Source organism: Leptosomus discolor, chromosome 4, assembly GCF_034619465.1.
Source record: "Leptosomus discolor isolate bLepDis1 chromosome 4, bLepDis1.hap2, whole genome shotgun sequence".
Taxonomy (NCBI): Eukaryota; Metazoa; Chordata; class Aves; order Leptosomiformes; family Leptosomidae; genus Leptosomus; species Leptosomus discolor.
In genome coordinates, this window is record NC_141394.1 from 71,616,739 (window position 1) to 71,760,917 (window position 144,179).

The 144,179-nt window shown below is 39.4% G+C and overlaps 2 protein-coding genes across 2 annotated transcripts; one reads left to right on the forward strand and one right to left on the reverse strand.

Annotated features, from left to right (window-relative positions):
• Window positions 1–34,775: 34,775 nt before the first annotated feature.
• On the reverse strand, window positions 34,776–66,728 carry ACOX3 (acyl-CoA oxidase 3, pristanoyl). Its single transcript, XM_009951825.2, has 17 exons — window positions 66,561–66,728; window positions 64,776–65,009; window positions 64,043–64,114; window positions 62,551–62,640; window positions 60,516–60,659; window positions 59,604–59,692; window positions 50,214–50,310; window positions 49,629–49,811; window positions 48,123–48,245; window positions 46,416–46,536; window positions 45,825–45,944; window positions 45,018–45,131; window positions 43,233–43,348; window positions 40,347–40,521; window positions 39,808–39,875; window positions 39,032–39,118; window positions 34,776–35,804 (listed from the first exon to the last, which is right to left on the reverse strand). Exons 1-17 carry the CDS (start codon window positions 66,726–66,728, stop codon window positions 35,685–35,687), a joined length of 2,121 nt encoding a protein of 706 aa, XP_009950127.1. The 3' UTR covers window positions 34,776–35,684.
• Window positions 66,729–69,964: 3,236 nt separating this feature from the next.
• On the forward strand, window positions 69,965–86,467 carry TRMT44 (tRNA methyltransferase 44 homolog). The gene is made up of 11 exons (XM_086464256.1): window positions 69,965–70,403; window positions 72,925–73,042; window positions 73,829–74,048; window positions 75,308–75,376; window positions 76,117–76,224; window positions 77,679–77,750; window positions 81,221–81,327; window positions 81,937–82,120; window positions 82,800–83,190; window positions 83,591–83,707; window positions 86,173–86,467. The coding sequence occupies exons 1-11, from the start codon at window positions 69,965–69,967 to the stop codon at window positions 86,406–86,408; spliced, it is 2,061 nt and encodes a 686-aa protein (XP_086320382.1). The 3' UTR covers window positions 86,409–86,467.
• Window positions 86,468–144,179: the final 57,712 nt, after the last annotated feature.

The window sequence follows — 144,179 nt, forward strand, 5'->3', positions numbered from 1 at the left end:
ATCAACTTCCTCCTCCTGGTCAGGTGGCCTGTAGTAAACACGCACAATAGTGTCACCCATATTAGCTAGCCCCTTAAGTCTCACCCATAAGCTCTGGACTTGTTCCTCCTCCTCCCCTAGGCAAAGTTCGATACATTCCAGATCCTTTTTCACCTAGAGGGCAACTCCCCCACCTTGACTGGTTGGCCTGTATTTCCTAAAGAGCACATAGCCATCCATTACAGTATTCCAGTCATGTGAGCTATCCCACCATTTCTCCGTTATTGCTATGAGATTGCGACCCTGCAGCTGTGCACAGATCTCTAGCTCTTCCTGTTTGTTCCCCATGCTGTGTGCTTTGGTGTACAGGCATTTTAGGGAGGTACTTGGGCACACAGGTTTCCCTGGAGGGATGGAGGAGGATCTACCATAGCTATACATGCCCTTGAGGCAGTTGGCCTTCTGGTTTTCTTCTGGAGAGGCATCTAAGCGACACTTATTGCTGCTCTGCTTGGCCTGGTCTATTCTACAGTAGAATGCAATGGCATGGACATTGCCACCCTGGACCGCACCCCCGGACACATTCAGTTTAAAGCCCTCCTTAGCAAGTTGGCCAGCCTTTTCCCAAAGATACCCTTGCCTCTGCCAGACAGGTGAATTCCATCCCTCCTTAATAGGTTAATGTCAATTTTTCTCTGGTTCAGTGAAACATCAATTGGGTCTGGGTGTCTTGCAGTCACCAGGATTCAAACTGATAAGGAGGAGACATTTTTAGGTACTGCATCTGGTGATGACGCAGCCATGGAGACAGTTAAATCCACCACAGGAACAACAATCAACTTTTTGGCATAGGGAGCAGTGCCATCTTAGACTATGGTACCCACTTCTGACCGGGCCTGATTTCCTATAATGTAAAAGAAATAGAGGTATTTCACCATATGTCATTGCTGAACTCAGCAGGGTGCTGTCAAGCAGTTAAATAATTTATACAAGAAGTAAATTGACATAATTTATAGAGGCCAGCTGTGAAAGAGAAAAATGCGCATAGATCACCAATGGGTTTCGCAGCTACTATCTGGCAACAGCAAATTATGAGACTTAGGAAGCTGGGTATCCGTTACAGGCTAGAAAAAGTATGTTATGACTCCCAACTTGTCACTTTGTGTCTCACCTTCTCCAACATGTTCCTATGACTGCATTGATTCTCCTGGCTTCTTAGTCCATGTAATATGGCCAGCCCCAGTTCCCATCCTCCAGCAAAGGTTTAAATCTTTGTTCACTCATTTTCAGAGTGTCATTCCCTTCACTGATCTGTCTTTCTCCCCTCTCCCATTCTTTGTACACCATTTCTCCTCTGCTTCCTCACATCCAAGTTCATGTTTCATCTGCATTTGTATTGGCTGGTTTTCTGTACTGAAATGTCTGTGCCCCCAAAAAGGGGGGAATCTGGAAGAGACAGATACCCTATTTCTCATTCTGAAAGCCCAGCACTATAGGAGATGTGAGAAGCTTAAGACTGTTCAGTGAGGACAGAATTGGTGCTGTTTAGCTTTTAAAACAGAAGCTGTTTCTGCTGAGCCGATTTAGTCTGTGATTTCATAGTTTGTCTAGTAAAACTTTGTCTAGATTTGGTGGAAAACAGTGAAAGCATGCTCCCTGTAAGAAAGCGTTATTTTCACTGTTTTTCCAATACATGTAGCATACGTTTCCAGCTTCTCCAAGAAAATATCTGTATACTTTTAACATTGCAAAAAATGTTTAATTTTCCCAGTTTTGTTCTTGGAGAAAGCTGAACAGTTGCACAATTTTGGCTGATATTTGCCAGTAAAATTCAGCCTAAGGCTAAATTTTCTGAGCAACATGTGAAAATTCAGCCCAAATGGTTCAGGTCTGGCAAAGCTACAAGCTGTTGAATACAGAGTCTTGTAAGTGGAAATGTTAGGAAAGTTTAATAGTAGGCAGTGCTACCAACTCCACCTATAGGATATATTAAATCTACTGTTAGGTCTATAAATTAGATCATAGAATCATAGAATTATTCAGGTTGGAAAAGACCTTTGAGATCATCAAGTCCAACCATCAACCCTACTCTACCAAGTACACCCCTAACCATATTGCCAAGCAAAAATGCTAAAAGTAATACTAAAACTATAACAAACATGTTTTTATCAGATCTGAAATGTCATAAGAAGCTTTACAGCCTTAAGCTGATATATAATTGTAGGTTCTGATCTTGCAATATATCCTAAGCAGAGGCAGAAATCAACGCTTTTCAATCGTGGTGTCGGTATTCCCACAACAGCCTGTTGGCGAAGCTGCACTACCTTGATCTGCTACATAAAATTTCCGTGGGAGTTCCTGTGCTCTGCAGTTCATGCCCTGAAATCTCTGCTCAGGCATTATATGGACCAACTCCCACTGAAGTCAAGTTTCCCTGAGAGAGTGTTAAGCAATAACTGAATAAGGACCTCTGTGTGTAGAAACATTTCTGCTGTAACTCTATCTGTGCAGCGTACTTTCTCTGATGTTTTTATGATAAGGGAGAGAAGGATCAGGGTGTACATAAGGAGGTGGGAGTAAGAGAGCAGTGTAATAATTAACATCTAGCAGACCTGAATTCTTTCTCAGCTGCTGGAAAGCAGCTGTTAAAGGGATGAAAACAAAGAAGAAACAGCACAGTTGTTTCAGACAAATAGGTCCATTAAGGTTTTCCAAAATTTATGTTGAAACTCTGGTGGCCAAGCAAAAGGGGAAGGAAAGGAAAAGTCAGGGATCAAAATGGGGTTTTGTCGGTAGATAAAACTGGTGGATAAAGTGATGAAAGGCTGGGCTTTTTTTGTCTCTCTTTCTCCCTCCCCTCCTTCTCCCCTCCATCTCTTTCTTTCTGTCTCCCTCTCTTTAGATCTAGAATTCTCAAAAAAAATAAGAGATGAAACAAAGAGAATTAAATATCTTGAAATGCCCATATTGTAATCCAGCTCTCATAGCTGCCACGAATTCCTCTTGATACTTCACGATCAACCACAATACCCTGCCACCTCTCATTGCCCTGGACCTAAAGGAGCCATACAAAGTTGTTTCTTCTGCAAAAATTAACTAGTCCCCAACCCTCTCTTGAATTCCTAAAGTCTTTTCTTCTCTCATGTGCCTTTTCCCTTTCCGCCTTATGCCCTCGTGTAACATTTTTGGTTGCTTTATAAGAATTTATTTTGTCTGCCTAAGGCTCCTATACTACTTCTGTTATTGCACAGAGACAGCTGTAAGCACCAGCAATAAGGTCACAGCAGAAGTGTCAGTTCGGTGGATAGAAGTGTGTCTGATGAGATTTTGCACACATCATGCCCTGGAGAGAGATGACAACTAAGGGTTAGCAACTGAGACAGTTGCTCTTCTTTACCTCTTGCCACTGGTGTGGGTTTATTCTGCAGAATCAGTTAGAAAATGCAAGTACTCTTCAGCCCCAAACTTTGTTGCCAACTATTTTCTTCCCTGAAGAAGTTGATTACTGTGTTTAACACTGTCTAAAAGACTGTCAAACAGTGTGCTTATCCTCTGCAAAAACACTCACAGGAACTGAGGGAAGAAGGCGTGAAGAATACCATTGAGTAGAAAGCTTTGCTTGTTAATTTATTCTTATCCTTATTTATATTCTTTATTATCTTTAAGAAATTACAAAATATTTCTAATTGCAGTTGTTACTAAGGGACTAGCAGGCTGCTATCTGAGCATTTACTGTGATGCTACACATCACCAAGATTGTGCTCATGTATTTGGGACTCTGGTTCTAGTTCTTCATATCAGTGGAACACAAAAGCAGGCACAGGTTCCTTTTCCTTCCTAAAAGTTGGAGAAAATTTCCCCCGTCTTACCAGTTTAGGGAAGAAGCGCTTCTCTATAGCTCCCTTGTCCCATTGGTATGATTGAAATAATTTCTGCCACTGCACTATGCTTTAGATGGTCTTCTGTGGGGTGATGGGTTGGTTGCCCCACTGCAGCAAGGAGGCTTTTCCTTATCTAGATTCAGAGTTCCTGCAGGTATGAATCAGATTTTCAAATGCATCCACTCCTCTTATCAGTAGTGATAAAGGTGGAAAGAAATCAAGCAGAGATGAATTTTTGGTGTGGAGAAGCTTAACCACCTCTCTCACTGATTACTACAGGGTAAGCCTTTTGAGAACAAACACTATTTTAAAAGAAACTTTTGGAAAAAAGGAGTACAATGGGACTGTATTGAATAAATCAAGGGTAATTATACTAAACTAATTCCCCCTCAGAATGCCAACTTTCCTGAAGGTATTTAGAAGACAGATACTGATAGAAATGAACTATGGTTCTAATAATGCAGATGAATGGAGCCCAGGCTTATGAATTCTTGAGGAAAATGGATAAAGGCAATTTCCTGCTGGCTTCTTGGCATAATGATAAAATAGAAGATATGTACTGCTTTACATAAAAGACATATGAGTATTCCTGAAATCTAGAGTCATCTCTTCAACCTGTCAGACCTATTTTCCCTGTTCTTACTTGCTAGGAATGCTGGTTCTTAACACTCCTTAGGCTTTGTGTTCTCCTCAAAATGACATATCTGGTAGAATGGAGTGGCAGGATTAATATACCATAGGAATTCAGAATATTTGCTGAATCTGGACTTTATAACAGCATGGCATGGAGTCTCATTTCAGAAATGAATTAAAAATGACTTGGATAACTATACTTTCAAGTAGGCTGGCAAGCAGACAAGGGACCATAAATCAAGGTTAATGATAATGGCAGTGTACCAATTTGGAAGGGGAGATGAACATAAGGAGTATTGCAAGAATTGGTGCTAGGCCCAGCTTTACTATATTTATTGTGTTAATGGAAACTAAAGAATACTGAAGTCAAAACAGTTGCCAAAAATCTGTGGAAGATGGAGAAGACATCTTGCCTAGCTTCAGCTATCTGAATATTACTTGCTTAGAATATTTTATTTCTCTAAATTCTCCTGAAAAAAAAAAAAAAAAGAAGAGAATAGGTGCTTCAAAAAGAGGTAACAAGGCTAAGAGGAAGGATGTACTGTCTAGAAGCACCTTTCTATAGATTCGGAAAAAGCTCGGATGAGTGTAGTAGTTAGATCACTGAAGTACTTTCAGGATGAATAAATACAATTAAATCTGGAAAAAGGTTAAATTGTGTTTCCCATTGGATTTGCTTTGGACTGAGATATACAGCTGGAGAAAGATGTTTTGAAATCTTAAGTGTCAATTAAGGAGTTTTAACAGAGATCAAGAAGTAAAAGTCAGATTTTAACATTAAATAGTTTGAGAGTCAAGGGTTTTAGTGCTTCATATGTAAAGCTGAGATAGGTATTAAATAATGTAATTGCGTCAATAATAAGTGTATGTTGAACTTGAAGAGTAACATTATTGAATGAGAAGTCGAAGTGTTAGTTCAAAAAAACATATATTGAAAGTTCAAAAAAAAAGAATCAAGTTTGGCCAAGTGATGACTAAGAGGGAAAAGAAAACCTGCTAAAACTATTTATTTAAAGATGAAAACAGCAAGGGGAGTGATAGCCCAAGGGGCATGAGTAAGGAGGATGAACTCAGTGTAACTATAAGCTGAATATTAAAATTATTGCCTAATAATAAATTTCTTCAGACTCTGTAATATTTTGCAAGAAAGAAGATGGAAGCTCAATAACAGCAGAGTTGTGCTGATTTTGTTGTTGGTTTGATTATTTTTAACTAGTTTTATAAAACAATTAAAGCATGTTGTGGAGTGTGTTCCTGTGCTAATTATGGCACGGGCAAATTGGAAGTGAAGTGAAATATGAATGTGGGCCTCTAAAGACAGAGGGAAAACACTATCAATGGTACTGTAGTAAGTTTTGATAACACTCTTAAAGCTTGCCCAAGGAAAAATGAATGAGACAGAAGTAATGAAATCAACAATCTAATCTAGTGGTTGGGTTCTTTCCCTGACAGATGTGAACATGCTCTTCCAATTTTGCTCTATGTAGGAACTGTGCATCCTATTTCTACAGTATCCATAGTAATCGGACAAGATATTTAAACAGGTCTCACAGCAATGACTAGAACCCAAGTCCATTCCCACAAAGGAATTCTTTAAATCAAAAAAAGAATTATTATCTCTTGGCCTAGTTAATCTTTTACAACTCCAGGGAAAGCTGGCTGTCTGGAAGGGTATATGAAGTCATCCTCCAACAGTTCGATGCTTAGATCCCCTTCCTGGGACATGTGTATTTGATATTCCTTAGGCTAAGAAAAGAATTGGAAATAGGTGTTTCACAGGCTGCATGAGTGCTCTGCCCACCGCATTAATGGATGACAAACCAACACTACAACCACTGAGAAGGATATTCATTGTCTTCTGAGGTAACTGATGTGCTGGACTTTTCTGCATCATCAGTTAGAGCATATGTGGCTGGTGTTGACCAGGTACATAAGTCATCGGTGAAAATGGAGACACCAAAGGGCCACTATTTTGCAGTTAAGCAGCCTGTGTCACACATCTGACATTATATTGCTGATTCTGAAAATCATAATGTGCTGACAGCAGTATCTGCCTGGGAATTCACTGGAAAGAATAGCCACACAGTCAATAAAAGTTCCAGAGCTGACTTTCAGGAAGCAGGAGTGGAGGACTGGTTTCTCTGAAGGCTACCACTTGCACTACATCACCTGTTTTATTAATCCTGAAAACCTCATTGTCTGGAAATGATTTGCTTTGAATATATTCAGGAGTTCTGGACCCTGTTTCCTTGCCCCAAAGCAATTCCCTGCACTGCAGGTAGTCCATTAAAAAACATGGAATTCCTATTTAGGGTTTAAAACAAAGGCTTTTGTTTTTTCAGCTCTGTTTGTATTTTTATAGACTGGATCTAGTAGACTATTGTGTAACTTGTCCTGTAAAGATACACAAGCCATGAGTAACATCAGTGTCAGAGATAAAATGGCCAAGGTCTGCAAAGGAGATTAAGGTAATTATGTCCGAAACACAGTTCCTTGGAACTTTTTCCTACCTTTAGAGAAACTGAATTCCCATCAGTGCAGATTTCTAGATGACTACATTTCTGGTGTTGGAAATATGGATTTCTTTCAAAATCCTGATAGCAGGTCAGTGTCTTAAGTCCTCTCAGGTTTCTTAGGCTCCACATGTTTTGCCAGTCTTCCTTATGATGTCCCTGTTCTCTGGGACATGGTCTCAGGATATGTTCCAGTTCTACCTGGAGCAAAGCTTGGAGGAGGAGGTGAACCCTTTCTTTAGACAGAGCAGTGATTAAGACACTCCATGGATGAAAATTCTTCCAGTGTCTAGTCTGGCCTAGACATTTTTCCTAAGGTCTGTATATTCTCACGTAGGTCAATGAAGCTTCTCCCATCTGTAGCTCCCCTCAGTCTTTGGTGAACACCCTCTGTAGCAGAGCAAATGCATGTGTAAGTGCCCACCAGTCTGTCAGGAGAGGATTCAAACCATCGGGCTGTTGGTGGACAGATTGACCTGGGTACTCCTGAGGTTTCTTGATGGATTATTTCACTGTGCATGGAATGTGGAATAGTCACTGAGTTGTGGAGGAAAGTGGTGAAAAGTCTCTCTTTTATTACTGGTAAGGCATTGTGCCCAGTATGTAGGCAACACAAACCTAGCTCCCCTGCCTTGAGTGCCCTGATCGTGTGGATATTTGGCAGTGAAAGGGATCTGCCTCTTTGTTTAAGATGCTTTCTGAGAAGAGTGCTGGGCGAGGCTGGGGCCTAATTCTAGGCAAAAGTTATCCTAGGACCTAAGATAGAGGACCAAAATCCCTCATTTTCAGGAATGTGGCAAGCAATCCATAGGCCAGTGATGGAATAGAAAGCAGAAGACGTAAGCTAGGTTCTCTAAAGTTTGAGAAGTCTCAGATCCATGGGATTGAGCAGGATTCACACACACAGAATCACAGAATCACAGAATCAAAAAATCACAGAATCACAGAATGTTAGGGATTGGAAGGGACCTCGAAAGATCATCTAGTCCAACCCCTCTGCCAGAGCAGGACCACCTAGAGTAGATCACACTGGAACGCATCCAGGCGGATTTTGAATGTCTCCAGGGAAGGAGACTCCACAGCCTCTCTGGGCAGCCTGTTCCAGAGCTCTGTCACCCTCACAGTGAAAAAGTTTTTCCTTATGTTAATGTGGAACCTCCCGTGCTCCAGCTTGCACCCGTTGCCCCTTGTCCTCCCTAACTAGTGGCTATGATAGACTGAGTTAAAGGACCCATGCAATAGGTTGTGATGCAGAAAAAACCCGAGTCTTTAAGCAGGCACAAGGAGGCCATGGTTTTTAATGATATGGGGAAATGGATGCCTGGGTGGCAACCACATGAAAATCATCGGGAACATCATAGAAACAGTTTTCTCATTTCTTAACAAGGTATACCATTACCTGTATCATAGGTCAGCTCAGGGTGGATATTTAGAAAGCCCTTACTCAGCCTTAGATAGCACTTGATACTTTCAAAATGCTGCAAGCATCCCTTCCACTGTCTGCAGGATGTGTTGAAAGTGAGGCTGAACACGAGGGAATTGAAACAGCATTCTTTGGGTGGGTGGATCTGCTTGTCATCAGCTATTGGCAAGGTAGGTGCTGTGTCAGGGCTGTGCCTGCCTTTAAGTTTGCATTTTTAGACAATGTGTTCTCGTCTCAGATCTTCAGATGTCCCTGATGTTTCATGTCATTACTAACAATAAAAATGTCTCTGTCTTTTTTTTTTTCTATTAAAGACCTGCTGTCTAGCTCAAACTGTATCTTTGCTTTTCTGAACACTTGCTAATATCTACCTGGACTACCATTAAAGTAAAAACCTGTTTGCTTCTCTTTAAGTAATGCCATTCAAATACAGTCTCTGCAAAATGTAATTTCCATCTAATGTTTGAACTAGACCTCATGAAATAAGATGCTGATAAAGATTTATGAGTCACCAAGGCTCGAGCTAATGTGCTGATAGCTGTGGAATTTCAGATGTTCAAACAGAAGTGCTCACAGCTGTGGCAGGAATTTCCTAATTTGCCAAAAGCCCTTAGAAAATAACCCTCCAAACAATGGTAACTGAAGGTTTAAAATATATGTGCACACTTGATTTTTTTTTTACAATTTTAAATAGTTCTTACAACCAGTAAAAATAATTATGGAATCATCTTCATACACAAAGATACTTCTGAGGATGGAGCAAGCAAGGAAGAGTGAGATGGACCCTTCTGACTGCTCTGCCCCTGGGAATTCTCCTGGGCGCATACCATCTGATGGCACCTGCCCTGCAGAACAGCTGCTGACACATCCAAAGCCCTATGTGAATTGTCTTACTGCTTTACATTTGATTGAGACTTTCCTCAGCTTCTAAGCACAACATATATAGCATCACCGATCAGCTCGTGCCTTGAATACTCATTTGAAATACTCAGTGATATTAAGTGAATTATTTACTTAGGTAAAGGCTGCAACCTAAGTATTTCATTATTAAAAATAACAGAGGATTTGATGCAATGGAAAGCTGATTGATGAATATGCCACATGCCAAATCCAACTTTCAGGTTTTTTGGTTCACTAAATGTTATTTCAAGACATCAAATGGACCATACGCTATGTTGTTTTCTGCAGGAAAGATAGAGTGCAATCCACTTTTATATGTTTCATCCTTAAAGTAAGTGTTCAGAAGAGGAATAAAAAGCTATTTGAGGAGATAGGTAATGCTTATAATCGTGTAGCTGGAATTGCTTAAGAGTGTTATTATTTTTCCAGTGTATATATGCTGGCATAATGCTGGATTGGACACAGATATGAAGGTATATTAATAAAAAGTTTTTTACTAGTATAATTCCTTCCCTGGCCAAAATCAACTATACAAGCGTAAGCATATGTATGTAAGCAGAACTACGTTTATGCCATTACCAGGCACAGCTGAAGCAGAAGCCTTTTGTCTATGTGAGCCCAAGTCCTTCACCTCTTCAGAATACACCAAAACAGCACCAACCTTAATGTTTAGAGATTTGACCATTTTTTGTGAACCTGCATTTGGGGAATTGTCCTTAAATGAACATCTCTAAAAAACATGTAGATATAGTACTTCGGGACATGGTTTAGTGGGCATGGTGGTATTAGGTCAACAGTTGGACTTGATGATCTCAGAGGTCTATTCCAACCTTGTGATTCTATGATTCTACATCATGCTTCTAATAGAGGCATTGAAAACATTTGACTTTTATGTTATGTCTTTCACAAGCTAGTTGTGCCAAGCATGACAAGTGTTTGGTAGTCTGACACGAGCACTTAGAAATGTGTTGTTTGTGATCTGATTTTGGATAACACAAGCATTGCCATGCTTTGAGGAATCCTTGATTTTTTAGTTCTTTAGTGGAAAGTTGACAACAACATCAAACTTCAGCCAAGAAACCTCTATTCTATTTCAGTTGAAGCCAGAAATCCAGCTGGAAGATAATGAAAGCCTAGGACATTCAGATTAAAAAAAAAACCAAACAAACAACCTGGATGTGGACTGGCTAGCTCACACTTGGACTGTTAGTGAGTACCATCCTATGAGAGAGTGTTATAAACCCAGCAGAACTTCTGTACTAATATATGGAATTAATTTAGGACCAGAAGTAACAGTTTCAGGTCCAAACTAGTGAAGTGCAGAGATGCAGCACAGAGACATCGCAGAAGAATCTGTGTTGATTGAGCTTGTTGCCTATCCATCCATGGCATTATTTGCAACTCAGATGATCCTCTAATGGTTAAGGGAAGTTGACTATGAATAATGAAGAAAAGCAGCCGGAATTTTAATCTTAATATAGCAATGATCTTACTTCTGTGCTCAGAAGTGAACATAAGTTAGATGTAAACCCAACTAATTTCTTTATAATTTGTGGATTGTTGAAGAAGAAAAAAGGTAGTACTTTTCAAGGTCTGACCCAAAGTTCACAGAAGTCTGTAGATGCTTCTCTGTTGTTTTCCATGGTCTTTTCTCCAGCCTCTTAGTAAGTCTGTATGTTCAATGCCTGGGCTTCCATGATTCATTATGTTGCTCAGATTTCACGCTGAGATGGAATGAATGCATGATATCAGTTTGAGGAGAACAGAAATCATTACAGAATTGTTCCAAAGCCATTTGGGACAACCTATCATAAAATGAGGTTATATATTTTCAGTCCTTCTTAATGTAGCCGGTCAGTACGTGTCATTCCGAGAAGCAGCAGTTAAGTTAGGATGATTTCCAGTTCACTGTATATTTTCAGGAATTTGCTGCAACAAACAAAAAATCAGTTTGCCCTAGAGGAGAAGGAGGCTACTAGACATCCCTGGGTGTGTGGACTTGGATGAGCTCTACAAAACAAATATCTCCCAAGGGATCAGCAACATCAGATGCTATTTGAACACTGGTAAAACAAATGTGCTAAGCACAGGGAGTTCAGAACAGGCCAGAGTAGATTTTATACTTTGCAAAACAAAGGTCTTTGCAAGTGCGAATTCAGCATTCAGTCAAAGCTTGTGGTCACAAGGAAGTCATCAGTTTTGTTTTCCCTTGGTCTTTTTTTTTTTTTCTCATTAGTTGCTTTTATCAAAAAGGTCTTTGATATTTCCTAGAAGACTCTTCTCATTATCTTGCTATTTTTAAGAGGTATGCTGCTGCAAAAAATATTGCATGTCTGCTACAGTCTCAAACTTCTCTTCATTTGCAATGTTTTAAAAATATTTCTATAGTTAAATATTGTCTAGCATAGAAGTACTAAACTTTTCATTGATGTGACATAGTGTATATAGGGTTCTATATTTTAATCATTAATTTTGTGTGAGAAAGTAGCTGTTTGATGTGTAGCTATTTCAAGACAATTCTACTTTCTAAAATCCTTCTCATCAAATTGTATAACCTTCTGATATAAATATTTGATTTAAAAAAATCACGTGTGATAATTTTTATTCTGTATTGTAAGTTTCAAACTATTCTTACATGCATGAAGAAACTGCTGTTACTCTCATATAAACACGAAGACATTAACATTTATCTTCTACCTCCTAGAGAGCTTGTGTATACATGCTCCAGTACAGTTAAGTAGTTTAATGTTTAGGACTGAGTTTGCATATATGACAGTGATGTGTCTACTCCTGTCTGTAGCTCTAAGAGGAGATTTAAGCCTATATTTAATAGAGTAGATAAATTAAGACTGAAATCGCAGACTTCCTACTGAATTTATCAAACTTTGGCCATAGCAGAGAGAAAAGCGTGGCATTGCCTGTCACTTAGAGGCTGGGGTCCAGCCTCTGGGCATCCTGCCTGTGCAGGCATCACCGTGTTAGTTAAATGTCTTTGTGTCCAGTAGAGGGCTAGAGATTGCATGCATTGGGCTGGCACCATGGAATGGGGCTTGTGGTGGGTGAAATGGGCCCAGTGCTGCAGCCAGGCACTGGGAACCACGAGCACCAAAGCCCTCACACATGGCCTTTCTTGGGAGCCCCACCACAGCCACTGGGATGTGCTGTCATCCCGTTAGGATGCATCATCTGGACTTTTGTCCTGAGCACAGACACTCACCCTTTCAAAGACTCAACTCAGAGATGACTTTTAAAGAATAATTGGAGGTAGAGAAGGTTGAGCCAACACTAACCTTTTAAGTCATATCCTAATGACTACAAATTGGGCTAGGAAATGAGAAAAGTGGTCTGATTTCAGCTTTTTTATTATTATTATTTGTTTGAAGGTTTCCAACTATTCCTGCAGCCTAAGAGGGCTCCTGGCTGGGCTTTGCCTCAGGATGTTGTGGTGAAGCAAGCATGGATGTGCACATGGGAGAATTTACAGAGAAAGTGAGCTACCAGTAAAACTTAGCTGTTTCCAGGATTAACAGCAGCTGAATGAGTTTTCCACATCGCACTTATGTATGTAGATTATTAGTCAATTATAACTGACTTCTTTTGAGCTAGCCTTTAACCTTTCTGCCTGCCTTTTTCCCTGTACTGGGGATAAATACCTCCCTCCTTGAACCTCAAAGAAGGGTTTGATATCTGTCTTATATTACTTCATCCCTTTTTTCTTCCCACCAGTGGATGATTGCTCCTGGGATAAGTACTTAGGGTTTTGTGTGGTCCAGCTTTGAAAGACTTTGGACACAAGAATCAGCCTCTTTCCTTATGGGGCTGCTTCACATCCCACTTCGTTTTAGTGGTAAAACCTGTATTCCAGTTTAAATTTTCCTTTTTCCTAACTTAATCTTATGAGAGCGTGTCTAATTATACCAGGCAACTAAGCCAAATCTGGATCAGCCAAATTGACACTGGCTAAGTACAAGTTTGATGAGTCTAACTTCCCTGAGTTTGGAAAAGCACCATGCACATGACAGAGTGGTTAAGCAAAGACATTCCCTAATAGTGCCAAATGGGGTTCCTGAGAGCTGAACACCTTCACACCTTGGCATGAGCCTGAGTGAAAGCTGACAGCCTGGACCCACATCTCCACTGTCCATCCAGATTTTCCATCAAATTGATTTCTCTTTGTGCAAGCTGTTAAAAAATTGATTTTTCTACTTACAGAGATAAAGCAAAATAAAACCCCCTGGTTTTAAGCTCATTGCTATTTACCACAACTGGGACTGAATCTTCTTTCTGTGTTTCCGCTCCCTGTTGCACTTCCTGAGGCCAGGCTGCAGGTAAATTTGAAATCCTCTATGTCAGACTGCAGGCCCCATGCAACATATGCTGAGCATTTTAAAGAGATTCTGGAAAGAAGTTTAGAGTTTATTAGAAGATGGAAACAGTTTTGTTTCTAATGTGCAATTAGGGAATTGCAAATCTTTCATGAAAATCCAAATAGTTAGGATAAAAAATTCCAACAGCCTAATACCCCTTGTAATGTCCAGGCCTGGCATTTAAATTAAATGTCTTCACTTTCAAGGTGTGACCCTCTTCACTCTCCCCTTCATGGCCACAAAGCAGCATTTAATGTCAGGTGCCTACTGAGAAAATCTGCTTCTTCTGATCTACCAAGGATTCATGCACCCTTTTCTCCTACCCTCCCCAAAAGCAGGGAAAGGGTTGCTTAAGATCTGATACTACCTTTGCAAGAGAAATCGTTTGATGGGAATTGGGCCAGGTTTGGATTGCTTCCAGAGCAATTACTAGAGCAGTAACTGTGAAGGTCCTGTAAAAACACCAGCCTGAATCGTTTACTTGCTGTGCTTTGCCATTCCCTTATCTGTGAGCAAACTAAAAATAGAGATGAATTATCGGGCTCCAAGCAACTATGTTGAGTGGAGCATTTGAGATGATGGTGTGTATTTAACAAGAAATGTTTTATAATTGAAACAGAAATAGTAGGAGCTAAATATAGACTTTTTAATTCATTTGGAATCTGGAGTTGGCAGTTGAGTTTTATGGTATCTGTTCTGATTTCCTTATTTGAACCAATATGAAGTGCTTTTTTTTTTTTTTTACTTTGGTTGTAGAGATACACAAGTTACTTCCTCCTTCACTCATCCCAAGCCAGAAGTGCTCAGAGACGCTTGAGTCTGCTGTGCACTATTTATTGCTGCCAAGCCAAGCTAGGAAGTTCTCCTGTGTGAATTCCTTCTTGAAAAGCTCCTGCAGAAATCTCTGCACCACACTTTCCCACATGTTGTAGGTGTTCTTTGAGTTCTCCTGGGACAGATGTTGCGTATCCAACAAAAAGCAAAAGCATGTTGGGTGAGGCATTTTCCATGGATAGCTGGCTGTTAAGGGGAAATACAATGTGTGGCAGAAAAGCAACCAGTGGAATACAAAGCAAAATACCAAGGTTTCTTAGTCCCTAAATTGCCCAGTAAATGGGCAGTAAGCCACCATGAGTAGTTCTCTCACCTGACTGCAGCTGCCTAAAAGTTAGGAGTCTGATCTCAGACTTGTCTCCCTCTATGACTGGGGAGAAAAAGGATTCAGCCCATCTTAACGCATGATTAGTGCTGCCCATTGGAAATACGCCACTCTACTGAATGCTGAAAAAGTCCGGATGCCAGTTCAGAGTCAAAGACTCCTATCCGAATAACAGAATTACCCACAAAAACTCAAAGATCAATGTGGGCCAATAATTAACTTGAAGGCATTCCTTTAAGGAGAGTTTTTGTACAACTTTTTCTTTCCAAAACAAACCATATGGCTAAAAATAGCAGTGCTCCTTCAGTTCAATCTCAACAGAAATACACAAACAAACCAAAAAAGTTGTTCATTAAAGATTGAAATTACTGAACATGGCTTTCTATCACATCTTATTTCTAGCTGCAGGCTTTTTGAAAATGCACTAGCAGCCCAGTTGCAAAAGTGGTGCTGTTGACTGAGCTTGCTGGTGACAGAACTTTACAATGACGGCAAGATTCATCTTCACCTCTCCATCAGGTCTGCCAGTGGGTGAGTTCAGAATTAAGTCAGGAGGGGCAAAGGCATCACTGCATCATCTTTCAGCCCTTCAAAAAAAACAAAAAGCACATACTTGGCAGCACTTTAATTTCTATGGTTACTGATGAATAACAGCACAGCTGGGGAACTGTTGCTACAACCCACTAGCAGAGATAATTTAAGAGGTCACACTTAAGCAGATCCGTTACAAAAGCACTGTTTTTTCAGGGATAATAAAACTGAGGACCATAGGTTGTATTCTTTGGATTAGTATCAAGTGGACTACCCCGCTAGTCATAAATTTGCCCTTATTACTGTTGTTGTTTAAAAAGCAGTAAGAGGAAGGATGGATCTTTATTTAAGACACCAAACCAGGGCTGGTGGTTTCTGGACAAAATCTTGACCAGGAACATGATTTGCTTGAATCACAGTCTCAGATGTTGATGTCTCCCATGCTAATGCAGGCAAATGCTCCATGCAGCTTGGAGAGTGTTTCTGGCCAGGGAGACCTGTGTCAAGGCTTCGCTTTCTACCAGGGGGACAATGATACCATTTTCCAGCAAAGTCCGGAAAAAAACAATTGAGTAACCCTGAATCAGAATAGTTTGGAAGCTCTGACACAGACTTCTTGCATGACTTGGGTGAAATGGCTGGCTTGTGCTTCCAGTTTTGATCTGTACTTCCTTTCTTATTTATTAGGGTACCAGTCACCACGCCCCAGTAACTTCACTGCAATACAATATATCTTTAATTGATGGAACGGACTTTTGAAGCCTTTTGGGCAGGGATTTTAGACAGTGCCTTATTCAGGAGGGAAGCAAAGGCAGAATTCACCCTTCTTTTTGCCTGCCATGCTCTAGCTGCGGGGTCCTCTGAAGCAAATCCATTCCTAAAACACCCAGGGGTAACAAAGACTTTCAGAATTTTTTTTACTTTTGCAAATTCAGAAAAGTAGCATTTAATCAGGGAGCAGAACAACTATTATTTTATATGCTTGTGGTTATAATTGTAAAAGACACTGTTAAAAATAAAAAATAATTATTAATGCACTGAACCTGTGAGTTGGTCCACAGAAATGCACTGTTGCTGTCAATGAAAATGTTGCAATTTTACATTTTATTCAGTGTAATGCAGGATTAGTATCAGAAAAGACAAATGTAAGACCTTTTACAAGACTATTCTTTCTACATATTGTCTCCACACGCACTGGAACAAATATATCATTGAGAATAAAACCATTGACACCAGTAGAGTTTCACCTGGGATGGATTTGGCCTGCTTTTGCTAATTACGTCATTACCCTCAAGCTGCGCTGAACAATTCATTAGTGGCAGACAGCTGGATTTCTAAAAGTGTGTGTAACCTAACTCTAACCACCAGCACAGTAGAAAATACTCTCAGTAGCTCCTCTGGGCAACCAAGGACACCACAAGATTGAATAAATAAATATAAACAAATAATGTTTTTCAATTTACTCTCCATCTGGAGTACTGGATATTTTTCCAGCTCTGAAACCCAGGCATGTTTGCACACTCTTACAGACAGTCCTCTTTACCTTCTGCCATCTTTGATAATCCCAGTGAATTTAACAACATTTCTATAGATTAGAGATTTTCCTTACTTTTCACTGCTTTCAAAGCCAATATGCCATGGGTTGCTTCATTTTTAAAAATTCCTGCTTAAATATTTATTTTTTTTTTTTTTTTAGTCTAAGGCAAAGAAGAAAGTATGATTTTAATTTTCTTTCTTTCTTCCTAAATGCTTACTTTCACCTACCGGTTACATTCCTACAAATAATTAGTCAATGCCAGGCACTGCTGCTGGCTGTTGGAGCTGAGGTGGCTGTTTGTGGCATTGAGCTGCTGGAGCAGTGGTTGGGCTGGGGTGGCCGGGGACAGCCAGCTATCCCCAGCAGTTCCCGGGGCTGTTCCCCATGGGTGGTGGCCACATGCAGCTGCCCTGTCTCAGGGCAGACGCAAGCTCGCTAGCAGACAGGGCTTGCTATGTGCCAGCTGGCTGGAGTGCCTGACAGCCTCTTTGAACTTGCTTAATTTACCAGCAGAGGCTTAACCTTGGAGTCTGCAGAAGTACCTTTCACTGGTAGGTGCAGGTTGGGTTCCTTTTTTTGCTTTTGTCTCTAACACCACTTAAAGAGGAATGGTATTGATTCATCCCTCTTGTGTTAGACTCCAGATAAACAGGTTGTTTCCTACAGAACTTGCAGTTTAACTGATGTGTCCAATATCCAGTACAGGACTTAAGTAAATAAACGACCCCCCACGCAAACAATGTTAGGCGTCAACTGAAGTTTCATTTCTTGAGACACAAACAATGAACTAATTTGAAGTGTTGTTATTGCTCTTGTCTTCTTTCTCTCTCTCTGGCTCATGGTCCCATTTTTCTCGGTAACAGTGCTTCAGGAGTGGAGGGACAATCATTCCATCAGCGGGATACTCTTCCTTCCCCCCGATGATGGCTGAAAAGGGCAGAGGCTGTAGGTGGATATTCACAGGCTTGCTTCTGAATCTCACCAGAGCTGGTTGAGTGCAAGTGCAGCACATTTGGGGACATGTGAATGTAGACTTACAGGTTTCTCCCCAGCCTGGAAATGAGTACCTTTGTTGGTGTCAGCTCATCTCACCCTGTCTTAGACCTCTGAAGCAGCTGGTTTGAACTGTACCTTGTAAAAGCCTGTTTCTATTCAGTGATTATAAAGAGATTCAAGATGATGGCCTCAGCTGCACCATTCAGTTGACATCTAAGTCTAGGGGAGGCTGGTTCAGACACCAACCCCTTATGCTAAATGTACGGCTAGATGGAGGGTTACTCAGCTTGTAGCTTGATGAAGTATCATAGATCGTAAATGATTTCCTCACTCAGGTACTATCCATAGAGTAAAAAATCTGAGATTAAATCTTCTGTTTCTCTGAAGTGTCCCTCCACACCCCAATGTATTCAAGACTCTTTGGCCATTGTCCAGCTTGTGGACTGAGCCCATTTTCCTCCCATCCTGCCTGACTTAGATTTGAGGAAGACCTACTTGTTCACGTCACAGAATCGGCAGTTTCGGCAGTTTTTCTGGAGCTGGGGTTGTGCCCAGTGAAAAGCACTGGGGACTGCATTTGCGAATATTCCTGGTAGATGCTGACTAACGTGCACCTGCTGCTCAAACAGGTCCCAGTCAACATACTGGATGTGGTCTGGATTTGCTGTTGTCCCAGATGTGCTGATTCATCAGAGCCTCTCCCATCGCGTGCCGGTGCCGAATTCCCCTTTCTCCTGGAACTGAGTCCAGACCCTATAATCTCTAATAGCACAGGGTTCCCAGGAAAACAAATCACCCTTTGTGAATCACCTCATAAGGCAGGCATTTAATAATCCTCCACCTCTGGTGATCTACAGAGGTTCTGTGTAAATAAAGGAGCTGGATCATCTTTTTCACAAATATTTAACTCTACCTAGTCTATAAAAATGAATAAGAGTATAAAAAGATTTTTATAAATATACTGTACATAATCAGTTTGTTCTGCTTTAGCTAAGTGTAGCCAAAGACTAGAGAGGTGCTGAGCAGTAGGGAGTAGAACGTTTGTTCCTTATATGTATCAGTGTGTTCGTGTATTCTATATATTTACATCGCTGGCCAAGCAGTTAAATTTGGGGAGATAAACTGAGGAGAGAATGGTCTAAAATTTAGTTGAGGTGATGAGCAAGTAAGCATGAAGGCAGCTACTGCACAGGAGACTGTTGTAAATCCCTAGCAAACTTTGCGGTGTAGCTTTTTCACCAAATGTTCTCTCTTCATTTAATTAGTGGAATAAATTACCATTGAAAGTTAATTTGACTCTCGTTTTCTCATCTTCTTTATCTCTATTTCCTTATTTTACTTCTCTAAAGAATAAAATTGCTGTTGCAAAAAAAGCAACTGCAACGGCAGCTTCTCACTTGCTCTGGTTCTAGGAATAAAGACAAACCAATGTCTGATGCTGTCCTTCACCTCCAACCTGTCCATTCAAACCAGCTGCCACAAGTCCATCCATTTTAATGCTTCTCTGCATTTATTACTCCTTTGCTAATTTTTAAGGTCTCAAGTGACTTATTTCTTTACAGGTGATTAATGAAATGCACAAACCAATATCAGACTGAGACTCTTCTAACTTTTCTTTTAAACACAAAAAGTATCCAGTCTGGTGAATATAAACTGATAGCATTGGAACTGCAGTAACTGGTGGAGACCCTGGTCAGAAGCATAGCCTCACTAATGTGATGCACTTATGCAGTTGACCACACTCTTCCTGTAGCTTCAGCTAAACAAATCAAGGAAGGGGGCTTTGCTGAGCACAGAAGGAGATGGGAATCACGGTCCAAGTATAAACTTCTACTGTTGAGCTGTAGCTCTGCTTCTGACACCTTGGAATCCATGTAGGCCTAGTTTCAATAGGAGGGACTCCAAAGCCACTCAGAAGCAAGTAGTAAAGCCACTCCCCTGGGAAATGCATTTCAGACGTCTCAAACTAAGGAGGGAGCTGGATGTCATCCTCCCCTTCCCTGAGTCAGTACTTCAGAGTGCCACCTCCTTGCTGGCAGCATTGTTTTAAAGACTCAACCTTACCCATAGAGGAGGGCTGTGGTCTCTGCAGTCCCCTGGGTGTCAGTCACCATCTGGAATTAGGCTCTGTAGCTGCAGAGAGGAGCAGGGGTTTGGATATATCTGCCTGCAAGGTGCCTTCTGTTAGCAAGTCCTGCACCTGTCCTGTTCATAATATATACAACTTCTTATGTTTGTGTTCTTGCATGTAATACCTTTTTCACCCATAGTTGTGCCATGTGTTTTTGAGTAATGTGATTGCAGTGAGTTAGTTTAGCACATGAAAAATAAAGTCAGAATGAATACTGACATGTTTAAAATGTGTATTGGACAGTTTAGTTTGAGACAGAAAATGGTAGTACCATTTAAAGCAGATTTCTTGCTATAACTATTTCAAGGAATTATGTTTGTCTGTTTTGTGAAATGGCTAAAAGATTTTAGAGACCAATTATATACAGTCTAAGGAGATATATAAGACAACAGAAAATGAGCTTTTCAAAATACAAGGACATGTAGCACACAGCAATGGTAATTTGGCACAGCGCTTACACAATAGATTTCATTTTTTTCTTACCAGAGCAATAATTAAAACCTGACTTCGCCCCTTAAATAAACTAATGGCAGCTGGGAAAATCAGCAGATTGGCCCTTTGTCACTGTTTATAGTAAATTTTGGCAGCAAGATAGTTGATGTAGCCTCTGTAGGATGCAGCTATTATGTCTTCCAGATGTGCTTGACCTTTATGTTGGATAAAAAAACGTCTTGCCATTGAAACTACCAATTTATGTACTGTTAGCTCAAGTCATCAGCTCCTTTAAGATGCTGAAAAAAGTCTTGTGATGGTTATGCTTCTATTGCCATTCAGTACAGATGTCTAACTTGTGAGTCCTTAGATTTTTCAAACATGAGTATGTAATTTCAGCTCGATGTGCCTGTAGAGCTCCTAATATGAGGAAGAGCCGTAATATGATAAGGGTTGCTCAGTACTCGCAGAGGGACATTTAGGAGGTCCTTTCTTGCTTAGCTACTTGCAGTGGGTGGAAGTAGAAAGAAAAATGGCAATAGCTTCTTCATGGGTTGCTTTTTATTGTTTACTTATGTCTACAGGATGATGCTACTGTTCTCTCTGGCTCTTTGCGGAAACTACATTAAACATAGTTCCCAGCAAAGAGTTAAGCTATAGACAGGTTAATGCTAACATGCCAAATAGTTGAGAGGAACATGGGCCACCTCATACCTACTAACTCTAGGGGCCATGAGCAGGAGTCCTACCAATGCCACACCTGTGTCAGTGTAAATTGTCCCACTGGCAAAACACCAGAGCCAAGAAAGAAACAAAATGAGCCTCTGGCTATAACTGCACTTGAGTCAAAGGAGGATTTCCAGTATGTTAATTTGACTGTGTCAAAAACTATAGTGGCACTCAGATAGAGAGGCACAAGAATAAAGTGGATGTCATAAATGACTATTTATGGGGTAGAGAATTAGGACATAGTGGAGTAGAGGACAATACGGGAAATGGATAGAGTGCTGTGGGATGAGAGGCGAGCTGTGGGCATCCTGGGCTTGGCTTGGTGGCAGAGACAGAGAGGTTGAGAGGGTCACATAAGGTTGAAGAGAGGACTTGTTTTGGTGGGAAATAAAGCAAGGCAAGACTTGAGTGGCTTGTGCTTGCTGTCGCACGCTCAAGTCTCTGGGCTGGTAGCTGAAGAGCCATGGCTCCCTGTCTCCCAATGTTTTTTTGGCATCTGTAGCTTGGTTAACCCTATGGTCTCTGAATTTCTTGCTTTTCCTTTTCATATAGGCCAGATGTGAGAACTTCTGAGACAGAATATAAATTCAAGTACAGGATACCAGGGTGACACACTAGCTCAGAGAGTCCCTCAGTGCAGCACTGCAAATCTTCTGTGACCCCTATGCACTCCTTTTACCATCACATAAGCCAGTATATCTTGACCTCCTGTGGTCGGGTGGGCTCATAGATCTGAGTACTACTCACCTGATCTAAGGCATAAGGTTCCCAAAGGGCCACCTCATTACATGACTTTGTATACAGATGCCTCCTGCCGGGAATTTAAAGAGTTGGAGAGAGGTGTGACAGAGTGGACTAAGGCTACAGCAGAAGAAACCTGGCTGATAGAATGACTAGAACCAAGCTGCGTGAGCCCATGACCCACCAGTATGGTCCACTGACAGCAATGATGTATGAGATTCTGCCCTCTACATTGTAGGACAGGAAGGTAAGCTTATAGAAAGGTGGGGGTATACAAATGATGAAGAGAGGGACTGAACAACACTCTCATGTCCACATTTTACCCAGAGGTAAAGCTTTTGAGATCTCATGACACAACAGTAGATCAGCTTCAAAGGAGTAGGAGGATTCTGGAATGTAGTTTCTGGAAGACCACGTAGCAGCATTTCTGCAAGCGATTTTCTGAGGAGTTGTTTGTGGGAAATTAAAAAAGAAACAAACCCAGGTTAATTGTTCAAACTGGACCAAAATTGCACAAAAATCAGAAATCTTGCTTTTCAGCCTTCATGGCTGTCTTCTGGTTCTTCTGCTGAGATAAAAATGCCAGCTGGCAACAGATGGATGGTGGTTTCTGAGATGTTTCTTCTTGGAGATAGGAATATTTTTAGGAGAGGTGATAGGCAAGGAAGGACTTTGCTTCATCATACTGAGCTGCTGGTGTTGGAGGGCATTACTTAGCTTTGCAAAGCGACAGCTCTAAACAGAGCTTTCTTCCTGTGTTTAGCGGAGCCCCCCAAAGGGATGAATTCTGCCTATAAAGCCCTCTTTCTTTCCTGCCTCTTTCACTGACAAAGATGTAATGGTACACACACAAATTTATCCGTATTTGGGACTTTAATAAATTCACAGTATCTTTAAAACATGAGGCAAATCAGGGAAGGCAGTAAAGCAATATGGTAAAATGTATTTCATCAAAATAACCAAACTGTTGAAATGGCCAAACATAAAATGGAATTTGACAAGTGGGAGGACAAAACAGCTGTGTCAGTTGTTACTTGGCTGTGTAAACAATTTAATGCAATCTTGAACACCTCTCCTATGAGGACAGGCTGAGAGAGTTGGGGTTGTTCAGCCTGGAGAAGAGAAGGCTCTGGGGAGACCTTATAGCGGCCTTCCAGTACTTAAAAGGGGCTGACAGGAAAGAGGGGTAGGGACTTTTTACAAGGGCACGTGGTGATAGGACAAGGGGTCATGGCTTTAAACTGAAAGAGAGTAGATTTAGATTAGCTATAAGGAAGAAATTCTTTCCTGTGAGAGTGATGAGGCACTGGAACAGGTTGCCCAGAGCAGCTGTGGCTGCCCCCTCCCTGGTAGTGTTCAAGGCCAGGTTGGATGGGGCTTTGAGCAACCTGGTCTGGTGGAAGGTGTCCCTGCCCATGGCAGGGGGGTTGGAACTAGATGGTCTTTAAGGTCCCTTCCAACCCAAACCATTCTGTGATTCTATGATTCTATGAATCTGCTTCTGGTCATACTGTAGCATAGATAAAAAGGTTTTTTACACACGCTATTCCTCTGTTCTCATTGGAAGTTCTCTTCTTGAATCACAGGCTCTTTGGTAATTTGGTAACATATGGTAAGCTATCCTGATGGACTGATGTGCAGATGTTTCAGCCCGAGCCTCTGCAGATGGTTTCCTCGTCTGGACCGCTGGGGATGGGCAGGTGCTGTCAAACCACATAGCCAGAGGTGCTGGGTTCAGGCCATGCCTTATGCTTTATGCTTGCTGCAAGGAGGAAAACCACAGCTTGTCTTCTTAGTACTCCCCTTGTGACTCTTCCAAAATGCACACTGTTCCTGCTCAGATTTAACCTCTACCTATGATCTTTGCCAGATTTAGCCAGTTTTACACCCCATCACTCACATACTTCATGAAGTTTGAGGACAAAGAAACAATACATTTCCCAAACTGCTAGACCAGCAGATGACACGTGAATGTGGCCTGTCCATATGCTACGGCTCAGCTAAAGCATAACAAAGTATTACTTTTACGGAACTGTTGTCTTGGGTCTTCCGCCCCCAGGTTCCCGTGTATATGAGGCTGGCCAGTGCACACCCCTGGTGCTTCATATGCACTGGGGGTCTGCCGCTTCTTAAAGTCCTTGGACCCTTCATAAGCCAAAAACCTTTGGCTCAGGGGCCACTGCTTACTGTAGACTATTCAGTGATGTGGGTTTTTTTTGTGTGGTTTAGACATTGCATTGCTTGCTTTGCCACACGCATGCACTGTAACCTGCATGAGACATGGCAGAGTTTGTATAGGTGCACTGTGTAGGGAAATTTGTAAGGAAGGGCTTTAGACAGAGTTTGCCTTTGAAGTGTGGAAATAGTACAATGTAATCATTTAAAACACATTGCTGAAGTAATTAGACAGGGTATATGCATCAAAATGTAATTTGCATTAAACCTTCAAGCTTTTCAAAGCATTTGTAGTTTACATAGCTATATGCAAATCCACAGACAACCTATAGTTCTGAATATTCTCATAGCAACCACAGATCAACAAAAGATTTCCCTGGGCTATTTAGGCATACCACTGCTATTAGGTCCTCTGATTTTTGATTGAAAGGAAATAGCTTCTAAACATCTTGAGGTAATTAAAACGATAACATCTTCTGTAAGATGCATTTATTAAAGTAACAGTAATTCCCCTATGTGACTTTATTACTCAATAATATGACTGCAACTTCATTAGACAAATGACATTATCTGCTTTTTTTTTCATTAACTTAAAATGTGAAATATGCTTGCAGTTCTGATGCAGTTCTTGAGTGTAATAAGAGAATTCCCTCTTCCACATTTTGCCGTGTAACTCTTGAGATAATGATCTTATTAACCTTCATTATAATTCTAATTAATATACCATATCACAAATAGTTCCCTATTATCTCTTTGCCGTTCATAATGCTTTCATAAGGAGTTGATTACTGTGGTAGTGTATGACTCCATGTTAAAAAAATATACACACACACCTAGTTTTAGACATTAATTTCTGGCTGACTTCTGACAAAAAGAAGTAACAACCAGTGAGAAACCTATTTGACTAAGCCTGCTTTAAAATTGTTTATTTTTGCACCTGAACACACATGCATGGATTGATTTTTGTAAATAAGTGTGTGTCTGTGTGTGCCTGTCTCTGTGTGTGCATGTTTATGAAACCTGTATCTTTAAAATGAAAATGTTGCAACATGTTGCAATGAACCGCTGGATCTTAGAAGTTTTTAGAGAATAATATTATTCCAGGTGTTGCCTAGATACACATGGAAGCAAAAAATAACTGAACAAAAGTTGCAACAGATGTAATTACTTAAAAGTAGTGGTTTAAGGAGAGATTTCCACTGTGGATGAAAACTTAGTGTCTGTCAGTCTGGTCCTTATGTCCAAGCGATCCCTAAATTTTAAAACTCTTTTGAGTTTTTCTGCAAATACTATCGACTTTCCTTTCTCTCATAGAGTAAAACTTACTCGTAAAATTATGTACCCATCATTTCTTTTTCTCTGTCCTTGGCAAATGCACTTCTGTCCTTAAAATTTCCATGCCAAATACAAGATTATTTGCACTTTCTCTTAGCACAGGGACTGCCCGTTGCTTACTGTGCCTTCCCACTGTCTTCTATATTAGATGAAGTGTAAGTTCTTGGTCCTTACTCTCAAGACTCATTATAGCCTAATCCTAATTTTGAAATCTTTCATTCATTGATAGGATATTTACTCCAGCCTCCATGATGCCATCCTTGCTGCCAAGTGCTGGCTGCCTATTTTGTCATAAGCTTCCTTTCCAAATTAGGAAGCACTCAGAAAATTTCCAGATAAGTTTCCCTTTAGCTTCTTTTACATCTCCCCCTTAAACTTCTGACACCATGTTTATAAAAAATGTGACTGAAAACAGTGACTAGAACATTGAAATTGCTGCACATGGTGCTGTCCAGTACTGACATATTAATTTTTGTTCATAGTGCGTTTTTTTCTTGTCTTCTATTTAATTTGCAAGGTTTTGGAGATATATATACATGTGAGAGCTTTATACAACACTTGGGATGGTGGAACCCTGGTCAGTGATTTCGTCTCTCATGCATTACAGTGAGCCTTCCTCTCTCCACCAAGAATCTACAAAAATACTAGATTTCTAGAATAACAGCCATGCCTGCCTATTCCAGCATGTTAATTACAATTTTATTGAATAGTGTCAGATTTAAGGACTAACACAGTTATAGTTAATCTTGTCTTGAAGAACAGCATTTGACAGGATGACAGCTTGAGTCACCTCAACTCTTATGATGTAGGAACATTCATGAATGAGTCTGTATGGGACCTTTTAATAGTTTTTCTTGAACTACTGTTGCACTCCTGAACTGGAATTTGAATACATATGAGAGAATCATTCTGATAATTCAGAGGTAACATGATGGTTCTGAGAAGTGGTAAGACACACTCACTACTAATGATGATGCTACTATGTTCCTCCCAAATAACGCAAACCATAATCCATCATGTTGCAACTTGGACATCTAATGAATGTAAATTTCTGTAGAAGTTTTTGCTACCTAACAGCAACTAAAGCAAAATACAGCATGACTCCTTCAGCTCTGAGCTTTCTTAGGTCAAAACAAAAAAAAAAACACCTACAAAAAAAGAAAATTTTTTTGTTGTTGTTCTTTAGCATCTAAAATCCTGTCTTGTCAGATTAGCTGATGAATCAAGTTTTGGATAAGATTATTATGGGAGAATTCAAGCAAACAGAAAGATGACTCAAACAGTTTCGTGCCTGTACTCTTTGTTAACACAGAGGAAAATCATCCTCTGGTTGCACACAGAATCCTCCCACAATGAACAGGGAGCCTGGCAACAAAAATAAAGCTGCAAATGCTCCAACTTTTGCTGTGGAACTGGACTGAAGGATAATAAGGAGACACCAGAAAAATGGGCTTTGAGGAGGAGAAACCATAACACGGCTAAGTAATGCTGTCCCTAGTTCCTAGCTTGTCAAAACAGACAACCTGGTAGATAGAAAGGTAAAATTTTCTTTAATTCTCCCTTCCTGCCAAAAAAAACCCAACCAAAAACAAAAAAAGAAATGAAACCCAAACCAAAAGTTGACTAAAATAGAGAGAAATTCCAAGAGCTCTCACTATAACCATGATGGACTATGCAGGCTAAGTGGATTTCTCCCACTCTGGTAGAGTACAGCAGGACAGCACTGCACCACCTCCAAGTATCAGCTGGTGACTGTCATGGGGCCACCTTGGAACAAGGCCCACCAGTGAGACCAAAGAGTGGCTCTGGCTGGATCTGAGCTGAGGGGTAGTGCCTTGGATGAACAATGCTCAGTGCAACTGACCGCTGTGAAAAAACACACATGGTTTTCACCCGCCGTAGAGCATAGATCAACCGCACAGATATTCGTGTTAGGTGGGGAACTGGGCTGCTGCTTGCTCAGTGTCTTAGGCACTTGTGTGTTTCTTCCTTTTTATGATCTTGTCAAAGATTGGATGGTGGTACCCTTCCTTGGGTGGGAAAGGTAGTTTTTCCTACAGAAATACTTCATGAAAATTGTGCTCCCACTGCCCCATGCTTCTGGCTGTGGGACTTATCCACAGCTTTAGGACTGGAACAGGATATGCAGTTTCTGTAGAGCTGGAAGACATTCTTTTAATAAGAATTTGTAAAGAGATCAAAACAAGCACAGAAACCCAATTCCACCCTATATGTGTCAAAAATAAATTTACAACTGGGAATACTCCCCAGGAGATATGTTTTTCCTGGCTTCTCTATCATGCTTGTGAAATACAGCCAGTGCTCAGTTCTGGACTTTGCAAACACTCATCATTGATAAACTAGATGGAAAAAGCCAAGTGTTTGTGTGGGCTTAAAAAAAAATCATTATTTAGTGACACTCAGAGAAGTACTTTTTCAGAGGGCAGTTCAAATGGCACCAGCTGTTCTGAAAAGGAGATTTAAAGGATCTCGGTACGCCATATAACAAAACCATAGACCATTGTCTGGTCATCCCAAATAATATGTGTATATGCACACACTTTCCTTTAAAGTAAACCATGTCCTTAAATCTCTCCCTAGTGATTGAACACAAATTAGATTTGTTTTGACATTCAACATTTTCTTCCACTTTTGGACAAGCCGATAATACTGTAATCACATTGTATTTTAAGCTCCACTTTGAGATGCTAAATATCGAGTTCATCCAGCTTCCTGTTTTACCACACTTTTCTCCAGCTTTGAAGTCAATATGGTTGCTCTTTTTTGCATACTTTGCTGGTTTGCACCCTGAGGATGCAGTAGTCTGGCGCCTGATTTCTGCAAGCACAGAGACAGAATTGTTGTAGAAATTTTCACTTCCCACAACACAGTTTCCATTTTCCAGGCAGGCCTGAATTTTTATGGGTCTGACTTTGGACGTGGCTTTTTTAAAACTAGGGCTGGACAAGAAACAATTCTCTGATCACGTCAAGGTTGTAAGGATCATGCTTTTTCTTACTCCTCCTGTGAAACTGTTGTAACTTTTTAAGAAATTGTAAACCCCATCATTCTCTCCTAAATACATTAATGCAGGTCAGTTGTTCATGAGAGCAATCAGCCAGTGTGGGGAGGAAAGCATTTGCCTTGTCTCAGCTTTGTCTGGCCTAGAATGACAAAATCTCTCTTTATACCTATATTTTTGAAGAGGCTGTTGCATACTTAGGTCAGCAAAACCAGGCTGGTTTAACATTTCAGACTATGCTGCATGTCAAGTCTGTTTTCACCTTTATTTACCAGTCCACCAATTCTTCACATTTTGATAAAAGAGATTTTAGAATTACTTCCAGCTCACCGAGGAAAATAATGAACAATGGTAGGTCTAGGATTATCCTTAACAACATCCCTAAAGCACACAGAGTGATTTCTCCACTGACAGCTTTCTGAGATCTTGTCAGTCAGGAAGTTCCTAATCCAATTAGAGTGTGTTTTACTGAGAGATAGAATGCTTATTCTTTACTCACAGTGTCATGTAACACTCTCTATGGTGTCTTAGAGGTAAATATGTACATTGTCTGTCACATCTATTGAAAAAACAGAGTTTGAGAATACCTGGGAACTCCTCCAAGAATGAAGTCAGGTTTGTCTGACAAAGCCTATTTTCTATAAAATTTCTGATTGATATTTATTGTACTATTATATGCTAATTACTTTACTTGTTAAATCCTCCTTCAGACTTTCCATTATTTTGCTTGTGATAGAATCATGTTCACCACTTCTCTGTCCTTTTTTGGACAATTTTGGTATAATATCCAGCAAACTCTATTCTGATACTCTTAAGTACAGCAGAAATGAGTATGACTAGGCCAGTCAAGTCTTCCTAGTCAAGCCTTCACAATCATTTGTTGCCAGGTATCTTAGTCTGCTGACTGCAAAGTGTTTGCCACAGTACCTGTTGCTTAACATCCTTCTGGGTTACTAAGGGACTGGAAAGTATTTCATCACATACTGGTGATAAAAGCATGTAAATACAGTGCAGAACCCCTTGTTGAGAACCTCTTTTTTTGCCTTGTTATATCAATTCTATCATCACAGCTGATATTTGTTGCTATAGGGAATGATATCTGTCTATAGATTCCTGGTTTGGTTCTTACATTTTAGAAAAACAACGTATTGCAGTGTTAAAGAGGTTTCATTCTCAGGCAATGGTTTTCCATTGCTAATGTACAGGCTGTGCCAAAAGACCTTGTGGAGGTGGTAGGGCCAGTGCAGTATATGCTGTATGGCATACTGGCAGTAGAGCTGCTTTTCTCTGGATGCTTTAGGAGTTGTCCTGGCCAACGGATCACCTGTTGAAAGCATGAGGCATGTCCCTATCACAATCACTGGTCTGACCAAACTAGAGCTCCATGTTAGTCCTTCTACACGCTGTTTTCCAACTCCTGGTTCTCTCCGTGCCACGTATGCTGCAGGAATTGCCGTTTTAAACAAAATTTTCATTATGAATTGTGTTTTCTCTATCTAAGAACTTACAATTTAAAAGTATTCTTTGCATAAAAGGAAGAGTAATAATGGATATGTTATGATTTGGTAAAAATGAGTTTTTAGCAAAGCTGTAAGTACAGAGAAGACGACAAGCAAGTGAAATGAGTTGGGGAGGGCATTCTACAGCAGGATGGACAAACATGGGTGAAGAGGGCTATCGCTCACTGACACTGAGTCTTTGGAGTTCTGCAAATCTCAGGTGACCTTAGTTCCCAAATAAAAATGTAAAAAAAATTGTGTAAATTTGCTTCAGGAAATCCAATGGGAATTGTTCTAGCCACACACTTGCTTGTCTATTCTTTGATAAACACAGCACAGAAAATGCTGATAGCAACTGCGTTTATTCAAAGGAGGTTCATGCTGTGGGAATGCTGAACAAATGCAACCAAGCTGCAAACAATTTGGGAAAGAAAAAGGCAAGGTAGTCAGCAGAACTGCTGCTCTAGGCAAAAACTGCATTCATATCTCTCTCTGCCTCTGAAAGGAAATGATGTGATAAACCTGAGACTGGACTTGCTTGGAGAAAAGCAAAGCTTTATGCTTCTGTTCCCACTGACAGTGTTGTGGGCAGCCTGCTGTGATCACAGCTGACCTTCCCTTGGCTGGATCTGTCTGTCTCAGATTATACTATCACACGGATGTCTCACGCAGCGAGCTCCCCTTTGCTTATGGTGCTCCTTAGGCCAGTGAACCCAGCTAAAATGATCTGGAGCCTTACTCTGATCTCAGGCTAACGAGAACTGGGAATAACAAAACACTGCTAGGGCCCATGGAGTACAGTGCTACAAGAGGAAACACAGGCCTCCGTGATGTCCATATGGCTGCATCTGAGAGACAGACCGCTCATGCTGATAGCATGTGCTAGTTAGTGTTAAATCTCCACTCAGGTTTGAAAACACATTAAGTCAGTAAAGCAAATACATGAATAAAGGCAAACAGAAGAGAAACTTGCTGCCCTGCAGAACTCCTGATGAATCATTTATTACAGTGGGAAAGAGGCTTCCAGACAGAAATGGCAGCGTAGGAGTCCACTTAGCTCTGCAGAAAACAAGCACCTCTGGGAAACCTGTATCCAAAGAACTGCAGCTGTAAAGATTGTAGAATCATCATAGAATGGTTTGGGCTGGAAGGGACCTTAAAGATCATCTAGTTCCAACACCTCTGCCATGGTAGGGCTTCCATCCGGCTCCTGAAGCCTTTCTGCTGACACCATTGCTCCTACAAAAGGTGATGTGAAATATTCATCTACTTATCTTGCCGCATCAGCAAGGGAGGTGTGTGCATTCAGTGTCCGAATGCAAATGATCGATTTGGGGGGTTTCTGATAGAAAAGAGATTTTTTGCTTTAACTGAGTCACATCAGCAGAAATATCTCGTCGAAGAGGAAAGCAGTTTTAAATACTCTGGGCAGGTAGGTGGTTTTAAGTCTAAAAAAAGTCAGAAAAGGGAAAAAGGCACTATCCGGGAGACAAGCCATCATGGGCACAGGGGAAGCAGTAGGTTGGGGCTCTTTCAGGCCTACTTGGATTCAACTTTCTGGTGACAGATTTAGCTGCCTTCGTGTGGCAGCTTGAAAGGACAGATTCCCATGGCCAAATTGTTTTGGTCTGAAGCTATTTGACAGCCTTTGACTCAGCTCCCCAACTAAATTAAAATGACACATCCAACTTTATTTGGCCTTTGAACTGTGAGGGAAATGACTTTTCTGTTCTGCCAGAGGCCTTTTTTATTTAATGTCCTGTAAAGAGGAACAAACTGCATATAATAATGACATCTTGTGGCAGCAGTTGAATTGCTGAATGATTTAGTAGATAATTGGATGCCAAATTTCATTACATCTTTGTCCCTCCATGCTGCAGCTTTGCAAGTTCACAGTTAAAATTTCTGCTGCTCTGAGAAGCTGGATGTAGAACTCCAGAACCTTTGGCTTCTTGTTGATTTCAGAGCAAAAGGCTATTTTGGTCATTTGGTTACACAGGGGCCTGGCTTAACATACAGGTCAGAAATTCATAGTCATAACTGATTAAAGAATGGTTATCCAGGTATTCATACAGAAGATACCAGTTTCCATACTATTGAGTGCAGAGTGGCTCTGGCCCATAGTATGACCCTGCCTTTGCTGCAATGCAGCTGTGTACTGGGTGTGAGAGTAAACGGAGATAGCCTTTGCTGGCAGCACATAAAGCCCAACAACTGCTGAACACCTGCACTGAGCTTGCAAACTGTCTGGGGGAGCAGCCACCATCACCCTATGGCTGGGGTTACAGCGATGTGAGGTGTTACAAAGAGTAAATCCCCAAGGCCTCACGCTACCCCCGCTTTGCTTTTACTTATTTCAGCTTTGGTGCTCAGGTCTCTAACTCCTGCCATGAACTGTGAGGGTACCCAGGGATCCCACAAAGCTCTAAGCTTAGTGCAAGCTGTGTGACAGTTCATAGTAGTGTCCATAATCGTGACATTTTACTGAGTATCCCATTTTGCCTGGCCATAATCATGTACTTGCTGATGCACTCTCTCCAGTGTTCACTCTAGTTGAAGTTAGAAGCTTTCCAGAACACTTTCCTGCCCGTTTTCACAGTCCTTATCAGCATGGAGTGGCTCAGCTTTTATCGGGGTGTTTGGATGTTGACTAGTCATAACAAACAAGATTAGCAGGAACAGCGTAGGGATGTGTTTCTACAGAGCTCTCTGTTTATCCTGTCGTGCATTTGGCGAGTATCTTTGAGGCTCACCGCATCTTCAGTTCTGTTCTACAGTGACCCAGCTGATTCCTCAGGCGGTATTTTTTTGGATGAAGGTGGCTTAAGCTACATGCCTAACACTTTCGTTTTTTCTTCTAGGCTACAAAGGCCTCATAAATAGACTTACAGTTTATATGCAAGATTTATATATGGCTCTGTTTCCCAGCTGTGAGGACAGAGGCAGGAAAAGACCATATGACTTATGAAGAGCTCAGAGGTGATGGTGAAATCTCATGTGTGTAAGACAGTGAAATAATGCTGCTGATCAATTGGTAGCACAGAATGTGGAGTGACGGATCGATGCTATTGGTCCCTGCATTTTACGTAGCAGGGCATCTCTTCCCCACGTGCCCCTTTCCCTGTCAGAGATCCTGCTGTTCGCATGGACATGGGGCATAACGTGCTCTGCCTGCTTCCCTCAGGTCTGCACAAACGCAGGGAGACACTTTCTGGATTTGCTGTTGATACAGAAACAGATGAGGACAATCATGAGACTCCGTGATTCCATAATATCTAATGACAGGTATTTAGCTGTATTGATTTATTTTTTTATTCCATGGGATGATGCCACCTACTGGACATTATTAAAAGAGGCAAAACAGTTCAAAGAAAAGACTTCATACAGGTTGGGTTTTTTTCAGCAAAGGCAGCTAAACTTTTGACTATTTCCTACACTTCCATAGCTAGACAAAGAGCTTCTATTGGGACATCCTGAATTACGGCACCTCATTAGAAAAGAAGAAACAATAGAGGCAGAGAAAACACAGGCAACACTGACTATCTCTGGCAAAGAAAACGAAGTTCAGAAAAACAAATACAGGTAAGGTTTAACAAGTTAGTTTGTATCCATTTTTTCCCATGGGACTATAAACAACAGTTTTGGCATCTTAGGGATTTTTTTGGTTTGCCTTTTTTTTTTTTTTTCTTTTTACTGAAGTGTGTTGAGGGTGATCATCTTTAATTGACCTTGAACTCATGGTGATAAAATTATTAATATTTCAGACCGAGAGGTCTGGATAAGAATTTATCTTTCCTAAAAGAACACAGCTTTCAGCTAAAAGCTAACAGTCTGTGACTGTTTCCAACTTCCCACTTCTGAGCTAAGACAACACAGGGTGTGCCATGAATACAGGCTTCACCAAAAGCCATCTCTTCATATTGTCATGTTATTTACCATTTGATTCCTTAGACTTGTGGAAGTTAACAACCTACCCAAGGAGTTCATGCCTCCAGGGCGGATACCTGGCTTTGCTAGCATTGAAATGATTGGTTTTCCTCATGCTTTTCTTTTTCTGAAATGATTTATAAGTTGGGTCTCTGCAATCAGTTGTCCGAGAAGAGGGGAGCAGAGGGGGAGATGCTCCCGAACATTCTCTCACTATGATCATAACTAATGAAGCTTCTGTCTAGCCTGTCCTAAACTGTACTTGCATTATTATGCACTTGGAATCCTCAGATTCTCTGACAAATTGCTCTTACAACTACAAACAAAAAAACTTTTTTTAAAAAAAATCTGTTTAGTAAGTAAATGTACCTTGAGGCACTCAGAGAAATCTTTTTAACACTGGCCTTTCAGTACATTTTCCAGCCATGGAATGTTTCCTGAGCTCGGTCAGATTTAGATGGAACCAAAGAAGCCTCTACAGAAGTAATTGGTCCCACTGTAGCAGCCTGCAGACTTGCAAACTTTCATATATTGACACTGCAACAACAGATGAAATTATAAAACCCCACAAGGACAAGGATCTGATTCTGCCCAAGTAGAACTCAACACTCAAGTACTGAAATTGCATTTATTTAATAATCCAAACCACAATTCGTCCCTGATTAGCCATAAATCATATTCCATTTTTTAATTTATAAAATAATCTCTTTGGCTTGATAGGATTGCTCACAACAGTAAAGGCAACAAGAATTAGGTTTTAACAGTACTTCAGTTCATAGATACAATAAAGGAAAAAATGAATTTGTTTTTCACAGCATACCTAAAACATAAAAGATTCTGAATTTTCAAAGCTTTGTTTGTATCTCTTCCATTTGTGAATAAAAATACTTGATATTTGACATAGCTGAAAGAGAAATACCCTGATGTTTTCAGTAATGCCTACCACTGTCGTATGTTCTTAGAAGAACATATTTATAATAATTCATTTTAGTTTATTCTGACCTAAAACACAGATGCAGTTTCTCTGTGTGCCAATGTATCCCAGGCTTGGTTCCGGTTTTGCAGTACTGAAAACGTTCTAGCCAACCAAGAACGTACAAGACTTACAAGCTTGCATTACCATACATTTTTTTAAAAAAAGACGTACAAACGAGTTCTTTTCAAGTCTCTACAGAGCTATACACAATTTAAAGACATATTATCTAAAATCCCAATCCTCTCCTGCATTGAAAGAGCAATCAAGCAGATTAACACAGAGGCATATGAAGTAAATCAGAATGGTTTCACAGACTTCAAAGGGGCTGTTGGAAATGACTCCCATCCCTTAATACAGGTTTATCGCTGTTGGTGTTCTTGATGTCTTTTTTCCTCATATTCTCTTTTATTTTGCTTTTGTTCAGCTTATTCATAATCCCTGGTGGGAAATGTTTTTTAGTTATTTATCTTCTGTAATATGACAGTAAGTCAAGAGACTGATTGGAACATTTTTTTATAGAAACTTTGCAAAGCAGCGATCATCATGAATCTTCATTTTTTTTTATTTAATTGAGTAAATGTGAATAGTGTGCAGATGTGTTGCTCTTACTCCTGTCATTATTATGTTAACAGTCCCTGAGACCAAGTTGGACTTGATTTCAAAGTAATTTTAAAACTTGGCATTTCTCTATGAAAATCTCTTTCATTTTCAGTGTTTGACATATGTTCTCATTTCCTCTTGATGTTTGAAATACGGCATCCATCTCAGGCCCATCCAGCCTCTTACAAGTTGTTTGGTTTACAATCTTGACCTCAGCCTGCCTATAACAGGTTTATTAATACAAAATTCTGCCCACCATGAAGGTCTTTTCAGAACTTTGCTGCCTTGAAGGATCTCTGCCCACATATTTTTGTATAACTGCAAAATAATAACGAAAAGGGTTAATTCATACAGAAAATAAAAAAAAAGAAAACTTCTGCAAGGTAAATTATCTAACTTATTGGTTGAAATGAGATTGTGATTGAATTTCTAGATAACAAATGTGAGTAATTACGTAAGAATAAACACAAAGATAAAGCATAAAATTTCAAAGTACTGTAAACATCAGATATCTGAGTAAATCATTTAGACCATCCTTGACATAAGAGCAGGAAACCAGTAACCTTTATAATTTCTCGGTTTCAACTTGACCTGAGTTGTATTATCAAAGGTAGAAATTTTCAAACTATGTCATATCAAGAGTATCTTTATTCTTTCCAAACCTGAAGACGGTCCGAAAGCACTTGTGAATGTCTGTTTTTACCTTTATTTCAACACATTTCTGGAAAGTAACATAACTTCTCTCCCAGATGTGAGCTGTTTGATGTGAGCATAAAAATTCCTCTCTCATAAGGAGATTATTAATTCATCATCTTCATCAATTCTCAATTTTACATGGAACAGTTAAAAAAAATACATGGGAAGTGAATTCTGTAAAAGTATAATTTTAGAAATATTTAGCAGTTCATAATTAACTGAAGCTTAAAACTTTAAATAACATTATAGAAAGATGAGGACAGGAAGGCCATGTTTACAGCAGTAAGTTGGAGTACAGTATAATGTATATTAATGTAGAATAAAAGCAGTCAGTGATGTAAAGTGAAAAGTCTTCTACATCAAAAGATGGCTTGGCCTTATATATTGGTGATTATTTAAATAAATATTGAACTATAATATTAAATATATTTTAAACTTAATTACATAGGCTAGTGTTACTATTTATTCCACTCCAAGTTTGATTTGATATTGTCTAACAATTTTTAATTAATCTTGAAATTAATGTGGTGATAACTTCACGTACCTAAACTGAGACTGTCAAAGCTTCTTTGGGGAAATGATGTCCACACCATCAAAGTTTCATTTAAAGAGAATCTGAATGTTTATTTAGTGCTTAAAGCTGCCCATAACAAATTTGGAAACTTTTTTTCGGTTCTAATTATGATCTGTGGCTCATGGTGCAAGGCACTCCATTGCAGTACAACATAGGTTATCCTGAATTAAATTCATTTTCCTGTTACGCTCTATTCTTTACCATACTGCCATCTTTACTAAAATGTTTGCATTGGTTTTTAGAAGTTGCAAAGATAGCAAGGAATAGAGAATTAAATATAGACAGCCAGGAGACAAGGAGCTTTATTAAGTATTTTCTTTGAGTGAGGGATTGGCAGCCTTTTTCGAATTTCAGTTGAAAATATTTACACAAGTTGAAAACCACAGACTGAGAGGCAGTTCAGGAAACATTCTTGAATTCTGCAGAACATGGGTTGGATATTACTGCTTGAAATTATTTTCTCAATGTGACTCAAAGAATATACAAAAACCTTACCAAATATTTATTACTTGAGGAAGTCAGAAGTGTTTAGAGTCCTATCTGCAAGTCTCACATATTACATTCCTAATTTTAATCTCTAATATTAATAAACCTCTGTGGCTTCTGTATTTGTGTGAGCTAAAACCAAGCCAAAGGGGATCTAACCAAATCCATTACGTGACAGCTTTATCAGCTGCTGACAAGAAAGCTCCAGCTGACTGCTAGAAAGGGGGTAGAATTCTAGGAACAGATCACCGTGTACTTGCACCATACTTTATATTCTGCTTATAGTATCTGCTCACAAATTCTGTTAGAGATAGAATAATGAGTGAAAGTGGGCTTTTGGCCAATACAAATATTCTTAACATTCTTACAGATGATGTTCCTTCTCTTAGAGTTACCTTTGGGGGTCTCCCTCCCATGACCTCTTTCATTAATTTAATCCACAAAAATCTATAGAAACGGAAACAAAGTTTCCAGTGATTATTATAGATCTCTTGTTGAGATGGCTGGATATGTAGAGCCAGCCTTTCCTCCTTTATTTCTCGAGACTGTGTTACCAAAGTAATCATTCCGTTAGGTCAGCATCTCGTTAGAAACATCTGGGCTGCCTTCTGTATTGCTCGATCACCATGGGAACGATGGACAACTTCGGACATGAAGACATAGAGAACATTGAAAAGCATTGAGCAAACTTGACTCAGCAATCCTGTCAAACTTCCTGGCAGTCTCCCCAGGCTCTAGTGATTCTCTACGGGGTCTATCCACACTACACCAAACTACCATTCTGTGACACTACCCATAGCTTGGCCCTGCTGAGTAGGGTTGGCCAGTAAGCAAGAATTTTGGTTTGCTGAGACTTTGGAATGAAATACAGCTCTGTAAATATGTCAAGGAAAAAAAAAAAAAAGCAGAGAGGGACAATGACCTAGTATAGCCAAATCCATGGTGCACCCACATCCCAAATCCTGCTTGCAGGTCTGGTTACGACACCTCAGAAAGGATATGGCAGAACCAGGAAAGATACAGAGAAGGAAAACAAGGCCTGTCAGATGAATGAAAAGGCCGTCACAGATAGTAAACGTATACGCACTGGGACTAGGAAGTATTTTTTCACAATACTCAGAATTAAATTATGGAAATTACTGTGTCACGGAAGCCAAAAAAATGGATGTGAAAAATGAATGGAGGATAGACACATCTGTGGCTATTAAACAGAATGACACAAATACAACCTATGGCATGAGATATCTCCTAAACCACCAACTGCCAAGAGTTGAGATACCAGGGAAAGAACACCTTGGTATTTCATGTTTCATACAGTGTTCTCCTTGGCCACTGTCAGTTACAGAATAGTCTGTGAACTGGATCCAGTATGGCCATTCTTATGCTCTTGATTCAACTCTTGCTTTGTGTAATTTAGACTATATAAAAAATCTCTCTCAGCCTTAACGAGGATGGATTATATGTTCATTAAAGCAAGGAGAGGTGCTAACAAAACAGAATCCTTCAAGCCTGTATTTAGATTATTGAGATCCCTTGGGTAATGCTGTACCTCGCACTGCTTAGTACAAGATGCTCGGTCATATCTTAGAATTCCCACTGGGTAAACAGAATTCACAAAGAATTGTGCAATTTCTGATGACATCAATTTAACTCTGGTACTTTCCACTGGAAAAAAAAGCGTCTTCCTATTCTTTTGTAGCTGCGAGGTGTCTTGAATATGATATGGCTATTTACAGGCAATACCCTTCTTAATGATTAAACTTACAAATTTTAAAATGGGTTTTCTTACCTCTCCACTAGCTTTACCAATGGGAGAGTTGAGAATGAAGTCAGGAGGAGCAAAGACATCAACCAGGGCAACTGCATCATCTTTCAACTGTTTATAAACAAAAGACACAAATATCAGCAACTTCTGTACTTGTCTGCGGCTACCTGTGAACTACAGAGCAGCAAAAAGATGATTTTCATAAAGTACCAGCTATTGGTAACTTAAGAAAAAAACACAATAAAGAGTCTAGATTTATTTTGTGTTTTTTCCTCCCACGGTAATTGCCAAAAGAGCCTGTATTTTAAACGTGTTCCTCCCTTGCTTATGGGTTTTAAAACACATTTTAACTAAGATGGTACTGTTTATACACATAAAAACAAGTATATTTGAACTTTAAAAACATAACATCCAGATTCTTCTTTGAAATTTTTCTTATCTGCAAAGAATATAATCCAGTTTGAAAAGCTTTTCTGTTGAGAAAAAAAAGTCATCAGCTAAGCAATAATAAAATAAATAGAACTGGACTGCAGTACTTTACTGGCTTTCCAACAAAGATTGCGAGGCCACAAATGATACAGTGTTATTTTGTAAGATATGTTGTTTTCCATTTTTTGATAAATTAACTAGGACTAGATTCAGCGTCAATGAGTTACTTTAGAGAAAGTTATTCAGAAACTATTAATGTAATATTCTGCTAATTTACGCCTTAAAGTACAGAATAACTGATATAGCTCTTTTTTTTCCTATTTTTATACTATATTATTATTTAATCTCAACAAATAATATTGAAGACTTACCCTGTAGCAGAGTTCCAGAATAGCATTCTGAATAAACCTACCAGCTTGTTCACCTGAAGCATAGCCACCTGCAAATACATTCACAAAGAAGCTTTTATGATTACACGGACACAACCCTTTTACAAGGGGGTTTATCAGTTCAGTATTCAAGAGACTAAATAGATGCTCCTGTGTAATTGGATTGACTGTCTTTCATTAATGACTGACTGCAAAATGGTTAATCTAAGACATTTGGAGCCTTTTGCATTATCAAGCTACACTACAGCATCTTGCTGCCTGTCCCCCACCCTCTTCTCCCAAGCACTGGACCACAGCAAAACTTGTGAGCCCCCATCATCTCTTAGCTCAGAGGGAGTCTTTTGGGTTAGTTTGTCACTCCAGATTCCTGCCCCTGAAACTTTTATCCAAGATGATTGGTTTGTATTACACAAGCAATAAGAAAATGTTCCAATCATAATCCTAATCAGGATTCCCTCCCCCTGCAAAGTTAGAACTTTTATAAAGTGGCATACACGGTATATTCAGGGAGCTGATCTCACCTTGGTAGAGCACAGCCAGATGTTTACTTAAAGACCAGAGTCCATACAGAGCACAGAGATTCTTAAGCACTGGCTGCAGAGTAGATGCTATGTTGGGATCATGAGTGTAGTCATGATATCTTTGCAAGACTGTTTGTTCAATAAAAGCGATGGCTAATGACCGACAGTAGTACACCTTAGGAAACAGAAAAGGACATGGAGTAGCAAAATACAAGGAGTCAATCCTCAGCTGGTGCAAAATGGCATTGCTCTGGTGAAAGTAGTGGAGATGTGTTGCTTTAGATCTGTCTAAGAAAGTCCAGGAGAAAACTCTCTACAATGTCTTTGTAAAGGTTACGTCATGATATGCCTCATGAAATGCCTCTTAGAAATAAGATCCTAATTTTCCACTGTGTTTCGGTTTGGGCACCTCTCATACCAGTCCAAAGGGAGCACAGATCGTACGCCTGTTACCAGTGTAACTTGGCAGTTGCACCCAGACTGTATGGGATCAAGTAGCTACATCAGAGAGAAGACCATGCAAAATCAGGTTTGCTGACTTAAGGATCATTAATAAACCCCCATATAACTCTAAGAATATAAAGGTAGGTTTAGATTTATTTAATATTACACAGTTTTATAAAGAGGATAAAATCTTCAGTGGTGCAGTAACCGACTGAAAACTTATTACAGTCCCTTCAAATAATAAACAAACAATCTGATCATGTTAACACGAGTGGATTCTGTCTATGGATTGCAATAGATCGCAATATGTTTTGAAAGAACTATCCAACTAATGCCTGCCAACTATCTGATCAGAAAGGCAAGTCACCAGTTACTGTCAATACAGAGTATAAAACAAGTGATTGCGCTCACACGGGAACACTTGTCTACTTTTACATACTTCACCTTTGCTGTATCGTGGCATACGTCCTACCATGGAATAGACTGCTGAGTGCAAACATTCGAGTTGGTGAACAGAAAGGAATACAAAACCTTCACTGTTCTGGCTGATCTGTCGCAATGCTGTAAACTGGTGTTTGTTTTTAGCCCATTTGTTCAGTGTTGTTTTTTTTTTTTTCTTTTGGAATTAGTTGATTAGTTTTTCTTTTTTCTTTTAAATACTTGCATCATCCTTGCATTTAAACCCCCTGGTGGCAGTTAAAAAAGTCATATTACAAAGATTACTGTCTTCTCTCTTGATAGCTGCTCAGTGGCATACTTACGTCCAAGCTCAGATACAAATATGAACTGCAAAATACACTCCTATTCTCTGCAGGTTTAGGGAGGACTTCCCCCTCACTAGATGGAAGTTTTTAGATATGAATGTCAATTCCCTAGTCAGAATGAAATAAGTCTTATCATCGCAAATGAAGCATTAAGAATTAATTCCCTATTCTTCTCCCCTATAACTCTATTTCCTTCTTTACCTTTGCTTACACTTCTGTATTGTTTCTATCAAGCTATCCCCAAACCAAAATCTCTTCCAGATCTCCCACAGCAAGAACAAATATTATACATTAGTCAGCCACTGGGCTGACAGAAAAGTGCTTCTTCATGCCCAGAAAGTTTTAAATCAAATATGTACACGTCTTTAAAGCACAACTTGTAAATCATTTTCAGATGTTTTTGAGGCATGCCATTTAAAATACAAAATACTGCTGTCCTGCAGATGAATTGTAGGGAGAAAAGAAAACCTAATGACCTAGGGTATATCAATGCCAATCTCAAAAGCAGTTGTGCACCTAAGTATCTTTAAATTTTAGCACATTTGAACATAAAAGAGAAGAGAATCTTCATACTTCTGAGCAATCCATTCTCTCTAACTCATTGGCCCTGGCACCAGCCTCCTATGAGCTGGCCAACTGACAGGCAATCAAACTTGAATTTCTGGCAATTCCATTCTGAATTTGACCCTGAAGAGTTCCTCTAATAAGCTGCTTCTAGGGTAAAAACAGGAGAGATTTCCTCCACTCTGCCAGTGGTTTCACACAGACCATCCCCTGTTGAGGCTTGGCTGGCTCCTTCCAGGTGCAGAGTTGAATCTTCCTTCCTGATGCTTTGTGATGAGCTTTGCAGATACGGCGAATGACACTGGCCGTCTTCAGGGAACTGATTCCTCTCCTCAGTGACAAATGACAAGTGTTCTTTCCTTGGATGTGAGCCAGTTTTTCTTATGGAGGTAACAGAAGAATTTGGGGAGATTGGGGATATACACTGAAAATGGGAGTCAAGCCATTCCTAGCCGTTTGAACTCTCCGGTGAGCGAGTGGACCTGTTATATGTAGATTGTCAATGTTTCCTTTTTAGGTTCCAATGCTGTCAGTCTGGTATCTTTCATAAGTACTTTGCACTATAGAAATTAGAGATGGAAAAGACCTATTAGGTCATCTAGTTTACCTACCTGCCAGAGCAAGATTCTTTCCTACAGTATGTATTTGGCCACAAGAGCAGATGGAGATGTAATAATCAGATGCTGCAGTAGGTTTAATAATAGCGGACTTAGTCTTCAGAAGTTGTGCAATTAGAATTACAGACCTCACCCAGCACATGCCTGCAACTTTTCTGAAGGGAAATATATCCTGGAAGACTTCTGCTGATGGTAACTGTCCTCCTGCTATCACGTTCAATACAATGCACGTGGACAGGTATTACATTTTATTAGTTATGAGACTCGCTGCTTTACGCTTGAGGAAATTTTACTTCATGACACGAGATAAAACTAACAGGATCTGACAAACTTGTATGAAAGTAAGTAAACAAAGTAAGAAAGATAATTAAGTCGTTTAGATGTGGTGCTTGGAGATACGGTTTAGGGGTGTGCTTGGTAGAGTACTGTTGATGGCTGGACTTGATGATCTCAAAGGTATTTTCCAACCTGAATGATTCTATGATTCTAAGTATTACCTGACAGTTGTTTTTTGCCTCAAAATCACTTCGCCCAGCCTGCTTCTCCTTGCTCAGCTTTAGGTCACTTTCTCGGAGCAGGTAGCAAACCAGCCATTTATATGCTGCCAAAGGAACTGCGAAAAACAGAAAACTAAAATTCTTAACTTTCACATTTATCATGCAGATTCTACTGCAGTCGCAGTTTTTGTTACCCAAGGTGAAAAGTGAAAGGGGTAATTAATCAATCCATTAATATGACACTGTGCCCATTACTGTATATGCAATAAATAACATCTGGGTAAGACAGTCAGACTGTGACTGTACAGTGAAGACACACCACACTTGAACATAACACTAGTTCAAATTGACCCCAAGCTAAAAGACAAGGTATATCCACAGCTCAATTTAGACTTCTGACTTGATCCCATTTTTTTAGCTTGTGTTTTTCTTCCCATTTAAGACTTAGGTCTGCAAGGTACTCAGTCTCTTCTGAGAATACAAGAACAGAAGACAGTCCACATTTTGTGGAAGCACATGACTTCTAACATGGCAAAGGTGGCTGAATGTAATCGTGTTTGAATGATCTGCTTTGTACATAAGTGCCTATTTTTAGAGCAGCCTGGAACTATTAAGGAAAAAAGTACTCCAGCATAAAGTCATTGTATGAATCCTGCTTGCTGGTGTCTTAGCTTAAGATCTAATGTAGAATATTATTTAGGCAATTGTGAGTGTTCACACGCTGCCTAAATTGAGGCACCTAAATTAACAGTCCAGTTTCTAACAGAATGGAATAATATTCAGATATTTTTTAAAACTATAGTCTGGTTCAGCAGGTATTACAAGAGAGGAGAGAACATGTGCGTAAGTATCAGTTTGTGCTCTCCTTGATTTCACTAGTTGGAGACATACAATGGAGAAGAAAGCAGTTGTTTTGAATTAGTCTTTTTCTTATAAGCCTTTATATTTTGAAGTTATTCAGATTTTACCCCATAGCTATTACGCTACTATCTCACTTGGTTCTGTGCATCGCTGTCCGAAGTTCAGCTTTTTTTGCAACTATTTGAGCACTGAAGTGGTTACTGAATTCTAGGAATTGACTTGATTGCCCCTTATACATTAAGACTGGAGTTTCTTCCCCCAGTATGTTCTCAGTTTCACAGACTCACTTTTGCTCAATGCCTTGTCACTATCTCATTATCTGCTCATTTCTTTGTTAATTCTTGCCTCCAAGGGCCAGTCTGGGCTCACAGTGATACAAAAGTGGGAATGGCATCTAATGTCATACTTGATTTGATTACAGCAGAGTAAGCCAGGAAAACTGCAGGGAATTTCTTTCACCATTACTCATTTTTCTCTATGCAACCAAAAGCAACTGTCAAAAGCAGACACACTTAAAGCCTTTCCAACATATTTCTAAATCACTTGTATGGTTTTCTAAAATAAGATATTTTAGCAACATAAGTTAGTGGCAATCAATGCTCCTTACAACAGTTTCACTTGAAAAAAATACAGTGGGAAAAAAAAAAAAAATAGATCACATATGCTATTTTAGGGAACAAAAATGGAAGAAAAATATCTGATGCTACCCTCCATTCCAGAATTGAGGCTGGAAACAATAGGACATTTTGAAATGCCAGCTACGTTCTTAGTAAATTGAAATGCATATAATACAAAGAAAGTCAGCAAATAGTAATATGACAAATATCTAATAAATAGCAGAGGTTGAATCTCCAATCTCTGGCTCCTTTGCTCTGGAAAGGAATTTAAGATTCTAGACTCTGTTTAACAAGAGCAGAAGGCTACCTGAGGAGTCCATGCAATCTTCAACACTAATTGCTGTGAATTTCCAGCCAAGGATATGATGGTAGTCTTGCAAAACGTTTATTGTTCCAAAAGGGGATTCAAAAGGAGCTTTATCTGAAATACCAAAGAAAACAAAAATGATTTATGAGAAAAGAAATCAGACTCTTTGGAACTAAAAGCCTATTACGAAGCCATGCATACACTTGATAGACCAGATGCAATTAGGTCATAATATTTATTTTATTACGGCCTTGTCCAGCCAAATGAGGACTGGTGAACAAGTGCTGAAAAACCTGACATCACTGCCAATAAGCCCCGCAAGATTCAACTCCTGCTGCTGAGTTTTCCAGTTCTGTAAGATGCTGGTGAAACTCACTGCTAGAAAATTGAAACAAAATCATTGAAACAAAGTGATTTATCTAGAGAACTACAAAATGTACTCATAGATATGGCTACCAAGTTGGGTGATATGAACTCTTTTAAGTACAATGAGCAAAGGGTACCCAGACTTACAATGACTTGAGGAGTGGTTCCACTGAACTAAACTGCACTTCCCAGGGAGTAAGATGCTACTTAACGTGATTATGGATGGCAAAACATCTAGCTAGCTTCTGCAAGACTTAGGAGAAAGAATTGCAGCAAAATATCTGTGTATTGTAAGTGTATCATATGATGGAGTCTGTAGCATATTATTTATGCTCTACAAAATGATTAAATGACTGTCAATTGCTTTCAGTATGTAATTACCTCCTAATCCCACTAATTACACAGTTGGGTCCGGCATAGGATTCCACAGCGAAAACTTACCTCTTATGCAATTCATCCAGCTCATTAAGTAGTTACTGGTTTGCTGAAGCAGGACATTGTTATCTCCCTCATACGTGCAGTTTGGATCATTGTCATTTCGGATTTCACCCAGGCGATTCACTGAATAAGAACAAGTACACAATTTAATACATTGCAGTGTATCAATGGAAGCTAAGAGGGATGAAATTTTTCTGTGACAAAATGCAAGCAAGTTGTCTGTTGTATAGCTATTGTACAAACAAATGAGCTTTAAAGTTCACTGTTTAGCTTATGAAAATGAATATATCGCAAAGATTTTAGAAAAGTGTGGCATTCATCTAACAAGGGGAATTTTCATCTATAAAGTCTGCATCTTTATTTTTCATGATTCACATGTACAGTCTGTCCAAATACTGGTGCAGATGCTGCAAGGGTTTAATTCTTTTTTTTGTGGTAATAGGTATAAAATGAACTTTAAAAATGTGGATATGAGGAAAAAGCCCTTTTTAAACACATTGCTAAAATTAGACATCATGATGCAACAACAGTCAAAGAACACATCAACATAACCATTTTCCTTCTGATGAGTGTATGCAGTAGTCCGTAACTTACTGGCAAGGTAACCATGCCCTCCACAAGCTTCTCGGCACTCCTGGGCTGCCTGCTGAGCAGTCCAAGAAGACAGTGGTTTGCTGGCAGCAGATAAGGCATGAATCTCACGTCCCAAATCAGCCTTTGTGAAAAACAAGTTACAAGTGAGTAATAAGTTTTACACAAAGTAAGTTTGTGACCAGCTAAAGCCATAGCTATGTGTACTGCTTTTTAATGAAGAGTAACTGGCAATACACACATAAAATTTTTGACATCTATGTAAGGACAGAGCATATTTTTGCTGCCATAAAAAAAAAACAACAACCCTACCACAACGGAAAAACCTTCAGCACTAACTTTCTTACATGAGACAGCAATAACGTGTGCCAGGTAATGGACACATGGGTACATCTTAGCTCAGATGTGCCAGCTGACATGGCATTGCATGGGACAGGTCGCTGCTTGCCAACCTCTTCTTCCCACAGATGGAGGGGCAGGTGGTTGAAGGTGGCATGTCCAGGGAAAGCTTCTATCCCCTCTGTGACCTAAGCAATTCCTCTCTCCCCAGTCAGCAAGGGGATATTTCTAATATTTACTGCCTCACACAATTTTCACTGATCTTTCAAGCATCAATTTTGCAAAGAGCAGGGAAACTTAAACGTATCCCCTCAACTTCCAGAGAATCACAGTAGCCTGCATTTACACTAACTCTGTTGGCCCTCCTTTGAAAATGTGTTTGGAATTCCAGTTTTCTGGAGATAGCGGGCTGATACTACTAAAGCTTATGAGCAACTCCCTGGGTTGGTTTTTTTTTTTGGTTTTTTTTTTTTTTTTTTTTTTAAGATTTCATGTAGAACAAAAGGAATTCATATGGATTACATTCTTAACATTGTCAACAATCCGATTTTTTTCTATCATGATTTTTTTTTTTCTGATAGTTACTTTTGCCTCAGATTAGTGACTGTGCTGGAGACTTCCAGAAGTAAAATGTCAGATTAAAAAATCAAATAGATTCTTCTGTGGTTTGTGCATAGAGGAGAAATTAGAATACCCAGCCATTAGTACACAAATCTTTCAGGAGCTTTATTTTAGCCAAAAAAGACTGAGTGATTAAGTGAGATCTGAGCAATACACAGCCAGTGTGTAGGCCCTAACAACTAATATTGTAAAAAAAAAAAATAAAAATAAACAGAATGTATACGTTATAAAGAAAAAATACTGCAGTTATTTTGGCTGAGAATCAGTCCTTGCACGGAGACAAACTGATCAAACTATTTCCTCTGTAAAGGGGTAACTTCCAGTGGTCTGACTGTGGACGAGAAATTCAGCATTTAGACTCAAAAGTCTCAACTTTTTTCTCCAAATGCGTGAATATGAATTACAAATCTCAAGCCAGACTCAGAGAGTCTGTGCAGGAGTTAAGAATAGTATCATTTCAGAAAGTCTTTGATAGATGCCCCCTGCAGTATTATTTACAACAGTTACAAGCTGAATTTGCATTATCATCATATATTTATGATAAACAATTCTGCAAGGGAACATAACCACAAATCCCACAGAAATCAATAAAACTTTAACTACTCCATCAAAACTAATTTGTATGCTTTTTTGAATGCAACTTTAATCATCACTTTGTATGTCCCATATTTCTGAGACATTGCTCTAGCGTTCTTGATGGTAAGATGGCCTATGACTTCTCAGCGAAGAAGAACTGTGTAAATATCTCACCTGTCTCTGACTCCTTTGTTTTGTCAATAAGCCTGCATAAAATTCTACGAAGTTCTCAAAGAGGGATTTGGAGAAATAATCTAAGGCATATGCGGCAGCCAGATAAGGAAGAAGACGCCATTGCTAGAATAAAAATTAAATAGATTTGATCACAAATTGATACATATTTTTTATAGTTATATATATGTAACTATCTCATAATATTGAACCAATGCATTTGTTTTTACTTTGTTCAAACTGGAAAACTGTATTATGGAGAAAAGATCAATAACCATCTATGAACGTAATTAAGTGTAACTACTCTATACACAGGTTACAGTTACATTATTCTAGTTCATGCATTTTATGAATTTGTGATAAACATTCTGGTAAGTCCGTGCAAAAGTCCACTGAAGCTCTGGGGACCAATGACATATTTTTTTTTTGCTTTGTGTTTAGACAATGTATGCCATGCTGGGGCCGGTCATGATTCATGTGTTTCTTCAGTACCAACATGACAGAAGTTGTAACTGTTTCACTTGCTCGTTCATTGCTGAACGCACCTTAGTGCTGGTTGCATTTGTGTGGAAAAAAGAAAAAAAAATCAGGGCTGGGAAGCAGAGGAAAAAAAGCATCTTTGCTGTTCCATGCAACTTGGAGCCCATGAAGAAAACCAGAAACTGCTCAAGGAAGCTTTTGTGGTAGAACACAAAGGGAATGAGAAGATCAGCAAGAAGAGCCCACAGAACAAGCCAAAACTGAGAAAAATTAAGAGACTCGAAGAACAGTGGGAAGCAGATCCTGGCTTATTCAGAAGAGCTGGAAAGAAGGCAGCTTTCGCCAGTTTGTAGAAACCCATGAAATCTTTCAAAGCTGCAAGACTAAGTGCAAACCTGGAAAAAAGCACCCACTCTGCAGGGACAAACTGGGCAGGTTTGTTTTCAACACTTCTTATATAGCAGCCTTTCTCATTCAGCAGATCTGGGTTTTCTCTATTTCCCAGTTACTCTACATACTCTTGTTCTACTTTTTTCAGAGCAAAACATGTTTTTCATCTGCATAACCTGCAGAAAAACTTTGCTTAACCTCCTCTCAAAATCAGTGCTAGTTTGAGACTTTGCCACAATGAATGTAATTGATTTCTATAATTTTAAAGCATAAAGGCTAAAAATGAGAAAATTAGCACAGCAGCAAAAGAAGCACTGGCATTTGCAACAAATACTAGTTTCTACATCTGCAGTACTTTCACGTGTGCATAGAAGACAGTCTTTGAAAAGACAGACAAATGTTTCTAGGTACTTCAGAGAAACATGAGTATTTTGGATTTTGCTATTCCAAGAATTTATGTCAAAAGCCTGATCATGCCAGGAGAGGGTCTCGAGTTGGAATGAACCCCCACAGCCGCACTAGAATGACTAGAATGACTGCAAATGACGTAGACAACTTTAATTTCACTATCTTCAGTGTTGCTATTTTGATTATATATTTTCATTATATAAACGTAGACGTGAATTCCAAAGTATTTACCTGCGTTTGGTACTCAAGAACAGGTATTTCTTCATCATCAGTTGGTCCAAACTGACGGCGAGCTGCTGAAAAGCGAATGGCTATTGACAAGGCAAGCTTTAAATTGGTTGTGGAAATTGCCGTGATCAGAATTCTGCCAGTGGACAAGGATCCCAGAGCTGCACTAAAACGCTCTTTAACATCCTGGATGAATAAAAGGCACAGACTGAATGGCAAGGCTAACATTTCATTTACATTCCCCATAAAGATACAACTCTGGTAGCACGATCAGAAGCCCAGAGGATTGGCCAATTTTCGTTCTTGACACATTCAGGTAAGGTGTTCAGGCAAGACTCATTTTCTCTAAACTACTCTGGGATCAGAGGGGTAGAGCAAAGAGCAAGAAGTCAGTAAAATCAGTAAGGCGAGACGTCTGAAAGGCAATTAAAAAAACAACATTCTGACTATCTCATGTGAAATCATCGACAGCCTTGTTTAAGTCCAGGCATCTATCATACATGAGAGGCCCATGCTCTATCTCTTAACCTACTTATACCTTTGTATACTTAATGAAGTGTATTAATGAAAGAAAACCTTGATTCATACCTTGATTGAACTTGAGTACTTCCCCTCAGCTGTGACGTCTCCAGCTATATTCAGTATGTTTTCTTTAGGTATCCTGACATTGTGGAACATGGCAAATCTGTTTAAACAAATACACAACAAACGTACAATCTACCTCGACATAGTCTGAGGTGTCTACATCAGAGAAAAAAGGTCACAAGAAAGACATGATTGCAGAATGATCTCAGGCACGTCCATGAACTGAGAACAGTGCCCATCCAGCCGGGTAGGTAATTTTCAGAGTATGCCTGGGAGAACAAAGGCTTTCAGACTCAGAGGGGCAGAGGAAATTCAAGATGGGAAATTGTTATAACTCTTCTGTTTGGTTTTGTTTTTTTTTAAAAAAAAAGATGATGATGCTTACAAAACCAAAACAAACACCTCATTGACGCAAGGAGACCATTTCAGCAGCTTCACAAGTAAAGAAGCAAAAAAATTAATGGAAGGATAAGCAATGTATTCTGTTTGAGGGGAGGGACAGGTAATGTTACTTATTACAGACCTTCTAGAGAGGCAGTTTGATAGACACTTTCACTGACAGCCCAGAAACCTGAACTGAATTCTCAGTCTGCTTGAGTTTAAGTTACTTAGCTCGGTATCTCAGCTACTGAAAAGCTTGGGAAGATGAACAACTTCCTTCTCCTGCTTAGAACCTGACTGGGCCATTCTGACTCCTAGTAATTCCTTGCTAAAAACAATTCTGCTGAACCACATGCTTTACTGAGGTGTTCTTCAGTCCAGTCTGGAGACTGCTTTGGAACAGAGACACTATATTTTTATGAGTCTAAAATACAGATCTGTCTGTACATTCACGTTATTGCGATACAAATGAGGACACAGCTGAAATAGCACCCTGAGAAGTAAGTGAACGGAAAATTACGCTTTGTTTAAAATCAAACGAGGATTTCTGTTCCCTGGAACGTGACATCTTAAAAAGAAAGAGCAAGATAACCTTTTCTGAATTGTGGCACCCTAGCAGCAATAAAGAAGGAAGTTGTTACAATAGAGAGAATGTCCTGAGCATTCATATTCTTCAGGAAGAAAGTGTATGAACTGTGTCACCCAAATGGGCAATACAACTTGGCACAAGTGCAGTAATATCAGCTCCACTCACGAATATTCAGTATCTAATAGCACTTGAAAAGCTGTATTTGTAATCAAAGCAAATTCCTTTTTCCTGCCAATACAGGCTGATCTATTTAATAAGGCTCACGAGAGCCAGGTCTTTCACATTAATAAATTACATAAGGGCTGCATTGCTGCATGTGCTTTAAAATTACGAGTTGTTTCCAAGGAAACATATCTGCATACTGAATTTATTCAGCCTTAGAGATACACAGTATTTTCAGCCTTAGTCACAGAGAAAAGCATCCTATCCTACCCAAGAACCAGCTGCTTACATGACCTTAATGATACAAAAAAGTGCTTTATTAAGTGCCAGTTTCAATGAGACAACACTACTTTGTAACAGAAGCAAACTAAAAAATTCCAAAAATCTGATTTCCCTCTTTGTTAATTTTTTTTTTTTTTTTATATCACTGAAAATAAAAAATCTCACTCAAAAAAGACATTTTGGTTAAATTCACATTCTCTGCTCCCTATATGCCAAATAAAATACATCACAACTACAACTGTATAGCAACTCCAATATTTTTAAGCAACAGCATGTATGTTGGACAGAAGTTGAGCTTTTTAATTATTATTACTCACTACTTTAATTACAGGAAAGAGTGTGTGGCAAGGTTTAGGTCCCTAGTTTAGTGCACTCTTTTCCTAGTTACTGTACACGCATGGAACTGCAAGAAGGTGCTTCCTCCTAGGAGCTTACAATCCAAGCATAAGGCAAGAAGCTACAAAGGTCTTCAAACAAACAGTGAGGCAGACACTAACTACTGAAGAATACTGTCTTGATATGATACCTGCCAGTCACAGCACATTGGCAGCTAAGCATTGGTATTTTTTAATAAGCCATTAGAGCAAATGAGAATGTTAAGGAGTAATATCAATGCTGAAAGTAAAGGAGCTTCATGGATGTTTATAAAGGATCCCTCCCAAGTACAAAAAGACACATGGAAGAAAGCAATGAAATACTATTTCAAAAAGCTGTTGAACGGGTGAAAAAAACTGGAATCATATGACCATATAATCATACAGGAAGGGCTGACCTAACTGAGAGATGATACAATCTTTGGGGCACAGATTAGCAAGAAATTTCAAAGGGCTCCAGCTCTTGGGCCTTCTCTTTGCAAACACATATTTGGAGCATGTTTAGTCCTGTATGTGATTAACAGTAAGATTTGTGGTAGCAATGACAATGAACAAGATGGCAAAGTGTCCTTTCGTGTTTTACACTGTAGTGATTAGTCCAATTCATTCAGCAAAGCTGTGCAGTTGTAGATTATTTATATTGATACGTGTCCAGAGTTCTTAAAATGCAAATTCAAATCTACTAATATATAAATCTATATACTACTAACCTATTTTTAGGAAATTTAAGCCTACTAATATTGAACGTGTCAAATGTGTGACCAATAAAACAGCTCCCCAAATGACCTAAACAGTTTTACAGACTTTCACCTGTTGTGATGCCATCCCAAATAGTCAAATCTAGAGGAAGTCTTTTGTTGGAAAGAGCAAAAAATCTTGTAGACAGTTTTATTATAATCTATCCAACATAAACATAATGTAGCTAATGCTGTACCACATAGAAGCTTACCTAGAATTATCTTGATTAAAACCCACATGTATACCCTTCTTATAATAACTTTTTCACAACTAGTGAACCAGAATACTAGGTTTCCTATCATTATGTCTATTTTCTTAAAATCAAAACTAGTTCAAATAACAAGTTTTGAAAGTTTAGCTTTTCCCTTCATATTGTCCACTACAGACACATTATTTCCTTCTTTTTCTGTAAGCTGCTATCAAAATAAATGCATATAAGACGGCAAAAACTTTAAGAAGCAAAAGATAGAGACAGAACTAGCAACTAAAAATTGCACAGAAAATTCCCATGTGTAAAGAAATAAGATAAGAACCAGCGCTGAAAATAAAAGCAGAACCTTACAGGACCTGGGAGTTAGGTGACCTTGTGAGATCATTGCCAACTGCTGTTATGCTCCTTCTCCCAGAACTTTGATATCTGAAATTGTTAGACATACTGGCCAATTTGAACTTGATACCGGAACATATTAAAAATAAATAGTAATATTTAATGAAGTCAACGACCACATGTCAAATGATTATTAGCCTAGAAAGCATAGTGAATAGACATGGACCACATCTGTCAATGCCATTAGGGTAAAAATCTCCTTAAAGAATTAAAGAAATATCTTACGACAACGGAACTGTGTACACAGTCATGGGGATATCATGTACCAGCAAGTTCGGAAAATGGCTGAATTTCACATGGTGATGACAAGACCATAGGCTTGAAAGCTACCCTACTCAGGGCCTCTTCCACACAGCAAAGAGTGTGACTGAGATTAAGACCTCTCAGCAAGAAAGACAGATAGCTGTATCATATGGCTCCATAGCAATGTGCAGTTTTGCTTCATGTAGCCCACAGGTAAAAACAACCGTATCACATAGATTTCTACCTAGATTAGCTCAGCATTCTTGTTTGGGTTCTCTGGCCAGTAGTTTAGGGATCATTTCAAGCAAAGTTAGTCTTACTGACTTTAAATCACGCAATAGTTATTCACCGGTGTGCAGTAATGCTGATAAAAAAGGAGCAGCTGGAAAAGCTACAGGCTCCTTTTGCCAGTACTAAATTAATAAGCTGCTACCTATAGTACAAATAGCTCAAACAAGCTTTGGTGAATTTCAGACTCACTAAAATGCCTTTCCTGCCAGCTTTTGTTATTGACTACATTAGAGATGGTGCAGTGACAGCTCCTCCAATCCTTACAGACAGAAACAGAAAGCAGGTGAATGGTACTGGAAGGCTGTGAGTCAAGTGATCTCACGGCTGTTTATGGGATACAGTAAACCTTGGGAAGAATAACACTTCAGAGGTTTGGTGAAAAACTTGTAGAAGGAAAGAAAACACATATTCCAGACTGAAACTCACAGAAAGGTTAGAGTTGACTAGAATTACAGGAAAGCTGGCAAAAAACCACGAGGCAGTATTTTAGCTCTAGTTTCTACAATCAAGGCTCTAATCTAAGAATGCAGCTCTGTAACAGTAACGCTCAATAGCAATGACAAAACAACACAGCATTTTATAGGCCTCCTAATCCTGTCTTAATGGGCTTCATGGACACATAAAGACTCAACCCCCCTAAAGTTCTTACAGTCTAAGTGCCAATCTTGCAAGGAGTTCTGGATGTGCAGACTCCTGCAACTGTAGAGAACTGACAGAGCTCTGCTAAGGAAGAAAAAAGGTTGTTTGAAGTTCACTACAGATGCGAGGCTTTATATCTGGGTGACAAAGTAAAGGCGTGCCTAGATCTGAATCTACCTTTCCTCAGTAGCACCATCAGTGTGAACTGGCCATGGCTACATAGTTTTGAGATACATGTGAATGACAAAAATGAGGGGATAAGGCAATGTGACTACATCTTGCCCATATGCACAGCACTGTATGTACCCATATAGTGTCAAATCTTGACTGTAGAAACTAAGTGGAGAGGGCAAAACAGCAGAATACAATGATTCCACTGCAAACCCCACTGTTTTGATTTAAATTGCAAATATGCAAGATCTGTCTTGCAAAATACTTGGTTTAACTGTGAAAGTGGCGCTGTTCACAAGGATTGCTGTATCAATGGTACTGTATTCAGCAATGTACATATAGGTACAGGCATTTTTAACATTTGTTTTTCTTCTATAGCCGCTTCATTAATATTGGCAATTGTTTATGATTCTGGTCAGAGGCTGCAAGACAATAAAAACGTTAAACAAGCATAAGGTTGTTTATTTGAGAAGCAGGACTGATTTCTAGACTTGCTTTCTTATTCACATCCCTGTACTGTCGCCTTCCTTGTACTGGAAGAGCCTCTTCTGTGGCCTTGCAGTGAACCAGACCTGACAAATGATCTGGCTTGAACACCACAAACTTTTGGTGGGGTTTTTTTGTTGAATTAGTTTTCAGACAGTTCCAGTCCCCTACACAGCTACAGAAATGTTTGTCCCAGCACAAAGAAAAAGGCAGTGTGGGAGTAGAAGCAAACAACCAAAGAAGCTGAGTATGGAAATTATCTTCACCAAACTACTGTTTCAGATTGTAAGATGAAGCTCCAAAGACTATTTAGGCTTCAACCCTGTATTACAGTTCCTATCTTCCTAGTGAAATAACTGCAACCATGGCAAAATCTAAATAAGAGTTAAGAGGATAAATACTAGGAGACAAAAACCCTTCGAAGGACTAGACTTTCATTTGTTCTACCCTTAAACTAGCAGTAGCAGAATCTTAACGTATTATTGGCACTGATACTGGAATAGTAACAAGGAAAAAAATGAATTAACCATTTAAAAGTCATCTGTAAAGGCTTGGAGGTTGTGTGATGTATGCCATCTACGCCAATATACAAGGAATCATAGTGAGGGCTTTCAAAACCCGCAAACTCTTTCCTGGAGGGATTCTTTTACACCATTTATTGCTTTTCTGCCCAATAAATCCCCTTTACCCATTTTCTTTTGGGTGTTTTTTTTCGTTTTCAGTATCCAGAGAACTGAATCTGGCCTCTGTGATTGCCAGAGAACATGCTGAATGTCTTAGATTGATCACATTTTAGTTGTACATGAAAGGTTGTTAAACAGCTAATAAAATCTTCAGTTTTCCAAAGTCCTTCATTATAATTAGATACAGCTAACAATTCTCCTTCCCCTAGAAAGATGCTTTTCTCCCCTAACAACAATTCTGTTACAATAAACAGCTTTCTGTCTGGCAGTGGTTTGCTGTATCTTTGATAGCTTCATTTCAGTTCTTCCCTTATCATAGGTTTTGTCTGCTCAACAAACTGTATACGTGTTCTTGGTGAATACAGCTTAATGAGCTCAGAGCTGTTTTACAGAGACAGCCATGTTAAGCACCACTCTAGAAACACAATTATAACTGATTTTCAAACTCTTCCCCATGCAGATTCAGTTGGGCACCATTTCTATTTCTGGAGTGGGGAAAGCAGCAATTTGCTGCTATTTACAACTGGACATGAAATTGGTTCACCACCGAGTCAGTGGCAGTCATTTACTGACGTGCACTGCAGTAATGGGTCATTTTGGTAAGGCTACATTAGCCAGGGTAGACGAAACAAACAAACAAAAAAAAACAACAGAGGAGAAACAGAAATACACATCAGCACTTACTGAAGATCTTGCTTTATGTCCCTCCTCTTATGCCTGCCATCCATTTTATGGAAAAGCCCCTGGATCCCAAATACTCAAGACGTTTTTTTTCAGTGGTTGTTTTTTTCCTCAGCTACTTCCATTTTGAGACCTCAGTGAACAGCACATTTCAAAGACTGCCAGAGCACTAGCAACAGGTGGACATTTTTATATTATAAAAACAAAGACTGAAGCACTTGCATCCCCTGGTGGTAGTCTGATTTATTTTTTGGTAACAAAACAGAACCAGTCTAAATTCTCCATTAGAAAAGTTTGAGGTCTATTATTAACAATTTATGTATTGATTACACAAACTGTGTTAAAAGATAGAGAGAAAGAAAAGTGTTTTAAAATATTTTAAGGTTATTTTGTCTTTTTTTGGTCAGGCTAGCTGAAGTTACAAAGACTTGCAAAAGCCATGCGATTTTTGGACATTCCAGTTATGAAGCTATGAGAATTATTTGGAAAGACACTCAGAAGGAGCAGGCTAGTCAACTGGATTTACATTGCAAAAATTCCCACATCATTACTTCTGAAATTCTTTCCCTTACTGAAAACATTACGTTCTGCTTTTGCAGGAAACCAGCCTTCAGCTGAATGACCCAAGAGATTAATTGTTTTCCAAAGCCAGAAGGGACAACTACAATCACCTGCCTTGTTCTCTTACATAGCATAAATAAATGTCAGTTTCCAAGGAAGCTTTGGAATTTCTTCCCCATGTCCTACATAAGCATCCAGGAGCTTAACTCTCTGTACCTATACTAAAAATTAGTAGCATAATTTGCAGGAACAAAATTCAACATCTCTGCCAGAGATGTCAGACTCCGACCTTCACTCTAACCATTTATTCTGAGTGTAACTACATGGAAATGTCTCTGATTTACTAAGTGTCTACGGTAGTTGAACCAGACTTCACGCATACATTCAAATAACTGGCAAAGCATGCAGCAGACACTAACACTTGTAGTTGCAGCATAATGGAATGTTTCATCAGCACCACATACAACAGGCTTCTAAACTGCAGGCTATGCTTTCTCTGGGATAAGACAAGATATAGGATTACTAAACTGCTAAGGAGCACACCTTGACAAGGCAGTGTCTGGTGAAATGTCTCCCTGTGAGTCTTGGCATTTTGCAGATCATTCAACCAACAGTCCATTTTCTGCTCTGCCACAGCTCGTTGTCTCTGCAAACAAATGCAGAGCTCTGAAGCTGCTACCTCTCCAGTCCCCACCCAGGCCTTCATGTACCTCCAAGAAGCAATGTGTACAAGTCAGGAACACAGGCTCCACAGTTTTCAGCTGAATGAAGGTTATCTGTTGGCAACCTTGGGCTCCTCGTCCCTCTATCTTAATCTGCAGGTGCTCTCTTAAACTCAAGCTTTCTAGAACAGGGACTGTCTTAATCCATACTTAAGAGATCTAGACACATGACTGGGGCTCCTCAGGCATTGCTATTGGCAGAAAATAGTAATTTTTTTTAAAAGCAGCACATGAAAAGTAAACAGAAAGATCAGAATGCCCTATGATTGATTTAAATGACACGTGATGTCATAACTAAGATAATAGACTCCTTCTGATATTAAGATAGGAAGTCATTGGTATCTCTCATTGACAGCGTATTATGCGGATTATAATTTCAGATTATTCCGCTATTATTGATATTTTAAGAAACGCTTCCTCGTGTTGTGCTTAAAACTATACTGCAAATTAAGAAAGAACAACAGAATCTGAACATTTCTACAGAAATAGGAAACTGAATTACACTTACTCAGGCCCATGTTGCTGTGCCATCTGGTGGCTACTAGTTTGTAATGCAGATGTAGGCAAAAATACCCACCAAAACCCAAACCCCCTTCTTTTCCAGGCCTTTTCTTACATTTTTCCTCTATAAAATTTAATTTTCTATATGTTTTATTTCTTTATTTCATCTGTGTCTTCAGGCAACAGACCATCAATGAGAATGAGCTACATAAACAAAAGTCAGTGCTATTTTTGCCACTACAGGCTATTTGGGACATCAGGAGGAGGCTGGTGAAGACAACAAATCGCAGAAGACTGACAACCTTCTGGAAAGCCAGTCAAAGCAGGATTCCTTAGGATGTCTATACTTTGTTTACTGCAAAATGGTATGTTATGAAGGACAATACATGTATCTGTCACGAACTGAATCAACAGAAAGAGGTAAATTTGAGGCGTAAACAAGTGAATCCCCCCCGTACTGTTTTAGGTCTCTTTACACAGTGCTATGTAAACTAATACAGGGGTTTAAATCGTAATTTTTACAAAATGGCTGTTTTAATGCAGAAATCTACCTCAATTTCCTCACCGTCTCTCCTCCCCATCAGACATCTTTGGTCAGTAAAGTAGAGACACAGCAAGCCCATTGAAGTCCATAACTCAGAAATGGTGCCCAGGTATGTTTTTATTTCAGCTGTACACAGAGAATACAGAAAAAGATAACTAACCTTCTCCTTATCTTCTGCAGTGAACAGGATTAGTCCAGAAATCCCATGGTTTAAACAAGATATCTAGTTTCTCCACTGGGTCTCATCAATCATACGACTTTACTAACAATAAACCTTGTCTCTGGACCTCCATTAGCCTTACTGTGGGCTAGAAATCCAAGACAAAACAATTCAGGGCTTACACCCAGATGGGTGGAGAGGCTGATTAAGTTTTTTACTCAGATCTTTATGGATTTGCGGGGTTTTTTTCATTATTATTGTTGCAGGATCTATGCAAGAATGATTGGGGATTCACAAAGTATCAGTGGCACTTCATACTCTAAAAACTGAGAGAAGCAGAAAGACTACGGTTATTCAGACAGAAAATACTGAAATTCAAGATTTTTCAATCTGTTGGCTTTTTTTTGTTGTTTTCTTTTTGTTTTTTGTTTGTTTGTTTGTTTTTCCAGAAATAACAACAGCTTAAAACCACTAGCGAATACCTCTGAAGTAAAAACAGAATTGACACTGGAGGATATTTGCACCACTACAGCATGATATAATCTAGAGTGTTTCCTCCTTCAAATGGATTGACTTACCCATTATCCAACCCATTCTGCCCAAGTTTCTTTCCTATGTCACCTACCATCACACCTGGCATTGGTAGGAGAGTTTTTGTATCTCGAATCTGCATAGAAGTGGAATGAAACAATATTTCAGTTGTGGAACAATGAAAGTTTTTGGTTTTCAGTGAAAATATTTCCAGCTTGTATTCTGTTGTTAATGCTAAAGAAAGCTCCCTGATTTATTTTTTCAAGCACATAATCCTGGCTATAACTTGTACTTATGTATCCTCTCATTTAGGACACAGATCCCTTAATGAAAATTACTGTGGCAATATGGCACTAATTACATCGCTGTGTTAAATATGCCTTAACACTGATGATTGCTCTCATCAGACGAGCATTGAAACCTTCTTCAGGTGTATACAGACATAGCAGGAATCAATCGAACTTCTATGTAACAATGAGCTTTGAGATATTCCCTAATTTTGTAATAAAAATATGTTCAGTCTCCAACTAGTTCATTTTACTATGTACAACTTCTCTACTGCTTCGCCATATTTTCTGATGCTTTTAATCTTACCAGCTGACCTCTGTGGCAGAAGCTTGCAGATTTCATGCAGATCAGCCTGCAGCCATAAATCATCTTAAACCTCATCCAAGACTTTCAGGACTTCATATAGCATAGGTTAGTTCTAACTATATAAGACAGTATGATAATCTGGGGGCTTTTCAGATCTTTTATATATTCAGATTTTTTTGCAGAAAACTAATAGTATAAGACTGGCTGTACAGCCATCACAGAATCAGTAAACATTTAACAGTACACTTAAATGCTGAAGGCATTAATTAAAGAATCTGCTGGTCAGATATAAATGTAACAGCAAGTCTTTAATGTGAACCCACTCCCTCCAGAATGAAAAAAGATTAGCAATATTTCTACCCTACCTGTACAATAAAGGAATGTAATCCTTGGCACTGTCCATCAGGAGTATAGAGCTGGGCATACACAACTGCATGAGTGGCATGTTTCCCCATATTACCAACCCAGAACTTTGCAGCTTCGAAGTCAGGTGTATTGATGATAAATTCCTGTAGCCAAGAAAGAAAGGAGCAAATGATACAAAGTGTGAAAATCAACACACAGCTATTTTTTTTTCATGACTGTGGTAATGTTTTGAAAACATCCACTAACTGCCGGGGTACCCCACTCCAACAGCTGAGATCTCTCTTACTGTGTTCAACTTTGGAGAGAATACATGGAGATAGGAAAAATTTATAGAGCTGAAAAAGCTCATCACTTCATTGTAAAGCCTGAAATTCAGCCTTTTAATGGCTCATTTAGGCAGTTAAAAAAGTAAAGCAAAGTGATGGACTCAAAAACATTTCTTAGATCTTAGGTTAAGCTGAGCTGCGAGTGCATATGAGGGACTGTAATGGCTGTTTCAGCTGTGAGGGCTGAAACCTATGCAAGGACCACCTCCTTCTTATGCAGTTCTGTGCAGAAAGGAAGCCTGGCTGACAGTGTGAAAGGCTTCCCAGTTTGGACATCTGGGGGACAATGAGTAGTGGGACTTGTGAAGAATTCAATTATCCTGAAATTTACACACAGCTTCAGCATTCAGATTTTCAGATTCCAAATACTGTGCTTTCTGGATGTAAAAGAAATCTGAACTCAAAGCTTCATGACCTTAACAAAGACTTAGTCATTTCAGTCACTTTTACTGCAGTGCACTCATCACCAGCACAAAACTCAATGTTTTTCATGCTGCCAAACTCACGAGGTTGTTTTATTTTTCTGCAAAGGGATCTGATCATCCATGTTGCCTGATCACTGAATTGCTTGTATATGAAAAGATGCAGGCTGGAATGTTGTCCTACTGAAGAGTATAAAATCTTACGTTTCAAATCTACGATTCTCATTTCTCATTCTTTTGAAGCCACTTCATGACGTACAGATATGAGTGACATTGTTTGTTGACAGTAGTCCTAGTTCTGTACATTACAGTGCAGTAAAACGATCATAAACCTACCTTCTTGGGACATTAAATAACACATTTTAAATTCAACTTGGCATAAACCAAGCGTGCAGACGACAGAGAGACAGAAAAAAAATGTTAGGACAATTAACTTATTTCTGCAGCAGTGCTGATTTCAGAAAACAAATTATGACTCGTAAGCAGTACCCTAACGGAAAGGGCAGTTTATCGTTTCGTTCTTTCACCCTCTTCAGTAGTCCTGTTACGCCTTTTTTGTGTTTCTTTTTCTGATCCTTAGGAAATAATCCCAATTGTCATATATAAAGCCTTCATATTTAAAGACAAAAGACAATTTAATCCGTACGTCCAGCTATTGCTTAAGAGACACAACAAAGGAGAAGGATGCTATCCTTATTTTATAGCACAACCAGATGCTAAATGAACCACTTGTACAAGAAAATAGAAATTTCTGGATTTATTGTAAATGTTGATATATGATAGACAACCACTTCACTTTCTTGTATTTTGTTCTGCTGGAATGGAATCACTATCCTCTTTTTTAAAAGTATTCTAGGTATTGAATGCATTGGTTTACAGTAGTCAAAAATACTAATCCAGAACACTTTTTGTTTTGAAAACCCTGGAAAGTTGTGTGGGAACATGCTTATCTATTGAAATCCCCACATCCACCCTTAACTGTATTCTTTGCAGGAATTCCATTTCTTTCTCTTAGAAGGAAATGAAGGGGAGAGAGAGCTGTCTCTGAACTGAGACACCCACAGCACATGAAGTGTGATACACTTGTCTGTTTTGGTTTTCTTGAACCAGGGCTCCCCAAAACCACTCTTCCCTCCAATGTAAGTATTTGATTTTTTCTTTTTTACATTTGGAGTTGAACTTTCTTCTTCCTAGTTAATCAAAGAAATCCCTGAATCATTCTGTCCTGTTAGCAAATAACAGTGTCTAACAACACCAAATGTCACTCCTGTGCATTAAGGACTAACCTGAGTGTTATGATCAAATGTGGCAGTAGTCCGTATGCCTTTGGTATTAGTTCCATGGCTGAGTTCAGTCAGAGCAAAACATCCAAAAATCTAAATAAGGAGATAAAAGGCACAGTTCAAGACTACTTTATTACAGCAACTAAAAATAACAAAAAAGATTTTCTAATTATTGTAAATACAGCTATTGGAAAGTAATTTGCAACTGCAAGAAACCAATCAAACGTAACCCTAAGGCTAGGACAACATGCCTGCAGGAAGATAAGAGGTACTTTTTCCCTCTGCTGATGGCTGACTCCTTCAAGAGGGTACAGATTATTACATCCACTGACTGTTTGCAGCTGTCTGGGTTGAAAGAACTGTTGTGTGGTGAAAACTGGGAAGTCTGCTTGAGGCTGTTTATTTTCAAAATTGCAAATAGCCTACATTATTGAAGGGGATAAATTTATATCAGATCGCTGTATGCGTACACTTGGTTCTCAGCAGCATTTGGGAACATTGGCTGCTTGAAGCCACACTGAAACGTGCATAGTGGAATCCCTTACCCTAGACTGGTTTGGCCTGTAGTACATACTCTTCAGTAGCAAATCTTTGAAAAGCAAGTGAAAATAAGGAAAAAATAAATAAACCTGAAGCCTCAGGCAAAATTATTCTGACAAATACATATCCTCAGGCTTTTGTGCAGATTGAGAGTCAGTAAAAGAATCCATCTTGATCTTTAACATGGGGTATCAAATCAGAACTACATAGCAGTATATTGCCACCTATGAGCAGAAAGATAAACACAGCACTTCAGAAAATTAAATAAGCAAGGAATATGAATGGTTGGCAGATAAAAAAAAATACAAAAAGTGATAAAGAATAACAAAAGCAGCATGAAGCTCAGTTTGGGTGAACTCAGCACATAGATCTTGCAAAATCAAAGAGGGTCAGGCCAGAAAGTGAATGTTTCCCACATGGCCAAATGGCACAGACAGGAGAAACTGTTTAGGATTGGCTTCCTGTATCAGATAGGTTGCACTTATTTTGCAGGGCACTTGTCCCGAGTCTCCATTGGACTCCTGTGGTGTTTCTGTGACATTAAGGCATTATTATTCTCTACTTTATAGCATCAGAGTGGACTATTTATAGCAAGGGTATGTGTTGCGCAGTGTATGACGTAGATGTGAGAGGTGGGAGTGTCTGAGTGTGCAACACTTGCTAGGATATACTCTTAAAGGACTGTGGACGGAGATAAAACTGGTGTAGGGTCATCTATATCGCCTTTTGGGAGAAGTCCCCAAACTATGTCTGCATGTTAACTTGGACAGTCTAAAATAGATCCAGGAAGTGGCATAATAGCTGGCAGTGAGGACAGTCAGGGCTCAGTGCTCCACTCTGCTACTTGGTCTTTTCTTTCACTATTTAGAAGTACCTAGGTACGTAAAGAGATCAGACATAACACAGGGGTGCAGGTAGTGTCGCGGTTCTCACAAGTTATCAAAAAAAAAATTACCTCCATCCTATAAACCTGTTTCACAAAGTCTGCAAACCTCTTAGAAGCACTCAAAATTGTACCTCCAAATACCTGTAAAAACAGAGGATTATGAATTAAATCAGTGACCCCATGATGGAAAGCACAAATTGCACATGCATAATAATTCATAACAGTGATGTCCATTAAAGAGACCAGGTAAAGTAGGCTGCGCAGTAAACTACTACTCAGACTACAGCTGGAGGAGGTAACTCAGGGTTTGTTCTTGTCAAGGCCTCTTTACAGAGGACTGAAATTTTCACAGCTCTAACCTGTTCAAGACTTCACTGTAAACTCTTAAAAGTGTTTAATGAGCTCACCTTCCACTTGTCCTTACTGATGTCCCCTTGAGTAAAGTAAAACTTCAAGATTCTAGTTTGTTTTATTGCAAATGGATTGAGAACTGAACATAGCTGCCTCAAGATCAGAAAAGAACTCTGTTTTTAAAGGTACCTTCAGTTTTTCTTACAAAAGTAGGCAGAACTGTAGAGAGTCCTTTACTTTCCAGGTTGGATTCCAGTGCAGACAGGGCTTAATGACAAAGATCTACTAACTTCATCCCACAACTCTCTGATTCTTATAAATGGTTAAAATGAATTTCATTTTTGAAAACAAAGGACTGGGAAAAGATACAGCTTTAATAAAACAGGCAGAAAGCAACACAATTATGATACTACACAACATTTAAATACACACTGCACTGAACTGTACTTACAGCGCAATGTAAGAAATACTGGACACATGGAGACCAATCGTACATTCCTATACAGATCACCATATTAAATATCTTTAAAGGGTTCTCTATGATCTCTTGCTGAGTAAGAAAATCATACTCAAAGAGCCTTTTACAGCGCAGGAATGTCAGCTCCTGATACTTCTCACGGCACAAATCTTCTCCAGGATGATGTGCAAAGAGAGGATCACTTTCCAAGGCAGAGAAGATTCTGTTCTGGAGGGGGAAATTACATGAGAACGTTAATCTAAAAGCATTAACAGAACAAGATAATGTTCTTCTAGAATAATACTAGACCTCAATCTACATTGGTCTGATAGGAAGATGTAAATTTATAAAGCCAAAACTCCAGAGAATAAAAAATATTTTTTTAAACAGTCTGTCATTATATATACAATTCATGAAGCTAAATTTTATGAAAGCTCCTTCATCATGAAGTAGTAAGTGTGGGTCTGATGCACTCTGAATGTAAGAGAACAGTATGGTAAAACTTACTTGCTTTTTACAGCAGCTCATCATTCACTATATGAAGCTGCTGGCAGGATCTAAAGGGCAATGGCCCTCAATCTGAGAATAAAGGTAAAACTCCAGGGGTTACACTCAGTTAGATATATGCCATAATGGTAAAGACACTAAGCTGCAAGTACCCTGTTCCCAGATGAAAGGAGAAATTTACTCCATTTAATGGAACCGTCATATGTAGCTCTTCGATATGGGGATGTGCATCTTTTAATGTTTTAATTCGGATCTTTTTTTTTCGTTACGGCATTTTTTTACCTCAGGTCTCTGTGTCCTCAAGATATGCACATCCCGTCTTTCATGTAATTTAGAAAAAAAAGTGCACTGCATTAGGCAAAATCTTTTAAAAAGGTTTCTAAAGTCCTTTCCTCCCCTCTGAAGAGAATGACACAGTAAGAAGGAAGAAAACCAGATTTCCTGTGCTTTTCTTTGAAAGGCAGGGTCATTCTCTCTCTGTATGAGCAACACTATTTGCCCACATAGCTTTAAAACTACCTCAGACACACAGCACTTGCTTTTTTTCTACATATCTGTTATCAGATTCAGAACAAGGCATTTTTTATTTCTCTGATCCACCTTCTAAGATTTTTATAATTATGGTGAATGTTCAAGATTAGCTTAAATCCATGAAAATCTACACCACCTTCAAAAAAGTCAGTTCTGTCTCCTCCTACAACTCCAAGTCATGCACTCCCACACCACCTCTCGTGCTGCAATTAACCTCTTTTTCTGGTAGGGTTAGCTTTCAGCAAGGCAGACATGCTGATCTGACCAACTGCAATGCCACATAAGCATTAATGCAAGCACAGAAGACAGTAGGAAATTATGTCAGCCAAGGAAGACAGATACACGATGTCTGACAGTGGCATGAACTTAGTTTAGCTTAAGTGCACTGTAAAACCATGGGATATAAGATTTAATGCTAACAGTAAAGTTTCTTACAGTAAAGAAACATGGTAGAATATAGCTCGCTCTCCATTTGAAACACTCAAGTTCTTTAATGTAGCACCTGCTGGTCTCCTCTGTACTGATGTTCAGTAATTAAATGAGTCTTACGAGACAGCAAAGTAGGTTGCTTAGAAGTTGAGTTCTGCTCTGAAAATTCGATGTGCAAAACCAATTTCTTCATGCTCTATATCTGCAGAGTACTACTAAAGTAAATACTCTCCCTTTGAAAATCACATACTCAGTTCTATTGATGAGATATCTCCAAAATTAAAATATGCTTACAAGTCTTGCAAAGGTTACCTTAAGCTGGATGATATCTTCGCCGTCTAGTAAGACTGCCATCTCCTTCCAGTTGAAGGAAGCTTTCTCACGATATTTGCAAAGTGGCCCTTTAGGGAAATCTGGTAGCAAAGTTTCCCATGAACTTTGGTTGCCAGTGGCTTCTTTCAGCTTCAGTGTAGATGCCATTGTTAGCTAAACTACATCAAACAAGAAAAGATACATCACAAACTGAAGTGCCACAGATGTCTAATTTTTAATAATAAAAAGAAATCAAAAGCATTGTTACTTCAATCCATAGAGACTTGTTCACACGTATGAGTACAGCAGTGCAGAGCCAACTAAAGCCTTGTCCTTTCACTCTTCTAATACAATTGGCTTGATATAAGCTAAGAAAAAAACGTCTTTGATTAATTGTAAATGAATTACATGTCTTTATTACTGAAATATGAGTGGAACTTTTTCAAATAAGCAAAATATGAGACAGGGACACCACTGGTTAATACTACATAATAAGAAAGCACGGATGAAATAGGAAGATCCAGGCAAAAAAAAAAAAATAACATGTCTTAAATAACAATGTGAATAACTGTTACCTTGCTTCTAACTTAAATGCAAAATAATAAAATACAAAAGCACCTAAACACGCAAAGAAAGCCCTGTTTAGACGCAGGAGATGCCTGTTTTATCTCCACATTACTAGTTAACATTTAAACAACTTTTAACTAAATGACCTGTTTGTTATACGTTAAGGTCTGTTTTTACGTAACTGAAGCGATGAGCCATTGTTCATGCATAAACACAAACCAGAAGACATCAGGGAAACAGTAGGAACTCTGACCATATCTTCCACTGCTTGAATACATGAAAGAGTAAAAAAACCTTTACTTCACGTACTCCAGTTGCAAGAAACAAATTTCTGTAAAATTCTGCATATTTGCATCTCCTTTGCCTGATTTAATCTTGTCCAAAATGGGGTTAACTCCCACAGATCCACTTGGCTATGTGAGCACTACACTACCCGGGTGCCCAGGCCTTTAGGGGTATGGCACAGAAACAAATTGGTGGCTTTACACAGGGGAAACACCAATACCTCCAGCCCTGTGTACTATTCCATTGGTTTGACATGGTGAACATTTAGATCGGTGAAACAAGATCTAGTATCAACATGCTGTCCATCACCGACATTGACGTGAACGGAACAAGCGACTGGGACAAGCAGGTGACCCCGTCCGCAACGGGTCTGTAAAAGGTACAGATTAAACCTGCATAAATGAAGCAAAATAAAACTATCACAGTAGTGACTTCTACAAAACACATAAAACTATAGGGCATTTCTTCTACATGGAAGCTGTAGGTTTGGAAAATTGTAAGCACAGAGGTATGGACTTCTTTTAAGTGTCATATTGCCATACTCGAGAATAAATTTTAAATAATACAGTATGAACTTCGCAACCACGCTTCCTTTTTCCCTCTTTCTTCCCTAAGTTTAAATTTTCATTTCTGTTATTTGGTGGCTTATAACATTTTTAGTCTGTCTTCTCACTAAACATTTCTTTCTGAACAAACTTAGTGTTTCTGTGCTGAGTTGGCCTCAGATTCTTGTGTATGTGACAAAAAGCAGTAAGGCCCCACGAAGTCTGCTGGCATTTTGTGCTGTGTACATATATGGGTCATGCAAGCGCATTGCAAAATCTCGCAGAACCAGCAGGATTTCATCATCAGTACGTACAACCGCACTGGTTTGGGAGAGAAGGGGAATCTTGCTTTGCCTTATAACCTGGCCCAAAGAGCAAAGGCGTAGGCCCTGCTGCTTCCAGAAGGGGATGCCGGAGCTTCCTCTGCTGCTGCCTGCTCCTATCGCACCCAGCAAGTTCTGTCACTTATGCAGATGGCAGAGATCTGGGCTGTGTCGGTAAGATGCAAAAATGACCGGGCAGGGGAACAGAAGCTGGCCACGTTATAACAAGGGGACCGGCTGGAAGGGGCAATTCTCAAAGGTACTGGGAGGACTGAGCCAAGGGCTCCGTACAGACTGTGAGCACAGCAAAGCATTCCACTTTTTCTGTCCCGTTTTTTTTTTTAGAGGTAAATGTGGCAGAAAAGGCTTCTGGCTCAGAACAGAGGAAAATTTACATCAAAATACTGCAGTTAGTGCACCAATCTTTATTTACATTGCAAATCGATGAGATTAATTTAATGAGAAAACTTAAGTGTTCATAAAAAAGGATCCTGTACTTAAAAAAAATTACATTTTTCTGTCTTCACACAATGTTTTGATGTAATTTGATTCCAAGCAAACAGTTTCAAAACTAATTACGAAACCAAAACAGGCAGTTACAATAAAAAAAGGAACAAAAGCACTGCCCTAAGGAATAACCTCTGTGTTAATTTCAGTCTTGCACCAACATTTTGAAACCTGTGTGTGGATGTAGCAGTAAAAAGTGACACATGTTTTCTTCAACTTGTGGAAAACTGCTGCAGCTTCACTGAGAAATGCTGAGTCGAAAACCTTTTCATGTGGAAGGTGCTCTTGCTAGTAATTCAAACTCACGTCTGGACAACAAAACCAACAGTAAGCAAATCATGACAAATATTTCAGTTTGCACTTATTATTGTCAATTGTCTTGCATAAGGATGACACAACTCATGCACTTGGTAGCCATCAAGAATAATGATATTGTACCGTTATTCTGTCAGAAATACCACTACTAGCAAATGCAGAACCGTAAGAAAACAAAATAAAAAACAGGTGATGGCAGCGACCCAGAGAAAGACAACACGGGAGAGGTTTAAGGGAGGGAAGCAAACCACTTCTTTAAGAGTCCTTGGAGGTTTCATCGCACAACCTCTATTTGAACCGCCCAAATTCAGGGCGAGGCCTCGTTTCTGCTCGGATGATGGAAAAAAAAAAGACTTGATAATGATCTGGTTTTACTTACAAAAGATATACTGAGATGTGTTTCCTTGAAGAGCTGGGGGCCTGTCAGGCTCTCAGTCAGCGTCCTCAGTTACGAGCCCGCTTTCAGCGAGGCGTTCCTACGCTGAGGTACCGCGGCGGCTGTCACAACGACAGCCACCCCCCTCAGCCAAAAGCGATCACCACGCTAACCCCCCCCAGCCTACGCTCGCTGCTGGGAGCTGAGGGTACCGGTGTTTGCCGCCGCAGCACGGCCCCGCAGCAGTTTCTCACCGCGCCCCGCGGGGCGGCAGGGGCGGCCCCCCGCGGAGGGCCGGCAGGCGCCGCTTCCCGCCCGCCGCGAGGCGCCGGCTGCCGCGCTCAGGGCTTCGAAGCCGGCGCGGGGCGAAGGGACGCGGTACCTACCTGCGGCCGCCGCCGTCCCCGCCTCAGGAACTGACGGGAGCAGCCTGCGACGCGCTCCGCCTCCTCCCCCTGCGCGGCGGCGGCGGCTGCGGCTGCGGCCATGGGGCTGGTGGGGAGGGCGGCGGTGCGGGATGGCGGCGCCGCGCTGCCTCAGGGCTTCTGGGCGGCCGTGCGGGTCTGGTTGGAGAAGCCGCAGGTGGCCAACAGGCGGCTGTGCGGCGCCGCCATCGAGGCCGAGGGGCCGGTGCCGCTCGAGGAGGGCGGGGAAGCATCACCCCCTTTCGCCGCCGTGTCGGGGGGTGGGAGCGGCGGGGGGCAGGAGGGACCAGCGTCGTGCGTCGGGGCTGCAGAGCTAGGCCGGCTCTGGAGGGAGGTGCGCGGCCAGCTGCCGGCGGGCTACGGGCGCCTGCCGCCGCCGCTCACGCCCTGGGGCGGGCCGGGCCGCCGCTCCGAGCTCCGCGCCGTGCTGAGGACGCTGCTGCCCCGGGGGCGGCCCAGCGGCCCGCCCGCCCCGCCGCCGAAGGAGCTGGCGGTCCAAGGTGAGAGGGGGCGGGATGCCGGGCCCCAGCCCCTGCGGGGCGGGCGGCGGGAGCCCGGCGTTTGGGCGGCGCTGTGGCTGTGGAAGGCCTGTCCCATTTTAGATTGCCTCGCAAAATAACGCATTTTGTTTCCTACTGGTGGGAGTGCGGATGGTGTTTTGTCCTTATTGTGTGCTTAGATTTTTATCCTGTATCTTTTTTTGTTGTTCTTGGGCGAGGAAGTGTGAGCAGTTGAAATACAGAGGTCAAACACCTGTAGGACTCTGGCTTAAACAACTCCCGCTTCAACCTTGGGAAAGCACAGCAGGGGAAGAGATGGTGTGTCCTGTGCAAGGGGCTGCCGAGAGGGGCGAGGCATTTAGGGAAGCCGGGGGAGGAGGCATAGAAAATGGCTTATCTTTGTGTCGTCCTTAAAAAGAAGAGGCAAGAAGGACTGTCGTCCTCGTGCAAGCTCCTGTCATGAGTAAGCTGCCAGCACAGAGACGCTGCCTGTGGTGCAGACCTAGTTGGGGGCTTGTAAGGAGGGACGGTAGCCTTTGAAAAGGCAGAGTTAATGGAAAAGAGTAGGCAGCTGTGGCACCTGCCTGGCCAAGTTGAACTGTTTGTGCCGACTTTCTTAATATTTAATATTGCTTAAAAATGAAGCTCAACTTGGTTTGTTGTGGTTTGCCTTTTTTTTTTTTTTTTTTTTTAACATTGTATAATGGTAATATACTGCAGTAAATCCTAATATAAAGAAACATATAGGGTAGAGGTTGGCATCTTTCTTAGGTAAATTTTGGAAAAAGTGTTGGATGTGTGATTAAATTCTAATGTCTTGAAAAGAATCAGAATACCAGAAACAATTAAATTTACAATTCAGAGAGACCTATAGTCATTTATGGGGGACAGCTGACTTAGGATGCTCATATGGCCCCTGATGCCTTCAGAAAAAGTATGATGCCTTAAAAAAATATATATTTTTGATTATAGAAATAATCAAACATTTTGATTATATTGTTGCAGTTTTGATTTATTTTTCCTTTTGATGTTAAGAGAAAGATGTTCCTGAGCTACATCTAGAGAGCCTATCTGTAAGAAAAAGCCTAGGAGATTATTTTTTTTAATTAGAATGTTTTGAAATATGAGAGAGGGGATTGGCTAAAGATGGGCTGAGATAGCAAGACATGATGTTTGCTCTGTTACTAATTATTCTTACCTGTCCCACTGAGAACATTTTTGTAGTCCATTGAAATTTGATTACTTAGCCAATCTAGCATTCTTAGTTTGAAGATTTGCAGTTGTCGGAATGTTTGTTTTGATGGTAATAGAAAAACTTTTCAAAAATGGAGAATTTAATAAGTTATTCTGAAGTTATTCATGCCCTAGATAAACAGTAGCTAAAAAGGTTTTTTGGATTGGTTTATAAATAATGCATACATATCATATGCCACAAGGAATATAGTAAATGCTTTTAGTGTCACTTTATAGGAAGGATATAGGGAATAAGAAGATTTTAAAAAAATCAGCGTGTGAGTACTAGGCATTATCGTGCCATTCGTTTTTTTGCTGCAGTTGCCTTTTTACTTCTAAGTGCCTCTCTCTGTTTTTACTTCTGTAGGAGTTAATTATGGTACATGCATGATTGATATTAGAGAATGAACCATGACGAAAGTTGCAGAATATCTTCTTGCAATATGGTAGAGGCACTCCAGTGCCTTGGCAGCTATTTGTCAGCCCATCTCAACTCTTGCAAAACCTCTAGTGTTTGGAAACTGCCACTGGACATAAATTTTGTATGCCACAGGTGATAGGTACCATTAAGATCAGTAGTGTGGTTGCTAAACATAATATGTTAACAGAATACATGTGCCTTCACCCAAAACCAGGTCTTCTCAGGCAGTCTCCCTTCAGAGTTGTGAGATACTAATTTAGGGTTGGATAGTGTGTTTTTCTGCAGTGCTTCGTCCAGGAACTCTTAAGTGGGAAAGCTGCATGATGCTAAAAGGGAAGTGTGGCAATACTTAATGATAATCGCACAATAGATCCTGTGTTTGGACATGGCAACATTGATAGATACTAATAATATTATTGATTATTTTTTAATATTGCACTGATTGTTTATCTAATACTGGGGCGATATGTCTGTTAATTTGGAATGTGCTTCCCAGGACTCTGAGTTTACTGTGGGGTAAGGGAACGCAGCAGTTTTGTGCTAAAAAGATCTTGTTGTCTAGCTTTTACTTTATTGAAATAGTTATGATTAGAGAAAATGGATAGTCTTACTGGTCAGCCTTAGATATTTTGAAACGTCATGCAGCAGATTGCTAAATTTTGAGAATTCAAACAGTTCTGTAGTTTAAGATGTTAGGCGTACCCAGAAATGGATCTGTTCTTAGCATTGTGGTTCTTTCTGTGTTGTCCTAGATCTTGCCTCACTAGTTTGCACTTAACATAGTAAGGAGACAAAAGTTTATTTTGGTGCTAAGCAGGATGGTTTGCACCATGGAATAATATATCACTGTTTACATATCTTTTTCAGATGTTTACAATGGAACTGTGACCTTTCTGCCTTTGGAGGAAACCAGTGAAGGAAAATACCAGATTAAAAAGTGCAATATTTACCAAATTCAACTTAGACACATAAAAGATGAGGAATGGTAAGTGCTGGGAGTGAGAGAGGAAGGAAAGCCTGTTATTGCAAGGATCACACCATGTTTCAGTATTGGTATCTTGGCGATTTGGTTTGTGTCGTTTCCTGCTTGGTTAGTAAATGACAGCAGTGATGTGATCTTAGTGCATAGTGTTCAGTTAAAAGAAACATCTACAATACCCAAACCAAATCTGTTTCAACTTTGAATGTATATATTGACTGTAGGTGTGTGTGGTCTAGAAAAAGTATGTGTGTTGTGATCATGAGGAACTAGCTGTGCCTGTGAGAGAGGTCAGGTTCTGTGGGTGCTAGTAAGGTTGAGGGTCAAACTGGAATTGCTGTGAACCTACTGAGCTTCAGTCAAAAGTTAGGTGATGAAATAATGAAATATGCCAACTGATACATTTTCCTTCTAAATTTTCCTGTTGTTTTCATGAATTTCATGAATTCACTTTTACTAGCCATTGGGTAGCTTGCTAAATCAGGTTGTTCATCATATGCAAGTCCTCAGTCACTGTGTTAAATGCAGCATGAACTCTCGTGTATGGTGTTTGAATTGGCGGATAATGAGCTGTCTAACAAGATTCAGGGGAGACTGTTCCATTATTCAGTAACTTAACTGTTTTGTTTTCCTTCTGGTTTTGTGTGTTACATACTTCCTTGTTCTCCAGTCTACTGTTACACTTCTGTTTGATCTGCTGATTCTCTCCACTTTATAATTGTTTTCTCTTTGAGGTAGCTGAAATAATGAAATACACTGTGTATATACAAAGTTTCAATTTTATTTTTAAAGGTCTGTGTCTATTGTAGCTCCATTTCCAGAAGACTGGTTTGCAGATGGAATTGCATACCCCAAACTAGCGTGGCTTGGAAATGAACTTTTGTCCAAATTGGCTAAATGGTCTGTGGAGCAAAAGCCGAGTGAGTTTAAAAGTACACTCTCACTCATTTCTGTAGCAAAATACAGCAAGGTTTATCAAGACCTTAAAGAAAAATACAAAGAGATGGTAAAGGTAAGTTTAGCAATAAATGCAGTAGTAATATGCTTTCCTATGTTTTTTGTTGTTTGTTTAGTGAAACTGCTTCTTTCACTAAAATCTTTTTATAATAACAGAAGCAATTTAATGGAATGTATGTTTTATGGTTTTGTGTTTTGGGGTTGTGTTTTTTCTGTGCACGTGGGGAAAAAACCAATTTAATATTTGGAAGAATTGAACTGGAAAAGAAGATTTGGAGCCAAATTCACACTAAATATTTGGAAGACTTTGGTATTTTCCAGAATGTCTCCATTCTGATAAGCAGTGGATCAGTGTACGCAAATACTAAAAGTCATTCACACTAGAAGGCATAAATAAAACAACTCCTTCACCAAAACCTGAAAGAGTCTGGAAACAGCACTCATTAGCAAGTAGGTGAAATTTCCTACTCCTCTTCTTAAATTTATATGGTATATTAATATGTGTTTGAGTTAGAGGAGCAGTGCTGTAATATTGTTTTATACTGGGGATCCCAAAAAATGGCAGCGATCATCTTAAGTAATGCTTATATCCTTACAGACCAGACTCTAGCTACAAGCAAAAAAAAATGAGGAAATGAAATGAAATTTTGTAAAACATATTGTGAACATGTTGAAAAGCCTTACTATTGATATTTCTATACTAATAGAAGGATATATATGAGAGGAAAATTGGACTTGCTGGTAAGGTAATCATTCAGTTGTTAGCTCTGCTGTAGGCTTAGTGTAGTGTTGAGCATTTTAACCTTTGTTTCAATACCTGATTTACAAAATAGGGATAGTACTTCCACTTTCTGTCTTCCTACTTCAAATTTTGAAGTTGTGCCAGGATAATTCTATGCCTGTTATGTTGTGAAAATAAATTTACAAGTGCTCATGTTATCAATGTTGCACGTAGCAGGAATAACATAAGCATTTTTCTTCTGAGAGAGTTTAGCAAAAGGATGCGTGCTCCTGTGCAGAACAGATGCAGCAGTTTACTTGTTACGACCTGCACATATGGAGCCGTAATGTTCTTGTAAACTTTATTGGTGAGATGACAGCAGACATTCTTTGTCGTGATTCTTTTGTGTGGCCCACAAAACCGAGCAGTCTGTATTTATATTCTTTGTGCATATTTGTAATGAGGTTAAAATGCAAAATTTGTAAATGCAGAAACCTACTGACGTGGATGAGTATCCAGATCTCTCTAACTGAGCACTTTTTGAAGTAATTTCAGATGGTGCAGAAATAATTTATTTTTTTTTTCCCCTGAAGGTGTGGCCTGAAGTGACAGATCCTGAGAAGTTCGTTTATGAAGATGTTGCAATTGCCACTTACTTGCTGGTAGGGAACTGCTTTGCCTAATAATATTCTGTAGGGTTCTATTTCCTAATGATAGAACCTATGTAAAAACAATCAATATTTTTAATTTATAGTTGTTGCATTTTTTAATTGAATTGGGTTAAAACCTTTGGAGTGCCTTTAGCTGATGTAGAATTTGGGGCAGCTGACTGTTGCTAGGTAAGTGGCACTTTGTTCAGTAGAAGGTGATGTTACATGTACCTATATATAGCAAACTGATTACCAAGAACACTTTGGTTTTTTATTTTCAGCACTGAGACTAATTATTTCTTTAATACAGTGGATATAAATGCTTCCATGGTGTTATTTGCAGAGACACTGTCCACTTCCTACTTCCTTTGTTTCCTCCGTTAATCTCTGGCAAGCTTTGTTTTAGCAGTTTATTTTGCATTTATGCTCAGTCTAGCCCAGGGTTGTATAGCCTTCGTTAATTTCAACTTTCAGTGACTCAGAAGGGAGTGAAGGTTGTGCTTAGCACTTAGAGAATGATTGGTATTTTGCAACATCATTCCTGCCCCTCTCTGTAAACAGTTTTGGTCTTTTTTTGGTTGTTTTCTTTCCTCCTCTCAAGTTATTTTCTTTGTGAGTACAGTGAATGTCTTCTGTCTCCTCTACATTCTTTCCCAGATTTCTCCTTTGATTTCCGATAACCTTTGCTGCTTTGTTACAGGGAAAATTGAGAGCAGAAGTCTAAAATATTTTTTTTTCTTGTCTTGTCATAGATTCTTTGGGAAGAAGAGAGAAAGGAAAAAGGATTGACCAAGAAACAGTCATTTGTAGATCTTGGCTGTGGAAATGGTCTACTGGTTCACATTCTAAACAATGAAGGGGTAAATAGAGTGCTTTTTTAAAAATAATAATTAAAGAATAGAAATAATCAGTATTCTTGTTATGCTTTCCTTTTATCTGGCATGCAAATAGCCAAAATTCAGTTAATTCGTGTCACTAAAATAGGATTTTTTCAGTTACCAGGAGAAAATCCTAGCAGAGCTTTAGAACTATTTCACTCATTTATCAATTTTTATTAGTGGAATTAATTTCAATTAAAAGCTATTGTTCTGAGGTAAGAAACGAAGAGGGAAAAGAAAAAGTAATGGTGTAATTTAGTTATGCTGTAGACAGAGCAAAAAAGAATGGGGAATCTTAACATAGAGGTTCTCTCTCACAAGACATTTTTCTTTAACTTCGTTTTATCAAAATTGGATTCTGCTTGTTATGTACTGAAAATGTTTTTCTGTATCTTTAAAAACAATCCTGGGATTTGTTAATTGTGAAAATCTCTAACAACATACTGTGCTTTTGGGAGTGTGGGAACAGCAGAAATTCAGTTTCTTGAAGCATAGTTTCTGAAACAACAACAACAAAAAGTCAGTGAGGTTGAACAAAACCCAGTGAAGGTGGGTCAGTCTGTTTCAGAAAATAGTATTTTCCCATTTTGGGAGAACATGGTAAAATTTGTAGAAGAAATTAGTATCTCCTATTAGATCAATAGATGTTGTTGGGGGTAGAAAAACTCCCAAATTCTCCTGTGTGGCCAGAAAAATTTGATCTAGTAAAAGATGCTGTTTTCCCTGTAGGGTTAGCATTAGGGTTTCTTTCTGAACATCATTAGGTCGTCGCTGCTGTGGCACTGACAAACATTGTTGACTGTCATGTGTGTGAAAATCATGTGTGACAGTTTTGAGACTTTTTTAGTTAGTTCTGCACAGGGTTCTTGAAGTTCAAGAAGTTCGAGTACTATTACTTTTCATTCTTTATTTCTCGCTTTAGTTTCCAGTCCTATTTCCTCTTCCCATCAGTTCACAGAGGGAAAAGTGCGTTTGGGCTTCTGCAGCCTAATTGACTTCAGTAGTTGAAAGGTGGTTCTCCAGCAAGAACTGCTTAGAATAGCACTCCTCTCTGAGCCCTGTGAGTGCTACAGTAATACTTGCCTTGTGAAAGGTTTGATGTTTTAAAAACAAACAAACGAAAACCAATACCGCTGCTTTTACTTTTGTAAAAGATCCTGGTTTTCAAGAGTGGTCTCAATAGGTGTGCCTAGGTACAATTTCGAAGGAGGTATGTTCTTAATGTCTCTTAGTCTCTCCCATCAAATTTAGAAGGGAAAGAAGGGATTAAAAATATTCAACTTCTGCCTGAAATGGTGAAGCTGTTTCATTATGTGTCTAAATTTTAGCATGAATGAAGTAATCAGCATTAATACGTACATTTAGTGAGCCTGTTTGTCGATTTCTGCTAAAAGTAGTGCTAAAAAATGATGCTTTTTGTTGTTCAAATATTTCAGCATTCAGGGAGAGGAATTGATGTGAGGAGAAGAAAAATATGGGACATGTACGGACCAGAAACTCATTTAGAGGTATTATGCAAATGTATGTCAGTCTTACTGATTTGTAACTTTATTCATTTGTTCATTGATTCAGGTTGATGCAAATGTAATCAAACATTCCGGGTTACAGACAGTCCTCTGAAGTGTCTGTGGGTTTGGTGTGATGCCACCCATATGTATTGTGGGACTGTAAAGTAAGTTGTAAAGGGAATTATGAGAGCAGTACTGTATCATACCCCTGTGTATTTGCAACTTGCTGATTTTTTTTCAGCAGAGAAGACCAGCATAATTTCCTACTGCATGTACAGACATGTGCGCCATGAAACAATCTTTGATTTTACTGGAAGATCAATAGTAAGCAGCTTTGTCTGTACCACTGTACCTCATAAAAGATATTAGTATCCAAAGCTGTGAGTAGCTTATTCTTGAAAGTGCTTCTGGCCTCCTGGTGCTTTGTGCTGTTTTGGGGACAAAACTGTTGTTGAACCTCAGAGGATCTGATCCTCTGCTGTACTGACCTTGTGGTAAATAATTGCAATAATAGCCTTCAAAAAAATGAACAGAAAAGGAATCTGAAAGAGGGATTATATTTCAAGCTCCACATCAGCATTTTTGTGAGATCAGGAACAATTTGAGCACAGGAACATTTACTTTAACTCCAGCTGCTCTTAGTCTGATACTTGTTAGTGTGGCACTGATGAACAGTTGCCCTCTGGAGGTGAGATGTTGCTGGTTTCTTGTTCTCTAGACTCCTAAAATTTCTCACTCTGTTCTCTCAAAAATTATCAGCCTCCAATAGTTGAAAGAATTTCCCACCTGTAGTTATTCTCTAGTAGTTTTGTTTAAAAGTTAATTCAGCATATCTTTGCTAACAACTTACATTAAATCAACAAAAGAGCAGCAGTTTTCACAGATGCGAGGCGGAGCGTTCACAGCCTTGTGCAGCTTTCTCTTTGCCACCCTGCCGTTTTGGGTACGCATTGCCAAAACTGCCAGGTTCCCTTGCTGCAATCTGCAACCAGATCTTACGGAAAGGCTTCAAGAAGCAATACAAAACATCGAGCTGTGATGCTTCTTCATTCCTGTTGTACTATATTAAGTCACTTCTGATCATACCAAACAGCATCTTCTCTTTTGCTTCATGTTACATATTCCTTTTTCTGCCCACGTGTCTGTATTGTGGAAATCTTTTTGAATTTTGTACATTCATGTCATATTAGGGTCTGGCTGTTGTTTCCCAGATTTCTTGCAGAATCACAGACTGGTGGGGGTTGGAAAGGACCTCTGGAGATCATCTAGTCCAAAACCCTTACTAAAGCAGGTTCACTTAGAGCAGGTTGCACAGGAACATGCCCAGGCAGGTTTTGAATATCTCTGGAGAAGGAGACTCTGCTACCTCCTGGGGCAGCCTGTTCCAGTGCTCTGTCACTCTCAGAGTAAAGAAGTTTTTCCTCATGTTGATGTGAAAAACACAGGGGAAACTTCTGAGCATCCACTGTCCCCCTCTGCAGCGTGAGGGAACAAAATATAAAAAGCTGGGTTTTGTTTGTCTTTTGTACAAAAAGAAAATCAAAAGAAGAATTCACAGAGAACACTTGAAAAAGCCAGACAGAAACAATAAAAATATCCAAAATATGCGTATAAGGAAAGCACTAATTTATGTGGGAAGTAGTTAGATAATGAACAGAAAGGGTGAAATTATTTTGCAGGGCTCCTGTAGCCGCAGGAGCCACAGAAGGAGAAAGCACCTGCTCACAGCCTTTTATTACCCTCGAAGCTAATTTTATTTGATCTCTTCTTAAAACATGAGTTGCAGGGTGAATGTTGCCATCTGTGACATTCAGTGCCAATCCTAACGATATAAATAAACGTAACAGGTGGCACTCTGCGTTGCCAAACTGCTGCCAGACATGGTGATTATAGGTGACTGTCAAAATGTGGAGTGTGGCACTGATAATTCATGCTAGGCCTAAATTGAATGATCAAAACTCAAATGTAATGTAGGACTAACATGTTTGATCAACCGGAAGGAAACATTTATCAGACACTTGGTTTAACGTCTACTAACCTGCTAAAACAGAATTTATTATAGTACTAGAAAAGTATATGCATAACTAAAAATGGCCAAAGATGTATTTAAAGTGAAAAATAACACACCGTACTGGTGCTTAAACACTTAACAGCATGGTGCTTTCTGAAGAGGGGAGTTGGGATGTAGTAGAGGTAGTCCAAGATTTCTGAAATTCCCTTGTAAGTGGTTTGTTTGGGTTTTTTGTTTCCTATATGGATACTACTTTGCATATATATGTGAATTTTGAGCTCATAAAACATGCATTTTGTATTTAAAAAGAGAGTATGGGCATCATTTTCAGGGCTTTTCCTGAAGGTCTATGGAGATTCAAATTTAAAACTTTTTTTTCAAATCTGCCCAATTTTAAGATTCATAGGATTTTGGAGAAAAGTACATACTTCTGTAGTATCAACATCTCTAAGTACTTTCTTTGCTGAACTTAGTTTAAGGTAAGAAAATGTGTGTGAGAGACAAACATCAAAGGTATTCTAGAGCTTTTAAAATTTAACCTGTATAAAGAATTCATCCTATTTGGTGGTTGTTTTTTGTGGGGTTGTTTTGTTTCTGTTCTATTTTTGTGTTGGTTTTTTTGTTTGTTTGTTTTGGTTTTTTTTTAAGAATATCAGGATAAGGTATTCTTGAGAGTAATAACTATTCCATGAGTCAATATTGCAGTGGGAAGACTTCTGTGCTGATGTCTCTTCGATCCGTATGTATTGAATGTCAATGAGACAAAATTACTGTTCTGAAGGCCACCAAAGCAGCCTTCTTTCTCTGACCTGTTGTTTCCTATTTTTGCTCCTGATTTTGCATGTATCATAAGGTGGTCTTCACACAACTTGGAAGTGGATGGAATGGCAACATAGACAAGAGGGAAGGTGTTAGGCTGGATTAGGTTTATTATACATGAATGATAGGCTGTGAAGAGTGGTGTTCTCTATATTAGGATTTGATTTGGGAAGAGCCTGTGAAAGAAGATAGTGAAAGTGAAAGTAGTGAAACTGTGTTCTGATAAATTGCTGTGAGTCCTAGGACTGCAAGACATAGCAAATTAAGTGGCTTTCTGAAAAATTGAGTCCAGACATACATGTGACAGAAGGAGAATGGCAAGAAATCATAATCCAATATATGTTACTTGTTTACAAATGTTTAGGGTGCCAGATATCTTTATCAGAATTGTTATTTTCCTCTTTGTCTGACCAGTGTTTTGTGGGTAGCTTGCTAAATTACTTCTTTGTAGCTATAAAAAAATTACTACCTGGCGAAAGTGCAGACTGAGGAAAACATTATTGGTGTCTGTGGTTCTCATTCACCCTGTATTTGTCTACTTGTATGATTTCACATTGTTGCTAAGTGCTTGATTAACAAATAAAAATAATTTCAAGAAACCTGTAATAAAATTCACTTGATGTATTGTTTGGTTTTTCAGGAGTCTACAATCATGCCAGGTGACAGTCATCTCTTTCCAGACACTGACTGGCTCATAGGAAACCATTCAGATGAATTAACACCGTGGATACCTGTAATGGCAGCTAGGTATTTGTTGAGGGAGGGGAGTGGGAGGGGAGGAATTAAAAAAACAGGACCCAAAAACCAGCCCTATCCCAAACATCGTTACCTATGTGGACTTGGTGTAGACTGTCTCTTTTGCAGCCACACCTGCTGTCCTTGCAGGACTTGGCTTTTGGTGCCAATTGATTATTTTTACCAAATGTTTCTCTTCCTGTGGAGAAGCACAGATGCAGTATTTACCTTCTCATAGAATTTAGTACAGCATTTTGCTTTTGAAGTTCAAAAACCAGAACTGATTTTTAATTTTTGGATGTGAATCTATTGTTTTGAGGATAAAATTGCCATTGGTTCTGCCTTTGCTTGAACTGTTGTGCTCTTCAGAACCTGATGCAAGTTTAGTACCTGCAGATTTAGTCCTGCAAACCAAATTGGCACAGTAATTTGCTAGAGCACTTTGTGAAACAGTATTTCTGATTATGCTAATAGATACTGAAAGAGTAACCTATAAATATTATTCTACGAAGCTCTGTAACTTAATAAAAATTTCCATTATTGCTTGTGTCTGATGGGTTGTTAAATTTGTGTGTTCCCTAAAATAACTTTCCATTCAGTGGTTCATTATCCTTCTTGTAGGTCTTCCTATTCGTGTTGCTACTTTGTGCTGCCATGTTGCTTCTTTGATTTCCATGGAAAATACAGCCGAACACAAAGCAAGAAAACTCAGTACAGAGAATATCTTGATTTTGTTGCTCATGTGGGGTTGGTATGCGGCTTTCACGTGGAAGAAGATTGCCTTAGAATTCCATCAACAAAAAGGGTAATTTTGGATTGTGTCTTTTTTTTTTTTTTTTTTTTTAAAGCTGCTAGCTGTCTGAAGCATATGAATGTTTGTTCATTATTATTTTTTTGTTCGTTATTATTGTTGTAAGATCAGACTATGCATTACTTGAGACAATATGCTCTGAAGAGAGACTAAAAATACTCATTGTTTTCTTTGGTGTTTTGCTCTTTGTCATAGGTACAATCCTAAAGACAAGAAAGAATGGAAGGTTTTATGGTTATTTCTTATGCCACCCTATAGGATGGAAAACTTATAAAACTCATTTTTTGCCTTAATTTTTCCAGCTGCCCTGTGTTGCTTCTTTGTACTTAATTTTGTTGTTTCTCATGTCCTGTGAAATTCAAAGTGAAATGTTCTCAGAGTAGGAAGAGGTGTCCAGATTTAATTTTGTAAATAATCTGAGGGTTGGGAGCAGTCCTGCTCTGTGCTTGTATGGCGTGCTGGATTGTGGTTTGATTTCCTGGATTTCTTCTGTGGCAACCAATATTCAAAAACTAAAATTAAAAGGCCCTCAGATGTTAATGAGCATTGAGTTTGAATGGATATCTCCTGTAGGTAGATTTAGAAGCCTGCATAAGACATGTGGAGTTTGGGGGGCTGTATGTAAGTATGGTTCTCTGTGTAAATAGTGATTTACCTGTTTTTACTAAAATAGGTGAGCCTTATTGGAAAAAATAGGACCTATCCACCTACAGAACGTGCTCTGATTGACAAGCAGATAACACAGTATATTAATAATCGTCAGACCTGTGCTGTGGTCATGCGTGACAGAAGAGTTGGATTTGATCGTAAGGATCACTGTGATGGTGTATGCAAAGAAGCAGGCTCAGAACTTTCTGAAAATGAGACTGAGACTGCTGGTACGATTTGGATGCCTGGATTTCAACCCAGAGAAAAAGTAGAACAAATCAGAAATTGTGCTTCGCTCCCTCGGGATTTTGTAGATGGGGTGGTTCTCAGTGTGGCAAACTTGCTGTTAAATGCAGCCCCCCAAAAGTCATGTTCTAATACGCATAGTGGAAATACAAATATCTGGAATCAAGGAGGTGAGATTGTCTTTCTTTTACATTATCTTTTGCTTTTGCTGGAAGAGGATGTCTTTTCTAATGAATTTACATGTTTGCAGATTTAGTAAGTGAAATAGGTTTTAGGAAGTAGAAAGAACAGTTCCGTAGTAATCAAAGGCTTCTTTTTCTGCTATGTTTTACTGACACACTGGGATGCAAATAAGGCATAAAAGAATATTTTGAAATTGGTGTGGGGTTTTTTCCCCTTTACACTTAGAATAGATTCTACTTATAATCATTAACTTATAAAATCCTAAGAAAATTTAACTTCTATATATGTAATTTAGTCTTAGGAAGAAAAAGAATAGAAGTTGCTGTTAATTTTATATAGCTGTTCATTTTATAGCATTTTTAATAGCTACACCACTGTTTATTGCAGAAAGCCTTTCCTTGAAGGAAGTAGCAGAACACTTAAATAAAGAGACTTTAAAAAGGCTAAAGAGTGAGTATGGAGGTCTGCAGACACTACTCAAGAACAATCATCAAGTATTCGAAGGTAAAGAAGGTGGTTTGGTGTTTTTTTTTCTTTAATCATCTATTTTTTCTCCTCTATACGCACTTAAACTGAACTGAAAAATTACTATGGTGGTGGGGTTTTTTAACTGCTTTCTATACCTTTGTGGAAAACGGAATGTTCTTTATGTGCCCAGTACTCCAAGATCCTGTTAGTAAAACTCTTTTGAATGAGATTGGTAAGATGTCTATCAGCAAAGTGTTCTAGACCAAATGTATCTGAAAAGACAACTCTCTAGTTAAAAGGCCAATTTGATGCTATTTGACTTTAAGCAGTTTTACTTTTCCTATAAAGTATTGATGATTTTGGGGCCATCAGAGACAGAGCAAGTTCACTAAAGCATTAACTGAAACATAGTCTGGCCTTACCAAGCCCCACAGGGTTAATGCCGATACAAAATGAAACTAGTCTCCATAAGAACCTGTAACTGTGAGGCTTGATGTGTTTATATGACTTGTGGTAGTAGGGCAGAAGGAACCCAGTAGCAAGTTTCTGTGGTTGGCTGGGTTTGCTGATAGCTGTTTTTTGGGGTTTCTTTCTATTGCGGTGTGGTGGTGACGTGTTTTCTGTGGGGTTTTTTGCATTTGTTTTTTTTTTTTGTCAGCATGGAGTTTTGCAAAAGTAAGGCCTACCTTGGCAGTTATACAGGATCTTCAAGGTTTTATCAGTATTAAGGCTGCTTCAGATTTCGAAGTGTGTGAACTTATGTCCCAACTGTTCTACATCAGGTGTGAAATGTTGATCAATTAATCCGTGGCAAATAATACTGAGTAAGCAACCTAGTTGCTGCCAGTGGTTAACTTAGCCAGGTTTAGCATCCACTAAGGATTTCTGTACGCTTGGCAATTACAAAAAAAAGAGTGAAGCCATACTGGAATCCTTTTGAATTACCATCTGTTGAAAAGACATGGTCACACTGCATTCATTGTGGGTCCAAATTTGATTCCCTGTCGTTAGGGGTAGTTGGAATAGATTTACAACCTGTTACATGGAACGAGTACTTTAATTTGGCATGGGTGCTGTCTGCAGATTAGCTCTGAAGAAAGACTAGGAATAAGGCCAGATCTTTCTCAGTAATTTACACGGAAACTCCCTGGGGCTTCAGTAGAGACCATTTGATTCTTTCCTACAGTAGCATGTCACCATAACAAGGGACTTTTGTCAGCGGGTGGTCTGGAAGGACATTGCTCATGCCACAGAGAAGAACATGGCTAGATAGCTCTTTTGTCATCTTTACTGAAGTGTTTTTCTTTTAAAGACACGGAAAACAGATGGATACATGCACACACACGCACACACACACACAAAGAAAAGGGGCTTGGAGTAACTGATCTGTGACAGTTTCTTTTGATGAGGCATCTTGTCAACACAGGACTGATTTTCTAGAAAAAAATATGCTTGATCATAAATAGCACTATATCTGCTCATTTTTCTTCATCTTTTGAGAGAGATATTAAAGCTCTGCTGAACCCACCTCCGGGTCGGCTTTGTACGAATTCAGATCTATTCGTGTAGAAGGGAACCTGGAGGCATGAATTCATCCAGGCCTGAATGTGTAATATTGAGATTTCACTGGACTTGTTACCTTTTGAATAGTGATTATCAGAATGCAGAATGGTATCAGTTAACTATGCCAAGCAGCAAGTGTCTGATGCAGCAGGTATGATTGAAGCAGAATATGAAAATAGAGCATGGCAACTTAGAAGTCGCAGATTCTTCCCTCCTCATTTTCACCATTGTTTTCCATCTACCTTTTTCTTTCTCTTATTAACTTCCATTTATTCCGTTTTGTTTACACATTTAAGGAGTAGACAGAGGTTCACAAATGTGTGTGTGCAGTTTATGGTCCTAACACAGCAAATTAATTTAAATTTAAAAAGTGCCAGTTCTTTACTAATCAATGATAATTCACTGTTGATTCGTATGAAGCATTAGACTTGTCCTCTCTTTGGTGCAGTGTATTTTTGGGTATTTTTGTGCTTTTCTGTGTAATGAAAATAGAAGATTGACTAGATTTTTGCTGGCAATCACATTTTAAATGCGGAGTAATAAAGTTTTGAACACAGGAAGGATTACAGTTCTTGAAGCTGGAACTTCTTAGAACTAGCAATCTAAATTCAGAGGATTTTAGTCTAAATGATCCTAACTGCTATATTTAAAACAAACAAACAAACCTCTACAAAGATGATACAAAGGTGCCTCAAACTATTCAGCACTAAAACATCTCACAGGGAAATCAATCCATTCTTCTTTAGACCTTGTCTATGTTATCTTGGTTTGCTGTGCTCCTCTTTCTATTTCTATACAAATGGCGCATTTGGTTTTGCCTGAGTGATCCATTTGTGGAATATGTATTTTATTCACAGAATGTCACTATGCATTTTTTCCAGTATAAGTCCCATGGCTGTCTATTAACAGCTGCGTTTTTGTTTGTTTTTAAATCTTAGTTCTAAATGGGAGAGTTCATATTCGTGACTGGAGAAAAGAGAAGTCATCAAGGGAAACTAAGCCTGAAGTGAAACGACGCCTTTCAGCTGAAGCGTTTAAAACACGTCTCTGTTGGTTTTTCATTCATCATCCTGATGGTTGTTCTTTGCCTTCTGAGTCTTGCCCGTATGCTCATGGGACTGAGGAGCTAAGGCAGTCTCAGATTATTAAAAAGAAAAAACATATACAGCAATAAAATGCTGGCATTTACGTTTAAGCTTGTGTACATAACTGAATCTCTGACTGACTTTGGGACTGCCTAGTGCATAAATATCTGTACAATATGGAGGGGTTTTCCCCATTTCTATGCATCTAACTTTCCAGTTAGTTTCCAAGTTCTCCTCTATTTTTAATTGTTGAACTTTTTTATTGACATGGAAAAGGTATAGTAAAGTATATATGTATATACTTTTGTATTTTGTCATGGCTTGTCCAACATGCATGTGTGTGAGTAGAAAAGTTTAAAAGCTTCATTTCCTAGGACATTCTTCATGATCCCTTATCAGATCAGATGTACATGGTGCAGCATTTCAAAACGTGAAAATTAGCTGTTGTGTTCCAAATTTTTCAGTAGGATTTATGGTTTCTTATGATTCACAGTGGCTCTTGGGAGTCAGAAATTGGAGAGATTTCATTCTTGCCGGACCTGACAGCTTCCTCTCCATGTTGCTATGGAGTAATACTATCTGTTAGCCTTCTTTTCTTGGTCACACCCTAGTCCTCCTTTCCTTCCTTTTTGTACTGATTCAAAATGAGTGTTGGCTTTAAGAGTAACTTTCTGGGAAAGTATTGTGGAAGCCTTCACATGTAGTTGTAGGTTTTTAGGGCTGTGTAGGCCAAGTTGTCTTTTTCCTCTTTTTTTAAATTAAAGAGTCACAGTAGAAAATGTATTTAATAATATTGGAATGGTAGGGTTTCTGCTTATCGGATAACGAAAGAATGTCTTAGCACCTTGAGCAGGTTATGATTTTTTTGGTAGACTGTTGTTTTCTTTGAAAGGTTTCACTTTTAAAGTTAAATATGCATCCAGAGAAGGGCAGTGAAGCTCGTTGAAGGGTCTAGAGCACAAGTCTTATGAGGAGCAGCTGAGGGAACAGGTTGTTTGGTCTGGAGAAGAGTATTCCTCTCTGCAGCTATCTGAAAGGAGGTTGTAGCGAGGTGGGTGTTGGTCTCTTCTCCTAAATAACAAGGGACAGGACAAGAGGAAACAGCCTCAAGTTGTGCCAGGGGAGGTTTAGATTGGACATTAGGAAGAATTTATTCACTAAAAGGGTTGTCAAGCGCTGGAACAGGCTGCCCAGGGAAATGGTGGAGGCATAGCTGGGGGTATTTAAAAGATGTGTAGATGTGATGCTTAGGGACATGGTTTAGTGGTGAACTTGGCAGTGTTAACGGTTGGACTCGATGATCTTAAAGGTCTTTTCCAACGTAAATGATTCTGTGATACTATGAACCTAGGAGAAATCCCAGTTACTACTCAGTGACAGTCATTGAACTAGTATATTTGTCTACTTCAATGTACTTGTAAAGTTCAGTGTTTGTTGTACAAGCTCCAAGACAAGGAATTGTGTTGATTCTGGCCTAGCTTGTGTACACTGATAGTGTGGAAACTCTGCTCTGATCTACTGAGACAAGACTTTGGTTTTAAATCCTATTGAATAAAGGGTAAGATTTAAAAAAAAAAAAAAAATTACTAAAGAAAAAAGTGGAGGTGAGAGCAACGATACAGAAACTGATTGCAGGATGAAAAAGTCTAGGGGTGAGAGTGAAGACGCCATGTGAGAACTGGTAAGAGCTCAAGGAATCTGAAGAACAAAGGAAGAGAATAATTGAAGATAAAGCAGAGGAAAAATTAAAGATGACGTTAGAATCACTTTTCAGAACAGTTTCAAAGTCACTTTTTTCACACCCTAAGTTTGAGCCAACAGGTTGCAGTCATTGCATGCAGAGGAAGCAAGGTCTGAGTCTACTGACAGGGTGGGAGAAAGAACTGACTGAAATGTTGCATGTTCCCCTTTCTCCAGTTACATTTCCCTTCTGATCCTGGAAGAAGCAGCTCTTGCTACATAACAAAGACCCTGATAATTGCGGCAACCTCTTTCTTGTGGATCACGTGCAACATTATCCAATATGACACGTGGTACAGCTACCTGATCTGCCTGTAAGAGGGGCTGTGGTGGGCTCTGAGTCTTTGCTGGCTCGTGTCTGCAGTGCTGGATACCATGTGCTGAATTTTGCCCCAATCAGTGCTGTGTTACAGTCATTACAGAATTTACACATTTTAAAAAGAAGAGATACCCTCAGGTGAATCACATTCTGGGTGCAGTTCAGTTAAGGTTATTGGCCTAAGGGAAAGAATAGCATAAGCCAGGTAAACTGCAGCTCCTATGGAGCAGGGCAGCACAGTAAGGGACCACAGGTGACAGTGCAGTTATTTTTCTAAAATTCTTACAGCACTATTTAGCTTATTGAAGGATCAGGAGTTGAGAAAAGCTGTGGAATTGTATAAACTTGGATGTACAAGTGATGATGTTGCCTTAGTTGGCCTTTGTCTGGCTACGTGTAGAGTAGGAAGAGTTCCCCAAGATGCTTATTTACTGTAGTAAACATACTGATATGTTTGAGGAGGAGGAGGAGGCCCCTGTGAAATTAAGTTTATGCTATCTCCGGATCGAGATTGTTTCCAGATGGTGCAAAGAACCAAAACAGACTTTCACTTCTTTTCCAGTCATTGGTGTCTTCCCTAATGATTCACCTTGGGGTAGGATGTGTTTGACATGAAATGGCTGCCTTCCTGAGTTGGAGTTCACCTGTGGAGCCCCTCAGATGGGCTTGCAGGATCTCAGGGTTAAGAAGCTGGAAGAAGGTTGGTTGTATTTTGGGGTTTTTTCCAATAAATGTGGAATAAAATAGCTGCTTGACTTACTGAACTCACAAAATATGCACAACAAAAGTAGTGAATTTGTTTTAAAACTACTTTTTTATTATTTGTGCAAAGCTATGGTAACTAGATTGGCATAGTATAGTACTGTAGTGCACTGCCTCCTCTGTATAGACTTTGTTTCTGAACAGATCTGGCACAGATGCATGGTGGCTGTTCCCCTTCCTGTTTGGCATCGCTGCAGGTGCCAAGCCAGCCAGCAAATCTCCTGCAATTACAGAAACTTCCCTGTTGTTTGGAGAAGTGTGAAGAGAACATTTTTGCATCCAAATGCCAGCCTTATATAATTCTGCATTTAAATGTGAAGGTAACTGCTGAAGGCATAAAATAGCTCTACTTTATCTAAATTCTGTATCTTGTTGCTTTCTCTGTGATTCACGGTCTTAATGTGGCATTAATGCAATATTCAGCTTTGGCAGTGGATGAAGTACTGTACCGAGTTCCAGTCAGTTTTGCTCTTGATAAAAAAGCTCTTGCTCCATAAGGGGTTCAGTCATAAAGTCCCAATTGTTCAGGTGACTGTCATTTTACTTCTTAGTTTATTAGTATTGCTACCCATTAGCTAATTTGGCTTAATTTGAAGCCTATTTTATAGAGAGAAAATACTTGCTGTTGAAGATGCCTCATAAGAGTGAGAATATAAAGACAAGTTAGATGTCAGATTGCAATCAGAAATGTCAGATTTAGAGATTTTGTGTTTCCATCTGTAGATGAGCTACAGTTTCATTAAGTCTACAGAGTTATTCTAAATTAAGAACACACCAAAAAAAAAGTCAGTGTTTATGTTCTCCCTTAAACCTCAGTAACGGACTGAATTCTAGTTTAGTTTTTCATCAGATCCCTAAAACTAAAAAAAAAAAAAAAAAAAAATCACAAGACAATGTTTTTACTTATGGAATATCTATATATAGCTTCAGAGCAGTCTATTTTCTGGCACATTTCAAATCAGAAAAATTTGCTGTGTATGTACCATTTGGGTTGTCTGTTTATGATATTACCGTCACTACTTCATGTTATAAGTTATTAGAGCAATTCCTAGAGGAAGTCTTACAGCTCGTCTGACAGCAAATGTAGGCCTCTAGGTATGCTTTGTGATAAAGTTAGGCTGCTTCTTATGGGTTTTGGGACTTGTGTGTTCAGATTCAGTTTTAAATGATAATTTCTCTTTAGTGATCTTAGCATGTTTTTATGAGCTGGAATCTAGCTTCAGCTGTGTAAAGTAGGCAAGAGTGAGCAATCAATAGCTTTGCTTAAGGCATTGTAATGGCAAGTGTTTCAGAATCAACAGAGATGAAATATAAAATCTGTAACAGTCCTACCAAGAGACAGCTAAAACAAATACTGAGACAGGTGTCCGCTAAAGTGTGTAAACGTGTGGCATCAACTGAAACCAGAGGTTTTGTTTTGTTATTGCTGGTAACATCTGTTACATAATTGAAAGAGTATTTTCCTACAAAAATTGCAATTAATTGGGAGTTCACCCAGAGTGTAATGCTGACCTGTTACCACAAGTAATACCTTTCACAGTTACCTTTTTCTCCTTATTTTTCGTGCTGGACCTGTGAGTGACATCTTAAGATTTTCCTCTGGGGTGTTGGTGCATTTCCTCCTGCAGAAGCCCGTTGCAGCAGCACTGTTTATACATGGCAATGGTTTCATGACTGGCCTTTGCATGTTGTGAGTAGTTTTTAGTGAACACTGCTATTTGGACCTGCTAAGTTTATGCATTTCATTTGTATTATAACTTAATGTTCATATTTATTAGGTAGAAATTAATAGCTGTTTTAGTCTTGTTTACTGTCTTCTTACAAGCACTGCTTTAAGCCACTTTAACTGGGTGCTACTACAATACTGCCAGATAAAATCTGCTTAGCAATTGCAACCCAGCTGCTCTCTTCCCTCTGCAGTTTTGTTAACAGGTTTCAGCAGCTCTAAATGGGTGAGCGTAGCTTCGGGTTCCTGGGCGGCAGGACCACTATGGCAAATTTTTGTTCAGAGATCAGCGGATCCCTCTGCATCAGTTTCTCGGTGCTACAGCCCAAAGCTGCGTATCCAGCCCTGCCCAGGTACGTGGTGCTGTGCAGGCCCAAGGGGCACGCGTCGGCGGCTGAAGCTGAGTGCGCAAGCCCCGCTGTGAAAGCACCCTCGTTCCAGCTGCCAGTCAGTCGTCTTGTCTGACAGCTAGCCAGACACTCGATCCCAAATCAAAACAATCTTCCCCCGGAAAGCCTGCCCTGAATTTTGAAACCTTTGGGAATTGCTTTGCTGTAGCAGCAATAAGGAAACTGTCCTTACTGCTAATTGTTATTGAGTGGGCTGTACACAGAGATACAGCAGCTGTGGAGTCAGAGTCTTTTTGCTTTGGATTGTAGGCTTCGTGCTAATAGAGAGTTTAATCCAATGAATAAACGTGGAACTGAGAGGAAGGAAAAATTGTTTGCCCTTTCTTAGGTTCAAAATATTGAGAGAACAGAGTTTTCAAGTTGCCTGCCTTTTGCCAGTACGTGCTTTTTTAATTTTCTTTGAATGTGTAGCCTTCCCAGGGGCAATGCTTTTACTCTGCAGCACCATGGTATCTTCACTGGCCTTTGGTGCATCATGAGGAAATCCATCCAGTACAAGCAATGCTGGCCTTATCTCTGTTATACTGTGGAGCAGCATAGACATAATAATTTTGCTCTTTTTTTTCCCCCTTCTATTTTATTTAATGTTTGTTTTGTCAGATTGTTTCAGAGACTTTAAATCCCATAGTGAACACATCACTTGTTATCAATGATCTGATAAGGCTGTGAACATAAATATTGAGTTTAGCCCAGCAGTCATATTCTTTCTTGTATTTGGAATCTAAGCAGATAAAGAATGCTTTCCAATGAGAGAAGTCTTCTGGTTTTTTGAAAAGCTTTAATGATCAGGTATTTTTGCCCTCTCTTTCGTTGTTGTTTTACTCGGATGTCCCGTCATAGATCCCGATCTAACTTTAACAGTAGAAAAATACAGAGAAACTTCATTAACGGCCTGTGGGATCTTCTCGGTGTGAGGGCAGAATCTCTGGAGTCAGATATTTTCATATTACCGAATATATTGGCGCTGTGCTGCTTTCCAGTATGGCCAGCAGGTGGGGAAAGTGAAAAAGCTGCAGGGAGACAACTCCGGCAGCAACTGCCGGTCCCCGACTTCAGTGAGTCCTGGGGCTGCGTCCTCAGCGCTGGGGAAAGTGGGCTGGTGGCTGCGTTGCATTTCGTTAGACGTTGTAGGCGATTGGTTCGTCCATCATTCTTCCAGGGTATTCCTGTGTTTTTCCCTTGAAAAGATAGCCTGCATTTACTTCTCTCTAGGATCTTTCTTTTGTGTGAATATAACTGCCTAAGTGAAGTAACTGAAGTAGATTACAAGTAAGTGGTGTTATTTTGATAATTGCCCTGATTAGATGAAAGAGACCAGATTATTTCAAGTCATTTTTTGGCAATCTGAAATGCAAATTATCATTAAGAAGTTGAGTATTTAAGTAATGATGCAAGTCTTTTTTTTTTCCCCTTTGAAATGTTGCTTTCTTTTCTAAAACAACCTGTGGTGTTCTAGGTCTTGCAGTGGATGGGAAAAGAAGGGCAGTTTTTGCCAACTCTCCTGCTAAGTTAGAAGGTCCTAAATTGTCCTGATACCTCCTGGTAAATAGAGAGAAATGTAACAGTCTTTCCTTTTCAAAGGCTACTTGGGATCTCGGTACCTGTAGTGACCAAAACAACAAACCAGGAAAATGCTTCACAGTGGTACAAATTAGTATCTCCTAGGAGTCCTTACGTGAAGAAGTGTCATTATGGTACAGTTAAGTGCCTTTGTGAACTCTTTCATTTTTCTTTCTCACTCAGTCAACTTTTGGAGGTAAAACGACCATTGCAATAGGAAGAGGTGTTTAAAGATATTTATGAACTTCATGCCTTCAAAAGAGTAGTATAAAACTAAATGAGTAGCTAACTACTAAACTCCCAAGTGTCTCAGTAAAAATACTGAGCTTGCTTACAGATGTTCAGCAAGAAAGGGTGATTGGCAAGATGCTGGCTGAGCACAGCCGAAGTTACCTTGTTAAAGTGTGTCTCAGGCATGTAATTACTGGTAGCTCAACTTAACTGCATAAGAGAGCTTGTCATCTTTCTTGCTCTTTGCCGCCAGATATTTAGCATCAATTTGCATCTGACACAGAGCTTGCAAAGCTGATTTGCGTGGTGTCTCAGTGACTGAAACACTCCCTGTTTCAACATTGATGCTTTCCTCAGAAAATATTTATTCTTTGGTTTTAATTAGGGAGTTCCTTCAGTTTGTACTACCGTATTTTGTTTGTTTCTTTCATGATACTGCATCATATTCTATTGCTGCTAAGGCTTTGAAAAGGATCATAAAGAGATTAGGATGTTATGACGAGAGTGAAAGAAAATGGGTGATGTTGATGTTGGCTACCATAAGAACAACCAACCAAGCAGTAGCAATCCCTCTCCTGGGCAACTGGAGGAGGAACTTCCATGGACAGCAAGCTGGCAAAAGAGTAACTTCCATGTAGGGAGATTCTAACTTTAATAATAAGAAGAAATACTTTAAGTCAATATAAATGGCCCTTGATGGTCATGAAAGAAGGTTCTAGTGCTGATCACAGTCAACCTGGAGACAGGTCCATGGACCCATACTTCAGTGCATCACAGTTGGAATCTGCACCTTGGTCATCACTTTGACCACAGGGTAAGTAGAGGTACCTCTGCAGCTGTACGGTAAGCCCCACTGCCTCCATGCCTCGTTTATTTGCAACCAGATTCTGGTGTTATGCAAAAAGGGAAAAATCACCTCTTTTGTCCTCTGGGTCCAGAAGAGGATCCTTTATTAAGGCCCTGCAAAGGCAGTGAGCTATTTCCTCTTAACTTCTTTGAGATATAGGATCTAGCCTTGATGCAGGTTCAGTTTCCTTTGAACACCTTTGCTGCCATTATTCATCTATCACAGCACTCCACCTCTGCTCTTCAGTAGATGATGGGCTTAATTTTGTAAAATCCAGACATATTTTGTAATTTTGTCAGCAGGCAATCAGCTTTGGCTGGAAATACTATTCTTAAATGTGTGCACTTAAAGAAAAAATTACTTTTTAGGTCTGTTTCCTCCACAAACAGTGAATGTTAATGTTTAATCATAAGTGCTGGAACAGAATCTGGCAGCTTCACACCATTTTGAGGAATAGAGGACTGACCTTTTTTAGGAAAGAAACAGTTTAAGCCCCAGCTAGTTCTCTGAAGTACTTTCTTCTGTAGAGCATTGTTAGGCCTTCTGTGGGGTCAGGGTAAGTTTGCTGCTCTTTGCAATTTCTGCCAGGCATTGTGACGTTTTACAGATAGCAGTGTCTACATTTGTGGAGAGTAAAACAGGGAATCATCTGTATGTTCTTGGCAGAGAAACCTATAGGTTGCATTTCCTGCTCCAAGTGGGTGTTGAAGAGAAAGGGAGGTAAGACAGATCCCAGTAGGTGAGCACAACCAAAGTTTTTTAAAGAGGATGAAAAGCAGGATTGCACTTGTATTCCTTGGATCTTTCTGAAAGAAGTAATTACTGCCTACATTGCACAGTGTATGTCTGCAGGAGTAGTTCTGGTTGCTGGCAGGCTGACACTGAAACGAGACTGCACTTTTTGTTACTGAATATGTCAACCATTTCAGCATATTCCCCTAACAAGTGGAAGGTGTGCAGGCAGAGAGATGAAATCTGTGTATGCTCAGTTCTTTTCAAGACTTTTTTTTAGCATAAGTCAAGCAGCTTTGAGCAGTTCTCCTTTGACTCATTAACTGTCAAAAGCAAATGTAGATGGAGGCATAAAACCATTTCTTTCAGAAAAGAAGAGTATAGCTGCAATAGAGTCTTTCTCCATATGGAAGCATCCTTCACAGGAATCCAGGCTTATACATAAGCAAGCACTGCCACATTACATGACATATAATAAGACAGGGAAATATGTAAAGGACAATTCAGTTGCCTAAACACAAAGTGCCATTTGAGAAACCATTGTTTCATCTCATCTTCTGGTATCTCACCAGGTCTCTAGCTTCTGGCCCAGGGAAATATAGGGCCTCCATTAGGTCCTTTATCATATCTTGTGTGAATGTATCACCTGTCCTGGGATCTCTCAAATGGCACAAGATACTTACACTTAGACTAATGAATTAAGACTGTGTAGATGAAAATAGCATGAAGCTTACTCCTAGCTGGTTGAAACGCAACCTTTAGAGACACACTAAGCCTGAAGGATGCACTGAGAGTTCTTATGCACAAGGTCCTAGCTTTAGAATCCTAATCTGTAATTTTTCATAAAATGTGGATTGTGGAATAAAGCTTGTGCTTATTACATTTTAAGACTGCACCATGTGGAAGATACTGTGAGCATTTTGGAGTGGATGGTGGTGAGTGAATGCGTAAAATGGAGAAGGTAAGGGGTTTTAATGTGGATTTTGGCATCTCTATTAATAACAAGAATGGATAATTAAAGTTAGGGGTGAGCAAAACAACGTGAATGACCAGTTAAATGTGTGCTTTTCCACGAGATGGTTAGAATCACTGTGTGTGTGAATACTTCAGGTCAGAAGCAGGATTCTGTACACTCGTTCAGTACTAAAGCATATTTTGTAGGTATGTTTGTAATACACAGTGCAGTGGTATGTATATTATGAAAGAGGAAATTAAATCATAAAACCTTTGATTTTGAGCTTTGGTATAGTGAGTCCCAAGGTGGCTAGATAGCCAGCAGTATGCCAATGTTGTGCTACTTGTTACATTCTTTGAATGAAATTACTTGGATGCAGAACTACTGAGTTTGTAGCTATAAAGGACAGTCTCTGGCTGGCAGGAGGCAGCTCCTGGAGGAAGAACGAAAGGGAGAGACACAATTATAATTCAAAATTATCTTGATTAATTGCATAAGTGATTTGAAATCAGTGAGATGAAATCCAGTAAGTTCAAGTGCTAAATACATGGGGAGAGGTGTGTGTTTGTAGGCAGGGAGGGGGCATTGTTAGTACAACACGGGGAGTTACTGACTGCGTGATGATATTATGATGGATCACAAACTGAATAGGGATCAATGGTGTTTTCTGCAAAAGAGGGATACATGTAATTCTGGGATTTATGAACGGGAAGATGATGCATAGCAAGCAAGAGCTGAGACCGCAGCTGAAGTAGGTCTGGTTCTGTACACCATGAATTAAGAAAGATGTACATACATTAAAAGAAGGCTGCAGGAGATCCATAAAAATTATTAGGTATTTAAAGATCAAAGGGCATGGTCTTCAGCTGATACAAATCACTTCAGGCTCAAGAACTCAAAGAACTAAGCTGATTCACACCAGCTGAGGAGCTGATTAAAAGAGTTATTTTTAAAATTTTCTTTCTAATCTAACCTTAACAGTGGCAATTTACATTAACTTTTCAGTGCCATCGAGTTTTCCCCAAGGCTTACAGGAAAGAATTATTTGAGTGTCATAATTTAACTCTCTCTCTTTTCTTTCATTTTTATTTTAAACTGGGCTATAGCTTTTTTTTTTTTTTTTTCAGTTCCTATTTTAGCATTATTTAAAAATGAACACAGTTAAAATGGAAAAAAGGAAGTGCTTTTTAAATACAAGGCACAATTAACCTCCGAACTCTACTGTCTCTTGATATCATTGCTGCCAGAAGCTTAATAGGATCAAAAAAGGGTAATAGATAATGAGAAAATCTTCTGATATATTAGAGGAGATGGAAATAAAAAAAGGACAAAAAGCTACATGCTTCAGGACATAAGACAGCCTTTATATACCTGAATGGAGAAACTGGTTTCTCAAAGTGCGTGTCATCCTATGGTTGCCCTTAATGGCCTTGTCTTACTTTGAAACAACTCCTGTTACTCCTTGTCAGATGGAGGATACTGAAGCAGACGGACCCAGCTCTCAAGGAGTCTGGCAATCATACTTCTTTCTAATTTGAATTCTGTGCAAAATTCTGTGCTCCTGCAGGTAACCCCTTAGTGATGTATAAAGCTGACTTGAAAGAGCTATTTAAAAATCCAGCAAAGGCAAACTTCTTTTTTTGTCTGTGTATTCATGTCTGTCTGCATAGTCATACCGTATTCATCCTCACCACCATGTTGTTTCAACATCCTTTGTGTACCTATGTGTTTAATTTTTATCGGAGGCTGGATCAGTGGGATGAAGAAAGGTTTCTCCAAGGGTTGATCTAGGAAAAGGTGGACAGCAATAAAGAAAAGCAACAAAGGAAGAATATAAAAGCATTGCTTGGGTAGTTAGGGACGAAATTATAAATGACAAAGCCCAGCTGCAGCTAAAACTAGCAAGGAACATTAAAGATGGTAAGAATGGATTACAAAAATGTGCTAACTACCAAAGGAGGTTCAGGGAAAAAATGTGCCAGTGAACGAGAGCCTAGTGATAGACTGTGGGGAGAAAACTGAAATTCTCAAGACCCTTTTTTCATGACTATTCATAGGCAAGCTCACTCCCAGACTTCTGCATGTACTGCTGCAGTTTGGGAAGGAGAAGGCAACCAACAGAGGGGAGCAACAGGTTAGAGACTGCTCAGAGAGGCTGGTTTTCTTAAAATCTGTGGGGGTGGTTGGGATTCACCTGAGGGTGCTGGTGCAATGACTATGAGGCTACTGTCTGTCATTTCTCAAAACTCATGACAGTCAGGGAAGCCAGATGGGGTACCACTGCCATGCATTTTTAACAGGTGGCTTTCTCAGCAAGGTTTTGCACTAGTCTGCTTGTGTGGATCCTCAACTGAGCTGATTTAATACCATGATTAATTTTTCATGGTTCTTTTTTTCCCCCAAGCCTACATGTTGCTCTTTGGATTTGTTGATGACTCATTTCTAATAGCCTAACGCTGTTGGAGGTGTAGTCTAGTGACAAGCTATGTGAGCTTTGGTTGATTTCTCCTAACATTGGGTAGGTGTAGGAAATGTTTTTTGAAGGGAGAGACTGGATTTTCGCTCTTTATGGTGAACCTCCTTAGATCCTTCCTTAGAATTGACAGATTACTGTAACAATTAAATAGCCCAAAGTGCGATGCTGAAAAGAGATTTTACTCCTGCACTTTTTAACATGCAAGTTAAACACCAGATGTGGGGTGTTTCTGATGTAATCTGAGCCTTATGGAAGCAAGAAGCGGTCAAATGAGTTGGATTATTTGATTGAATTAATAGAGCCTATGCACATTTAAAAACTTTCTATAGCTCCTTTCAAACTTACTTACCTGGAAAGCCTTTTCCAAGCCACCTGAATGGCATCACAAAATCATTTTGCATCATCTTGCAACTATTTGAGGAATATGTTCATGTGCTTCTAGATTGTGTGAAAATCGTGTCTGACACAACCCTGATTTGGGGAATTGCGTCTTTTCCTGTGAGACTGAGCCAAAACAATGTTCCTACAATGATTTTTTTTTTTTTTAAATAGGGGATCTAGCCTAATATTGTCTTTCTGGCATACACAGAGTAGAGTCTGTGTGCCATTTATGCTGTGGTCTGACTGTTGTCTTCACCTAGCGCTCTTTGCAAATAAATGTCCCAAACCAGAGAAAAGAATGGGCTGAGCTGAAGAAAGTGAACCTTCTGTTTCAATTTCAAGTGTTACTTTAAAGGTTTAAAAACTTTGTAAATGTCGCGGTTTTTCTTTTTGTGGTCCTTAGCTCAATAGGAAAATTCTTCAGATGGCAACGAGCTTCAAGCTGGATCCATATTACCTTTGATCGCTTGTTCATTAAGCTGCAGTAGATTGATATAAAGGGCTGTTAAAGGTCTGCGACTTTCTGCCAGAGATGTACTCTGTCTGGATTTGAAGGTCTCGGTGCTTAATCACTCTTGCAGTGAAACTTAGTCTTGTTTCCAGTTTGAATTTGTTCAACTTGACCTGTCTACCACTGCTTCTTGGTTTGCCTCTGCTTGATTACAAATCCCACTCTGACTTGGCTTCCTTGTAGGTTTCTTCCTGAGCAGGTAGGCAGTATAAGCTTTTCATTCTTTTATGTTTGCGTCTCTTCAGTTTTGTGCCATGGTTTTCCGAATGTGGACACCAGAATTGGAAGCATCGTTTCCGTTTCAGTGCTATCAGTAAACACACTGAAGTCAAATCTTACTTTTCCCACATTCATGTACTGAAGGAACATATTAGTGCTTCTTGTGTCTTTATAGCATTCAAAGACTAATGGTAAAATAATTCTATTTATCATTTGTTTGTCCACTTTAACTCTAGATTCATTTTAAGTCACTTCTTTGCCAAAACACCCTCCATTCTGTAGGTATGATTTGCACTTTTCTTTCTAGATATATAATGTGAATGTGATTTTATTAAAATATTTTGTGGGCTTAATTGTTTCATATGGTGAATTACTTCAAATCGTTCTATATAACTGATCTGTCTTTGCTCTTTTTTGTTCCACCTGTGTTTGTCAGCTGTAATTGTTTTAAGATTGCATTAGCCTTATTTCAGAATCATTTATGAAAATGTTATATATTCCGAAGTCCACTGCCAACCCTGAGGAATCAAAATTACTTTGGTTCCACGGTGTTTTCCCTTTTGTGACTATTTCTAGAGAATCGTGGGCCATTTTTTAATTCACTTAAATGTGTGCTTTATTAATAATGTATAGTGTTCATTTTTAGATCAGATTACCATATGCTTATGCATAAGTCACATGCCATATAAAATTATAAATATATCTTCACAGTTATCTTTTTTTTTTGAAGAGAATTGTGACCTCATCAAATAATTAAATAAGACTTGGTCAATAAGATCTGCTTTCCATAAAAACATCATCATTGGTTGTAATTATATTCCAGCACTTATTTTTAAATTGATAAACTGATACAGAGTTTAATTGAGAATTTGGCCATTTTAGATTAATTGGCTTGTAGTCATGCTGAATGTCCTACTTGCCTTTCTTGAAAGTATGTGCACCACTTAGCAATCTTCTGGGTTGGTTAGAAATACACGGCAGAGGTAGGTATCTCCTCAGGTAGCTGTAGCATGTCATTGACATGTAAGAAAAATTTTGAACATGTCATCAAAATATTTTGTCATTGAAAAAGGCTAATCTGGAGAAGCGGTTTTTGTCATACAAGTCCTTTTTTATTTTAATACTGCTTTCAATGGAAGAAAAAAACCCTGAACCGAAGTACTACTAGTTAATAGTCAATGTGTTGCTTAATACCAGCTTAACTAACCAAACCATCTCTTTCTCTAAATGAAATCCTTTCTCTTGCATTAGTAAAGAACATTAAATATAATTTGCAGCAAATCACACTGGTAAAAGCAAGATGACAAAACATGCAGCAGGAAGATGATATAATTATTGGGTTTGTTTGTATTTTCATGCACCTTTGAAGTCAAATCAACCTGCATATAATTGAAATTTAGAGCATGTGTCCTTGATCCAAGGATAGATTGAGCATCTGGTAAGAGCAGCAACCTCAGTCTATGTATTTGCAGAAAATGAAACTGAATCTACTTTAACCAGAAAGTGGCAGTGAAAATCAACAGCTTATGACTGAGAATGAGAGACAGCAGGGTGAAATTCAATCTGAGCCTTTCTGAGGCATCATCAGAGGTGGGTGAGAGGCAGCCTGGAGCTGAGGGGGAATGGGCAGTCCCCAGAGACCACCAGATTCAAGCTGCAGGTGTCACACAGGTAGAAGAAGGATTATCTAAACCAAGAGATTTGGTGCTTTATCAAGGAAAAAATAGCACTGAAGGGAAATTCTTAAAATAAACAAAGTGCTAGAACAGACAAAGGAACAGCATGGCAGAAGCATGCATTGGCAAGATGAACCCAGAGTTCTTGCAGGTCTGGGAAGGGAAAATGGAACTATGGATGGAGTGTGAAACCACAGGCTAACAGTAACACAAATTAATCTGGCTAAAACTCTTGATGGAGGCTTCCCAGCAGGAAGAGGACCAACCACAAGCAGGTCACCTGAGTCCACCAGAACAAGAAGAACGCTTTGATGGTGGTGGGTGGTGCACTTTGAATGGCAGGATATGGGTATGCGTATGAAGGTGTCATGCTGGCATCAGGAAATGGTGTTGTCCAAGACAGATAAGGCATAGCAGCCTGACCCTAAGAAGAACCCACAGCAGAGGAGCAGTGCTTAAAGTCAGTGCTATGCAGTAACACTGTACATTTTACTTTATCTTCTGTGTTGCTGAAACAGGCAGATGTATTTCTGTACGCTAATAATTGTGATGTTTGTTTTCTCAGTGGTGATGCAGGACCGAAGTGTTTGAAGTATGTTGGCACTTAACTATCATGTAAATTGAGTGGCTTATGAAGGGATTTGGCTGTCTAAATTACCTTTAAAAATCTGTTCTTTCATCCAAAATTTATTGAAGTGGACAAGCCTGTTTCTGTTTATTTCAGTGAACTTTGAATTGGGCCTGAGTTCGTCTGCTTGATTGTTTATTTTAGTGATTATAGCATGTAGGACGTTGGCGGTTTTTTTAAGTCAAATCACAAAAACAATATTTTATTCTATTCAGTGCTCAAGGTAATTTGACGACAGGTAACACCACAGTTTCAGAACTGACATGTACGTACTCCTCCTTCAAAGGGAAGAATCTATGTCAACTCTGCAAAGTTGCTAGGACAACACGAGGGAACTTAAGAATTCTTCTCCTCGAGGAGCAGCACTTTTCTTGCTGCTGCATTAATTACATTACTTTATATTTATCGCAGTTCAGGAGAAAAGTGGCAATTAAGCTATGACACTTCCCTGGAGAATTGCCATTTTATTTAGAAACAGCATGAAGTTGGGGGCGCGTAATCAAAATGAAATGGAGACCCTTGCCGCACTGTGCTATCAATTATACTTTAGATAAAGAGCTTTTTCCATTAGTGCCAGATTTAGGAATTAGTGTAGCTTTTGCTTTAGAAGTGGTAGGAGAAGTTTTGGCAACCAAAGTTTTGGTTTTAAACAGAGCACAAGAATCAGTAGTAGAGTTACCTAAATTGCACACTTGTGCCAGGAAATGTAGGATAAGATCCTGCTACCAGGAATACTAGAAAACGTTCTTTGAACTTCTTATTCTTCCATTGTAAAGTCTCAGTTCATCAAAAATGTGGGAAATTCTTCAAGAATAACCTTTTCCAACTTAAAAAATACACACCTTTTCATAATTTATCAAAATACTGTTTCACTTACTTGATTTCCAAACTCAGCCCCTTGATTTATTTTACTTTTTTGCAAGGGAATGATTCATTTCTCCTTGGACCTTTTTATGATAATGTTTTGGATAGGCCAAATATGAAATATTGTGAATGTCTCAAATTAGGTTTCAGGTGATTAGTTGGAGAAAATGTTTAGATTCTCAACTTTCTGCCCAATGTGGAAAGGAGGAAAAAATCCTAAGGGTGGGTAAACTCACTTCTTGGACAACCTTGCCCCTCTAAGACTATATAGGCAGTCCTGTCTGGGCTAAGGAATCAAGCTGTCTGATTGCTGACTGTCATCCCTAAGGTACGCACAGATGGCGCTCTATAATGCACTTAATTGAAGGTTATATATGCACCTGCTTACTCTCTTCTGGAGCGGCATGGCAAGGAAGCAATCTTCAGAACTGTTGTGACAGTAGGGGGTACCTTAATTTATTGCTGGGCTAGGCTGGCAGGTAACTCCCTCTTCACAGGGAGTAAGGAGAATGCAGGGAAGGATGTGCATTTAGATGCTTCCAGAGCTAATCTTCTAAAATGTGAAACAATTAAACTCACTTCTATCCTGTTTGATCATAACTAAAATAGCTCTGAAAAGAATGAAAAGTAACTTTTTTTTTTTTTTTAACCTGAAGTGTTGATAATCCAGTACTTAAAAAAAGAAAAGACAGAAGCCAGAGGACATGAGCAGCAGTATCAGAGTCAGAACAAGCTATATCTTTTCAGAATCTTGCTCTGTTTTCTCTACACTGCTTATTAGACAGCACTGAATATATTGTAAGGGCTATCATGGTATCCATGTGCACTATTCCTTTTTGAATGTTTGATCTTATTTAATTGCCATCATATGATATTCTGTCTAGAGTCGCTTCAGTGCTAATTTTGTAAAGGGAGATGATAGGATGTCACATATCTAGAAAGGTCAAATACACCCACAGTCCACAAAGAGGAGTACAGCTCTGTGAACAGATTCTAGTTTACATTTTTGAACTATTTCATTGCAAAATGAGTCCAGTTACTATATTATGTTTACCATGTTAACGACAGGAGAAAAAAGTCGGCGCTATGCAAATATACTTCTGCAATTAGGGAAGTCCAGTGGAAGTAGAAGTAAAATAGTATTTGTCTCTAATTTACTTTGAGACAAAACCGATTTTTATTTCCTTCTGTCTTCAACTTGCATTATGAAGTTAGATGACAACACAAATTACACATTAATAGAGTAAACTTGATGAATTAGAAATCTAAAATAATACTTTGAGGGCTTATGTGAGGTTTCATATAGACATTTTAAACTATTTTGTTTTGTGGTCTTAGTTTTGCCTTACCAGTTTGTGACAAAAGACAGAAGCCCCTCAAAGTCCACTTCAAAATACGTAAGATTTGTGGTGCTTAATTTAGCATCTGAGAATCATAGACTTTGAAAGAAGACCCAGCTACAGTAAATGATACTGGATTCACTAAATAAATGTACTTTCAATATTTACAAAGTTTCTGGCCTTAAATTCTTTGAACCTATGTGCTGATAAATTTAATGTATTACTCCTTAGAACCTTTGGATATTCTTATGTCATGAAATAATTTCAACAGATGGTTAATATATGACCCCAGAATTTCAGTGGATGTTGGCAAAAACGTGCTAGATTAGGTTTATCCTTGGCTCAAACCCACTGAATCAGGTCTTGCCAGGTAAGAAATGGGCCTGTGTAATGTTCCTTTCAACAATTTATGTAAGTCCAGTATTCCTGTGCAGTACCACAAATAATTTGGGTCAGTGATATATTGCAAATAGATGCATTTTTTCACTGAAAAGTGTTTTATGTGTTTCTCTTCAAAAAGCAACTTCTATCCTGCATTTTTTACAAATAAAGAGGAAACCTGCAACATTAATGATATTGCAGATAACATGAGATTTGAAAGACTTTTGAAAAAAAACTAAGAAAAAAAGTCAAATGGGAAAATGAGAGCAATTCAGAATACCTACAGAAGATAGCCAAGTGTTGATTCCACGTGGTCGAATGCAAGAAGAAAAAGAAATATTCCAAACAATGCAAAACTCAGTGAGAGGGAGAAATTTTACACTAAACACTGAATGACAGAGTAACAAGTTTAGTTATTTTATTATTAGGTTTCTGTAACGATTTTTGTATCAGTGCTCATGCAACTCCAAAACAATAGAGAACTTACCCTCTTAATACATTGTGTTATAACACCATGGCATTATTTTACAGATTTTACAGCTGGGAAGCTGGCATACATGGAGATGTATTCTTCAGAGGGTAGAGCATTCTCAAGAGAAGCAATTTACTGGCTTAAACCAGACAAGCTGTTTCAAGAGGCATTCTTCTTCTACCAGACTGAAGCGCAAAAAGATCCTCTCCAGCACATCAGGAAGTCATGTTACTTTAGTCCGATATGAATTTTAACAATAAAACTGTTCAGCCTCCCTTAAAAAAATGGAGTGGACAGTGAATTATGGGAAGAAAGATCTTTTTGTATGTCTCTGGTAGTAAGACATAAGGATTTTTAACCTTGGATTGAGAAGATATGCCTCCTTTTCCTGTGACTCTTCCATTCTGGACATCACAAAACCAAAAATAGGCAGACTGTTTTTTTTCAGAAACTAAAGGAAAAAAAGGTCAGGAATTAGCAGAAGAGATGAAAAATAATTATGCTAAGAAGGTTTTGTGATACTTAGCACCTAAATTAAAGGTAGTTTTCAAAATTGCTAAACACCCAACATCTCCTATTCATAAGCCTAATGTAATTGTAGTTTGTGTGTGTCTAGTAACACTATATCACTCTTGTTACCGAGTTTCAGTAAAAGGATTGCCACGGACTTCAAGGTAGCCATGATTTCAGCTGCAGAGTTAGCAGGAAAAGGCATTACCCAAGGAGGAGGCACCAGCCTTCTGGCTAGAGCACTTTTTGGGTACATGAGTGACCTGACCTGTTATGCCCAGTTTGGAGCAGAAGCTTGAATTGAAGTCTGCTTTGTTCAGGAAGTGGAGTGACAGAGTCATCTTTCTACAAGTATTCTTTCTCTCTTTCTTCTTGGCATTTTTCTACTTTGTATTAAAAATGTACAGTTACTTTTCAATGTGTTTTACCTCTGAGGAATTAGAAAGGAAGTAATCTGCTGTTCTTTTTTTCCCCCACAAAAACTAATTTGATTTGCTCTATTTTAGATCTACTTGTAAGAAGGTTCACGAAAGAGTATTTAAAACTTGGGGGGGGGGTGGAAACCTCACTCCTGATTGATTTTCATTCCCACTTTCATCTTCTTGCTGGGGCCATTGTGTCACTGCAGAGGACAAGATCTACTACTATACCTGACGTGCCATGCCTTCCCTTGCTCCCTCCCCTTCCCCTGCAGTGTTTGTGTTAGACATGAACTTCAGCTCATAGTTTAGGACTCGACTACCAGAAGGAATGCCTCGTAGCGATATGCAGAACAACTTGTGAAATGAGGGCAGCTTTGTGCGCTCCGGCACCACTCAAGAACACAGCCTATCCTAGACAGCCCAGAGCTGCCGCGTAGCATATCTCTTTTCCCCAGAAGCTGGTCCTTCACCTTCAGAAACCTCCCTCAGCAGGGAGTCCTGGCCAATGCTTCTGCAAGCACTGCTTGCATTTTGCAAGGAGGGTGATTATTGTCTGTTCGCTTTTTTCACACAATTTCAAAATCTGTTGTTGCTTTGAGGAAAGGCAAAGGAACAGGATAAAAATTTTCCCTAGATGGTAACCTCACAGATGAGAAGGTGCTGCCTTTTCTCACTTTGTTTTGTTGAAAGCTTCCTACTTTTTTGCTGCTTTAATGTCATCTTGTTGGCATGTTCCTAGTGAACCTGTTTTCCCCATATGTGAATATTCTTTTTTTCTAAACCAAGGTAACACCACTGGCAAATGTCCCTGGCTCTAAACTATTTGTTCAATTTTCTATCATGATCAATAGTACTTCTTTTATCTATCAAACATTTTTATGTGCAGTCCCTCAAAAGGACAACATAAAAGCATCGTGTTATTTGACTAGTGCGTAGTTGCTCATCAAGGATCTTTTCTTGCATCTAGGGCAAGTGGTAAGTGTAGTTCACATCACTTGTCTTTCCAAGCCTTCAAGATAATAGATGTATTCCCAGATTCCTGAGATGAATTTTTCACCTGTTTTTATGCATAACTGGGCTATTGCCAAATGATGGGTATGCACCACTGTGTATGGTCTGCTTATTTATACAAATAAAGGGGAAAAGATTTGAAGTTTATCCTATTGTACATAGCATGAAGGAAGACACAGCGAAAGAAAAGGCCATTTTGCCACAGATATTTATCTTTTGCAGGACTGAACTTCTAGATCACCTACTGCCTAGTAAAGAGGGTCTGGCACAATGTAAATATACCCAAGGAAAGACAGGCTGGATATGCCTGTTCTAGTAAACAATGCCAGGGCCTGGGTTGTGGCTTCAATAGCAAATGACAGGGCACTCTTTGCACCTGGCTTTTTCCCATACCCAGAGTGGCCTCGTCTATTTCCCAACCTGGACATTGTCTGGGAGATTAGTAGTTAGCATAAGACAAAGCTGTACTAGACAAGCCAACGATTTAGCAATATAGACAATCATGGCAACCTCGGTCTGTCTTTAAATTATATTTTGTTATTATAGGTGTAGCCTCAAAACCAATTGAATTATCTTAGACCAGATGGAGTGCTGTTTAAAAGCATTTAAGATGTCTGGACAGAAACCAATAGATTCATTCACATTTTAGCTTGGCCAAAGTTCTGCTTAAGTTCTCCTGATTAAGTCTTGGTTTTCCTTCCATAAGGAGAAAAGGAAAGGCCTCTTAGAATAACTATTAACCCTCCACGTGGAGAAATTCCCAGAAATATAGTAAGCCTATGTCCAGCTTCTTCCTGGACTGACTGATCTGGAAGAAAGATTTGAACCCACGTCTGCTTCCACTTTGGAGGAAGGTGAAGCATTCTTTGTCTGAAGGTCCTGTTTTGGAGGTCTTCTATTTTGTATTAAACAATTATCCACTGAGCCAAAGAAGGTGAGATAATAAGAGAACAGTCGGATATGTTCATGTATTTAGAAACAGAGTGGTGAGCCAACTTAGATCTGCAGCTGAGACATGATGACTGACCCCGTGTATGTTTGTGGTCATTTGCAATAAATAGAAAATCAATCACAAAGCTGATTTATGCTGCTTTTTCTGCTGAAGTATGTTCCTAAAAGATGTGAATTTGACAGCTTACCATTCGGTGTTTGTGTTAACTGATTGTCAACACTAATGTTTGTCTCTCCTTCACTAGAAATGGATGTGGGAAATGGAACCATTACTGAAGCCATGTCCTTGTTGATACTGATGACGTGACTTGGAGTTTATTTTGCTGGGTCACTGTGCATGTTTGTCTAAATTCTCACCCAGAGAAATATATATGTATGTTATCTTGTATATAAATTATGGAATAGATTTTCTGACTTCACTTCAGTACTCTGCATGTTAACCAACGCTTCTAAGAAGATTCTGGCTTTGATTTCATTTAAACGACTGTTGTAGATGTTTAGCGTACAGAAAATAAGGAAGTTGAGAGATGTATTTTCTTTTTCTCTCATTAATTCTGTCAAACACATAAAGACTGTAGAGTAATTAACATATTGATTTAGAGTAAGTATAAATTAACCTCATAATTTCTTAGGTGAAAGCTTGGGGAATAAAAGCTTGATAATAGTGCTAGAAAAATGTTCTGATTTTCCATGGATATAAATTTTATGGTCAAGGAATGGGAGTGTGAAGGAGGGTTATACATCAAACACTGACATTCTCTTTCATCTAGTGGGTTTCATCTTTCTAGCTTTCAACATCAAGAGCTAAAGACAGACCCTAATGACTGCGATTAGGATACGCCCTCTTACATCAGGGCTGAAAGTTGTGCCTGGTTATTTTAAGTGGAATAATAAAAACAACATAACTTTATTTTACTTGGCTAGAGCTCTCCTTACATTCACCAACATACTGCAGAAAAGTTATGGGGTAATGAAATTTTATATAAGGGCTTTTAAACATAAAATGTGTGTAAATTACTGAAAATTTATGGGTCATTTATTCAACTACCATAGTGTTATTCTGGCCAGATCAAACATTTGGCTAGTGGACTAGGATTTAAATTTATTCTTTTTTAGAGGACAAAAGAAATTAATAAGAAATAGTGTTCTCGGGGCTGTAGTCAGCATGACCTCTGTCTGTTGTATATTCTTCTGTTCAGCTATAAAATAATCATTGGGCTAGGTTCTGAGACTAGAGAAAATCTATTTGCTTCAGTGGAATAAAGAAGGAGCAGTAATTATTTTTACCAATGTATTCAAGCACCTCTTGTTAATTAAAATGAGACTTAAAGAGGCCTATACCTGGAAAATTAGGTCGTGAAGTCTAGTCTCTAAATACTCAAATATTTAAAACGTCTCACTCACAACTGCAGTTGGGATGGGACTCACTTGGGGAAAAAAAAGCTTGGCGTTGCTCATTGTTTTTTTCCAGGAATTGTATCTTTCCAAGATGTAAGTCTGAGAACATAGCAGTGTTAATTAATAGATCTTCTGAGGAGAATTTAAGAGGAACACACTGAGTATCAGACTAAAGAACTATCTAGCTCAGACTGTGGTCCTAATGTATGCTTGGGGAAGGAGAGCAGTAAAAAAGACAGGTATTTCCCTGTTCTGGCTTGCATCTGGCACACATCCAAATCTGTCCCAAAGCCATGTACTTATAACCGTTAGTAAATTTATCCACTAACTGTAGTGGATACAGAGTTTATGGAGATTATAGACCCCTTTATGCGGATTTAAAGCAAAAAAAAACATCAGTCTTCGTTTCCATCTCTTTCTTCAAGGAAAGATACTGTATTTTCTTTTCTTGCTTCACTCTCTCAGCACCTGCCACCTTCCTCATTATATATGCCGGTGAAGTGATGGGAATGGCTTTGGCTTAGATGTTCCTGCTTCCTTCTGCCAGGAGGAAGTTCACTGTTCACTGAATCACATCCCAGATCAGGCTGAATTTGAATATCACCCGTAACAGACAGATGCGCGAAGCATTATTACAGTACGTACTCTTGTCTGTAGTGGTGATGAGATGGTGGGACTGTGACAGCAATTCTTCTGGGACTGCGTTATCCAGGTGCAGAGCACTCGTGTATGCTGAGGTGTGATGGAAAGAAAACTTGAGAGGGAGTTTGTATTGCAGGTTGTGTAAACTGGCAATTCTGAGGCCACAAGAAATAAAATTATCTATGATATGGCACTTGGAGTCTTAAACTCTAGAGTGCAGCTTGTGCCTATCCACTCTGAAACCTGTCATGTATCTCAGGGAGGAAACAAAGTGAACATACTTGAGTTCATGCAGCCATGTAAATCTCTGCCCTCAGAGACAAAACTGCAGTCCTCCAGTCCAAGCTGAAGCCACGTATCTAAAATAAGGGAAGGTGCTCTTCCTGTCCTAGTTCTTTGCCTGATACACTTCAGTGAAGCTAAACACAGCTCCATAGCCAAAGAAAATAAATTTTTGGCAAGCGTGAATAAGGATATATGGAGAGAAAAATATTTTGATTTGTCTACTCAAGTCGCATATAAACTCTTCTGAAAATTTAATTTGCTTAAATGTCAAAGCCAATTAAAATGGGATCAGGAGTTCCACGTTTTGAAGGAAGTTCATTTCAGGACAAACCTACTTTACAAATATTGTTACAAGCCTAATACAAAGGTTGAAGTTCATTCCCCTTCTCCTGGACTCATGCTGGCTTGGCTGGATGGGACCTGGTGACTGTTCTCTAACTACTCCCAGACAGTCTTTCCTAGCAGGGGAGCACTTTGAAAATGTCACAGATAGTCATAATATTTGAAATTGCTGGCACTATTAAACATGCGGTGTTTATGAAGGAACATTAAAGAACACCAACAAACGGCTTCTGTGCAGTTTGAGACCTGGCTGTACCAGCAACAAAATATTTAGCCCAAGATCAAGAGATTTTAGTGACTGTATACTAGAAGTAAACATGCCTTTACACAAATAATTTGTTGGTCAGGTATGAAGAGGGGCTAACATTAGGTCTGTTTGCTGTTGGAGATCGGTGGCTTTCAGTGCTGCTTTGCCTTTTCCTCCCCCCTCAGACACTAACCCAAACCGTTTTCATGACATCTGCCAGAGCAGCTCTCATCTGTGTGCTTGTAAAAGGCCTTTTGTGCATCTTTCCTGCTGGATTCATCCCCAGACACTAATGCAATGAAAATATTGTTAATGCCGTGTTGTGTAACAGTGGCTCTCAAAGCATGTCCTGTGGAGCACACGGTGGAGCTCAGCAGTGAGCTGGCTGCCCAGATGGTGCTGGCTCCTTCGCGGTCCTACTCACTACTGAGATGCTGAAAAGCACCTTAGAGTGTGTTGCTAAGAGTAGTTTTCTATTGCTTCACAAGAACCTGATGAAAATGGGTGACCGGGTACATTAAACTGGACAGAGGTGTTAGGGATTCGCTGTGCTTAATTGTTGTTTGTGGTGATTAACTTTACGAGCTAGCTCCCCTAAATTCCTTTTGTAATGAATGGGGAGCAGAAAAACTTTAAAGTGGGGTTTCTGCAATCTGGTTTAGCTGCCTGCTATGGGATGAAGAGAAATGTATGCCAGAAGTGCCTGATTTTCTCCATTATCTCTAAAGGAAGAGTATGGTGCCTGGCCCAGGTGTAGCTGTCCTTATCACAGGGGATGCCAGTGCCTGCCTCTACAGCTTCTTTGGAGAAACCACTAATATATATTTCTTCCCCATAGGTACTCTTCAGGAACAGGAAATGAAGCTAAAAATCACTTAAGACAGAAGCGAGTGAAGTTCTCATGCAATGAAAATGCTTGCTTGCAAAGCCTTACTGCAGAATGTCTTCTAGAAGCTCGCTGGTATCCAGAGTATTTCTATTCAGGTTAAGTTGTGTAAACAAAAAGACTGAATTTAACAAAAAAAAATTAGTCATAGCACTGTTTTATTTCTTGGTGTGAATGCTATAAAAGTTTCAGCAGCTTTAGAATCCGGACACTTGTTTTCATCAAAATACAGTTTCAAACCCACTGGTGCATCATTTATTCCTCCACAGAGAAAGCATTTCATCATGAGACATTGCAGAAAAAGGATTGCTAGTTTTTGAGTTAAAGCAAACTATCCAGTAACGTGATCTGTGACTGGACCAGAATTTGTTCTGGATCAGGAGATAATACTGGGATCCATTTTCAGGAGATACCTGTATTTTTCCATGCAGCAGGAAATGTGGCTTTTTGAATGTCTGTTTTCCTTAAAGCAACACACAATACATTAAGGAACTATCAAGCTTGTGAGAAGTGCTTAATTTTTCTTTTCACTAGCATAAATATTTGCAGAGAGTTTTGTTCCCTGATTTTTATAAATACTGATCAAGAAATCAGTGTTCAGAAGTCTGAAAATCCTACAAAGAAAGGTCTCAAAGGAATATGATATAGGCATTACACACTTACTGATTATTATCTCTGTGTGATTTTTTTCTTACCAAAATCTGAAAACAGGTTAGTTACACAGACCGTGTCTAATGCATAGTTTTCTTGGCTTTTTATATACATGTGTGTGAATATATATAGATATATGTAGGTATAGGTAGTTTACTTATAAGTACTTCCCTGAGGCTACCTGGCTGACTTTCAAGCAATCACAGGACAATTTGTCATAAAATTTTTTTATTTATATTCTGATTATAGGAGCATCTATACCATTTAAATACATTTGCTGTATATTATGTATGCAGAGGTTTACATTAAACAGATATGCTCCATTTAAATACATTTATCTATTTTCTCTGCTTGTGATATTTTTGCCTACTGGTCCAGGTTTCTATAAGCAAGGTTTCAAGGGGAAATTCTGAGCAGCCAAATGAAACAAATGAAATTAACCTGATCTCAGCTTTTTATTTGTGCTAAGCAGAGGCCAAGGTATGTGCTGTGTTGCCTGGTCAGATATCTTTTTAAGCAGACTAAAGGCTGACCGGTGTTACACTATGATAGCTGTCTAGGAAGAAAGTCAAGTTATTAACAGAAACCAATTATCTGCTGGCCCAGAAGTACAGCTATTCAGGAAGCTGTTGTATTCCAGCAGTGGGGCTGTTCTGCTGCAGGCAGTGTGAGGCTTGTATGTAGGCTGCTCACACAGAACAGGGAGCCCCTCGCCCTCTCAGGGTTTGGCTAAGGCACGGGAAACCAATATGGATATTGCAATTAAAGAGTAGTCCTCTCTTCCCTTCCAGCCACCGTGGCAATAGAACAACTTGAAACACCAGAAGTTCGAACGTGATGTGTTCTGCACCTCTTACAGCCAGTTTGCACAAGCACAAAGTTGCTGTGAAATTCTTCCTTCTGCAGCAGAAGGGTTTGGTACTTGTTTGCTGTTTCACTGGTGTGTGATGTTGGGACATGAACCATCAGGGTCAAAAATGTACTTGGGCAGCATGAAGAACCTACTGCCTCGCAGAGCAGAGAGTACTGTGCACAGACAGAAACCAGAAACACCATGTCCATGCTGTTAAAGCAGTCTGAACAGAAGAATACCAGTTGAAAATACAGTCTTTTATCAGCTGCAGGCTGTTGTCATGAGTGACAAAAGCAAATATGCCTGGCTGCCTTGTCTGGCTGGTAGCAAACAACACTCCTGCCTGACAGAAGCATCAGAGATTGCTGTTTCTCTCAGCATGGGAAGGATGTGGCTGGTATTGATGTGAACTGGTAGCCGTAGCTTGAATTGAAGAGCCCAAGTTCCTGCAAGTTACATGCAGTGCTGGCAGAACCTCAAAGCAGGAATGTTTTAACAGCTATGGAGACGTTGAGAGTTTTGCACGTATAGGGAGAAAACCTGCTCAGCTGCCTTCAAAAATTCACTGAAGAGGTGAGATTGAACCAGTTACCTACAGGTGCTGATGGAGGGAGCCCAGGCTTGCCATTTAATTTTCATCTTTTCAGTCCTATAGCACTGAGAAATGTAAGCTGACAGCACAATACAGAGAGTTCTCGGAGGCTTAATGTGTTAGTGTCAAATGAAACAAAACCTGAGATTAGCTTTTTAAAGGATTTTGTCTCCTACAGATAAGAACTGAAAGGCTTTTATAGATCAGCTCTGGTGAATATGACTTTGGGGAAGGAAAGGAGATGAGTATCAAGGAGGAATAGTGATGGAGCAGTCAAATGGATTAATGGATGGTAACCATAAAATCGTGTATTTGCCTACATTATTAGTACCTGCTTGGGTTACAGAAACTCAAGGTAATTGACTGAGACTGTGGATCATGCCTTAACCTGAAAAGGATAAAAAAATAGATTTCTAAGGCCTGGAAAAACTTGAATTGTGATAATAATTACTAAATTCTAGGTTTGCTGGTCCTTTGTTTCCACTTTTTGAGCTGCTTCTCTTAATATTGTACAACTATTCATTTAGCCAGAAAATTGTATTGTCGTGTAGAAAAAAAAATTCAGTTGGAGTGAAGGAGAGGCACCAAGGCTCTTTGGCCAGCTTAACATGAATGTTAATTATGCTAAATTGAAATAACATTTTAATCCCAATTAAAATACAGAGTTTCTGACACAGGAGTTTAATGCATGATAGCTTTCCTGCCATAGATGTGTGCTGTATCCAGCGTGTGGACAGATGCACTAATTACTGCTAGGTGAGTAAGGCTGAATTTGCAAAGAAGTACTAACCAGAGGTACCTGCCTGTGTGCACGCCCTAAGAATTAAACAGTGGATGAGAAGGGTAAATTATCTTCCATTTTCTGGGTGGCAGGAGGATACATGAACACAGCTGCAAAGGTTGTTAAAGTCAAGCTCCAAATTCAGAGCCTCTGCCCCCTTGTGTGTTGATAGCCTTTGCTAATTTAGACTAAATTTCTTTACTGCTCCCTAATAGATGAGCTTTCAATCTTATCACTCTCATTGCCTGTTCATTTGTTGGTTTTCTTTGTAGGAAAATGTTATTTCAAATACCTCGTGTTGATTATTTCCCCTAACAAGCAACTGTCAATCAAATACTAGTTGAAAGGGACAGGAAAACATGGCTCCCCTTGAATTCCTGCATTCAGACTTCTGTCTGTGCTGTCACTGAGGGAGCTTCTTGGCAGCTGAATTTGGAGAGAAGCAGTCCCGAAACAGAGCAGTGGAGCTGGCACCCAGCTCTACTGACAACACTTGAACTGCCGGCTCCTTTTTTTAGTATCGTAGAAGCCCCATCTGCTTCCAAAATTAAAGTATACACACAAAATGCTGCTCTAGCAAATTTGATATAAGGGTGGTGTAGCCATGAAAATTCAATTTGCAAATATGCATTTCTTTAGCAAAAGTTACAAAAATTATATTTTGAAATAGAAGCACTCTGCAAGTCCTTATTTTATTACTGGAGCTTACTGTTGCTGTATGTCATGGTCACTTTTTATTTGATTCCCCATATGTCTCTTGGTAGCTGTGAAATGAAGAGTCATCTGATTCTTTCAAGGTTTTTCAGATGATGCAGGAAAACCTTTCAAGCCTCTTTAATAAGCAGATTTTTGAAAGGGCATCTCTGTAAGTTATGTCTTTATTACCAAACATCAAAGTATTTTAACTCCATGACGGCATGCAAGGGATAACTGCAGCTGGCTTGTGATGTCACCACAAAGTGAGATCAATGGCAATGTCTTCTGCTAGAACTAGAGACCATTTCATCCCCTCCATGGTTTCTCCCCTCCCATGCAGGATAAATCAGTGCTACCTTAGTTAAAGGTAATGGAGTTCCAGTAGCAAAAAATAATTTTAAGGTGATGGTGGTGGTGAAGGGAAATCAAGGCCAAAAAGTAGATTTCATGCTTCATTTGAGAGATGCAATGGAGAAGGAAGATAATCCACCCAGTTGTCCTGTCCATCTATAACTGAAGACTATTTCCATGAACCAGCTAATTTTGGTGTTTCCTTAAATAGTCTTTTGATATTTCAGGCTTCGCATCTTTTACTCTGGAACAGAAGGACTGCATATAGTTTGAGCTTCCCAGGTATATCTGGGGAGACAAACACAAGTATTTTTCAGAAGATTCTTATGTTATAAAGCACCTGACTTGCACAGAAAGTAGTTGTCCGCTGGCAACTGGTCAGAAATACACAGAATATGGGGAAGCTGACAGAAAAAAAATGGCAACAGCAATGATAAAAGTAGAATGAGCCAGCATAAGACAAGCCCATGCAAAATTTGAGTCCAAAGTTTTACAGCTGCTCAGGTCCTTCCTCTGCCCATTACTGTGACTGCACATGCAATGACCCAGTAAGCACTAGACCTAACTTCCTCTCTGTTTTACTCTCTTCAGTAAACCTGCTTGTAGTGTGGTTGAACTCAAAATCTTCACTTAATCTATGATGTTTTGAGGAGTCCAGGCTGTTTTGGAGGTGGTGAGACTCCAGCCAGGGAGAGGAGCAAGCTCTGAGATTGCTCTTCATCCTGGAAGAAGATAAAGGTGAATAAGCAGCACTGGGGTAATCTGGTTTTCTTATCCATATAGGAAGGTCACTCTAGAAATTGGTCCCAAGAAGGGAATCATTTTTCTGCTCCATGATACTAAATTTCAGGTTTAGTCTGCAGTAATAAATGTTTCCTTTTCTGTCTCCCCCCTACATTTCTTCTTTTCTTGGCAGTCTCATGAGAGGTCTCCATCCTGTGTATCTGACTCTCAAAATACAAGAAACACCAAGGACTTTTGGGGTGTTGGAGCATAATGAAAAGGATTATTATGGGCTGCTGCTGTTGTTTCTCTGTTAATAACGAATTAGCTATTTGAAGCAAAGGACATTGTATGGAGTTTCACTATGCGACAAAGTTATCAAGGAGAAATAATGTAGCAGACAATGATTATTTCATAACTCATACAGAAGGCTATGATTAAATCTCATGATATGATTTATTGAATTCTGAGGAAAAAAGCTATGGCAAGGTACTAGAATAAGAAATACTGAATGGGCGATGATTTACAGACAATAAGAAACTGCATCTGGGCTTCTGCTTCAGGTGTCAGACTCGGTCATCTTACAGATATGTACTCTTCAGTATCACTAAAGAGAAAATTAAAAGTAATTTCCAGATTTTTCAGGATAATGGCATTGCATTTAAAGAAGCTTATGACTCACACTCTGTTTACTTCATCAGAGAGCCTGACATTTAGAAGGATGTATTTAGAAGAGTGGTTGTATAGAGGAAGAAAATTCATTTCTCTTAACTACACTTATCTTATATGTTAAGCACCAGCAATATGTTTAGATCCAGAGTAGGGATTGAGGCCTAATTTTCTTCTCAGTCACACCTGTGTTAATTAGAAGTAATTCTAGTGCGGCAGCAAAGTGACTTGGTAAAGTGACAGGGAGTACAAGCTTTCCATTTATCTGTTGTTGCTGCTATTGGCAACAGCCAAATTTTGATACATTTATTTACATTAAACAGAACCTTAATGCATTAGACATACCAACAAAATGTTTTATTTAGCTTTGGAGAACTATACCTTTTGTCCTAATTTTTCCTTTATTGTAAAACTAAAGTAAACATCTGTGGAGACTCTAGCTACAAAACAATTTCCGTCATTTTTGTGGCTTGGCAGCAAGTGTCATTAGTCTTGACTTTTTCAGTCGCACACCAGGCTGACATTTTACCACAACAAAGGGGACATTTCCTTCTACTTTTAAAAATTTAGCTGGTAAGTTTCTCAGGAATTTATTTTTATCGTTATTATTATTACAACAGCAGTGAGGGCTGCAGGACTAATTTGTTTTAGAAGCTTGAAAACTCCCTGTTTACACATCAGAAATGCATCTTTTCAGCAGCAGAGCACAGAGACCAGTGCCAAAGTGCAGATGGACAAAGCCTGCTTCTCCAAGAGTATCATGTTTTCTTGTTTGTCACTGCTTGCAAAAGGAGGCAAACGTTTTTCCCTTGGCTTAGCTGTGTGATTTATTATACTTTCAGCTCTCGTAGCAGTTTTCTAGCTGTTCTTTTTAGTTATTCTGAGATGGTCTTTGCTGATTCAGAGGAAGGAAATCTCCAGAATGTCTTCCACTGCCTGGAAGCAACATCAAATGGTCGGTAAGAAGGGCTGTATTTGTGGGTTCTCCAAATGCAAGTGCAGGTTTTGATACTGGAGTAAGACTGAGGGCTGAGCAGTCTTCATAACAGAGCCACATGCAAAGTTTGTTGTAAATGTTTGTTTTCCTTTTTTTTCTGCTAAAATCTACTTTCTGAAGAAAATTTGATTTCTCTTTTTTCCGCATGAAGGAAAAGAAACCATATACTTTAACCAGCTTGAGTTCAATTTGCAGGTAGATCAAAGAATATCTTTCTAGCACGCTAGGGAGAAACACAGGTGTTGTTGGATAGATGATGCAAAATAATAGCCATGTAAAAAGAAACAATATATCCTTTTGCAGCCTTAGTTGCTTTCATTTCACACAGCTACAGCTTCTAGAAACCCAACTTTGAAAGGACTGCTTGGTAGTACCTACATGGCCTTCAGAACCCTCCCTAACTCTTCCATGCTGATGTATCTTCAGGCCTCAGAAAATATCTTCAGCAAAACTACAAAATCCTGATCAAATTGGTGGCTCCTAATGGATTCATTGGCTCAGAAGCAAGGAGACATCCTCCAACCCGTTTGCAAGAACTATTTCGAGTGACCTAATTAAACGAAAGAAATCATGCTCTGAGCTGCTGCTCCTTTACTGAAGCCCTTGATGGCCATTTCAGTTTGCCCCACATTTTTACTCTGTTCTGTACAAAGTGTCATTAAATTATGTAAGAATCGGTCTCTGCAGTCTCTATAAATTTCCACAGGAGTCACTTTGATTTTGGACTCCCTAGCGATGTTCCTTTACATTGGGAGATCACAGGTTCTGTAGGCTCTGTTGTACGTATGTTTGCAACTTCTTAATATACATGGAGGTAGTGTGCTTCTTATTTGGATAAGTCAAAAAAATAAAAGGATGTTTCATAACATCTCTGCTGTACTGAGATGGCTGCTCTAGGGGTGACTTGAAGCCGGGGACAGTCTGCAGTGCAGTCCCATGTAGCCGCATCGCCTCTGTAAGCCCACTTGCTCTGAAGCCTGCCTGCTTTCGTAGCAGGCAGTGCTAGTCCCCAGCCAGGAGGGACCTTGGGCTGCACTAAGAGAAGATGCTTGTGGGCTCTCCCACAAGGTAAACAGTAATTTTTAGGTCTACACACTTGGGCATACAGCTCTTGTGCTCATTTTCAACTTCCACACACGCTAAATTTATCTTCAGTCATTCATCTACCATGCATTATGACTGTCCACACTACAAGAGATTTTTTTTTTCCCCAGGGCTTGTCGTGATTACGTACCTAGTTAATGTTGCTGTACTACTCCAGCCAACAAGTGTCTCTGCTGAGAAGCAGGAAAAACCGTGCATAGCTCTTCCACTCTTTTAGCTTCCTTAGTAAGTTCTAGCACTGAATACTGATGACTTACTGAACATGCATACTCTCATCTTTCCCTTCCCTATACATACTACGTAGTTTTCATCATGTGGTGTTTAAGATGAATGGAGATGTGCATACATGAGAGAGCTGGGAGGTTTGCTGGGTGGGCAGACTGTTCCTGGTAGCCCTCAGTGGGTGGATAAGTGGGTCTAAGGACTGATCTTACAGGGACAGATTTTGATGTGGGAAGGCCTTCCTTTTTAGGTTCTGTCTGGAATAATGATTAGGCAAGAATAAAACCATTGTTACGTGAGGTATAACAAAGAAACTGAAAAGAAATAGTCAAAGTCTGGAAAACTTCATGGAGAGGAGTTGGGGCCTTAATATAGCTGGGAGAGGTACGTGGGAGAGTAGGTGAGTTAGTTTGTCGGTAAACATTTAACACTGCAGTTAAGGATGGAGGAGGATGGAGTTCCAAACTAGCTGGAAACTGCCATGGTACGTCAAGACATATTTTAGAAACTGAGAGCAGACTGAGGTTTGTGTGCTTGTGACAGCTTGTGAATCTGACTGCAAGCCTGCTTTTCCTGCGTGGAGTAGATCAAGCCACGATGTCTGCACTAGGGGTTGTTCCAGGAGAACTATTCAGAGAATCAGATCCTCTAGTGAAATATCTCCATATATTTATTCTGTGTGGATCAAGCTTTGGAAATATTTCTTGTTTTAACTTTATATTTCAAGATTTTTTTTTTTTCAGTGATATGTGTTCTGCCTGCTCAGTTCTGGCAGCCTAGCTTGTTTTTTGCTCTGCCATATCATGGTTTCAGCAGAAGAAAAAAGCTTTACAAAAGTTAGCAATAATAAATAGCTCAGGAATGGAATGGCAAGTATGAGACCAATTCCCTTTTGGCTGTCAAGCACAGAACATGGATCACACAGCTAAGTGTTTGCTATTTTTTTATAGCTATTTTACAGTGTAGCACAGAGAATCACATGTTTGCCTGTTAAAATTTATGCCTTAATTAGGAAAGCATACCCTTTTTGTACTTTAGTTTCCACTGCAAGACAACCTAGAGCAAAGATTTGGGTCTGATTCCTCTTTTCTGGGCCAAGCAGCTAAATAAGTACAGCCTATCCTGACAATAATGAGGGGTTACTGTTAGAAGTGGAGGTGCTAAAAGTGGCTCTGTAAAGTATAGAGAAAGTAACCGAGACTGAACAGGATTTGTTGGGTAGTGGCAGGAGGACAGCTGTTGGACACCGCCTTTGGTTGTGTTGTTTTTTTTTTTATGGGAATGCAGTATTAGATCAGCCTGCAAACACACAAAATACCAATTAAAAAATACATCTCACCAAATAAAATATAACTATTGACAAGGATCACAAAGCCAGAGAAAAGTACAAAGTAATAACTCTTCTTAAGTATCTTTTACTCCTAAAGAATTAGGGGTATCTTATTCTGTCCTTGAAATCCAGGGAGAGAATTCGTTCATTTCCCCAAATCCATTTTCTCTGGGGTTGTGTAATAACTAGTCCTCTCTTTCTTTATCACCTCAACATAACAGTTGCCTTATAATCTGAAATAGCTGTTGCAGTTCTGACTTGGCTGCCTTATGAATATCCACTGCATCTTCAATGTTAGATTTAAAATCCCTTTTTATGGGTGAAGATTAAAAAATCTTATATGGAAAGAAGGTATTGCTAGTGTACTTGAAATCTGACAGTCTAATCAAAGAGTTATTACTAGCCCAGATCTAATTACTACAGGTCAAATGAAAAAAGAGAGATTAATAATATTATGGAAAAAGTCTAATTAATAATGCAGATGAAATTGTTCCTAGTCTCTACCCCTTCTCTGCTGTTACACTTACCCTTGTGCTCCCTCAGGGTCTGAGGTTGATGGCTTCAGTCCCAGAGGATGGTGGTGGTGTCCTGAGTTATCATGTCCCAGGTCTGTTCTGGGGATGGTGTGACACTGATGGTGGGGATTTCTTCTTCCACTTTGCCAACAGGAGCATGATGTTGATGATTTGTTCTGCTCATTCCAAAGCCCACACGGGACTATCTTTAAGAACATCTTTACAATTCTACCATGCTTAACCCCTTTTTCTGTGTTCACTGGCTGCAATGTCATGTTGCATGTCAATATTCCTTTTGTTTAGTATCATGCAGTGTTGGATACTTGCCGTTTGTTTGCTTTGTTATAGCTGAAACCTGTTTTGCACAGTTCTCAATCCTTCCCATCTTCAATAGACCACCATGGGTGGCTCATAGACTGCAATATCCAGTGCTGACTTGTGCCTGCTCCGTTGTCATCTCCTGCCTGCACTGCTCTGCACCTCATCCAGGGTCCTGCTTCGATCACATCATGCAACATTCTTCTACACATCGTTGTGTTGGGGTCATGAACATTTTACTTTCCACCAGATAGCTACTCCTAGCCATATAAAAATCACAGTTATACTCAACGAATATACAAGGAGGTTATTCAAAGAAGTTAGCAATTAGCCATCTGGTCATTAGAAAAAAAATGCTGTTTCAGTTAAACAAGCTAAAACAAAGCTCCAGGAAGGCCAAGCCAAGCTCAGGCAAAGCCTGACAAGCATCATCCCTGCAACCTGGCAAAGTTAGTGTGACCTGTTACTAGCAATGGTGTATTGGGTTTTCATGCAAGGTTTTGGTAGAAGCAGAGCTATGGGGGTGGCTCCTGTGAGAAGAAGCTCCCCCTATATCTAATGGAGCCAGTGCCAGCAAGCTCCAAGTCAGATCCGCCGCTGGCCAAGGCTGAGCCCATCGTCGATGGTGGTAGCACCTGTGTGATGACTTAAGAAAGGGAAAAAATTACTGTGGAGGAGCAACTGCAGCTGAAGAGAGGAGTGAGAATATGTGAGAGAAACAACTCTGCAGACACCAAGGCCAGTGAAGGAGGGGGAGGAGGTGCTCCAGGCACCTGAGTAGAGATTCTTCTGCAGCCCATGGTGAAGACCATGGTGAGGCAGGCTGTCCCCCTGCAGCCCATGGAGGTCCACGGTAGAGTAGACGTTTGCCTACACCCCATGGAGGACTCCACACTGAAGCAGGTTTGCTGGCAGGATTTGTGACCCCATGGAGGACCCACGCTGGAGCAGTCTGTTCCTGAGGGACTGGAACCCATGAAAGGGACCCACACTGCAGCAGTTTATGAAGAACTGCAGCCTGTGGGAAGGACTCATACTGGAGCAGTTTGTGGAGGACTATCTCCCACAGGAGGGACCCCACGCTGGAGCAGGGGAACACTGTGTGATGTCTTCCTGAGGGGGAAGGAGCAGCAGAAACAATGTGTGATAAACTGACCGCAATCCCCATTCCCCAGCCCCCTGTGCTAGGGAGAGGAGGTAGATAAAATTGGGAATAACGTTGAGCCCAGGAAGAAGGGAGGGGTGGAGGGAAGGTGTTTTATTTTCTCATTACCCTTCTCTGATTTGATTGGTAATAAATTAAGTTCATTTCCCTGAGTCAAGTCTGTTTTGCCCATGACTGTAATCACTGAGTGATCTCCCTGTCCTTATCTGGAGCCATGAGCCTTTCATTATATTTTCTCTCCCCTGTCCAGCTGGGGAGGCGAGTGATAGAGCAGCTTTGGTGGGCACCTGGCATCCAGCCAGGGTCAACCCACCACAAACGGCGATAGGGTATTTACTGGGCAACAAAGTTACATCAGGTCTTTCAGTCAGTATTATCAGCTCTTACAGTTTTCTCTTTCTTTTTCCCAGCAAAATGTCGTATTGACAGGTTCATCCAAGAGCCCTTAAATTATTTAAGAATGAAGGTGACTCTCTGTTAAAAATATACATATGCAAATTCAGCTTAAAAGCAGCTGCTTGCTCTGAAGGCTGAGTTCTGTGATCATTAAAAGACAGGTACAATTATGGTGGATGAATGCAAGAAAAGGGTGATGTTGCTTCTGTGGAGGTAGCTACAAAACCTTTCAAATTTCATCTTGAGGAGGCAGTTTGGGCAATTCAAGATATTGAAAAGCCTGTCACCCTGACACCAACCCACAGCAAGGCTCCCTCAGAGCAATCTGGGTTAGAAGACACACAGCAACTCTGCAGAAGCAGTGGCAGGTCCAGGTGAAATGGCTCCAGCTGCCACCCACCCTTGCTTATAAGGATACTTGTTCCAACCCTTGGCCAAAAATCATCCTCCTCCCCTTATTTCTATTTTGGGTAAGTTTCTTTAGCTGTACTGCATACTCAAAACTCTGAAATGATTGGTATTTAAAAAAAAAACCCAGCACTTGAAGTGGCAGATCTGAGGAGGTGCTGATCTCTGGTAGGAAGGTAGGGTGAGAGTGGTGAAAGGGGCTGGGGTTGACGACTCTCTGGCCTGGATCAGCACTGGGTGGGCGCTTTTCTTAAGCAAATATTAGCATGTTTTAACTGAACCTGATGTGTTTGACTGAATCAGGTTAGGGAGCAGTCGGCTGAGTAGTTTACAGCAGTCAATTTGAAAGGGTGCCAGTTTTCCCCAGGGAGGTGGTAGTGAGAAGGTACTGCTGAACTAGGGGACATAACCTTTTCACCCAGCCGAGCTCCAGCCAGGGCAGGCTGTAACCAGATCCTTCAGCAGGAATAAAAAAATCATAGATAAGAAGCTGTGAAAAAAAGAGGGATAGAAAATTCGTATTTAGTACAAAATGCTCAAATTTCAGCATGGCAAAATTTGAAAATTAGTGGGAATTTAATAGGACAGAGATTTTTGTACCAATATATCTGTAGGAATGGTTTGAAAAATCATCTCTTTATGTTCAGTAGCTCAAAACAAGCACTGGGCAGACTTTTAGCCAGAATCCTCCTCTTCCTGCAATTTACTTCATTTAGCTCATAGATGCTCCTGCCCTGCTTGGCACTGCTTGTCAGCCACCAGTGCTGGAGGCTTCTGTGGCAGGGTGTGTTTTCTCCTTGTTGATGGTTGTTTTGCTCCATCATGAAGAGGCTATAGCACATCAAGGGCTAAACTGCAGTCTCTGTAATCCACTCAGGTGGACTGAGAGCAACATGCGTATTAAAAACTTAAGTCAGAAAGCAGTTTGAAGAGCAAGAAGTGTGTTCATATAGTCTCTTCTCCTTTTAAGAGAGTCTCCCATATATTCATTCTAGGGCTGATTTACTGTTTTTGAACCTACTGAACCATGCTGAAATCTAAATTCAGCACAAATTTATGAGGATGGTAACATACTTGCTTCAGTTTTCAAGTTCTTAAACACCAGTACCTCTATTTTGTAACTATACTGTATAATATAGTATTATATCTATTTATAACATAATTATGTAACGGTTTAAGCATATTCTACTTTTTAATTTAATGCTTTAATTTTTTTTAAAATTTTGTATATGAAAATTAATTCCATAAATGTGTAAACTGAGGTAATTGCTTCCAATTATTAATTAGCCTAGAATAAGTGAATTTTTATTTCCCCTTTCATCATAATTCCATTAAAGTGTCAACATGAACTACTGTGAATTAATAATTTTACATCATTATTTTAAGTAATAACTTTTTCCTCATTTTTTTAGAGAAAACTAGCCCAAAAAGAGGTGATATATGTTACCTCAACATGTAGCAAAAGGTGAGAAGTAAATTTCAGATGTATTTATCAGGTTAAAAAAAAAAAAGCATTCGTACTTCATCTTTTGGTTGGCACGTTCTTGATATTACCCGGAACAGTCACATGACAAAAATAGCGCTAAGACGCAAATACAGTCCCGTTAATGTTTATAAAATGTTTCATGGTACTCTTGAACAATTTTGATAGTTGTACTGAAAACGTAAACACATTTAAATTAATTTCCATTAAAAACTAGCAGACCCATCATTCTAGTCCTCTATAATTTACCACTTATAATTAACAAAACCAGAAAAGTTTCTCTGCTTCTCAAGCAACCTTTGCTATAGTGGAATCTCACGTTATCTTTGTGACAGAGACAATAGGCTATGACTGCCAGTGTAGTGTACAACTAAACCTTATTTTTCAAACCTTGATGAAAGGCACATTTGATGGGTATATGAGAAGTCAGGAAAACCAGCTCGGTCTGGCACTGTGAGCAGTGCATGTTAGCTTTACCAGCCCAGCTAATTAATTGCATTTAGGGCATACCTGCCCTACTTCTGCCATCTGAGCCACCGCCTGCCCGGTGCTGTCATCTGCGGGAGCAGGCCGGGCATCTCAGGCAGTGCTCACTGTTCATCCTGCACAGGGCCATTCACCCGCCCTGTGAGCACCAAATGTGTTAGCAAAAGAGCTGAGCCAAGGTTTAATTAGCGTTTCTGCTCTGAGATTTCTCATGGATTGTTAAAAACATTTCATTTATGCATATATACTTGCATGCATGCTTCAGAGAACTACACTGACAGTTTGGGTTTTAACACTTGATGAATTAAGGGGCAAGAGATAACCAGAGTCCATATTCACAGCTTCTGGGATGCACTGCTAGCACGCTCTTTACTTCCAATATTACACTGGTTGGCTTTGTGCCAGTTTTTTAATTACAAGGTATCAAAAGTGTAAGGTATTTTAAGACCACAGAATAATACCAGCTGAACCCCCAGGAAGCTGAACTTCTAATACATTTTCTTGCCTTTTTTTTTCCCCTCAAACCCAATTCTGCAGTGTTATCTCAGCAGTCCAATATGAGTCAGGCTCCTTTTTTCTTTTTTTTCAAGTGCTGCCTTTCTGATATTGTGACAAGCAATCTGTGAAAAATGTAGAACTGATAAAAGAAAAAGAAATTGTTTACATATAAGCCTGCTTCATCCTTTGCTGTTGTAACAGAACAAAATTGCTTTGTGAGCTTGAGAAGGAATGTATGTTTTTTAGTTGATGAAAACTAGATTTAGAACAAAGTAGGAATTAACTGCATTAAGCACACGTTACTACAAGAGAAATGGGATCTGTGCTATGTTATTATAAAACTCAGCCTTTCGTTAGCAGTAATTGTTAATTAATTACTCAGACCCAAGGAGTCTGGCCAAGACCTTTTGGTTTGGCGTGTTGCTAACCAGCATGGCATAACGTGTATCTGCATTGCATGGTGTCTATGTTTAGCCCATAGCTAGAGCTAAACTCTAACAGTTGCTCTGTCATCCAACAACCCCTCATCCAGCCAAGAAGGGGAATCAGGAAAAGGAGAGCAGACCTGTGGATTAAAGTGAAAACAGATTTAATGAAACAGCACCAGTACAAAGACAAAGAAAGGCATACAAGAATATACCCAGCCAAATGAATATGCAGCCATCACAATCAACAGCAGTCCTCAGGAGCAAGGAGAAGCCAGAGGAGAAACCAAATAGAAACTCTCTTCTCTCAGCCAACCTTCCCCCTTTATATTGACCGTGACGTTATGGGATGGGCTACCCCTGGAGCTAACTCAGGGCAGCTGCCCTGGCTGACTTGACACTGCTAATGGCCTGCCTAGCATGGCTGGGCTGGGATTCTATCCCAGCCAAACCAGGACAATATATCATGGCTCCAGATTGCCTGTCCTGGCCTCTTGCTCAGGTAGCTTCCCAAATCTTGCTTTTCTAGCCAAATTTAGGAAAAAACAGTTAACAAGAAGCATTCACATAATCTAAATTTTCAGATGTTTGCATGTCCCTAACCCATCTGTTAATCCAGGTCCTTTTAGAGAACGGGTGTGAACAGTTCAAGGAAAACTGTCCTTAGCTGCTATGTTCTGGAGGTAACTATCTCAAGGCTGAGCCATGTGGATAGGTCACTTTTTTTTTCCTGTGCAAAGACAACCTAGCTAAAATAGCCCTGAAATAATTTGATTCAGCTGCCTGTGCACTGCAGGAGATGAAGAGCAATTAAATGATTCGTTAATAGATATGGGTTGTAATTGAAAACTTACTTGACTATGACTATGTGGCTGTGTCTTAAAAACTAACTAGCCCAGCTTAGCTTAAGTAGCTGAGCCCTAAGATCCTTTGGTGGTGGTGTGGCTTTCTGAATCTGGTAAAGGCGTCATTGTTACTGCTAGACATTGGAAAAGCTGTTATTTCTTGATGAGTCGTGTCCCATACCTTGTCCACCTCTGCCTGCTGGGTTCTCGTCTTTCTAAGGATATCTTGGACAAAAATCCCGACTCATTGCACCGTCTCCTTGTGGCGGTGGAAGGTACGATCAGTTTCTTAGGACTAGTGTCTATATAGCATGATAGGCTTATACAGAGCTGGGAGAAACACAGGCTCTAATGATACACTGATGCTCATGTATCATTACAGGTAGCATTTCTTCCAGCTCCGCATCATAACCCATGACTTCCCACCACAAACCCACATCATCCTGTGTTAATGAGGCAGCAGCAGCTCCCAGGATTTCAAAGCCCATTGCCTTCTTGGTTTCATTTTGTCTGCTGCTTTGTACTTCTGAAGCTCTCCAGGGACTGATGTCAGTTGTTCACAGCAAAGGACATCTTGTTTTCAACTTTCTGTTGCACAAAATGTCAGTATGGGAGAACCTGTACTTCACTGCTGCTGTTGTGCAATTTAGTGGGGGTCTGCTGCAAGGAACCTGCTGCAAGCTGGAGTGGCTGGCCCACCCTCAGCCCTGGCTACTTTTTGACTGACATGTATTTTTTCACCCAAGACCCTGCAGAACAATTATTTATATGGCCCTTTTTTTTGTTTCCTTTAGCTGATTTATTCTAGAAATTTGACCCATTCAAAAGAAAAAAAAAATAAACAAAAAGAATTCCTTTGAAGCTAACCAATGGTATTCTAGTTCTAACAGAAAATAAGTGCTTGGTGGACTGTTGACAGCAAATAATTTATTTATTGCATTTAGCTCTTTTATGTTTCTTAGTTGCCAGTAAACAGATGACAATGAAATCCAGAAATTTATGTGTCATTCTCATGCAAATCAGTAAAAGAGTATTTTACATGGATAAACAACAACTCAGAGATTGATCTGACCATGATCTGCATAGCACAGGACTGTTTGCGTATTTAATATTCTCAATTATTGTGATTTTTACTAGAGACACATGTACTTTGCATTCTTTTCATGAAGGGGTAAGTGTTGCGTTTAGGAGCAGGGCCTTATGCAGACAGATGTAGCTGGAGAATCAAACTTAGTTGCCCATAAGGTATGCTGAAATACCAGCAATTGCTGAGTGAACATTCACATGCCAAGATTGCTTTTTCAAATAAGCCTAAAATAATGTGCCTCATTCAAGTTTTCAGCAATTTTTAAAGTATTAAATGCTTAGTTTCTATCAACATGATTACAGCACCTACTATAAATGCAATGTTTAACACTTCTGGTAATAATAAGAGAAGCATGTTATTACTGGTGTTACGGTTGACGGGACTTCTATTACTGAGATTTTTAAGAACTGGCTAAATAAAAGCCTGTGAGGAATGATTTAGGTATGGATGATCTTGCCTTAGCAGAAAGGGATGGACTTGGGACGTCTCCGTTTTCTGGGAGTCTCTCTGCAGAGAGGAGATTTGTATACAACAGGTCAAATAACGGAAAGCCTGGATGTGATGGTCCATGCAAACCATGCTGAAATTATTAGTAGTAAAATCAGCCTGGAAGGTCTAGTTGGCCTTAGGATCCGCAGGATGACTGCAGACTGTTAAGCCAGAACAAAAGCTGGGCCCAGTCTAGTGAATTCAGTCTTATTCTCAGGTCCTTTGCCACGCTCTTGATGAACTTCTCATCTCTTTGTTAAAAAAAAAAAAAAAAAAAAAAATTATTTGGCCGATAAAAGAGGGTGAATCTTGCATGTAAAGTAATAGCTAATACTGCCATTTGAAGGCAAGATTGTTATCAAAAAAATGACTACTGACATTTTGATACTATATTTCTCATGCTGCTGTTACGTACATTTAATACTGATCTATCATGCTATGAAATATGCATATGGCACTAAATACGTTGACCAGGATTTCTCAAAAGAACAATTTTCTACAGAGTACTTGAAAAATGTAGTCTGAAATCATTTTGCTGCTCCTGGCTTGGAAGAAGGGACAGACTTTTTATTTCATGGAAGATTAATGTGTAGTCAGAAGGAAGGGAGTGCTTATATTTGGATCATTCTTCACAAGCAAAAGGCTGACTTGGTTTCACAGTGATTGTCTTTGTTTGATAAATAGTTCTGGTTGAAATGGAATACGTAAATATTTAGGGACATAAATAACTCAGTCATGGTAATGACTTGTAGACAGTGATGTATCAATGCCATTATGGAAATTTGTGTTCAGCATTATAAACAAAACCTAAACCATATAATTCATGAGGGTATTTCTTTATAAGGATTCCAGGAAGTAAAAGTTTGTATGTGTTTGCTGCAGATTAGCCCAAATTTCCGAAAGTGAGGTATTATGAAAGAAACTAGTTCTACAAGTATATGTACTCAATCTGTCCAGACCTGTCCTGAGGCTGCTCTGAGTATGGTTGCAAGAGGACAGAATAGGGATAAGCCTTTAATATATAATATCAGGCTGACAAAGAACTTCCCCAGGCAGAGGTGGTAATAAGTGGTATCAGCTTAGTGGGAAAGAAGACCCCTGAGCATCTGATGCTTAGAGCCGACCTGGGCTGGATTTGTGCAGGGGAAGCAAAACTATGGGCAAAATGAGCACAGAGGTGGACTTGGGTGTCTGCCAAAGAATGGGGTGGCTTGTCAGGCTGGGGACATGGGAAGGGGCTTGCACTCCTTCGTGGAGGACATGATGTCACAGGGCTGGTGACAAGATTTCTGCAGTAATCATCCGCTGGATACAAGATGAAGAAGCACAGATGTATTTTTGTCTGAGGATGACTGAAAGCTGCTGTTGTGCTGTTGCTGTGAAAAGGCTAGGGTTGTCCCAGCAAAAAAATATGTCCATTAGGGATAGACAGCAGAGGTATTGCAGGTCCTTGTGAAACCTGCATACAAATTTAATCACTCATGCATAAGAAATGCAGAGAAGTGGGGCAAAGAGTGTTTAAAACTCTAGTTTCAGTTTTCTAATTTATGGATATTCTGTGAATTGACTTCATGGTGACCCTGCCTTCTCACATTTCTTACCTTCTGGTCCCTGATTTTGTAAATGTTGCAACATTTTTAGCACAGGTTTTGTTTATTTGTTTATGTTTTGGGTGGAAATATATGCAATGTCTTTAAATGCATGTTACCATCTGGAAACACGGATGGGAGCCAAAAAAACCACAGCCGGCTCTCTTAAAAACTCCATCCAGGGCTTTTCAATTCACTTCAAGACTTACTGATTTATAGGATACACAATTGTTGAATATTATGAAACACATGGAGCCTGAGGAATTATGAACTTTAGATGAAATTTTATAGGTTCTCCAGGGACATGGAAATTAAAGTGTCCCCTCCACCCTGTTCAGAAAACTACATGCATGCCAGGCAAGTATTACTGACTCTGTGTGACCTCCAAAGATTACTGGTTATGCTTGGGACAAAATTTCACATTTCCAAGAGCCACTGAGGGCTCTTTTTCTTGTCATCTAACCTTCTCCCTCCACTTCTCAATGAAAATTAACAGGGAACCCTACTGGTATATACATCTCCCTGAAGAAAACAGGATTTTTTTTCCCCTTCTTGTTCTAAGAATGCTATTTTCAGAATATATAAAGTGCCTTGAAAAAAATCACAACTGTTTTATTAAATAGAATGGCTAGAAGACAACAGGAAGAAAACAGCATTTATTTCAACTTATCTTAAAATTCTGTCTGCACTGTTTGCCAAAAACTGTATACATTTTGCGAAAAGTGCAATAGACAAAGAAAATGTAAAGAATATATCTTACAATAGCGCACTGCTAGAATAACACTGCTTGAAATGGGTCACTGTGATGGCTTTTGACTCACTAGTGCTCAAGCAGTTTAGATAGAAGACTAGATCTCTCAGGTTCACAGGTTGATCTTTATGTGGAGCAAAGGAATATATCTTCCTTTTCCTGCAAAAAACAATTTTTAACTTCAGCTTGTTGCTAATTTATTCACGAGTCATATTGCCTTTCCTCTCCAGTGAAAGCAATGTGTGCTGGCCTTCCAAATATGACCACATGCTATAGGAGACTGTGCAGGGTATACAAATACGGTCTTCTTCAGAAATTTCTGGACTTTTTCTTCATGTGCCTTTATTTTTCTTCTCCTCCAAAGGGAATAAGCAGCTTTGAGTTCAAATAGCCAATTTCATTTGCACTCCCTGCCTACACTGTTAGCACAAAGTTTCTTTTCTTCTTTTCCCTCATACTTGTGATAACCTTATTAAGGAAACCCTGCATGAGCACAGGAAAATGTGGCAAGGCTGCTCCAAACAAAAATTAGCTAAAACCCCAGGTAAAAGAGTCTGACTAATGTTTATTTATTGCAAACTTCCACCCTGTAAAGGAACAGAATGATGGTGTCAGCCAGAGAAAGTGCATCATGGGGATGGGGACTGGCATGTGACATGTCTTGCTGGAAATCTATTTTACCTAATACTTTACCCTCCTTTTCTTCCCTGTCAAATGGCAGCCTTCGCTTTCCTCCAGGCTTCATGCAAGAGCCCACACAGGAGCATAACCTGAGTTGTACCATATATGAACATGAACATAAATAGTCATGTCAGAGAAGGGAAGGTGAAGTCACAGCACTCCTACCATGGCTGGAGTCCCACACCTCAGGGTTTAGAGACAACTGATTCTCATCCAACTACAAAATCACACATAAAGCTCTGAATTTTCAATGTCTGCGGCTCAGTGAGGCCTGACAGCATTGAAATGCAATTTTACCAATATTAATAAGTATTATTTTTATCAATCAAAGTTATATTACCATGGTAATTGAGTGTATAAAAATCTTCAACGTGGCAATCCTTACAAGACCTCCAAAACAAAGGAGGGCAATTTATTTCTGTTACACAGGGGGACAGTCAAAGCCAAGGGGCTGCTTGTCCTATGTGGCAGAGGATGCCTGTGTGGAATTGCAAGCTTGCTGAGCCATCTGGATGCAAGGCAGATCATATCAGCAATGCTGTATTATCCAGGAGGATTTAGCCTCCCAGCAAGGGTGAACCCCTCCAGCACAGCACCAAGCTGATATTTTCAGCTGAGTTAGAGTATGAGCTGTGTTTGCATGCAGGGCACTTCTTTACTGTGGGTAAAATTCTCTGTGCCCAAACTCTGAATGTCTGTAATCTCAGGCTCCTCCAGACCCTAGTCATGGAAGTAACCTGAACCATATGGAGTAGCTGTGACTGCATCTTCATAACCCACTATCTGTGTCTCCTGTGGTCTAAAATGTAGGTAGTGCAGAGCTAGGACAATCTCATTCTGTGTGTTGCGAACACAAGGGATCCTGATCTCACCAGGAGACTCTCAGACCTGCTGTGCTTTGTGTATAAACAAGGCACAAATGCTGTACCGCTTGGCACAAAATACATCTCTCTCGGGTGGAGCAGGGGGGAAATAAACATTTTCCATGTTTGTTGTTTTTTTTTTTTTTAGGAGTAAGAGAGACAGCCCATGCTGGGCAAGGAAAGCCATCATTTCCTAGGCAAACCGCCTTTCAATTTCAAAGAAGAGTGAGGCTTAACACTCAATAGTATAGTAGGGCCTTAAGGGAGGAAAGGAAGAACAGCAGAAGATGAAAAGTGGTGCGGAGAGAACAAAGTGAAGCCAACCAAACCTCAGCTAAAATATTTAAGTATAAACTTCAACGTGCTACCAAGAGATGAAAAGCATCAAATCACTGCATGGAACTCTTATCAAAGGAAACAGTGCAGTGCAACAGCTGAAACAGACATGTGGGCTGAGAGCTGAGCAGAAGTGAAAGAGGTTTTCCTCTGTATTTGCTGCCCGAGACAAAGATTACTGCTGCAGATAACTGCATGCGGGCAATCAAACAAGGGCCACATCTTCTGTGGAGGTAACTCAAGACTGCAAGGGTCACAAAGTGGAGTAATTTTTAAAAACTTCTTTCTCATTCAGCAGCAATCTTTGCCAAAGGGACACTGTCCTCCAGGATGACAAACAGACCTTCACTTCATTATCCAGGGCAGTGGCAAAGAGCCCAGCAGGGAGTTAATGTCAATGTCACTTGCTTTGGGAGCAGCCCCATCCATCAGCACTAGGCCTGTTCTTTGTCAAAAAAACCTCCACACCCATGCACAGGAAGGTCCAATATAAATATTCTATGTGGCTATTCCCCTGCTTTTATTCTTTGTCCTTCTAAGTATAGGGATTTTTTGAGGGGTTATATTACTACCACAACTGGTGGTGAGATTTCAACACATGCAAATACCGCAGCTAATGCTAATTTAGGTGGTGAGGGTATTGACAGCTGTGCAACCACAGCAGCATGGCTGTCAACACGGGCTCTTCTAAACCCGATGTAGGAGGCGATTTCGAAGAAGCCTATGATGTTCAGGTTTCCTTTCAGTTGGAATCTGTCTACCTTTTGTATATCCAGAAATGTCATGTTATTACATATTCTTTCTGTGTGTTTCTCTTTGCCGCTTTGCATTTTCAGTCCTAAAACAACCAGCCATTGTCTAGTGGCTCTCAGCCTAAAGGTAATTTGAGCACAAGAAGTGGAGACATGAGTTGTGCAGGGAAAGGAGGGTGAAGATCAGTACTGAAGAGAGTTTGAAATTTTCTTCTGTATGATAATCCCAAGTCTTAAAAATTCCGTGTTCACCAGAATGACAACCTCTGTATAAAAATGTGTTTGCATTAGTGCTTTTTTCTTAAAATCTCGTTAAATTGAATTACATCCCATTTGCTCTAATCATTTATACTGTGGAAAAAAAAAAAAAAGTTATATCTCATCTATCAAGACAAGGTCCTTAATGTTGCCTTCTTTAGCCAACAAGGAGGGTTTTTTTTCCATTGTCTTTGCTGCAGAGAGCTGACCATATTTCTGATGGATTTAAACCGACAGGTGTGTGTTTTGGTTGTTCAATTCACACTCTGGTATTTATAGTTTCTGTTAGACTAATGATGAATCTTTGAAGAAGCCCATCTGTTAAGCTGCACAGCCACAACTTTGAAGACTTTAATTTCTCTTGAATTGCAGCATTCTCAGCTGCACAATGAAAGACATCTTTTGATCACTCCTCAGCATTATAACTTCTCTGCCAGGCTTATTGTACTTACAAATGTTCTGATTCGTATGCTTGTGGTGTTTAGGATCTGCATTACAGAGTAACCAGTGTGGAAGCATCACAGATTTGCATGAGACCAGCTGAGTTAAAAACAGGTGAAAGAGTGTGGATGAAAGTCCCTTCCGATGGCTAGGCTGTTCTTGTCTCAGCCAGCTGGCAGGAGTGGCACTTGATAAATTTTTGCTAAGACAGAGGAAAATGTGACATGAAATGTTTCATGAGGACATGAAAACCTGTCAAGGACAAAAACAATTACAGAACGGCTGAAGCTGGAAGGATGAGGATGCATTGCTGGCTCACAGGCAACTTGGTGCCCACCAGCTCCCCCCGTCTCAGGTCCTCTTCTGCAGAGCTGCTTTCCAGGTGGCTGGCCTACAGCCCGTACTGGTGCATGGGGTTATTTCTCTCCAGGTAGAGGAAGTTTGTGCTGTGTAAAAGGTTTAGATTCAACTCTAGTCAGATGTTCTTAAAATGCTAGATAACAGCTCCAGGGAATATCAATTACAACTCTCCTGGCAGAGGGCTCAAGAAAGGAGTTTTGTTCCTGTTGTCATTGGATATGCTTCTAAAGTCCTGACTGGTTTTTACTGTCTTTTTTCAGGTAACTGCCAAACAATTCAATGTCTGAAGAACTGGTGACTCACAGGGTGAAGTCTGACATTGGGTCAGAGTGAGAAATTGGGGTAAGACTTACATGGCAGTCTGTGGGCTGCTTCCTCTCCTGGACGAAAATTTGGGTTATTTGCACTGTATTGTAAAAATGGAATCATAACATAGGAAAGTGGGCTTCATTAAAATTGACATTACTTTGACTAGGCAGAGGTAGATCACAGGTAAAAATTAAACTGAACCCTTTGAGTAAGTCCATACATTTGCAAATTACATTTGTTTTTATATTTCCCTAAACTAAATTAAAAGAAGTATAAGCCCCAGGCAAATGAGATGAAAACCTTTGGTTTAGTCTCCATTAGGTGTTTTAGTTGACTAGCAAAGAATTTATAGTTGTTTTGGTGAAAAAAGATTCTCTTATTTTAACTCTTTTTGTTTAGTTAGCAATCTAAAAAATCGATTATCCCTAAACTTCTAATTTTTCTTCAGAAACTGAGAAGGCTGGAAAAGGGACTCAGATATTTATGAAAATATCACAGTGATTTTTTTTTTTTTTACTTGAAAGCATTAAAATGCTAACGTGAGATAGATCTTAGTCACTTTAGGAGGGCTTAAACTTTACTGTGATGAGCACTGTGGAGATACTTGGAAAGATGAGATAATACAGGTTTTCTCAAAAAAAAAAATAGCCATGGTTCTAGTACAACTGGTGTGAACATGCATGTTAGCTGTTGAATGTGGTTGGTTTGCTAAAGAAAACTGGCAAGTGAAGCATAAGAACTACAGCATCAGAGATGGAAAAGATACTGCTTCTCTGCTGTACTTGCCAATAAAGAAATGCTCTACTTTACTTTTAGACCGTTTAATATATTGTACAATCTAATTTTTACTGTATATTCTTTTGCTTCCTTTGGGAGACTGGCAGCCTGACTAATCCTCATATCCTCATGACGGTTTTCTTAAAAGTCATCTCTATGTTTCCTTTCTTCTGTTACTTATCATTATATCATCAATGATTCATCTTCTTCATTTAAATAGTGTAAGTCTACCCAGCTAGATTTGCAGAGCCATTTATTTAGGGAGTTCTGTTATATCAAATGGAGTTAAGCATGGTTCGGCAGGTGATCCTTTTCAATGGTGTGAAATAGAGAAATCCCTCAGATTTCATCTCTGCTAATTTAAATTCTAACATTTTCCTTTCTTAATATTTTGAAATTCCTTTTCAAACAGCTCATTTGAAAAATAACTTAAAATGTAGGATTTCTCTATATACTTATGAAAGGGGTTATCTGTCCAGACAAACCACACATGAAAAGTTACACAAGGCTCTTTTCCTGCAATTGTATTTAATCTAATAGTTTATCCAAGGTACTCCAGAAATGCAAAATAACTTTGTATATCTTTTGCTGTATTTTTTATTTCTTTTGAGCACTTTCCAAATGATATTTCTACAACTCTTTCCCCACTAATCATGGTATCCACTAGAGGTATGTTCTGCAATTCTCAACTCTACGTCAATGCATGTATTTTATCTTTCTAACCCTTTCCGGCACTGTCTTTTCTCTTCCTTATATTCTCATTTACTTTTTGACACATAAACTGACTTCCACAGACATTTGGATGCACACACACTGCTGACAACCTATCTGTCCATCACCTTTTCTTATTGCTGATAGTGAAAATCTTAGTGTTATGTTGTGATTTTCTCCTTTCCTTATTTTCCATGCTTTCTGTCACAGTCATTTTCCCTTATCTACTAAATATGAGGTATTTTTCTTTGCCTTATCTTTTATTAACTTTTATTACCTCTTGTACTTTGTATCCTGGTGGGAGGGTGGGGAATAGATAGTTGGGCATTGGGATTCCCTGAGTTTTGCTCTAAGAAAGTGGAGAGACAGAGGAAGCAATACAGAACCCAATAACCAGAGCCCTAATTGAGATCTTGAGACAGATGGGTTCAAATTCTTGTTAAGCTAGACTTTATGTCTGGCCAGGCACTTAATCCACCAGGAACTCAGTTCCCAGACTGAAAAATGAAGGCTTTGGGAGTCTCAGTACCTCACATTGCAGAGCACTTGTCCCCGTAATAAAAGGTAAATTCATGAAGAGTGATGGAAAGTGTAGGGCGCTCTGAGCACTGCCCATAACACTATTAGGGTACACGAGCTCGAGGGGTTCAATGTCCAAACCCTGCAGGAAAAAGAGAAATCAGCAGGGGCATATATAGACTCTCCAGTCTCTGGTCTGGAAAAGTCCTGCAAGGTAAGCAAAGAGTTTCTGTCCTGTTTTTTATTGCTTTCAGAGACACAATGGAAATATTTTAAATATTTTTAGGAAATATTTTACCTGGCTCCTTTGCTCAGTTTTGACAACAAGAAAATTATGAAGTCTTTGTTGAGAGCAATCTGTCTTTAAGTGCCACATCAGAAATCCAGCAATGTGCTCTAGCAGAGCTTCTGCTCAAGTCTCACTTCAAAGGGAGATACCTGATGACCAACCTTATAGCTTCTCAGGATCATGGAAAACACCAGGAAAAATTAGATGGGGTCACTTTCAGAGAGGGTCTGCTCCTCTGGGCTATTTTTAGTCACAGTTCTCACTTCCGGGGAACTGGATTCTTTGTGAAATGGGCTGCCATCAGCAATATATGGCATATATATATATACCCAGGCTGGTGCTCTGAGCCAGTTAGCAAGTGAGGACTTGGTATGGGTTATCACCTGATGGTAGACCAACTCGGATCTCTGGTCTGAAATTTCACAGGTGTTTAAGAAAACAGGGACATCCATGCTCCAAATTGACTGCATAGAGTTTTTTTATAAAACATAAAACTTAGTGACTGATGCAAAAATTGTGCTTTTTGCCATCTCCTCTCTGCTGCCATCTTTTAAGGTTTTCTTTTGGAGGGCTATTCTTCAATATGTATAGGATTGCTATCAGCTATCAGATATTTAGCCTTTTTTTTTTTCCTCAAAAAATAACTTCTTAGAAGGTCCTTATGGACAGAAATGATTTAATGATCTGTTTAAGAAGGTAGTGTTCAAAACTTCAGCATTCTGCAACTATCCCACTAATGTTATAATGTTTATAATTGATTCAGCATGAACAGTGTATTTGGCAACATACTGGGAGAAAAAGCCAAGTGGTTTGTGTACCTGAAAGTTTATAATCAGATCCAGCCAGACACAGAGTACATCTATGGACTATTAAAAAAAAAAACAAAACCAAAACAAAGCAAAACAAAACAAAGAGCAACAACCAGGTCTCTGGCTGGCATAAGTTCAGTGCAATTTTGTAAAACCATCAATTATACTCTTTCCCTGAGAACCTGACTCATTTTTACCCTCAGTCAATGTCAAAGAGCAAAGCTGATTCAAAAGCAAAAAGAACTTTCTGGCTTGAAAATGTTTCTTTCTAATTGACTGAAATTTTCATACTGTTGGACAAATATTTTGGTAAAATATTAGTCCACATTTCAGCAAATATGAAGCTCATTAAAGCTCCACCAGCTTCATCAGGAAAAAGCAATGCTCAAATTGATAGTGATGATGGATTGAGTCTAGGCAACCACTCTGAAACTCTAATTTGAAGTAGGTGATCTTATGTAATGCACTGTGTGTTATTTCTCTTGTATACATTTAATCAATAAGTTGAAATCATTAGTTGTGAGTTTTTTATTTCCTTTGTAGTTACATTTTAGGAATTATTCTTTCAATAATGTTTTCCTCTTTTTTATAAAATTTGTTTTAAACCTTAACTTGTGCTGGGGCACACTTGTTTGCAGTCTCTATTTTGCAGCCTGGAAAAATGGCTGTAATACGGACATTTGCTAACACACCAAATTTCTATGTTCAGAAGGGTTAGTTGAAAGCCTTTAATTAACATAACAACATACAGATGGCCTTCAATAAAGAGCAATAAAAGGGTTTGCTGTTCAGAAGTAATTTAGTCTGAAACTGTTGTCCTTGGCAACACACCTACACACTTTGGGGAATGTGTTACTGTTTTGTCTGCCGGAAGGGAAAAAAAGAATATTTAATGAAAATAAAAGACAAAACATATTATTATGAAGGGGAGAGGAAAGCATCTAGATTAACACAGTACTTCACTATTTTTGTTAATCCTAGTCAAGAGTTATTGTGGAAGTATCTGGTATATTTTAACTGTGATAGGAGTTCTATCTGTTCTATCTTGAGATGAGAAGATAAAAAAAATTTGATCTTTAAATAACATCCCCACAAGAATATGTCTTGAGGTGTTTCTAGATATCCTTTATCTCTTTTAGGATGGAAATTCAGAGCCCCTTCCCCCAGTTTATAATTGTATAGCTGTCAATTTTCCTTTACAAACCACAGGACAAATCATTGACAGTCATATAAAAATTCATGAAAGAAAAAAAAATAAAATCGTGAGCACAATAGTGGTTAGAAAAGGTTATTACTGGAGCTGTTTGATAAGAATATGCTCATTGCATTTTTTTACCTGGAAATGCCACTGTCTCTAGATTGGCACATACATAAATATTTACCATGTGCTCCTTATAGTCATGCAATAACTCTGTCTTGAAACTTGACCCCATCACCTGCACTCTGCCTACCAACTACAGCTTCTTCTAGTATTTTAAAACAGCTCAAAAACTTTCCAGCAGCCCCCAAACAGAAACATAAATAGAAGTCTTGTTTGTATTCTTTTTGTCCCAGTCCCTTCCCCCCCACACTACTCGTTCTCTCTCCTCCCATCTGAGCAATCCCAGAGGTTTACGGTTCACATTTCTGACTGGCTTTGCACAAATATTCTTTCTGGGAATGTAACATGCAGTGAATAAATGAATCCCACGACCAAGGCCATTCCTCGAGGATCTCCAGACTTGCAGTAACCTGCAGCAGCAGAGGAACTTCTCCCACTGGACCTACAGCTGCTTGGGAGGCCAGAGGACCTTTTCATTTTCTTACTAGATGAAGCCTGGGAGAAGAGAGGAGGACCTACCTGTAAAATCCAGAAATCAGTTGCTTTGTAGAAAGCGCTTCTGTAACCACTAAAAATGGAGTTCAACACCTAGGGAGTAACAGGAGAAATACTTGTTTACAATAAGGAAGGCATCATGGATTTCCACCACTTTTTTAAAAGAAAAATATTTTCTTCTGGGTCTGGACAGTTCTTATAAGCAGACTCTAAGTAAGCTACATGAATTAAGGTGCTTCTGAAATTGACTTTTTTTGGACTAAAATTGCAACAGAACCAGGAAAAGGGAATCTGATCGCCAACTCCATTCCCATAGTCCTACCATATAATCCCTCTTAGGCATTTTTGCATATATCGTGCTATGAATATATATTTCCAACATGTCAGGGATTATTCTGCACGTATTCTGTCCTAAAATTAGTTTGGACCTTGTCCCTTCTGCACTGATCAGACCAGACTCTTCATACTCTAGCACTTAGGAATTTTCATCTTATTTCCAGCCTAAATGTGTTCACAATCTATTTGTAGTATCTGTTTATCTCTTTATTCCTCTACCAGTATTATCCTTTAATAGAAATAGCTCTTCTCTTCCTCTATTTATAAAGGATGATCACAACCTGTTTTCACCTTTTCTGTTTTGAGACCGAACAAACTCACCTCTGCCTGTCTCCTTTCATGTGACCAAATCTCTTTAACCCCAAACTTTCTAGCAGCCTGTTTTCACACTAGTCCAAGTTAATATGGAAACAAAAGTGATACTTGTAAATACTGTGTTGAAAGGTAGTCTTGAATATTTTCCTTCTTGAATTCTGAAGTGAATGTATGCATTGAAAGGAAAAATAGTTCAAAGCTTGTCAGAAAATGCTTAAATACCAAATAAATCAAACAGACATGAAGGGATGCCTTTATACTGGAAATTTTAGAGGAATTACAGATCAGCAAAGTTTGGAAAATGCTTTAATAAAGGACAGGTTTTGGGAAATGCACGCCTTGCTTATGGTCTGAGCAATTTCACAGTCTAATTGAAGAATTTTTAAAGGAAATATAGTAGAATCCCCTTTTAAATAACCAGTCAATCAATAAAGTAATCAACATTCTGAAGTCTTAGAAAACTGTCATCAATAAACAAGTGTTGAAAATTTAGAAAGGGACAATTAGCAATTAAGGATTAAGTAAATATAAAATCCATGCTATTAACACTTGGTAACCAGAGGAAAATGAATGGATTAAAATTTTATTCAAAATTTCTAAAATGTTTTAGAAATTTATGCAACTCTTTACACTTAAAATGAATTTTCACTGAAAATTAAAATTAAAACTAAACTACAGAAGTCTTCAGGTTTCAGTTTGGGTTTTTCCCCCCCGTCCCCTCTCTGATAAACCTTTTAAATTTCCCTATGACAGTGAAGATATTTGAAAGAGACGTAGAAGAATGGAAAGAAAAATCTTTCCTCCCTGCAGCCTCCAGGTTTGGGACTGCAAGTTTATTGCTGATAACTACAAAATATCTTTTTTTTTTTTAACTATTAACTTCATTTAAATTTGTGACTTTTCTAGTTTTTAGTCTAAGCAGTTACAGCAAGAAGGTGTAAACAATTCAGTTAACTTTTATTTTGTTCAGCATGTTTGAGCAAAACAGGAATCCTTATAATAGATAAACATCAAAAGTCACACATTAATGACCATTTCTAAATTAACTTCAGCTTCTTTATTTTAAAAATTAGTTTTAATTGAAACTTCCTGAAGTTTAGTCTTTCATTTCCTCATGGAAGTCGGGACAGTATAAAATTGTGCTGTCTTCTCCAATAAAACTCCAATAAAAGCAGTTTTATCACAAAGAAATTTTAACGATAATAAACTAGCAGTGAAAGGTTAATCTGGAAAAAGTCCTCCTTGTTCCCCTAAACAGCATTCCTATGGGAGAATTGTCCAAGGGAAAAAGTTGGCAAAAGATATCACATCATATTTCTTCCAGATGTGGTATCAAATAAAAACGCAGTGAAATTACAGGAGGTAGTCTGACCTGGATCGGCTGCATCGCCATGAGTGCAGGGTGCAAAGCGAAAGGGTGGACATGTAGGAACAGAGCCAGGACTTGACATCTGTGGACAGAAGTCAGTGTCTTTGTGGTTCGGGGAGGAGCAAATAATTCCCTATACAGTGGGAGAAATTCAGAGCAGTTTTAGTTGGGGTCCTTGACAAAAAGACGCTCAGGATTTTCAGCAGTTGCGACAGAAGCCTGAACAGCCTTTCCAGGCAGAGGTTAGCCTTTGAGAGTGTCTTCAGTGACCCTCAGGTGTCCTACAGAGACAAAGACAACAAAGACTCTGGGAGGTTTATGTAGCACCAAGGCAGGGAAGGATGAGTGGGAGAGCACCTGGGGGAGCTTGAAGTGGGGTGAGGTCTCCCAGGAGTGGTCCCTAAAGAAGCCTTGGACACAACAGCACCTTGCCCTCTCCCTCTTTGAAGAAAGCCTGAAGCTATCTGTGCTTTAGGCCTGGGATGGCTAATATAAGAATATTAATTGAAAACTCTCTTTTGCTGCATTTTTGTTCCCACACCGCCTTTGTCTTTATTGCCCCCCTAGCATCTACTCATTATTTGGGTGAGGAGGGAGACTATTTTTGGCCTCAGTCTCACCCAGTTTGCATAACCTTAAGGCTAATAATGTCTGTAACTATCTTTCATAGTTTGTTTTAACAGCTTCTTCATTTTTCATTTGCCCTGCATTGTTCTCCATCTCCTGCGTTTCCTCTTTAACATTTCCTCTGATAATTCCTGCATATAACTCTAGGTATAGTCTGTGTCATTTGCTATAGCAGAAATCCTTACCACTGTATGATTTGGGAGTGGTAGCTGTAGCAGTACAGTAACATTTCCAGAAAATGGGGAATAATTGCAGAGCATTGTTCTGGTGGTTAGGCGTTCTAGAGATTCAGCTCTAAAAAAATCCCAGTTGTCTGAAGACTCTTGTTTTTCTGAACCTTAGCTGGAATCTTCCTAATGCTTCATGCCTCAAAACTTACTGGGTCTGTGAGCCTCTTCAAGACAGCTGGAAGTAGTCTTGATTATTTTGTACTGAGAAAATGGAACTATATTGTAGGAGGAATGTGTTGATTCAAGTGGTAGCAAGGTCCTGTGTGCAGAGTTCCTTTTTCTCTCCTTTGAATGATGGTAGTATTTTTTTAACATTATATAAATAATGACCTTCAGCACAGCTTTCTTTCAAGAATGTGATTGTTTTCTCTTCTATTATATTCTTTAATGATTTTTAAACTATTTTAACTTCTTTGAGTTTTTTTTTCTAAATTGCCATGTCACAATAAATCACCGGTTGTACTAGTGAATGAAGATGATCAATAAGCCAAGAGATCTTTGAAGTACCATGCCCACATCAATCAATGGGAGGTGCAAAATATCAAAAGCTTTCAAAAGCATAAAAGCTTTTGAAACATAATTCAAAAGCTACACTCTACCTGCGTACCAAGAGCCTGCAACACCTAGAACTTCACAGGGATTGCCACCACCCTTGGGACAATGACACACTGGTGCAAACTGACCCAATCCCCATTTGGATCCAGGGTCAAATCTAACTACTTGGAAATAAGCTGTTTATGTGTAATTCAACACTTTGTTGGATCAAAACAAAGCTGCCTGCTTAAGAAACACCAAAATCTTCATTAGAAGAAAGTTTTAATGTAAAAACATCCTTTCAGGGCTTTTGAAATGTTAAAACTTTCCCTCTGTTGGAGTGAGTTGCCTGTCCTGACCGGCTGCCTTTTTAAGAGCAAGGAAATGTAAAGCTGTAAAGCAGCACATCTACCGATCATTAATGAAAAACATAAGTTCAGTGTAGCAAATGAACCTCTGTTACTTACCTGAAGTAGTTTTGTTAGAGATGGTTAATGATTTTTCATTTAAAAGTCAAGCCTCAATATAATGAACTTTCAGAACATCTTAAATGCTCTCATTTTGCCTGGGTGGTAGTTTTTGCTCCTACTTTCCAAATGCAAGGACATGCATACATAAAGAAGTACGAGCTGTATCAGTTTCAGTTTAAGTAACATGCTTAGCAAATGTCACTCATGTCTTTGTATTACTTTTAGATATTGCACTTCATCTGACATTAAAAATGCACCAATGTAAAATCTCTCCCCCTACTATTTCCTGCAAGTCATAGGATTTTTTTAATTATCTGCATAAATGCATTTATTAGCACTGTTAACCTTTAAATAAAACTCCCATTACTGCCGTCAGTCACCTAATTGGGCTTTCCTAACCCGCTTAAGCTCATTACCTGTTCCTCTATCTTTCATAGCAGTCTCCTTCTGTGGTGGAGAACTGAAAACCCATCACTGCACCTGGGGCTCAGGCAGCAGAGGTTGTCTGGGCAACCAAGATACAGGAGGAATTGGATGTGTGGATAGTGGCAGGAGGAAAAGAAAACCTCCAAAAGGAAAAAAAAAATCCCAAACAATCTTTATAAATACTTCGCCATTTGTAAAACTGTTTGAGTGTATTCCAGGGTAGCTCTGTACTGGTGTTTGAGGAGTGAGTCTCATCTACCTTGCAGTGAGAGGCTACAAGAGCT

Bases quoted from the DNA above. Each gene is read 5' to 3' on its own strand.
- ACOX3 (XM_009951825.2), bottom strand. From the start codon at position 66,728: ATGGCATCTACACTGAAGCTGAAAGAAGCCACTGGCAACCAAAGTTCA. The intron at 50,311-59,603 runs GTAAGTCAATCC...TTGTTTAAACAG, and splicing joins CAGAATGGGTTGGATAATGG to ATTTGCCATGTTCCACAATG. The intron at 45,945-46,415 runs GTAAGTTACGGA...GTTCTTATTCAG, and splicing joins AGGGCATGGTTACCTTGCCA to TGAATCGCCTGGGTGAAATC.
- TRMT44 (XM_086464256.1), top strand. From the start codon at position 69,965: ATGGGGCTGGTGGGGAGGGCGGCGGTGCGGGATGGCGGCGCCGCGCTG. The intron at 70,404-72,924 runs GTGAGAGGGGGC...TATCTTTTTCAG, and splicing joins GAAGGAGCTGGCGGTCCAAG to ATGTTTACAATGGAACTGTG. The intron at 83,191-83,590 runs GTGAGATTGTCT...TGTTTATTGCAG, and splicing joins AAATATCTGGAATCAAGGAG to AAAGCCTTTCCTTGAAGGAA.